The sequence below is a fragment of the Girardinichthys multiradiatus genome, chromosome 20 (assembly GCF_021462225.1).
Source record: "Girardinichthys multiradiatus isolate DD_20200921_A chromosome 20, DD_fGirMul_XY1, whole genome shotgun sequence".
In the NCBI taxonomy this organism is placed as follows: Eukaryota; Metazoa; Chordata; class Actinopteri; order Cyprinodontiformes; family Goodeidae; genus Girardinichthys; species Girardinichthys multiradiatus.
The window spans coordinates 6,834,246-6,978,424 of NC_061812.1; the positions used below are offsets into that span (position 1 = coordinate 6,834,246).

The window sequence follows — 144,179 nt, forward strand, 5'->3', positions numbered from 1 at the left end:
TTACCCACAGCTTTCCTTAAGAAAGCTTTGCCTGTAATAACATCTGATTTAACTCCAATAATAAACACGTCCCTTTTGTCAGGTGTTTTCCTCCAGGCCCTAAAAACAGCAATTATCAAACCTCTATTGAAAAAGAGCAACTTGGACAAGCTGCTACTACAGAACTACTTGCCTATATCAAACCTCCCCTTCATCAGTAAGATTATTGAAAAAGCTGTTTCAGCAGTTAAACAACTTCCTAACAACGACCAACTACTTTGATGTCTTCCAGTCGGGCTTCCGGCTCACCACAGTACAGAGACTGCTCTTGTCAAGGTGTTCAATGACATCTGTATAAATGCAGACTGTGGAAGAACCACAGTGCTGGTATTATTGGACCTTAGTGCAGCATTCGACACTGTTGATCACTCCATTTTATTAGAGCGCCTGGAAAACTGGGTCGGCCTTTCTGGTACAGCACTCAACTGGTTTAAATCCTACTTGAAGGACAGGGACTTTTTTGTGGCAGTAGGTAACTTTACATCAGAGAGCACAAAAATCACATGTGGCGTTCCCCAAGGGTCCATCTTAGGGCCCCTTCTATTCAATATCTACATGCTCCCCCTAACTCAGATTTTAATAAACAACAACGTAAGTTATCATAACTATGCAGACAACACACAGCTATACGTTACGATGTCACCAGGTGACCATGAACCCATTCAAGTGCTGGGTAAATGCTTAGAAGAAATCAATGCATGGATGTGCCAAAATTTTCTTCAGCTGAATCAAAACAAAACTGAAGTAATAAACTTTGAACCAAAGGAAGAGCGTTTGAAAGTTAGCACACTGCTTCAGTTAATACAGCTAGAAACCACCAGTCAGGCTCGAAACCAAGGTGTAGTGATGGACTCAGACCTGAACCTTCAGAGGCACATAAAGGTGGTAACTAGGTCGGCCTTCTATCACCTAAAGAACATCTCCAGGATTAAAGGATTAATGTCTCAGCAGGACCTTGAAAAACGAATTCATGCGTTCATCTTTAGTAGAATTGATTACTGCAATGGTGTATTCACAGGTCTGCCTAAAAAGTCGATCAGACAGCTGCAGTTGATCCAGAATGCTGCTGTCCGCATCCTCACTAGAACTAAGAAAGTGGAGCACATCACCCCGGTTCTAAAGTCCTTACACTGGCTCCCTGTAGCTCAGAGAATAGAGTTTAAAATACTTCTGTTAGTCTATAAATCACTGAATGGCTTAGCACCAAAATACAATACAGACTTGTTGTCAGTGTATCAACCAGCCAGACCTCTCAGGTCTTCTGGCTCGAATCTACTCTGCGTACCCAAAACCAGAACCAAACATGGAGAAGCAGCTTTTAGTTCTTATGCTCCACTAATCTGGAATAAACTGCCAGAAAACTGTAAAAGCACCAAAACCCTAAATTGCTTAAAATCAAGATTAAAAACTTATTTGTTTAGAGTGGCCTTTGACTGTGCCATCTAGGCATGATTAGTTGCGTTTTCAGTCCAATAGTTCTTTCATTTTCTTGTCTATCATTCAATTCTCTTTATTTTATTTTACTTTTTTAAATTACCTCTGTTGTTTGATTTTATCATTTGATTTGTTTTTCTGTGTCTGTATCTGTATTTATTTGCTTTGTGATTATATAGTAATTGTATGTACAGCGCTTTGAGTGTCTCGTTGCTGAAAAGCGCTATATAAATAAACTTACCTTACCTTACCTTACCTTCAAGCCTTCACACTGCAAGCGAACCGCTCTAAGGTTTGTATAAACCATGCCAAGACAAGCAGTTGAACTGGCTTCTCTCCAGGGATATGTCCTCAGCCCTCTGCTCTATACAGTGTTCGTGTACGACTGCTCTGCTAAACAACCAGGCAGTTGTATTGTGAAGTTTGCAGACGACACTGCACTGGTGGGATGGATTCCCCATGATGAGGAGCTGGCAAACAGGCAGAAGGTGGAGAAGCTGGTGAACTGGTGCAGGAGTAACAAACTTTGTATCAACATGTAGAGATTGTCGTGAAGCATGTCAACGAGATGGATGTGGATTTTAGGAGTGGAGATCACACCTTCACTGGGTTTTTTAGGGGAGAAGCTGTAGAGATGGTTAACAGCATCAAGTACCCGAGGGTCCACATCTCCAGTGACTTAAAGTGGACCACAAAGACAATCAGCGTAGTCAAGAAAGCCCACAAACACCTCTCCTTCATTAGGAGGCTAAGGCAGAATGGCTCTGCATTGGGTGGTGCGAAAGGCACAAAAAATAACCTGCTACAGCCAGCCTTTCATAGAGGTCATTTATACCATCCAATGCGGGGCAACCAGCATTATAGGTTGTTCTACCCACCCAGTAAACGGACTGTTGAGGCTTCTCAACAGGAAAGAGACACAAGAGGGCTAAAGCACAGTTTCTTTCCAGAAGCCCGTGTATTGGTGTGTGGCTCAAAGGTTAGGGAAAACTGCACTAGCACACCTCTAAGAACAGTTGTAAATGTGTAAATTACCCAATATGGACTCTATTAAGTGATTAAGTGACTTCTTAGCCCAATTGGTTCCACTGAATTTTAGTATGGTGTGTCAGACCAAAGTTGAGGCAATACCAATGCATGCAACACATTTCAGATATTTCTTTGGGAAAAAAATGAAAACAATGCCTTTGTCTTCTAGTTCACAATATACTATTTTGTTGAGGTCTATCACATAAAATTAAAAAAAAAGACAGTGAAGTATGTGATTGTAGCATGACTAAATGTGAACAGGTTCATGAGGTATGAACACTTTTGTGTGGCAATGTAAGTTTGAAAGCTCTGGATCACAAAGGAGACAAAGTTCGGTCTACTGGATGATAATTTTTACAATATATTTTACTGCTTACACTGTACAGCAGTTTAATACAACTGTGGGATTGTTTCATGTTCTGTAGCAGTTGCATTAAGTGTTTTTGGTATGTAAAATATGCATAAGATAAACATCTTATAGACTGTACTGTGATCGTAAAACATTCTGTAGCATGTTAGCTTAAAGAAAATTTCACTTTCTGCAGAAAGAAGTTGAGAGATTTTGCGTGTGCCCTTTCAATTCATTTTTCTAGTCTACAAATTTGGCTCATAAATTCAGGCTTTGCTCTTAGCTTCAAATATATCTCTCTTTGAAAATTTCATTTGAGTAATGATCCTTTAAAGTATTAGTAATTTTCATGGAGTGTTTTCCCTTTCAGTAAACCAGCAGCTTATGAAGGTGGCCGTATATAGGCCTGGCTGTGGGAGATTAACACGACCCTGGGTCATAAAAACAATTGTAGTTTTATTTTTTCTTAGTTATTTTTATTTATACAGAAAGGACGACAATATCCTTGCTTTCTTGATATAATCTTTAATAAAGCAGTGTGACAGGTAGATAAAATGTGGGTTATACAAAATAGTCTCTCTGCAGTTGTTGAAACTGACATGAAAGGTGTTTGGTATGAAAGAGGAAAAACGTTCATATTGACTCAAACGCCATACCTTCTATAAGAAACTTGGATGAGATATGTAACCTTCCTACCGGAGACCTGGCTATGTCCTATTTGACCCACTACTCTTTACACTAGGGTAGGAGGAAATAGGCTATAATGAGCCAAGAGAAAGTAAAGGTGTGCTAAAACAAACATGTATTTAGAAAACTTATTTTATGAAGAGCTAAAATGAGCTAAAATATATTATAGGTTACTTTTGCTTTGCTTAAGTAACATAGGGTAAGCTAAACTAAATTATATTACATTAAAAAATTCCTTATTAATTACAAAGAGAAATTAAATGTTGTTGTAGCTCATATTATGCGGGTTTCTTCGAAGAGCCGTTGTAGACACTGATGGCTGTAGCAGTCTGTCTTACAGCAGATCTGTAGAAGCCTTTGACTGAAGACACTGTTGTACCACAGTCATGAAGATGATGCTCAGGGTTCTCCTTTTATGAAGCAGAGGTTGCACAGAGGAGTCCCTGGAACAGAGCCAACCTTCTTTATTAGCTTGTTGTGCTTTTTTAAGTCCCTGAATCTGATGTTGCTACTCTAGCAGGTGGTGGCAGAAGAGATCACACTCTCCACAGCAGACTTATAGAAGATATGCAGCATCTCGCTGCAAACACAGAATTGTAGATGGCCTCACAGTTGCATCTCCACTCTAGTCTGTTGTCCAGGTGAACACCAAGGTATATTTACTCCGTCAGTTCTTCAACCTTTGATGGTAGTGTTTGACATATTCCTGTTTCTCTTAAAATAATCTTTGTTTTATTCACATTCAAGATGAGATGATTGTTTCCACACCATGCCACAAAGGGGTCCACCAGCGCTCTGCACTCAGCTTCTTGACCATCTCTGATCCACCCCACAACTCCAGAATCATCCGATTATTTCTGCAGATGACAGGAGTCTGTCTTGTACTGGAAGTCTGAGGTGTACAGAGTGAAAAGGAATGGTGAGAGTACAGTCCCCTGTGGTGCTCCTGTGCTGCTGACTACCTGGTTAGACTCATAACCATTCAGTCTCACAAAATGTGGTCTATTTGTCAGGTAGTCTTTGATCCAGGAGATTGTTGAGGCCTCCACCTGAGTCTTCTGGAGTTTCTGACAAAGCAAATCGGGTTGAATTGTAGTTAATGCACTGGAGAAATCAAAGAACATGATCCTCACAGTGCTTTGTCCAGATGACAGTGGATTTGTTGGAGCAGGTGTATGAAGGCATCTTCAACTCCAACTCCACAGTGACAGGAGGTGCTACACAACACTGGAACCTTCTCCAGGGTCAGGCTAAGATTGAAGAGGTGCTGTAGAATCCCACAGAGCTGCTCTGCACAGGCCTTCAGGAATCTGGGGCTGACACCATCTGGATGTTGGGACCCCAGCCATGGGTACAAAATTAAAGGCCAGTAAGAACTTTTCTGGAACTTTCAAAACAAATCGCATTAACCTACTTCCAGCACAGCCAGGAAAAGGGGTAACAGCGGACGTCAGGTGACGTCACTGTCCGAATAAAAACCCCACTTTTGCAACAAATTGACCTCTTCCACGCAGGTCCCCAGAGGAACTGGACAGAGAGACACCGCATGCTAATGTCTCTTTGCAGGCAAACAGACGTAACTCTTCAAACTGGATCCAAGAGTGTCAGACAATCACGCCATCATATGCACTAAGTTAAGTAGGAATGAATTGCTGTTTGTATATCGGGTATTCATTCATGAACGGGGGTAATTAAGGTACAAGCGTTGCTTGACTTTTCTCTCTGAGCTCTACAGAGGCAAACTGTGTTCTAGAGAGTTCCCAGCAGAGACCCTGTCTTTACAATGCCGAGTGGAGCAGTTTTCCCGGTCTGAAGGAAGGACAACGGGACCGCATCACCGTGGTTACAGCAGTAACGTGCAGTTTGGCCGGCTGACAGAGTGAGCCGCCCCACCCCACAGCTACGGAGGTTAGCTGCAAGTTAACCCTTTGTTCACGGTGGATGCTTTCTTCAACTTCGTCGCCCCAGACTACTTTTCCTCAGCACGGTTCATGTAGGAGGTTGAGTTTTGGGCAGAGAGAAGTAGTTAGAATGAAATAATCTATACGTTTTTTGTTTTATGACGTTTGGTTTTGCTTGTGTTGAAAACTCAGCTATCTTAGTGCTAGCAGATTATCTGCTCAGCACATGCTCAGTTTGTGTTCTGTTTGTTTTTTTTAAGTTAAGAAGTTTTTCTTAACTTTTTTTTAAGTTAAGAAAAACTAAGAACACGTGCTTGCCTATTAAAGATCATTTACCCAAAAGGGTAGGGTTAGTTTTCAATCTAGTAAAATAATATTTCCCTAAATATTATTTTACTAAACTTGATAACTAAGTAACACAATTAAGCCCATTTCTCAAAGATTTGGTTCCTATTTAAAATCATTTATTTAAATATTATTTTAATAAATAAAGGCAGATAATTAAACACCGTTGAGAATTGGTCATCCAGAAGGTTGGTTTCATTCAGCAAATCATTCTTTAAAATATTATTTTATTAAGATAAAATATTATCTGATCTTGCATTGTGAATGGTTGCCTAAAGGTATACCAATTATTGCTTAAGTTAGTTCCAAGACTAACTTAACTTCATTTCCAGATTCTTCAAGATAATTTTTGGGAATTATCATATAAATAACAATAACAATAATATAAATAACATTTCATGGTAATGTTGCATCACTCTTTCGGTCATGGTTTTCAACCATCTTTGATCAACTTGTTTATATTGTACATAGCCCATTAGTCTTCATTATTCTTTAATTCTTCTTGGTAGTTTAGTTGGATTGTTTTAGCATAGTAAAGAGTTTGTTGATTGAAATATGTTTGACTTGAGTTGACTTATTTTTGTTAATAAATTCTTGTATTTTAAGAAATTTTGTGAATTCATTCCATGTGTGTGTAGAGTTTTGGTGTTCAATAATGTTAGAGCTTGGCTCATCCCTTTCAATGTTGTCCTAATACTGCCACCTTATTGGGCTGGTATTTACAGGACAACCCTTAACAGACCAAAATATTATTTAATAAAATATTAAAGTATTAATATTAAATAATATATTCATATTCACAACTTGGACATGCAGCCTTATTGTGGTTCAGTCTCTCCAGTTGCCTCTTCACCTAGGTTCTTGAGACACACAGATGGAAGGGGGAGGCAAAGGGAGCATCAGCATCTTTTGAGTTGGTTTAAGACACACATGTACAAGCAGAAAGGTCCATGGCTGTGGTGGAAGACAAAACATTTAAGGTGTGACACGAAAGCTGTGGATCAAAGGAGGGTGGGATGTCTGTTTGGCTGTGAGCAGGAGAGAAGGACACTGAGCTTGTTCCTGAACTGAACCTATTGAAGCATATGTTTAGTCCATTGGCTCTGCCCTGCCATCTGTCCGATCGTCCTTCTGCTTGAAGCCTATGATCTTCATCATATCCTACCACACACCTTGGTTATAGTTTTGCAGGATCTTATCTTGATTTTAAGTTGCTTCTGTATACTCCTCAATAGATCCCCATCTCCCTGTGAAGACTCATGAATTAGATGTGAATTGAATTTAGACAAAAATGTAAATTCCTCTAATTTTGTTTTATACTGTTTAATCTTAGCTTTGATTTGTTTTTTGGTCTTTCTTAGGCAATCAAAGCACTTTGTTTAGAACATGTTGTTTTGGTGTAATACATATGTATATAGTTATTTTTTCATGGTTATTTGACAATGAAACTACGTGTCTGACTCTGAGGAGAAAGCTAATAAAATTAATATTTCGCAACGCTTTGCTCTGTTTCCTCTCTTGCCACCAAACTTAAGCGATGTTGGAGGTGAAGTAACACAAAGTTTTCTCATCAAAGTACATTGAATTATTATTCAGCCAGTGACACACAGTCTGCATACATAAAAAGCTTCTCCTCTGATTAATTCAAGCAAAAATACTCAAACCATTACACAGTGTTCTCACACCTTTCTCATTGCTTTCTAGTGCCAACCATATCTATTTCTGTTCAAGCCTGCAGTGCACAGCATGCAGTGGCAGTGTGCACATGCAAAAGCAGCTGGTATGAGGACGAAAAGCCTGCATGTACACACAGACGAATACACACATATATCAGAGACCCAATATGAGAACGGCTGGGCAGCTCATTTGTTTATTTATATGAACTGTAAATACGTATCAGCCAGTATTATGTTTGGTTAAATTTGGTGATCCCATTTAGTGCCATTAAGTTATTTTAAACTCCAATCAGTGAATACAGACTGTTCATCACTGAATAAAAAAGATCCCCCAGCACTGTAATGGGGTTATATGTTTTATCTTCATTATAAAAATGTGTTCTGAGTGTTAGCCAAAAGATTACAATCTCTGTATATGTGACAAGCTTTTCAGTGAATCACAGGGAAATATGGTCTAACAAAATAATGTTCTTTAGTTATGATCCATCACCCCAGGGCCTCTTTCAGAAATAATTTCTATGTACATGATCGTATTGTATTCTGTTAGACTGTATGTAATACCAGTTAGATCTCCTATAGATGCTTGAGACTTCCAACATTATTACAAAGTGTATGACCTTAATGTAATGGTATTTTTTACTCTGTAAACTCCTGAAAATGTAAAAAACAGGAGACAATGGTACAAGAATTCAATAACAAGATAATTAGATCTGTTGGTAAACGGCACACTCCAGATCAAAATCCTAATACTAGGAAAAAGGTTATGCATCCCGTAATTTAGATAGGGTCAAGGGATACATAACATATGAAGTCCAGAACACTGGCAACGGTTGAAATGAGATTTAATAGGAATTATGTTCAGGAACACACCAGTGTGCAGTGTGTTTGAGATAAATTACTGAATATGACGAAAAATAGGTAACGCTCGCAAATATGTTTATATGGAAAATAATGAGATGTCTAATTGCTGTCTGACCACCCTCTCCTGAAGGATATTTCCAAGGATCATTTGTGCTCCAACATCTACAGGCTCTTCCAAAAAAGATCACATCATTTCTGACACATTCCTTGTTCCAGATCTCAGCAAAAACGTTCACCAAACATAGTTAGTTAGTTCAATAAACCCTGCTACCGAGCAGGGTTGCTTCATGGAGTAATTGCATGTCTAATTTGACTCAGGGTAACAGCTATCTAGCTTTCTGAAACCGAAAACTCAGGGTATGCACATACTTACCTTAGAACTTACTGTGAGTTCTCACTAACCCTGCTTTCTGAAACGAGCCCTGGGGTGATGGATCATAAACAGGTTCTAAATTGAGTTTCAAGCAGCAAAAAGAATAAACTGTAATTTCTTGCGTAGGACCAAAATGCGGACAGGAACGTGGAATGAGCATGGCGGAGGTTTATTAATTAAAACAGAAAACTTAGAGTACATCACATGGAACACAGGCAGAATGACAAGATGAACCAGTAAAGAATAATGAAAATATGTGAGCTCGTATACCGAGAAGAGATTGGAGAATGACATTGAATACAGGTGAGTTAATCAGGGGATTAGAAACAGCCGTGGACGAGAGCAAACAGGCAGGTTGAAGGAAGGCGAATAAATAACACATAGGTAGCTGAACTAGACACAAATAAATACAAGCCAAGGGGGGGGAAGACTGACATTGTTCTAAAATGTAAATCAAAATGGACAAAGAACAAAACACAAGAATTAACTAAGAAGTAAGCCCAAAGGAATTATGTAATATGGCAAAACATTTCTAGCAAACATTGAACACAGAAAAAAGGTTAAGACCTTTCAAATAATAATAAAGAACTCAGAAGTGACCAAAACACAAACACAAATGAGAGCCACACACCCAAGGATCATAACAGAAACAGGAACAAGAGACAAAACAAATGGCATCAAAAGACCATTAGGTGACTGTGGCTCAGTTAGAACCGTAGTCGTCTTTCAATCCAAAAGTTGTGGTTTTCGATTCCAGCTTCCTCCTGCCTTTAACCTCAAATTACCTACTGATCTGTGTATTGGTGAATGAATGTGTGCACATTAGTGAATGGGTCTGGGTGAATGAGGCTCTAGTGTAAAGCGCTTTGAGTGGTCAGTATGACTGGAAAAGCACAATATAAGTTCAGTCCATTTACTATTTTACATTAGCCACAAAAAGTTGTGAGTAGCAACTCTGCTATTCTTGATCCATTTGATCACATTAAAAAATTTGTTAGGACGTTCTCTAAGCAATTGTTACCAGTAGGATGGAAAGTTGCTCCATGATTGCTCCATAAAGGACGTGATCAGTAGAACATGCAGGGTGGTCCAAAAGATGGACATTATTTTTCTGGAAGATGTCCTGTGAATCACTGCATAGATGAAGGATGCCTGCTGCAACATCTCCTCATAGACAGCTATGGTTTGATGACCCTACAACCCTGAAGCTCCATTCCTCAATTGATGGAAAAAGCTCCCAGACAATAATGGAGTATCCTCTGCTGTGCAGGTAGAAAACATCTCTAGTTAGATCTCGTTGCCATCCTAGCAACACTGGAAGCCATTAGGACCAGAACCAGAACCAGATAAAAAAAAATAAAAATTATCATCAGAGAAAAATACTTTTCTCCATCCTTCAATGTCCCATGTTTGGTGCTCCCTTGCAAAGTCCATAGTGTAAAGTTTGTAGTGTGGACACCCCTACTGCCTCCCCAGGCAGTAGGGGAAAAATAACTGGTTTACTGCCTCCAAGCACAGCAGCAATGGAACGTTATAAGAGGCCTTGCTTGTACAGCTTGGCAATGCCAACACATTCAGACAAAAACCCTTTTTGCCCTTGCCCTTGTTTTCAGTCATCTGCCTACTAATTATTTTTGTTTCCTGTTTCTGTTTCCTCTTCTGAAGCTCTATTTAAATGCTGGATAGGATTTACCAGCAGGAAATGTCAGAGTTAATAACAGCAGTTTGGTAACAACCTGTTGTTTTTAAATGTGCTTTATAAATAAAATTTGACTTGACTTGATGCAATCAGCTGGGCTTCCTTAGATCAGTTTAATTTCATAGTGAATTTTCTATATAAATCTGACTACATCATTGCTTTGTCTCTGAATGACTAATGGTCCTGATGACTGAATTGGACTCAATACAGTTATAAATTAGATCTGCTTGTCTCTAATGTACTATGAGATGATATTTGTGGTCAAATAAAGTAAACTGAAAGCTTAATTATCAACATTTCATTTTTGTACTCTGTCATGACTGTGCAATCATTGTGGTATCATTGACTATTTCCTGTCAAACAAATTGAACACAATCTTAACAGAACAAATATATCTTGGTTTCAAATGACCTAAAATACTGGGTTCCAAATTTTCAACAGAGAAATGTTTGCCACATAGAAAAATGTTTGAGAGGGACCGTTTCCAATATATAGCAGCCAGTATGTGAAAAAATAATAAGTGGATGCTTTAAAAATGTATCTATATTTTTGGTCATTTATAAACTTTAAACCCAACCTTGAAGATTTTGTCAAAGGCAACTAGCATTAGGTACACTCCTTTTTCGTTTTTCTTTTTGCACCAAACTTAAATTATATCATCTAAGAAAACTTTTTTTTAATTAATATATTTTACATTGGCCTCCAAATTGACTACATACCTTTTGAGCTTGCTTAATCCTTGGACATTCCAGCCAACAAACCAAAAGGGCCAAAGTCTAAAGTGATAAAACTCTTACCTCTACCAGACAATAATAGACACCACATGATGGGTTTTGTTCATGTCCTGTTAATAGACAGATGGTCATAACAGTACGGCTGACTGATGTCATATAATCACTTAGGTATAAATAGACACAGAGACTGATATAGTTATTGCTTTACATGCACAGACATGTAGAGAAACATTCCTCCTGCTTTCTATGTAGGTGACCAACATGTTAGGAATTCATCCTCACACAGGGCAACTAGTTCTTTCTAACATACTGTTCATGTGACAAAAGTGTTGTGTATTAGTGTGGGAAAATGTCTCTAAATAAACACAGTAAAGTCATAAATGATTACGTCGTCCTGTCATGTATAGCAGGCTGACTCAAAGGAAAAGCCTTTTAGTGATTCATCCTATTTATGCATGAGGACAGAAATCGGGGAGTTGCTAAAAACACTGGACACCTGTTCCCTGAACTCCAATGGGAGAAATTCCACTCCTCAGTAACTGTGCGTATGTATGTCAGTTAGCAACAAGTATGTTGACACTGGACTTTTAAGTCTCACATGGACGCCGCGTGCCATCACTTCCTTTACGATCATTCCCTATTTAAAGGCGACTGTGGTGCCAGGGGGGCTTCAGCAGGGGATTAAAAGCAAAACCTGTGTACCCTTCACACCAGCAGCTCACACACTGACCTGTCGGATGATCTGGAAGGTTCTGGATGTTTCTGGAAAGATCTATCGAGGCTTTTAAAGGCTGAGGTACTGACAAGATTGACGACAAGATAGTTTCAGTTCAAGCCAAAAATCGAATTTTTTAAAATTGTTTAGGTTTGTCGTGAACTTTTTTGTAATCTTTTTGTGTAACAAGCATTTTCAGTTGAAGAAACCCTCGTTTTAAACTTTGATTTTATCATTTTTATAACATTTAAAGCCGTTTGAATTGTGCGAACATCTTATTTAAGGAAATTATTTGGCCTTTTCATATGAACAGCTTTCAGCAACACAAGAAAAGGCATCAACACCAACTAGACTTCAATTAAGTCTACAAAACGCTCTAGATTTCATCAGCATTTTTTGGGAATTAAGGGGAAAAACTGACATTTTTAAAGACTTTTGAAATCATCTTGTCACAATGAGTAGAGGTGACACTACCACAGTTTCACCACAGGAGCCACAGCCATTTAAACGGGCTGTACGTAAAATTAAATGTGCTGCCATGGTGGCAAATTTGGCCAAGAGTTGGCAAGGATGGGCCAATGAACATGCAGGCAAACAAGATTGTATTCCAAGTGGCTGGATGCCTTCATCTGTTGAGGAGGAAGACAGAAAAGAACACAGCCATGTGGTTAAACTCAATGTTACTCCACGGGTTATTAAAGTAGATCCCACCGATACCAGAGATAATAAAATCCGGACCTGCTCTGTGACTAAGACTGTCCAGGTGAAACGAAGCGAATGTAGCAGCAACAATGTAATAAACGAAATCCGTGACAAGATGGAGTCGGGTCCAGAAGAGATCAAGCCATTTTTAGGCAATGAGTCGCCAACACGTCGCCGTCAGATGAGGGCGCTGCAGAGCACAGAAGTAGGAGGTGGGATCATCCAGAATAAAAAGATGATGCTCCAGGAGAAGAAGCTGAGCTCAAGGAGTAGCAGCCTGGATACAGAGGACAGCGGACTTGGAGAGGAAGGTGGACTCAGCGACAACAGCGACTCAAAAGCCGAACAATGTGAAGCCCAGGCTAAAACACAAGCCAACAGACCAAAGGTAAAGTGGTTAAAGCACAGACCAAATGAACCGAATCCACAACTAATCTAAATTTTAAAATTAAAAAATAGAGTCATCAAACTGATTAGTAATCAGCAAGGTTTTAAAAGGTCTCGATTGCACTGGATACCAATCAGATAACATCAGATAACAATCTTACATCTTCAGCGTGTTTGGGCTTTTCAAACTTCCATCTTAATCTTTCAGTCATGCAAAACAGTGCTTGTTTGGTTTATTAACTCAGTTTAAAAGTTTGAAATCAGCTTTTGTATGGAACCGCTACATAAACATAAAAACGTGGCTTAAGAATCATGCAAATAATTTGCCCATTTTGTTGAATAAACCAACAGTACTGCCAAAGTCAGGATGAGATGCATTATTTATGGCTTTCTTACATGCAAACAAACTATATTTAACAGAGCAAATATAATTTAAGACATGTAAGAAAATTAACATTTACACTTTAAATGGGTTAATATAGTCACATCTGCACCTTTATCTTACTTTGGTCATGGACGACCTGTAGAAATGCCCTCTGATCACTTACATTGGCCTATTTAGCTGCTTTGTCAACTCCATTGCTATAAATTGACAGTGGAGGCAAAAATATAATTTATTTTGGACCTGTTTTCATCTTATACTTTAAATCACTGCAAGGCACATTAATTGTGTAGTTTCTTTTCTAGGTGGCAGCTTTTGCTGTAGGTTAAGAATGCAGTTAGGGATGGAAAGACTAGGATGTCGTGGATAAAAAAAAAAAACACCAGTCATAAAACATAACTACGTTTCCTGGAATTTCTAAAATCTAAAATATCTGGTCTGCTCGAGAAATGCTGTTTATCTATTTAAGAATCCAATGCTTCTAATCTACTGGTCAAACCATGATGTGTGGTTAGGACTTTGTGGGCTTTTTGTTGATAAAGTGAAAGGAGATAACATACAGAGTTGTCAGGGTGATTCCTCATCTGTTGGTAACCAATAGACTATATTCCACTGATTGCAGATATAATCCTGTTTCACCTTGGGTGGATGTTTAACATGCATCTTACTGATGGTAAGTTAAATGTTACAATCAATTTTACAATAACACTGCCAGGAATAAAGTGCATAAAGCAAAGGGAAAATTTAAAGCTCATTTAAGCTCCTTATAAATAATCATGACAATCCTGCAATGTAAAAAAAGCTTGTTGGAGAAAACTATTGTGATTTTGGTGATTGTTGATACAGGTAACAGCAAAGAAACATATGTAAGCATTTCTTTATAGGTTTCGTTTCATTAGATTTTTATTTCCATCAAACGTTTTTGTAACAGTTGGAATGGAAAGTTTCTCAAACAATAAATGTGTTTTATATCAATTAGTCATTCACAGAGAAGGATAAAAGCCTTAAAATAACACTGCTATTATGACACATGCTACACAGCATGAGCACAGGCTTTAAAGTCACCTGAAGAAATCCAACTCCCTCATGGACAGCAAACAGAATAACAGTTGCATAACTGTAATACTAACATCCCTGCCATAAAAGGCCTGGGATCTTGCTGGGGGCCTCTTGATATATTGAAGGAGTTGCCGGTGAGAAAGTTCGGCTTGTAAAAAGAACTACACACTGGCTCTGCTGTGTAATGGAATATACGTAAAGTAAATATAGTCACATCACATTCTGCAATATGTTTTCCAACCTGACCTTCAGGTGGAACCATCAGAGGAAAATAGAGTGGAGAGGGCACTGAAGGACAGGGATGTAAGAACAGACACACATGTTTTACTGAAGGAATGTTTATGATTTAAATCCTTATTTTTTCACATTTTAATATTTGCAGATTATCAAAGGCTAGGCCTAACCAATCCATCTGATATTAAATGTTCTTTTAAGCTACTTTTAATTAACAAAAGATAATCAAAATTAAATCAACAAGCAAAAGGGCTGAGGACTCCAAAAAATAACCACAACTGCTAAAAACCACACGATTTATACAAAAAGTAGCTTAACCACTATTCAAAACCATTATTAAAAAGTCCAAAAAGTTTCAGGGAAACCGTGTGGCAACGGCAAGTCTTTACTTTTCATAGTGCAAATACCAGAGGTCTAACGACAGCCTGGCAAGTTGAGAAAAATACCAAAAGAGAAGGAAGGAAACAAGGGAAGTCTTAGAGTATGTCTAAACAAATACTGAAAGTTAATAAATTCCATTAAAACAGTTACTCTAAGATATGAGAGGGGATGAGTTTATTTTGTGCATTTTGTATTGTATATTGTGTTGTAAACATCAGCAAGAACACCTACAAAACAGCTTCTGAGATCTTTTTCCAGAAGACTGACAAACGTACTTCTGAGCATGCTGGATTATTCAGAGAACTTCTTCCAATGAGTACACAGCATGCAAGTGAGGGGGCAAAGCAAATGTCAAGATGAATATCTATTTCAAGTGAGCTACAGTTTATTTCTAGACTAAAGGTCATTTATCTCAAATTATAGCTGTAATTGGGTGGGAAATGTATGGTATTCATTTTTCTCACATTTAAAAGGAAAAAAGGGGTAAAATGTGCAATCCTCTCGCAAGCCAAGTTTGTATTAAAACCCTTAACTGACTACGCAGTGTAATGCACAGATTAAAACCCAGCCATGTTGCTGGCTGCAGACGAGTCGCTAACCGATGCAGGCGTGCTAACAGTGCTGATTGCAGGAGTCGTAGCGGTAGACCTGAGGCTGACGAAAATTGTCTCTTCAGCCTTGACAAAAATCTTGTGCTTAACCAGGTCAGTGTATATACACACACACTCAGAAGAATATATAACTGGCTGGGCCCATGGTTTTCTCTGACTGCAGCCTGTTTTAGCTGTCTACATATTTGACAGAACATTCTTACGGAAAAAAATAACTGAAATGTTTATTTATCTTCTATCTACTGTATTTATATGTCTATATTCATCTTTCTGTCTCTTTATCACATCTTTTATCTGTTTTTGTATCTTTTTTTCTTTCTTTATTTTCTTTTGTCTATCATGTATGTATTTAATTATCAATCCAGTCTTATACAGGTCCTTCTCAAAATATTAGCATATTGTGATAAAGTTCATTATTTTCCATAATGTCATGATGAAAATTTAACATTCATATATTTTAGATTCATTGCACACTAACTGAAATATTTCAGGTCTTTTATTGTCTTAATACGGATGATTTTGGCATACAGCTCATGAAAACCCAAAATTCCTATCTCACAAAATTAGCATATTTCATCCGACCAATAAAAGAAAAGTGTTTTTAATACAAAAAACGTCAACCTTCAAATAATCATATACAGTTATGCACTCAATACTTGGTCGGGAATCCTTTGGCAGAAATGACTGCTTCAATGCGGCGTGGCATGGAGGCAATCAGCCTGTGTCACTGCTGAGGTCTTATGGAGGCCCAGGATGCTTCAATAGCTGCCTTTAGCTCATCCAGAGTGTTGGGTCTTGAGTCTCTCAACGTTCTCTTCACAATATCCCACAGATTCTCTATGGGGTTCAGGTCAGGAGAGTTGGCAGGCCAATTGAGCACAGTGATACCATGGTCAGTAAACCATTTACCAGTGGTTTTGGCACTGTGAGCAGGTGCCAGGTCGTGCTGAAAAATGAAATCTTCATCTCCATAAAGCTTTTCAGCAGATGGAAGCATGAAGTGCTCCAAAATCTCCTGATAGCTAGCTGCATTGACCCTGCCCTTGATAAAACACAGTGGACCAACACCAGCAGCTGACACGGCACCCCAGACCATCACTGACTGTGGGTACTTGACACTGGACTTCTGGCATTTTGGCATTTCCTTCTCCCCAGTCTTCCTCCAGACTCTGGCACCTTGATTTCCGAATGACATGCAGAATTTGCTTTCATCCGAAAAAAGTACTTTGGACCACTGAGCAACAGTCCAGTGCTGCTTTTCTGTAGCCCAGGTCAGGCGCTTCTGCTGCTGTTTCTGGTTCAAAAGTGGCTTGACCTGGGGAATGCGGCACCTGTTGCAGATTTCTTGCACACGCCTGCGCACGGTGGCTCTGGATGTTTGTACTCCAGACTCAGTCCACTGCTTCCGCAGGTCCCCCAAGGTCTGGAATCGGCCCTTCTCCACAATCTTCCTCAAGGTCCGGTCACCTCTTCTCGTTGTGCAGCGTTTTCTGCCACACTTTTTCCTTCCCACAGACTTCCCACTGAGGTGCCTTGATACAGCACTCTGGGAACAGCCTATTCGTTCAGAAATTTCTTTCTGTGTCTTACCCTCTTGCTTGAGGGTGTCAATAGTGGCCTTCTGGACAGCAGTCAGGTCGGCAGTCTTACCCATGATTGGGGTTTTGAGTGATGAACCAGGCTGGGAGTTTTAAAGGCCTCAGGAATCTTTTGCAGGTGTTTAGAGTTAACTCGTTGATTCAGATGATTAGGTTCATAGCTCGTTTAGAGACCCTTTTAATGATATGCTAGTTTTGTGAGATAGGAATTTTGGGTTTTCATGAGCTGTATGCCAAAATCATCTGTATTAAGACAATAAAAGACCTGAAATATTTCTGTTAGTGTGCAATGAATCTAAAATATATGAATGTTAAATTTTCATCATGACACTATGGAAAATAATGAACTTTATCACAATATGCTAATATTTTGAGAAGGACCTGTAGATCCAGGGGGAATTCACCAAGTCAGGTGAAAAGCTTTTATTTGGTAGTGGCTTGAGTAAGGGGGTTAGCCCTGCTGCTGCTCGCAGGAGAGGAAGTGCCGTCATCAAAACTAAATTTGGCGCTTTTTATAACTGCAGGTATCCTTGCCTGCTTTCTAGGTTTTAGCGGTATGTTTTTCTGTCCGCTGTCTGCGTGCGGACAGGTAAGCTTGTGTTCACCTGCGTGCGAGCCCACGTAACTCAGTGTGTCAGCGTTGGTGACACAGAGTAGTCTGTTTGGCGGGGCAGAGCGCCCCCTTTGTATAGTGGTGGGGAAACGCTGCAGGTGCTTCCTCAGATTAGAAGTATTCCCGCCGCTGGCCTTGCACTTCGCGTCACAAATATTGCAGCGAGCGTAATCTGCACTGCATTTTGAAAAGTCTTTCTATCAACCATGTTTGCTTTGTTGACGGTACCAGCGGCTACTGACGTCATTACGCTCTTGTGCATGCAATGCCGTGTTCATGGCCGGCATGAAAAATCTCTTCCACTCCCTCAGTGTCACAATGAGGCGCTTAGGTGCCAAAACATGGTACCGTTTACGTGAATAGGTATTCGGTAGTATCGACGGAATTTGGTCGGTACCTAAAAAGGTACCTAATTCGCTACCCATCCCAATATGTGAATCACGTTTTAGGACTGCTCTTATGCCACAGAAATAGTTTGGCTCGAGACATAAGCTTTTCTGGCTTTCTTGTAAAAATACAAGTAAATACTTTTTTTTCTTTAAAATCTTCAAAAAAGTTCAAAAGTTACCAAACGTTTGTTGGGCGAAAGTTACCAAAGCAGTTTCACACTCAATTCAGAGACAAAGAAAACTACTATTTCCTTTGTTAGGTTAATGACTATCTTAACAAAAATATGCTTTTCTTTGTAGCTTATTGGGTGGATCTTTAACGATGAGCTTCGACTCTACTTTTTATCTACAGATTAAGATTGCTTCCATGACTGACGTCAAAAGCCGCTGGCAGCAGTGGTCTGAGCAGCACATTGAATGCCAGAAACTCAACCCATTCAGCGAGGAGTTTGACTACGACTTTGCAATGTCCCAGCGTCTCCGCAAAGGTGATTCTGGCTATGGGCGACCCAAAGACGGCTCCAAAACAGCAGAGAGAGGGGACCGGGCTCACAAACACATTCACAGAGAGATGGAGGAGATGGTCTGGATCATCAAGGACATGGGCTTCAAAGATAAGGAGGGTCAAACGTTTATCACCTTTGGGCGGCTCTTCGACCGCTATGTGAAGATTTCAGACAAAGTGGTGGGCATCCTTCTGCGCTGCCGCAAACACAAGATGGTGGACTTTGAGGGGGAAATGCTGTGGAAAGGACAGGATGACAATGTTATTATCACACTGAGGGACTAATGACAGAAAAACATATGCTTCAGCTTTTTCGTGAGTTGTATCATGTACCCAAAAGTAATGCAAGAGCACTTGCAGGCAAAACATAAAAATGCAATTATATAGTTCAAACATAGTAAACAGTGAGACTACACAGGTATGAGCTATTGAAGAAAATGTAGGCGAGTTCCTTTAATTGGAAGCTCTCTTTTTATTTATGAACAGGCACACACAAACACACACTTCCCTATGAGTCTCATTAGTTCTTCTCATATACAGGACAAATGCTGTGATGAGGGGTAGCTATCTTTAGTATTTTAACTATGCATGTCTTGCTTAGTATGCTACATGCTAGAGGCATTCAAATTCCACAAAACTGCTAGGTACGTTATTAATTTACTCTGATTGCAAATGAAGCAACACCTCTTGGCAGATGATCTGTAAAGAAAACATTTCAAGTCAGTGTGCTGCAACAGAAAATACTGCATAAGAATTTATAATAAAAATACATCTAAATAAAAGGCAAAGGTATTTTACATTTAGCACTCTTTCAAGGTTTTAACATTAGATTTACTTAATAATTTTAGGAAGAAAAAACTTTAAAACTGCATTCAAAATGAGAACTCAGTGAATGTTTTTACATCAGAGTAGGTGTATTTCGTATGGGGTTATCATTTCTTAGTAGACCACCTCGTTTTTGCCAATGCATTCAGGAAATAAAGATTATAGTAGATTGGAATAGGCTAATTAAAACTGTTCTGGTAAAGTTTTATTTTAAGCATGTCTGTCTTTTATGTTTTACAGCACATAATCCAGTTAGCAATGCTCTGACAAGAACTTGCATGCTAGATCTTACTGTCAATCAGATGATCACAGACAGTAAAAGGACTCTTAAATCTTTTTGCCACATGTGAAATAGCTGTAAATTGAAATATTTTGCTTAATGTTTTGATTTAGTACATCCGCTCTGAGAATGGTGTGAAACAGAGCGGAGGTGCTTAAAAGTGTGAACAATTTTCGTCTTTCAAAGTGAAAGTGTGGAAGTCTTCTTACAGAAGAAACATTTTTATAAAAATTTAATTATTGTGAAAGGTCATATATCACATTTTTTTGTTTTGTTTGAGTGTTAGCACAAGTTACATGGTAGTTAATAATTTCTGAAAGAGAGTGACCTTAGTTTCATTTTAGATTTATTTTTTCTTTATTTAATTATTTGCGGAGAGGCAATAGAGCCTCTGAGTAATCCACTGATCCATGTTCTTTTCCCTATGTTGCATGAGGTCATAGGGCACACAGGTCCAGGAGAAATACTTCTTCCTGACTAAGCTAAACTGAACTCTTTTGAGGCAAAGTAGAACTAATTCTAATTTGAGCGCCCTCTAGATGACGGAGCTTCTCAAGCCATTTCCGAGGCTGAGTTCAGCCAGCCTATGGTGAAAGCTCATTTCAGTCAATTGTCCATCTGGGATATTGTATCTTCAGTCATCATTCATTTGTTATTACCATAGATGAGGGTCAAATCACACATGGACAGCAAATTAAGACTTTGTTTTTTGGTTCAGCTCTGTCTTAACTACTACAGACCAGTCCATTCATCTTACTGGATATAAGCACTCCTTCGCTTGAGGCAGACACCAGAGGTAACAATTGGCATTTTCTGTTGGGAACCATAGCCTCAAACTTAGAAGAGTTTATTTTCATCCCAGCTTGTTGGCACTCAGCCGCCAACCGCTCCAGGTCATGGCATGAAGACACCAAAACACCCACATCATCTGCAAAATCAAAAATATGGCCCCACAGCTTCCAACCTAGAGACCCTCTGGGCCACAACAACTTGAGATCTGGTTCATGAACTATATAATAAATGACCAGCTCTGGCAAACTCCAACCAGTGCTGGGAAAAAAAAAAAAACACAACTTTATTATTTAAGTACTAGTATAAAACTACTGAGTTTTGATTTACTTATATCAAAGTTCAAAATAAAGAATTTATTGCTATCTTTGAAAACTGTGCAAGGCACTTTAGGGAATTCTCTAGACGTTCGTGGCAGAACCCCTAAGGGCTGGTTTATCCTGCAGGGAAACAGTCCCTGTGGACTTCATAGCCGTCAGTCTAGACGCTGATGGAAGGTTCTCCAGCTCTTCACTTTTCTTACTGCCTAACTACAATCCTCTTCTAGTTGGAGGTCAAGTCAAAGGCAAAACTTTGCACCTTTGCTCTTTCTTTCTTGTTTTATTTGCACTGGAAATTATTATCAAAATAAATAGTAGATGGTTTATTTAACTTTTCTCACCAAAATCTGAATTTTCCACTATTAAATTTCATCTTGTTTTTGTTATGTTTTACACACAATATTCCAGCATATCCTATTTTATATCCACCTTCAACGCAGCTATGATATCACGTTAATTTTAGTTATGTTCCTTACTTGTTATTTTGAGATGTTATCTGTCTTGGCCAGAACAAAAATGTAAGTCTTAAAGATCTTTCCTCGTAAAAAAAAGTTAAATTCTAATATGTACCGCTCAGTAAACACCAGGATAAAGACTATATGTGGATCCACATCAAACACAGATCAAGTAAGAAAGGACGGTAAAAGTTAAGAGCGGAAAACAACACTCCACCCCAGGATGACAGATTATAATCTTTTTAACATCACTATGGGAGAACAAAAATAAAAACACAGCACACAAAAATACCAACCAAAACAAATGCATGTTTTTAGTTATTTTACAAGTAGTTTTTACTATTAATATTGTTTTAATTTTCCTGTTATATATTTAGGTCACTTCTGTGTATGGTAGAGGCCTCAGGGCTCAGATTATAATATGTCTTGCGGTGACCCATGCTAAGAAATATTTATTGGAGTTACAGAGCGGCATTTCATAACCTTGAGACTTTGATTGAATGATAGAGAATTTCTTTAAATCAGTAGCTGTCAAAGCTGGTAAGAAACATCCCCATGGCTTGTATGAATGGATGCATGGTTAATACAAAAGGTCACAATGTCAAGCTTTCTTGTCCACCATTGTTTCCCAATTCTACTCCTCTGCCACTGTCCAGCATATTTTAGATTATTCCATTCTCCTATTTTCCGGTTTCAGAAGTCTCAATTATCTTAACAATGTCTCATGCAATGTTACAAATGCCTGATATTGACCCATCAACTTGAATCAAGTGTGGAGAATCGGGTAATCATCTAAAACCTTAAGGACAATGTGCCTTGAGGACAGGGATTAGAAAAACACCTGACTTTAAGATGCTAATATTGCATTTGGAGAGTTTGGTATCTCTAAAAAAATACAACATGGGTTTTAAATGTAAAACAGGCAGAAGGGCAGGAAAAGAGGACATGTTAAAGTAAATGTATTTGGTAAATGGAGGAAATATAAGAAAAATGGATAAAGTAAACAAAGAAAGAAGGGCAAAAAATTAGCCTGGAAATAAGATGAGGGAGGATGAGTAAGACATTTTAAAATAACAAGATGCAGAACAAAAAGGATGAATAAGGGGACATTGTACTAGGCTAACGAGGAATTTAGTTTTAAAATACTTGGCAGGGAAATAGGTCAAATATGCTCAAATCCCCTCTTGCCTTACATTAAACAAAGCTTTTTTATCTGAATTTATATCCTCAAATCACAACAGGGTACAAGAAAGCAATGCACTGATGAAGCAGGCTATGATAGAGTGAGGCAGAGGAGCATTTAAGTCAAAGCACAGCTCCTTCCTATGTGGAGTCAGATTATAACAGGGGTATACAGTATTGTTTGGAGACATAATTTCTCCTGTGGAGGAAATGATTTATGTCTCAATTTGCCTTTGCTCCATTAGTGGGCCTCCTGCTGCTTAGTCCAATTTCTCTGAGTGAATTTATCTTTCCGTCTTTTGTGTATGCAAGTCACGCTTGCACTTGAACATACGTTGTGAGCGTGTCCTCTGTCTGCGCATGTTCATTCAAGTCAAGCTCTTTGCCTGTGTGTGTTTGCGTGCCTATAGTGTGACCTAGCGTTCTTGTCACGCTGCTGCTCTGTGTGTGCGTGTCAAGAGAGAAAGAGAGAGACTTTAATACAAGCTGATCGGTTTGGCCACCAGGGAGTCCAAACATCTGCCACAAAACCAGAGGGAGAGAGGGAGAGGCACTGATGGAATGAGTGGAAAAGAGATACACCAGCATGCTGAAGTTTTGACACCCCAGAATTACATTTCTGAAAATAGTTACCTTAGGAGAAAATAAGCTCTGTTGAATGGTACATTATATAAGCATTCAGCACAATGTACAGCAGAAAATGATGGCTTTAAATCATTTTATTGACAGCTGGAATAGAATAACAGTACACCAGATTGTGCATTTACTCAACAACAGAATAGTTTCTCAAATAATCTGCAAATATAGCCTGAATCTAAATGCAGTGAATAAAACTAAAAGGTACATCCTTGTTTTACTCCCCTGATAACAAATAAGTATTCAAGTTGTTCAAACATGAGCAACAAATAAAAGCAATGCACACATGCTTCTGCTGCTTAGGGCTCGGATAACACCAGGTTTATGCTAACATTTGTTGATGCTGATCAAGTCAAGCTAAAAAAAAGGAAATAGACATCTTATTTTGCTCAAATGTAAAAAGATGATTTTTTTTCCAAGTGAAGATATTCAGTAGTTAACAGGCAAAAATCTACAGACAGTTTAGACCAGTGAAGGTGAGACTTAAAACAGAATCACAGACTTGGCAAACTATCCCTGGGTAAATGCTCATGACAGAGGAAAACAGAAGGCTGTGAATGAAAATAATATGGCTTTGTATCGTAACAGCAATAGGGGACATTTGGATGTTTTTGGGGGGCTCACCGGTGTAAGCCTGGCAAAATATGACTAACACCAGAACTCTGAGATGAAAGATGATTGCACTTTGATTCTCACTGGTGTCACACAGCCTGAACATGTTTTCACTCGTGTTAATGTGGGACACATCAGATGGGAGGATGCGTCCGATGGGATGTGAAGGAACATTTTTATGTATATTGTTTAGGGAAGACAGAGGGTATCTTGAATGGAGGGGGTGTAGTTTAATAACTGCTGTGTCTGCACCACAGCAGAGAAGAGGAAATCTTATGCTACTGGGATCCACCAGCTAATGTTTTGTAACAGCCACGAAGGTGTTGTATCAACCCTTACATCCTCCCACTCCTTCAACGTTATGTTCTTTCAAAATGACATGCTATCAATTTAAAAACAGATAAAAAAAACGTCCAAAATATTTTGTCACTCAGTAAGAAAAGCATTTTTCTGAGCAGTGTCTATTGGACTTTAAAGCCAATCCTTTTAGGTGCTTTTTCTGCTAAAACAGGCAAATTTCCAGTGAGTGTCCTAAACAGATCAAAACATCATCTGAACCAATCCACCTGAGTGTTTTAGTTACAGCATGTAAATGATGAAGTAAAACTAAAGGTTACAGCCTTAAAATAGTTTCCCAATTCTTCCAGAGAAATAGAAAGCTGAAATTTTAGTACACATTTATAGCAGGCCAGACATTGTTATTCAAACAGTATATTTGATTTAAATTATTATTTAAAAAGTGAAGAGAAAGAATAGTTGATTGAACCAGTTAGAATAGTTGCCTATTTGTCATTATCGAAGTTCATGATATTATGACCTAATTAATTATTTAACTGAATATCTGTAAACACTCTTGTTTAACTAATAAACTGATATTGGTTGTATTAATGTAGTCATGTGTGTTGCAACAAAAATGCTAATATAAAAAATTATCAAGCCAAATGATAATGTGATCTTAACTGGAAAGGCGGAGAAATTGTAGATTTCTTAAAATATTGAACTATCCACATAAAATAGTGTGTTTTAATCACTGGAAGAACTACTGTGTTTTACAGAAATGCAACCTTAAAGAAGTTCAAAAGAAATCAGCAAAAGTGCACTAAAATTCTTATTAAATGGCAACATTCCAGTGTTTATCTTTACTTGATTGACTCAAAACATAGATTTCAAAGATATAAAAAAAAAAAATCAGCAGTTCATATCGGCCCAAACCAAGGAGGTGGAAATATAAGTCTGAAAAATTTGTTTGAAACACACACAGAAAATAAATACCTCCATAGTTTCAGAACAGCTGGTAATGGGTTGAAAGGGTGACACCGTTAAACCGTTTTTTTGTTGTTGTGGTTGTTGTTTTTGCAATGTTTGGATACAATAACATGACCATTCCTTGTCCTTAGGCCGGACATAATGTGTATCATGTGTTTAAAGGCCTCTACTTACATTACAATTCATAAAAGTATACATTTTAACATTCAAGTGACAGACAGAATCATAGGGAAACCATAAACCTACAAGTTTTGGTGAGAACTATAACATTACTCATTTATTAGACTTTAAAGTAACAAAACATCTGAAATAACCCTAAAGTTGCAGACAAAGCAGCTTTCGACAAACAAAAGTATACAATCATTTCTAACAAGTGGCTTTGATTCTGTCAGTGGTGGCAATGTACACTTTGTTTCCTTCCTATCATTAGCACAGAAACATTTCAGCGAATTTCCTCCTTAGAAAAGCTACTTACCGCATACATGCCACATGATACATGCCATCAGAGGGAATTTTAGATTAGCTACTAGGGTATTGCAATCAAGTAAATTTGCCAACTTCTTTTATTTAATGCCAAATTAATGCATGTTATTGTGTAAGTGACATGGACAGGCAGTAACTTTACAAGTGTAACTCTCATTAGGGTTTATCTTGGCTAAATCTACAGACTTATACAATGTGGCATTTAAGTGGGGTACAGGACACCTCTTATTGAGTGTAGACATATTGTTGAACTAATAGGAATAAAATCTGACTTCCTTTCTAAATTTAAAGTCAGGTAGAAGTTCCTTTCCCAATGTTGATCACTTGGGTTTTTAGTTCTCACAAATAAATTATAATTTTGGCACAAAAAGTAAACACATTCCCTGGGTCATAGTTAGAAGTTATTTCATGTAGATATAAATATGTTTATATGATATTCATACAGCTTTACTAACATAACCTGAAGTTTGAAAATAGTAATGTAATGGTTTTTTTCAGCCATTGGTTATTCTAATTGTTAAGAATATTTTATTAACACGCTACTAAATGTAAATCTCGTTGTCTAAAACGATCCTGCATCCAACAAAATGGAGTCTGACAGTTCAGCTCAGAATTTTACACCAGTTGATTCTCTCCTTGAAATATATTGCAAGAAAAAAAAAATGCACATGGATTATGCTACCAGCATATCTGGTTGTCTGATCTTAAAAATGTAATAATAGCTGCCAACACTATAACAAGAAACCACAATGACCTCGTTCTGGGGGGGTTTGTATGCTCAAAGCTGCTGACAAATTTTCAAGCTAAATCACTTATAATGGAGAGTCCTGGGAAACTTGCCAAGACCCTGCAAAGACCATTCATGTTGTGGATTTCTACACTGGAGCAGTGTATTTTTCTGCACTGCAGCAGGGTCTTTATCCAATTTGAGGGCACACTTAAGGGGCTTTCAAATCAGACACTGCAATCGTAGCACAGTACTCTGAAAACAATCATTTGTGTTGTACATGCCTCAACAGTTTTGCCCTATAGTGAGCAAAGTGAAAGTGCAGACCAGTGCAAAGCTTGATGAGCCTAGCACTTTGCTGTGGTTAGAATTTAGTTTGGTGTAACAGTTGTACACCGATACAAGATATCCATCATACGTCCCCTGACTGAGCTGAAAAAAAGCTGGAGATCTGGAAACAGAGTTCCTTCCACAGCTGCTCTCTGGATGTTTCATGACAACTTTCTTTTCTTTTGATGTTTGCCTTCCCCTCTGTCACTAGTACTTCCAGACAAATTCATAATTATAGCTGAACACAGCACCTTTCACTTTTCAAGCAGAGCCATTATCTGCTTATTGTCTTTAAAACTCCATCTCTTTTCTACAAAACTCTACTGTCGAGTACAGGATTTGTCTTGCAGCGAGTTCAGCCCGGTGTGCTTTTGACCTCAAATCCTTCAGTTTCTTCAGAGCTGATATGGAACTTTGGGCCGAGCCCAATGCCTGATTCACACGGCAAGATTTAAAAATTGTCGGTTGATTTTCAAAACCTGAGAGACCCCACACATTCCGAAAAAAAATTGTAGATACAACCGATTTGGTCCTACAGTGCATTGTGCACAGCCACACAGCCAGCACAATACAAAACAAACAGATTTCACTCGCGAACATGTCAGACGGGAAATCTCGCAAAACCTCTCGAGATCAAACGTAAGTTCAGAGTAGCAGATTACATCACTCTTAACACACCACGCATAGCAGGAATATCTCATAGGATTATCTTAACAGTCATCACGATGATCAGGGCATGTCAGAAGGTGGAAGATGGGGTCAAAAATTGAAATAAAAATCCTGCTGTATGAACCAGGCAATATTTAACTTAAAAGAATTGACAAATCAGAGCTGACAATGATTCCTGGGCAAAGGATGACTCTCCTAGCTTCAGCTATTTATACATTTACACAAAATTTGTGAATGTACAAAAGGTATGTAGCCTCTCTATAGGGAATTTAAACACTGATAAGTAGGTAATTAATCTCAACAAAAGTGTCTAGTTGGGATTTTCTTTATTACAAAGTGCGTGTCAAATGTGTTTAAACATACATACATGCAAAGCATATACCTCCCATCTAAATTGGGTTGTCAAACACAATTAATAAACTGATGAAAATCATTAGTTTTGTAGGTTTGTATTGTGTGTGAATACCAAAAAATCTGGATATTTTATTGCTTTACAGAATGCAACGGATTTGCTTGAAAACTGCTTCAATATCCGTGTAACAATGCTACTGACAAAGCAGAGGCAACTTTTGCCAAGTCTTAAAAAAATTATTTGTATTAGAGCATGAATACAGGAACCGGACTGGTTTTAATCAGAAATGTTGTCTCTAGCTAACAAAAAAGTAAATCTCTCGATGTGAAACTTTATCTTTCTTCTGTCTTTTTAAAAAGAACCAGCTGAAATCAAAACATATTAAGAAACTGAATCAAAATGCTACATAGAAATGTTCCTCAATTCAAACCAATGCTTTTATTTTGGTTCTCTTTCTGACCCCTCTGTGTAATTTATAGCTCATGCTAAATGTTATCAGGTTTTGTGCTAAGTAGAAGACGTTTTTAACCTTGTCATGCAGATGCTACCAACTAATGCAACAGTCTCAGGATAGGATATCTTTGCCTCCTTCCATTGTGTTTTAACATTAATCAAGACAGATTTACTTTGGCTCACACCAAAAGACACAAACAGTGGTAATATTTACATAGAAAAAGACATTAGGTTCTTAAAGTGCCCAAATAAATGATTTTTGCTCTGTAATAAAATGTCTCTACAGTGTGCACATTGTGTTCCTTTTAAGTTCATCCTATTTCTCTGTTCTCTTTTGAAGTCTGTAAAACATGACGTCATTCCAGACAGATCCTTTGTTTGGATGGTGCAAAGAACATTTCATGCTCTCTTTCTCACTCTCCTTTTCCTTCCTCTCTTCCTCCCTCCAGTTTTCAGTCGAAGCATGGCTAATCACCAGGTGGCTTGGCTTTCAGGGGATCAGGGCTTTAATTTAGAATGAAAGGGACGCTTCTCTGCACAGCCTGAATGCTGCTGTTAGATGGTGCAAGTGGATATTTCTGCTGTCCCCTCACAATGGCACATGCCAAAAGGTAACTGAGGAAGTGGAAGAAGACACGTGCTGGTTGCAAAATTGGCACAACAGAAACTGTTATTCACCAAAGCTTAAAAAAGAAGAGAGGAATGTTAGAAATCTGGTTAAGGAGCATGCTACAACTGCACCAGGGTACACAGGTAACTGTTGGCTCTTTACAGCTACCAAGATTTAACTTTTCCCTTTTTTTATAGTAATACAACTCAGTAATACTGACCACTGCATTCAGTGTGACCTGCACAAGGAAGTTGAAAATGAACCGACCAAAACCAAAGAAAAAAAAAAAAAAAAAGACCAAACACTGTTTTAGACGCAGTTTATACCTAGCTGTTTCATACTGGGTACATTAGGCCTCAACAAGATTTAATTGTGCTAATGTCATGCTTTTAACATTAGCTACTTTACAGTAAAATCATAATCTAATAGAATAGATTGCATGCATAAAAGGTTACTTAATTTAGGTGTAAGATTGTTCGTAACTGCAATTTTCAGTTTTTGCACCAGGAAATAATCCGGAGGACTTTTATAATTGTTTTTTACACAAGAATTCACAATTCACAGAAAAGACTCAGAATATTTCTTTGTTGTAATTATCTTTGACTGCACAGGCATTGAAACTCTAATTAGACTAAAACTATATTCAAAAAGTCACTTTTTTGTTACTAGAAAGGATGTATATTTCTGTTTATAACCAACACAACATCAACTTAACTGACTGAAAGCACTTCAATTGATGTGAGTTATTTACCAGTGGAATTAGCAAACATTAGTACTTTGCATTGGGGATTGAGAACAATTAAGCCCTATACCTTAGGTCCACAGGTGAACCAGTTAATTGCAGCTAAATGCTATGAGACGAGGCTCTAACAAACTGTGTGCTCATGATTCCTAACTTTAGGTTAAGATCTGGATCCTTCCAGAGGCTACAACAGCTGTCAGCCATGCCTAGATCACTCACATATTTAAAGTGTTAGCCAAGGAGTTGAACAATCTGCTAATGTGAAATACGCAAAAAGAAAAAAAAAAACAGCTTATTTTGCATGATTGAATCCATCATTTCTTGGTTAAATGCAACACATAATTTAGTCCTGTTGCATAAATATCTATTGATAGGAGCTAGGTTCTCAAACAGTTGATGTGGACTGACTTTTAGATCAGTAGGGTGAATAGTCAGATTTTACTCAGGAGTCATCCAGTCACTAATAAGGATTTAGAAAGACAACAAGCAGCCCTGGGAATGAGGGTTGAATGTAGGCTGCAAAGAAGGCGGGAAGCTGAAGCAAAACTGAGCCTGCAGTGTCCCAATAGGATGTAATCAATGTCGGCAGCCAAGCTCTGCTTTGAAGTATCCTCATTAAGGAGGTTTTTCTTTTTTTCCATCAAAGAGATCTGAAGAGAGTGAAATTTCCCTTTGAGTCTGAGGGATGGTTGGTTACAACAACAAAAGAAATGTGGTTCCTATGAGTCACAGGAAACAATCTGATACGGTTTCAAAATTCTTATACATTTCAAATGAATGCAGGATAACCAGCTGGTTAGCACAATAACTTTTCAATTGCAATTATTCCCGAGTGTGGATAGACTTGTAAAATTCCTTTTGAGAGTGAATCCTATCATGTTCCTGGTCCAGGTGAAGTACTGTCTGGCTGACCTGGGTGCAGAGCTACAGGGTTTTAAAAAAACATGTCTTCAGACTCAGTTTAGCAATAGAATCTGAGCAAAAACATAAAACTTTACAGTTTTTTCATGAGTCTTAGGATCTCTCACAACATGGTCCAATGGTGCTCTCCAGCGACATTTGAGATGAGTGGCGGATGAGTGGCGCCATTGTTGGATCCACCATTGAGGAGCTAGGGAACAACTTGTACCAGCCAATCACCATCGTGCTGAGGTCAAGCTCCTCCAACAGAATTCGAGCTACGCCCATGAAGCTTTTGCGGTCCATTCGTCCATAGTTCCCCCAAACAATCACCTGAAGATGAGGTAAGAGAAAAAGTTGCTGGATGTTGTCCTGCTACATCAAATTATTTTAATGTAGTTTAACAGTCATGAAAAACTAAATCAACGATTCCAAACTGCTGGGATTAGAAAGAAAGCTATACAGGAAATAAATTCACTAGCTTATGACATGAAAAGATGTATTCTGTTTTTTATGTGATGAGCATGGCTGGCCTGATCAGGAGATGTCCACCTGTGCTCAACATGTCTTTTGAAAAATGTGATCAACAAAAAAATTTGGAAAAGTTTAAATTTGATACAAATTTGTTATGTCTTTTGTTGAGATAAATAATATGTTTTTCCAGAAAATAAAGATTTCTGAAATACAGTTACAATTTCTCAAATAACCTGCCTTAGACCAAACAGTAGATCTATGCTGGTGTATACGTCTAGCCCCAGAACATTTCTTTTTTATTACAAGGCAACCTGAACCGTGTTTATTCGGGCATTCGGTCCCCTTTTTCCCCTGACATCCTGATAACATCGGTGCTCAACTCAGAGAGCTACAGTTCTTGTCAGGCAGTGGACAAAATAATCAATATCCATCAACGCATATGTCTTCTTATGTGCAGGTCCTGTGTCTCCCTGCATCACAGAATACCAAGTGTCTACAGATAATTTCCATTGAGACTTGGGGTCCAAAACTGTAAGAAATGGTTCTCTTGTTCCTAAAAGTTGGAGAATGTTTTGTTGTTTAATTCTTTTATTTTAACCACAGTTTTAACAGTGTGAAATAGTGTGAAATAGAAACCATAAGATGCAGAACCACATGTTTTTACTTACGGTTCAGACCTAAATCCTTGTGATGGAAAGGTTGCAGTTTTATAAGAATTTGTATTTTCTGACAAATCCTATGGAGAGGACTGTTCCTGGAATTTATTTTAGTAAGCATAAGAAAACATTCTAAACTTTCAAAATGTGCTCACGTGTTTGAACCATTTTACTAAATGCAAAAATTACAGCATCTTTGTTTGTTACGCAATGTGCTTTATCAGAACTGACGACTAAAAGTGATTCTGTCACAGAGGCAATTAAAGCAGCTTTTTAAATGGATTTTCCATGTAGTCTTAAGCAGTTCTGCGATTTGCTAAATTGGGAAATGACAAATTGAGAAGTGCTGCTGATTTCAGCGATTTTCATTATCCAGTGTGAATGAGTTTGATGAAACTCAGAGGACAGTGGCACAGACAGGAGATAATTAAGAGGGAGGCGTTTAGCGGCTAATTATCCAGTGACAGGAGTAGGAGAGCAGCTGGAGGAAGAGCTGCAGGCCTCTCCACCCAACACATCACTGATTCCCTCGGCTTGTGACTGAGCAAGCCTGACACAAACACTCAGGGTAAAACCCATGTTCATGTCGTATTTGTATGAATAGGCACTTAACCAGCATGGAGACATGATGAAACATGAAATTAAATGGATTATGGAATAAGAAAAAGAAAGAATGTTACCGGACAACATGCACTGCGTTGGATAAAAATAAGACATAACAATGACAGTGGAAAAAAAGAATGGCAAGAAAAGATTAATACTGTGGATAAAAATGAGCAAAGTAAGAAAACCTGAAATGCAGAAATAATCCGCCTGTGTCTGAACTCGTCTTTTGTGATTTTTTTTAATCTGTTGAAGCTCTAAGACATGAAAGGAAGAAAAAAATCATCACACAGAGTCTGCGGTTCCTCATAACAGATTATTTTTGAAAAAGTCAGATTCTTACTTTAGTTTCTCTCTGTGTGTCCTTCACGCATCCTGAACCCTTTACACAGGCAGCATAGTCCCTGCCCATTCATTGACAGGAATGTTGTACACCTTTATGTTTAAGGAGAACAGTTGGAAGAGTGGGATGCACGGCCAATTAAAATACTGTATTTTTAAATGACATATTTTATGATTTATTTATTGGCAGCATGGTGGCGCAGTGGTTAGCACTGTTGCCTTGCCGCAAAAAGGTCATGGGTTTGACTCCCGGCCAGGAGTCTTTCTGCATGGAGTTTGCATGTTCTCGCCATGAATGCATGGGTTCTGTCTAAGGTGTCCAATTCAGATGTTACATGTGATGGAGATTTTTTTGGTCGTGTTTCTGAAATACTCAGACTAGCCCATCTGGCACCAACAACCATGCCACGTTCAAAGTCACTTAAATCACGTTTCTTCCCCATTCTGATGCTCGTTTGAACTGCAGCAGATCGTCTTGACCATGTCTACATGCCTAAATGCATTAAGTTGCTGCCATGTGATTGGCTGATTAGAAATTTGCGTTAACGAGCAGTTGGACAGTTGTACCTAATAAAGTGGCCGGTGAGTGTATGGTTCATCATTACTCAATATTTCTAGGTTTTCTTGCTCTGTAAATATGTAGAAGACAGCTATGTTTGTGGTATTTTTATTTAATTATCAGAAGACCACTGGAGATACTTTAACCAAGAATAAAAGTATTTCTGATTGAAAGATTTTGAGTAGAGACAGTAATCACTGAGGTGTATGTTTTTGGATTAAAATATATTTTAGATAAATGCAAGAAATGTAGTCTTTGTGAGAATGTTATTCTGAAATTCTTTAGGTAATTTTTCTTTATCTATTTTCCCAGAATATCTTAAACAGTTTCTGCAAATCTAAACACTGTTTATAGCTAAGATTTATTTCCAGTCAAGAGTTACCTACTAAGTATCAGCATGCTGACACAAAGAAGAGTCATACCTGTTGGCATCTTAGATTTTTTTTTTTTTATTAATCTGGTAGTTCTGCTAAAAATGAACAAAACAAAATAATGTAATGTTGAAGTTCAACTGGAAAAAAAAATTTCCCATCGTCAGAATTTCAATGTTTTCATTCAGGAATGAGATATTTCCAATTCTATACGTTTCTTTGTCACATTTAATTATTCATTCATCTTTGGCTTTTGTGCCTTACTGTTGTTTCTTACCTGCACCACTTTCCCCTGTGGGCTTTCAGAAAAGACCAGGACCTGATTGTAGAGAGGATCCAGAGACTTCCTCACTGCTTTGGTCTTTTTCTTGGCCACACAGATCCCGTTCTCTAGGAGGTAAACTTTGATGTACGCCGCTGGAATATGAGTAAGGAGAAAAGTGAAATATGAGCAATAAATTTGTTAGGTTTTTTTTCAGGAAACAATTTGCAGACACTTTACGGGCTAAAACAGGTCAAACTTAATTATTTAGCACTGGTTTGTTAAGGAAGTTCTGAAAAATTATTATTGACTCATAAAGGGCAAACAGGGACAATCCCAAGCCAAAAAATGTATGAATTTCACAAAATGTTACAAGAATTACGAGCTGAAATATAAGTATCTTACACATGAGGGATGCAAGTAAGAAATATTCAATTTTAAAACTGGGGGTTTTGGAGAACCTTGTAAGGTAGAAACAGAACAGGGAAAAAAGTATGTCATGATTTAAATGTTGACAGGATAAAAGCTGTTTACAGATCACAAAATCAGAATCATTGTTATTTAACAAGTTGAAAGAGTATAACGTTTTTTTTTAAATCACAATGAAGTCCTCACACAGATTAAAATAACTAAATAAAAATGCTTCATAATTTATAATTATATAATGGATAGCAAAGTAAGAGAAATTACTTGTCAGCTTATTAGATACAAAGATTTATGATGCAATACAAACAGACTTTAAATAATAAAACATGTTGTTATATATTCAACAAAAATACTTATTATTTAAAATCAACAGTTTGGAAACTATTTAAAGAAGGTCCAGCCACTAAATATAATATGTTTTCAGAATTGACAAGTCATTTTACTTTCATCAATTTACAGGGCCTGTTACTACTTAAAATAAGAAAGTTATTTCAAAAAAAGAAAGAACTTAAATGTGAAATATCCATAAACAAACTGGAATTATTTCCTCTTTCAATGATCTCCTTCAGCCAAATAAACTTGAATTTTCTGAAACACGGCTGTATATCACACCTCAGAAGCAGACGTATATTTTAACAATAACATTTTAACTCTCTCTTCCTTGTAATTAACCATGGTGTTTCTTTGTCTTCATTGTATCAATAGAGTTGGCTTTCTCCCTCTATCTGATAACATTAAGTTATCTCTCTTTATGTCTTTAAACATACAGTACAGACCAAAAGGTTGGACACACCTTCTCATTCAAAGAGTTGTCTTTATTTTCATGACTATGAAAATTGTAGCTTCACACTGAAGGCATCAAAACTATGAATTAACACATGTGGAATTATATACTGAACAAAAAAGTGTGAAACAACTGAAAATATGTCTTATATTCTAGGTTCTTCAAAGTAACCACCTTTTGCTTTGATTACTGCTCCGCACACTCTTGGCATTCTGTTGATGAGCTTCAAGAGGTAGTCACCTGAAATGGTTTTCCAACAGTCTTGAAGGAGTTCCCAGAGATGCCTAGCACTTGTTGGCCCTTTTGCCTTCACTCTGCGGTCCAGCTCACCCCAAACCATCTCGATTGGGTTCAGGTCCAGTGACTGTGGAGGCCAGGTCATCTGGCGCAGCAACCCATCACTCTCCTTCTTGGTCAAACAGCCCTTACACAGCCTGGAGGTGTGTTTTGGGGTCATTGTCCTGTTGAAAAATAAATGATGGTCCAACTAAACGCAAACCAGATGGAGCAGCATGCCGCTGCAAGATGCTGTGGTAGCCATGCTGGTTCAGTATGCCTTCAATTTTGAATAAATCCCCAACAGTGTCACCAGCAAAGCACCCCCACACCATCACACCTCCTCCTCCATGCTTCACGGTGGGAACCAGGCATGTAGAGTCCATCCGTTCACCTCTTCTGCACCACACAAAGACACGGTGGTTGGAACCAAAGATCTCAAACTTGGACTCATCAGACCAAAGCACACATTTCCACTGGTCTAATGTCCATTCCTTGTGTTCTTTAGCCCAAACAAGTCTCTTCTGCTTGTTGCCTGTCCTCAGCAGTGGGTTCCTAGCAGCTATTTTACCAAGAAGGCTTGATTCACACAGTCTCCTCTTAACAGTTGTTCTAGAGATGCGTCTGCTGCTAGAACTCTGTGTGGCATTGACCTGTTCTCTAATCTGAGCTGCTGTTAACCTGCGATTTCTGAGGCTGGTGACTCGGATGAACTTATCGTCCGCAGCAGAGGTGACTCTTGGTCTTCCTTTCCTGGGGCGGTCCTCATGCAAGCCAGTTTCTTTGTAGCGCTTGAAGGTTTTTGCGACTGTACTTGTGGACACTTTCAAAGTTTTCCTAATTGTTCGGACTGACTGACCTTTATTTCTTAAAGTAATGATGGCCACTCGATTTTCTTTACTTAGCTGCTTTTTTCTTGCTATAATACAAATTCTAACAGTCTATTCAGTAGACTATCAGCTGTGTACTGTATCCACCTCCTGCACAACACAACTGATGGTCCCAACCCCATTTATAAGGCTTGAAATCCCACTTATTAAACCTGACAGGGCACACCTGTGAAATGAAAACCCTTTCAGGTGACCACCTCTTGAAGCTCATCAACAGAATGCCAAGAGTGTGCGGAGCAGTAATCAAAGCAAAAGGTGGTTACTTTCAAGAACCTAAAATATAAGACATATTTTCAGTTGTTTCACAATTTTTTGTTCAGTATATAATTCCACATGTGTTCAATCATAGTTTTGATGGCTTCAGTGTGAAGCTGCAATATTCATAGTCATGAAAATAAGACAACTCTTTGAATGAGAAGGTGTGTCCAAACTTTTGGTCTGTAATGTATTGTTAAATTTGCAAAAGGGTATAGTTCAACAGAAACATTGTAGTTTTCTATTAGGTATAATTAACAGTAAACTAAAGTAAAACATGACACAAAATTATCAAGAGCAGAAAGTTTTGAGCCTAAGTTGAACAAGAAGCTCTTGGGAAGTCTCTTGGGTGAAAAACCTCTGTGAGTCATTCTGTTCCTGTTTAGTGCATTTAGCTTGCTCTATGTGTGCAAACTCCCTAAACTATGAAAAATTGTTTCTCCCTTTTAGCCTACCCTGCAGGCTGCTCTGTGCGCAGCTGCTGTTGTTGCTGGCTTTTGATTTATTTGTGCAGAATCGTCCTTGTCCTAAATACAGTGGAAGTAAAAGTCAAGCACATGGAAACATACTCAGTTCCGCTTCCTATATTTCTCATGTAAATCCTGGAAAAAGCTGATTTTTTTTGTCTGATCTAGCACTTATGTTAGCATTGTGGACTTACCTGGAGGTCCCTTTGAACCTGGTTTTATGGTGAGTCTTCTGGCTTGAACAACTTCTACTTCCAGACCTCCGTTTCTTTCCATCAGGCCGATTTCTACATCACCTAAACGAAAGAAACCACATGTCCATTTTTATTATTATTATTATTATTACTGAATATGTCTCCTCATAGACATTGAGATCAGTAAAAACATAATTTGAATTTAGGATATGACAGAAGAAAAATGCTAATACAGGCTACTCATCTGTTCTTTAATCAGTATTTTAGCTCCATAAAACCCATTTAATGAAAGTTTGTTTACTTGCAGTTTAACAACACAACTTTTTTATTTTGTGATAAAATAGGCACTACATCCATAAAGAATAATTGTAGTTAATTTACTCAAAAAGACAAACATTCTTTTTTTAATGACTGAACACAGATGACATCCCAGTTATTTTGAGTCCTCTGACATTATATAATGTTGAACTGGACAGAAGGTTCGGAGTGGAACTGGTCCAGTGAGTGTAACTGTTGTTGGTCCAAGGACGCGGTCTGGCTGCCAGCGAGGAAGCTGACCCACTTTCAGTAAAACACTGCTGCTAAGGACAGTCTGCATGAAATATACCCCTATATACCATCAGGAAATAAATAATGATGAGAACTTCACTGCAGTAAAAACAGCTCAGATTTATTAAATAACTCTGTGCCAAAATTTAATTATTTTAGCAAGCATTGAATGAATTTTTATAAGAAAAGAAGCCTTGGCTTTTTAATTTCCTGACTAGTTTTTATAGGAGACAAAGTATTTCACCCTGAAATCATCCTTCATTACATAAACATAAGAAAACTGATAGCTTGGAACTCTTCTTCAGTTCAACAGAGCTATTCTCACAAAAATATCACTTTTAATTGACCCTAAAGCTCAAGTTGAGATTGAAATGGGGACATTAAATACAATTCATATAAAAAGTCCACACACTTTTTAAAATGCCAGGTGCAAAAAATTCAAAAATAAAAATCGGCACATCATCCACAGAATGGCATACCCAAATGGAAATATGGTGGCATTATACTCAACTAAAGAGGACTGTGACACAATCTGATGGATGTGGAAAACTTTAGTGAGCAAATATTGAGAAGCCAAGATGTTTTTAATGTTTTCTGTCCAGCAATTTTACTTGTTTTTAAGTTGTATTCATATATATTCAGGACATATAGCACTGTGCAAACGTTTGTATCATGTATGTATCATGGTCTATATTTTTATGCCACGAAACTTGTCACTTTACCAGGGGTGTGTAGACTTCTTATGATCATAATTGACCAAGTTTCACACATTAAGTGATTTTCTTGACAGATTCCTCCTTATATGGAATAATATTTCATAATTTGGAAATTAAAGTTGTAATCTGTGCTGTCTCACCCATGGATGTCATTGCAAGCGTCTGTCTCCCAACAAACTGGGCTGGTCCCATCCCATCCAAGAAATCACTGAACTGAGCATCAGATGCAAGACACATCCCACTGTAGTTAAGACTGAGGAGACAGCAGAAAGGATAAATGGTTAAAACGGAATCCCTTGGTTGTGGTTGAAATAGTGAGTAGTGAAATAAAATGCAAGAAATGGGAACCAGGATGGTGGCAACGATGCAGAATAACCGAAAAAGATGCATAAATACAGAAATAAAAAAAAATAACTATAAATGTTTATCACATAGGGTTCAACAATGTTTAAGTTCCCCCCAAAAAATGATACTAAACTGAACTCAGACATTTGGTTCTAGTGCTGACTCCATGTGTCCCTACTTTATCTGTGTATTCAGAAGAATCAGATCAGAGTGCTTTGGTGGCAGATTGCCAAGAACTATAAGTGTGTGTGTGTGTGTGTGTGTGTGTGAGTGAGAGAGAGAGAGTACTGAGGGCAGCAGACCGGAACAAATTTCCTGCTAATCTTCTACCTGAAAAATGCTGTGTAGATGCTTTGCATTGGTTTACTGTGTAGTAAACCAATGCAATGAATAGTTGCTTATCTGAAACCCTACAGGAAACGTTTTCCATGATCATACTCGAGATTAAAGGTGTACAAGTCTAGTTCTCAAGGACAGGATTTGGAGACCACCCTTCTAGATTCTTGTTGATTATAGATGCTCAGTGCACAAATGATAAAATGTAAAAAATAAATGACATGCGAAGTCACTGCGGCATTTTCTCAGTTCATAGATATGGTGTTTATACTTTATCATGGATGACAGCTGGGAATAATTGTTACAATACAAAATGCCAATAAAATAAATGTTACAAAATAAATTGAGTCATCAAGTTATGACTCAAAGTTAAAAGACTAAAATCAGTCATTTAAAATGTAATTTCTCGTATAGCTACTGTGCTGTGCTCAGTCACCATTACATTACAGTTCAGACACAAATCAGTTAAAGTCAATAATACATCTTCCAAACAGTTTCATAACAACAGTGGGAAAAGCCACTTAAAAGCAAGTTCCGGAAATGTAAAGATTTAAATCAGTTTTTTTTTTCTGATTAAAAATCATAAGATCTGTTAACACTCTGATATAAATTAACACCACGCTTTTATTCTACCTCACTTAATAATTACTATGTGTTGGAGAGGTCTGAGTACCTATGATCTGAAACCAGAATCCAAGGGCCAATCTTGTCTGGGGCACAAACCTTTGTTAGGTTGTGCATGGTAAATTAGAAGTGGAGCTCCACCAGACAGTATTTTTAAAAAGTTCAGGTGCTCAAAATACAATTCATGTTTTGAAAGCTCACTTAGGTCTGTGATCTGGCTGGATCAGCTGGTACAGTTTGAATGATACAATAAGCTGCAAAAGGGTATTCATGATTGCCTGTTTATCACTGAACTATGAACTGAAGGAGGCTTTGGAGATAGGGTGAAATGTATTTTTATGTAGTTGTTGGTTTCACATGATAGGCAGTTCTCTTATGGACCCAAGTAAGAACTTTGACCACTGAACATTGAACATGACCCCATTTAGAGGTCCCATATGTTTGTGAACCAGTTTTACTCCTATTATGGCAACCAAGTGGCCTCACATCACCAATAGCCTTCTTGACCATATGCTCTCAAACAAAGAGCCATCAAAACAGGAACAGACTTCATTAACCACAAATGTCCACCTCTCACAGGTATTTCTCTTCCTTTTGGCTCATCTTCCTTATCCATCTTATTTTTGTGGAAATGTTCCTTGTTTTTCTGATAATGCCTTCTTTTTATACCTTAGTTTCCTCTTGCATCATATTCCTTTCAGCTCTGTACTAGAGTAGCTTTCCCTGGAGGAAATTATCTACACTACATTCAGGACAAAATAGCAGCAGACAATTGACTCAAATGAGATATATATGCACATTTACAATATGAAATGAATATTAATGGCTATGATAATCCTGAATCCTGTCTTTTAAATTGTAATCATAGTATTAGTGGGATATTTTGCAGCTCAACAATTATTATAATTGTATAGGTGCATAATGCAATTGAAAATGTAACCTATCCAGATTTTGAAAAGCTGAACGATCTTTTCTGGAGCACACAGACCATGAAAATTCAGTTTGGCATGCAATAAGTCAAGCAGCACTGGTTGACTGAGTATTACAGGGTGATAAAATCCTGAGCTTCAGATTATTACTCTGTGTGTGGATCACATCTGGGGATTACACTGCTATTTCACGCAATCTGATTTTCAATACAAAGGTCATCCTGTAAACAAACAGCACAGCGTAAAAATTGCATTTAAAATATTATTGTACCTGTTTTTGATTGTTGTTTCATTATTATTTAATAACATGGTGCAGTTCAAAATGGCTTGAAACTTAGATTCAAAAAACGATAAAAAAAAGATAAGACTCGATTCCCTTTATTCGTTTAGTTGGAACCACTGGTACAAATGTTTAAAAATCCATTAAATAATTGTATTTATTTCAGCAGCATAGGTTAAACTAAAACACTTTTAAAATCCAACATTTCATTTGAAAACATTTATCTAGTGGAGAAAAAAATGTCTCTTACACAGTTAAATTATTTGCAAACCTGCTGCTTATATTGCCTTTCTTCAATAGCGCTGGGTACTGAGATGGCTTTGGAAGACCGCTGAACCATTTATGTGTTGATTTGGCCAAATATTTTGGATCATTGTTCTATTGAAAGATGGCCCATTTAAAATCTACTGGTAGAGGCTTCAAGATTTTTTTTTTAAAATATGCTAGTGTTACTAAAAGTTCATCATCATCTCACCTCTTTAACAATGATCCTGGGGCGTTTGGAAGAGATACAGGTCAACAACATTCCTGATACTCCACTATACCTAAGAATGCAGTTCCACATTTTCACTCTTTGTTTTATACCAGATAAGCCTGGAGCGATTGTTGCCAAAAAAGCTCAGTCAGTCTCAGCTGACCAATTTCATTGACTGGTTTCAGTCGGAATCCCAGTAAATGTCAGCAACTTCCACATGTTTACATCTGTGATTGTGAGAAAGAAAATAAGCTTTTTTGTGGCATCTCTCCTTAACAAGATGATGGATGTCTTGTTGACTTGGTCACCCACTAATCCCACTTTGCAGCAGTTCTCTGAAAGTGAGCCTTTTTTTATTTGTCTCACTATCCTCCTCACTGTGTATGTGTTGGCAATATTAATGTCTCCTTGTCCAGAAAAAAGGGGCCTCTGTGTTGCATCATATTTTTACAATAATTAGAAATTAAAATTCATAAATACTCCACCAACCTTAAAAAATAAAGCATAAATTAAAAAGATGTTTTGGTTACATTTACTTTAGAGAGACTGTTAGGGGTGTCAGTGACTGTGGGACCAAGGATTTTGTTTACAGCCAGTAATTCTTAATGAGGGTCTTTTTTTCAGAGGAAATGTGTTTTTCCAGTTAACCTAAAAACCCTCTAACAGTGCACATAGAAACTGACAAATGCAGCATAGGTATTTAAAAAAAACTTTATCTGTTATACAAACACAAAAAGCCTTTTAGATTTAGCTTCATTACTACCATCAGCAGGACATACTAAAATGCCCCAATCATTAATCAATAAGCTCATAAGTGTGATTGGATGGTGCTAGCAGACAAAGTGCTTATTCATAGCAGGATATGTCCATGCACAGAGCTTTCCAATCAGCAGACTGAGCCAAACAGCTGACGGAGACCCAGACAGACAGCAACCGAAGCAACGACTTACTGCTGATGATTTAAATGATGCAGCGAGGCAGCCAGCTTAATGATTCATCTGTGTGTCATAACACTGGGAGCTTGGAGCATGCAGATATGAACCAGTTATCGCCTATATTTAGAGATAAAGTCCTTCTTTACTACAGCTGATGCCCTTTCTTTATTTTAAAACAGGCACAATATGATAAAAATTGATTCAACCTGTAGATTTTACCAAAATAGGTAATCACATAAATTAAATTTGATGTTAACAGCCATACATTGTTAAACAAAATTCAGTATTGATCCTTCTTTGTCATAAGTTACACAATTCCATTTGGCTTCTTGGCCTAACATTCTTCCATTTTCTCTTATTAGTGTTTTTATACACCTGCTTCTTTTAAGATGTGAGAACATTCCAGACCACTGGAAATCTTGCCATCATTAAGGTATGATGTTATCACTTTATCTTGACACAAAGTGTTCCATAATGCTTTTCTGTGGAGGTAACTAATGCTAACACAAGAAGATAATAATCTGCACATCTGCTACATTTTTTCAAGAAAGTGTATTTCCTTATAAAGTGTTTATTAGGTTGCTAAAACTCTTTGAAAAGAGCTAATCAAGGATCACTCTACACAACAAACCAAAAACAGTCTGTAAACTGCCACCACAAAAAAACTGAAGCCCCAAAGTTTGCAAAGCACTGCTGCCACCTGTTTGCTGTCTGCTTCTTCTCAGCCCCTTTACCACTCCAATACCCACTGTGGGCACTGAGGTCAATGACACGCTACCCAATTCTAGAAGCATGCTGCAATACATTTTCAAGATGATAGAAATACAGTCATTGCATAACATGTTGCAACCACAACCAAACTAAAACTTATTCTACATTCTCCCTTTATACTTAAACATTTGAGTCGTCTGATTGAAGCACTGTTTCATTCCAGAGGACACCTGTCATACAACAAATGGAACAGGAGGACATAAAACTATCCACCACAGACTGACCTGACCGGTGGAGTTGGCTGCAAGCACCAGTACAGACAAGCTAAACTGCTCCATCACTAACAGTTTGATCTGCTCCTCTTAGAGCTCCTAAAGTGCTTCAGTGGGGTTAATAGTAGATGTCTGCAGATGGCACAGAAAGTGATACATTCACAAAAGTCAATTCTACTCCTTCAACCTGCACTGATAAAGCCCTGTTCCTTTTGTGCCTGCTATGACTTACAGGCAAGCTAAATATGTTTGCTGTTATTAAGGCTTAAAAGTCATTTAGAATGTGATATGAAGAGAGATTGTGAACAGAAGTGGAGATTTGATGCAAGACTAAAAAGAGTAGTTTATATAGCTTGAACCAAACAGGCTTAAATTGATTACACATATTTTGTTTTTCTCTTTCTCTCTGCCTCCTTGTTATTCTCTTTCAAGTTGTTTGCATGTATATTAGTATGCTGAGAACTACCCTCTATCTAATTATGACCAGTTTGATCTAGCATTTCTATAAAACAATCAATAATAGTTGCTTTCTTTTTTTTTTTTTTCATACACAGCTCGTTGATAAATAAAAGGATTCGGTGAGTACACTCCAAAACAAACACATTTGGATTTTCCCATTATCACCATTTTCTTTCTTCCAATATCGGTACAAACATTTTATGCATTGCCTCATCTGCAAGGTTTTAGAGAATAATATGGATTCGAATACACTTTCACTCTCTCTGCTTACGTTTCCCAGCACCCCCTGTTTCTGTTAACACCCTCCAAGCTCACAGTCAGTCTGTCTGCATCTTCTTGTTATATAATTGTTTAAATTCAAGCTGGTTGCCAGGTTGGCAGAGCTCTGCATGTGTCCACGTGTTTGTATGTGTAGTAGAAATATGCTAATATTACTGATGTCATGGGGGGTAGTCAGTCTTTCTCAGATGGTTGACAGGTACCCACCAACATAACACCTGAAAATAACAGTTTCTACATTTCTAAGCTTCAATAAAGCTAAACAATTCTCCTGTTGCTTCTGTCAAGTCTGTGGTAACTCTACATTTACAACTTTTTCATATATTCCAGATGAATTGAAAAGGTCAACTGATTTCTAACTTATCTTATTAAAATTAGTTAACAAGAAAAAGCTCCAAAGAAAAATTTGCACATTTAATTTAACTCCCATGGTGAAAATATTAAACTTTTTTGAAGCAGGATACATAGGCTTATAATGAAAGAACTAATATACACAAAAGGTTTGATTATCAATTTTGTCTTTGCACAAAACGTAACATAAAACTTATCAGGGCAACAAATTATGACATCAAATTCACCCTAGTTATCTTTGCAGACTAAATACATTCTCCTGCAAACCCAACTTCTGATACACCTGCACCTTTCATTCAGAACCAGACTGTTTTTTGTGTGGAAATAAAAGATAAATAGAAATACAAAGAAAGGTTTTAGAAAGTGCTTTTCAATATGGTAATTTGGAAATTAGGTTCGAGACCCAAAGAGCTCGTTGTGCAGCATGTGCCTAAAAAGTAATGAAAGTGGAAAAGTGGATCAAAAACGAATATCTAAGAAAAGCAATATTTTTAGTAAAAACATGAAAGTTATATCTTTAAGCAACAGAACAAAATTCAGGAAAGACCTGACACGGGTTCAGAGACATGCATCATCCTTCAACTGAATCCAACGTTTTCAGCCAATATCTCATTGGAAATCACTTTGTTGGTGCGAAAACATCTCTATGTATTAAGCAGTGTCTGAGTTAAAGTAAGTTCAGTTATTTTAGCTCTGTGAACAAAACTGCTTAATTGCCAGATTTGACTAAAGCCTTCAAAGACCTTCATAAACAGTTGATCAAGAACACTTTAAAAAAGGATTCAAAAAAGTCTGGTCAACTGAAAAATTCTTCACAGAGCTGTATACAAATATTTAGAACCATTAGCTTTAATAAAAGGACTTTAAAAAAAATTGTTTCAGTTTGCAGCTATTTTTTTTGGGCAGTTACTTACTTCCCCTCAGAGCCGTAGCTGTTCATACTGTCCTCTATGGATTCATGGCTGGCCTGGCGGACGGTCCGACTGGGCATCTCCACAGCCAAACCCGTCTCCGTGCTCCTCTGGATGGCTCCCTTCAACTTTCTGCCATCTGTATCCACTGCAGGGAACCAGACAAAAATGAGTCCCAAATTAAGCTGCTTCATACATAAACGCACAGTATTAGGAGTCTGTAAGAGAAAATACAACACTAAAGATTTTTTTGCTGCATCTCCACTGTTCATTTGTAGCCATTTATGGTTTTATCCTGCTGTGACTTCATCTGTATCAGTGGAAGAAGAGATGAGAAATAATTTTAACAAGGGCAAGGACGAAAGGATTCAATCCTTTTTAGATCAGGGAAGTATATCTTGTTGCAAAGTAAACCACAAATCAATGTGTGGCTGAGATTATTGGCCCTGCCGCTGGCCTCAAGTTGCTGGGTGTGACTGTGTGAAGCATTGATAGACAAATTTCTAGAGAAAAAACTTCAAAAGCACTCAGTTTTAGTCTGACATTATTGTAACATCTTTATTGTTGCCAATAAAGGTGAGGGAACTCCCATAACAGAGGAAGTTTAAAAGGTTTTGTCAAAAAAAACTGAGTGAAGACAAAAAAAAGAGATGAGATTAAAATGGATGATCTAGACAACAAACAAATCTCAAGAAAGATTTAAGGAGTTTAGTCAATACACAGAGTGAAGCACAGAGTCAGGAAGTTAGTTCTGCAATTATTAAAGAGTGACCTAGAATGGAGCTATTTCCATCATGTTCTTGTGGGACGGCACTTTGGCAGATTTGGGTTACAGCTTCAGCCCTCCGATGTTTCAGTATTATCAGTTATCCTCAGTGTTAGACCACAGAGGCGGTGGCGTACATTACCAGAGTAAAGTCAAGTACAGACAGACAAATAACTGAGATTTAGTTTGTAAAGAAAATCATAAAGAATAACTACCTATTTATTGCTGTTAGTTTACAGAAAAACACTTTTTTTTTAAATTCTGTCAGTTTCTGTGTTTTTATCTGTTCCAAATTCAATGTTCTTCTTCTGTTTGCCCAAGTGAATGAGGGATGCTGTCTTTCATGCCATGAAACTGGGACCCTGTTGGCTCTTCACTCTTTAGTTGCTGTGGGTGAACAAATAAGTCATTGACTAAGTCCTTTAATTTCAACTGCTGTAACTGTTAAACAGAGATTTTCTCTGATCTTAACTATGAGATTTATTCTTCCATTATTGATTAGATGTCAGCAGTACTCAAAAAGCCCAGATGGTTTGAGACAACAGTGACCTAAACTGTCTAAAGCCATACTTTTTTTTAAACTGATGTAACAGAACTTCAGGGTTTAACAAGATTTGAGGCTGACTAGTTTGTAACCATCCATCCATCCATCCATCCATCCATCCATCCATCATCTTCCGCCTATCTGAGGGGCAACAGCTTCTGGAGCGTGCCGTCTTTTGTAAAGTCAGTTGTTCATATATTTACATTTGAAAAGATATTCTTTATTTCCACTATTATACATACAAAAAGATAAATAAAGTGCAAAGTGTACCAGAGACAAATTCCTTGTTTGTCTGTACAAACTTGGCAATAAAGCTGATTCTGATACTATGATGGTATTTAGCAGGACCAGCCTGCAAGCAGGAATGTACGAGCTGCACGGTGAGTTGAAGTTTTTAATAAATTACACAACTGAACTGGTAAACTTACACGAGCAGCACTCGTTTTAATGCAGACGAAGCCCCAGTGCATCTGTCCATCTCCTCTTCCATCCTACCATCAACCATAAACAAGAGATACTTAAACTCCTTCGCTTAAGACAGAGACTGACCCCCAACCCAGAGGGGACAGTCTACACAGAATTGAGAGGTTGACAAAAAGGCCTCAGACTTAGAGGAGCTTACTCTCATTCCCACCACTTCACGCTCAGCAGGGAACTGTGCCAGTGCAGTGCACGCTGGAGGTCATGGTCTGAAGAAGCCAAAAGAACCACATCATCCCCGAAAAGCAAAAATTTGATCCTGAGGTTTGTCACCCAAACAAACTAAAACGATTGAGCCATTAAAAAGCATAAAAACATCAGACAGCACCATGTCCAAAAAACTTTCAGCTGAATGCAGTTTTATAAACACAAAGGACAAACTACTTACAGCCCTATGCATGAATATACGACACTTAAGGGTGCCCTAACATACCCACTGGTTTAAATTGGGCTAGTGTGATATCTCCAGACTCCACATATTGGACCTCATTCAAACCTAACTGAAACTGTTCTATGAATGTTTGATTTTTGGAGTGCATGACTAGTATTTGTCCTGTTCACAGATTCTCCCACCTGAGCTCCGGATTCTCTGAAACTGCTCCAGAATGATCACAGCCCACTTAACTTCTTTTCTGTTTAAGACTATCTTTGCCTGGCTTGTGAGTTGAGGCCATGTTTGGCAGTTCTGCCATATTCCTTGTATTTTGCTTTACAATCTAACCCTGATTTGAACCTCTCCACAACTTTATTCTTGACCTGTCAAGATGATGTTTGTTCACTAATGTTCTCTAACAAGCCCCTGAGGCCTTTACAGAACTGCTGTATTCATGCTGAGATTAAAAGACACTTGGACTTTGTTTACTATTGGGTGACTTTTTTAGGCAGATGGCTGCACTGGATTTTGTTCTGAAGTGTCAGTTTTAAGAGGGCTGAATGCAGGCCACACTTTCCATGTTTATTCAGATGTAAAAAATCAATTTTTTATTATTTTGTGCTACTTTTTGTTCGTCTATGACTTTAAATCCAAACAATGCCAGTGCAGCATTTACTTGTGACAGCTCATTGTTACCAGAATTATTTACATGCACTTCCCTGCATGTATGTTAAATCAACAGTTTCAGGAAATATTTGCAGTTAGTTATACTAAAGGGTTAAATGCATTTAAACCCGAAGGGTAAAACTATTAAAGACAACAAGAAAAGGTTCTGTGCTCTATTTTTCAAAACACAAAAACGTACTCCACACATCTACAAAATGGTAATGAAAGAAACATGAGATAATTTTGAAATAACATTTGTCTTCTTATACTTTTCATCAAGGCTTTCATAGCATTATTACTTTGCACTGCATAAACAAGGTCCAGTAAGGCAAACAGAACAATGCTGAAAATATTCTAGATATTCTGAACTGGTTGTATCAGAAGAAAGCAGATGCAGCTGAGTACTTGACTTTGGTTCTGGTGAAGGAAGAGAGTTGATTGTTAGGTGCAGACAGTGTCTTCTAAAGTCATAAAATAATAATTCAAAAGAGCCAACATTGAATCTGCCAATCCATTTCTTCTGGCAACAACAGAACAAAAACCTTCATTAAACTGATTAATCCACAGCTTGCCTTACAGTTACAAACATAACTCTGAGCACCCAAACTTTGTAGCCCTTAAGTAAGAACTAAACAGTCAACCGAACCACTCTGGCAGGAAGCTAAAATGGTCCCACCAGCTTGACCTGCTGAGCTGGGGAGTTCCTAAATAAACATTTAGGCATTATCCGTCCACTGGAATTAAAAAAGCATGGCCTCCATTCTTCTTATCAACTGTAATCCTAATACAGGTCCTCAAAATATTAGCATATTGTGATAAAGTTCCTTATTTTCCATAATGTCATGATGAAAATTTAACATTCATATATTTTAGATTCATTGCACACTAACGGAAATATTTCAGGTCTTTTATTGTCTTAATATGGATGATTTTGGCATACAGCTCATGAAAACCCAAAATTCCTATCTCATAAAATTAGCATATTTCATCCGACCAATAAAAGAAAAGTGTTTTTAATGCAAAAAACGTCAACCTTCAAATAATCATGTACAGTTATGCACTCAATACTTGGTCGGGAATCCTTTTGCAGAAATGACTGCTTCAATGCGGCGTGGCATGGAGGCAATCAGCCTGTGGCACTGCTGAGGTCTTATGGAGGCCCAGGATGCTTCGATAGCGGCCTTTAGCTCATCCAGAGTGTTGGGTCTTGAGTCTCTCAATGTTCTCTTCACAATATCCCACAGATTCTCTATGGGGTTCAGGTCAGGAGAGTTGGCAAGCCAATTGAGCACAGTGATACCATGGTCAGTAAACCATTTACCAGTGGTTTTGGCACTGTGAGCAGGTGCCAGGTCATGCTGAAAATTGAAATCTTCATCTCCATAAAGCTTTTCAGCAGATGGAAGCATGAAGTGCTCCAAAATCTCCTGATAGCTAGCTGCATTGACCCTGCCCTTGATAAAACACAGTGGACCAACACCAGCAGCTGACACGGCACCCCAGACCATCACTGACTGTGGGTACTTGACACTGGACTTCTGGCATTTTGGCATTTCCTTCTCCCCAGTCTTCCTCCAGACTCTGGCATCTTGATTTCCGAATGACATGACAATTTGCTTTCATCCGAAAAAAGTACTTTGGACCACTGAGCAACAGTCCAGTGCTGCTTCTCTGTAGCCCAGGTCTGGGGAATGCGGCACCTGTAGCCCATTTCCTGCACACGCCTGTGCACGGTGGCTCTGGATGTTTCTACTCCAGACTCAGTTCACTGCTTCCGCAGGTCCCCCAAGGTCTAGAATCGGCCCTTCTCCACAATCTTCCTCAGGGTCCGGTCACCTCTTCTCGTTGTGCAGCGTTTTCTGCCACACTTTTTCCTTCCCACAGACTTCCCACTGAGGTGGCTTGATACAGCACTCTGGGAACAGCCTATTCGTTCAGAAATGTATTTCTGTGTCTTACCCTCTTGCTTGAGGGTGTCAATAGTGGCCTTCTGGACAGCAGTCAGGTCGGCAGTCTTACCCATGATTGGGGTTTTGAGTGATGAACCAGGCTGGGAGTTTTAAAGGCCTCAGGAATTTTTTGCAGGTGTTTAGAGTTAACTCGTTGATTCAGATGATTAGGTTCATAGCTCGTTTAGAGACCCTTTTAATGATATGCTAATTTTGTGAGATAGGAATTTTGGGTTTTCATGAGCTGTATGCCAAAATCATCCGTATTAAGACAATAAAAGACCTGAAATATTTCAGTTAGTGTGCAATGAATCTAAAATATATGAATGTGAAATTTTCATCATGACATTATGGAAAATAATGAACTTTATCACAATATGCTAATTTTTTGAGAAGGACCTGTATATAATGTTCTGTTTCTGTTGATAGGGTCTACATGTTTCTAAGTCTTCTATATACTGATTTACTCAGGGGTTTCCTGCTGTGTTATTTTCACGCCAGTGGTTGATTTTCAGTGTTCTACATATGAGTGTTTGTTGTGGGGACAGTAATCTTACGAAATGCTCAGCATCACATGGGGGACAAAAGACCTAAATTAAAGGTAAGAGCCTGGGTGGATTTTCAGTTACACTGCATTAAATTACATCTAGACAACCATCTGTCACCTTTTGTCATCCGATTTTTATTAAAGCGAAGCAGAGTTGCCTAACTCTAATTGCAGGTTGATAGCAGCTTCTGACCAACTCGTTCAGGATACTGATGGGACATTACATCTGTTCACCTTAATCCAAATCAGATTCCTTTAGCAGAACCAGAATGAAAGGCAATCTTACCAGGCAATCAAAATAAATGATTAATGCTCAAAGGACTGAAAGATTTCTTATTTGCAACATTTCTGGGTTGATCGTGTTTGTCTAAATTAGGCCTGCAAAGCTTTGAAGCTTTAATGGCGATGTCTGCCTGCTTGCATCTCTGTGCATATTTGTTGCAGGGTTTCAGTCAGTCAATAAATGTGTTAATAAATTTAATTCAAGAAGTCACAAATAATGAATCCAATACCACACTCATGTCTCACCCAAGATGGAAACCAAGAATCATAAACTATGAAAGTAAGACTTTTTCCTTCTTGTTGGATTTTGAACAAATCGTGAATTATTAAATCTGTTCTGATTATGGTCACGATGGACTGGAAGGGATGTACAGCATTTTTCTTTTCTTCTATTTCTTCAGTATAACATAGAGATAAATTATATCATAGCAAACAGAAACAATGGCATGTTACAAAGAAGGAAACAACTTCAAACTTACATTGCCTTTGTCCTTTTTACTTGGAATCTGCCTTTAAACAACAGTGTATTATTATCACTGTTACCATACTGTAAAGTGGTTTAGTTGATGTTTTTATTTTATGTTGAACAATTACCCTGAAACAGAAATGTTTGCGGGCCTAAGGAAAACAGATGTTGGCCAGTCAACATCTGCTTGGAAAGCCAAGCCATGACACTTTCTGCCAGCTGTTGTAGTTTGTCTCCAGATGTCAGGGTCTTAAATCTGGTGCAGTCTCATTATAACATAGTTTTTTCTGTCCACTTTGTTGCTCAAATTCTTCCAATCAGGTCAACATCTCGGGTTGTCCAAACTCCCAGCATCTGGTAAAGAATAAAAAGCAGTTGAGCTTCTGTTTCCCTGTATGAGGCTGTGATTTCATAATTTGTTGTGTAATTCCCATCTAATGTAATTTTAGATTTAACTACGGCTTTTTAAAAGGTGAACACAATTTTCTCTAATTTTCCAAATGTCACATGTATTTGCATATCAGCAAGAACATCTCCACTAGTCTGATCTTCTCTTTGTGCCTATTCTGAAGAAAAGAAATTGAAACCCACTCCAATCTAAAATAGCCACCTGCGTTTGCTATGAATGTAGTTCACAGCATCCGATGTGGAGCACCCACTGTGATGTAGCACAAAATATGTCTGAAGGTGATGCACAAAAGTTGTGATGTAGAAAGCAAAGAGCTGGGACTCATTCGTTTGTCTCCCAGCAGAGACAGTAATAAAAGCAGAACAGATACCAAAATAACTGCTCTCCATTCATTCGACTTATCTAGCCAACTCACTGACTGACAAGAGGACTGCGAGACAAGGTATGACCTATCTCGTCTCGCAAGGTAGGTTGTTCCTTGTGGCCTAAATTACTTGATAGACAGACACTTGTACAGAATTAGTTTTAGCTATAATTTCTTCAGTGGTGCTTTTTTAAATAAAACTTTAATATAAAAAGGTCTATGATAGTACACTGTCTTTTTTTTGGTTTTCAGCCATATTGTAATTATCCATCCATAATACACAAGAAATTCATCATGCGGGAAAATAGAAGTACTCAGATTAATTTACTGCAGCTCACGCTGACTGTGACAAGAGCAGGCTGATACTGACATCAGTACATAATTCCTAAAGTCCAGAGATAATTATTGTCAATTGCAGACTTGTTGAAAACACACAAACACAGTAATTAGGCAAAATTAGAAAAGTGTTACTGAAACCATAAATGTTTAAGTCTAAACATGGAGCACGCCAAATTGTGTTAGAAATTAGCAGTTAAAGAGTGAGACCCATTTCCATTGAGTGATTATCTCAATTATTTGCTCACATGCAACATTTTTTATAATATAAAACATAATATATAACAGGTCTGTGATATGAAAACAGATGTCTGTTACAATGGGGTTTGGACAGAACAGCAAACCTGTGCAGTTTTCACCTCAACTTTAGGCTCATGCATTGGTACATCCTGCTAGTGTTTATTTATTCAACATGTAACTGGAAATGCAGAAGAAGCTGCTTACTCCCATCCACTACTTTATCCACTATCTATTGAGCAGGACATACTGAGTCAATAAGTGAACATTGTCAACAATCAGATTTGGGAATAATATCACTCCAGCTCAACTGTGTTTCCATTGCAAATAGGAAAACCATCAGGATTTGCACTGTGCTCAGCGACCAGTCAAACTGAAGTTAGTGATACAAGGAATTGCAATAGATTTCTCTGCATTTTATGCACAAAATAAACCTTTTTTAGAAATAGATTTTGTACAGCACACCTGATTTAAATAGCTACTATCAGCCAGAATTAACAAACTTGTACAACTACCTTCCCAAAGTTTCATATGTGCAGAAGCCATAGTAGATGTTGTAACTGGTGGGAAATTTCAAGCTTTAGGGAAAAAAAAAAAGTGGTGTTTTTCAACTTGAAAGTTGAAAAGCTGTGTTTCTGAATACAAATGAAACTGCTCTCATTTTCCAAAGTTTTTTTCTTCCCACTCATTTTTCATTTTTACATTGATGGCTCACAGTTTCTTAAGCTTTAAATCAACTCGACTCTATCATCAAAGCAATGCTGCAGATCCTCCAAAACAATAATGTCAATTTATTGTTACACATCTAAATTTTCTTATCCCACTATCTAAAGTAATGGTAGGATATTTATTTACTGGCACAGAGTCATTGTACTGTTTTAACCAGGAATTGTGCCTTGTTGGGCTTCTGTTTTGGACTATAACTTATTCCTTCACTTTGCCTTGTCTCCTGAGTTCTAACATTTCAACACTGACAATCTCTCCATGTCCTGTCAAGTCTGAAATAAAGGTTTAAGACTTCAAGGAGACTTCAACAGGGACTTTCTTTTCTCGGGAAAGCTATACTGCAAAGATATTTGTAGATGTTACAATAATGTGACTTTGAAGGAGCTTTTGCAGCAGATTCAGGTAAAGTCAGCTAAAAAAAGGACAGGCAAGATTTTTTATAGAGGAAGATCAGATGTAGGTAAAGTGGCTTTGGCACTGTGTTTTTGTAGCAACCAGAAGGCGTGGAAAAACTGCTGGGATACATTTCATCAAACTACACAGATAGTAAGAGCATGGGAAAACGAGTGTCATTTAGTGCAGGTTTGAATCTCTGCATTTTAAAACTGTGAAATTCAACATTGCTGTTGGGGGAGAATGGACTGTGTTATTGCTCTTAACAGATTGTTGAGGCATTGTGGTTTGCCGTATCTGATTTTGCCCCAAATTCTTTTTTATTCTACTACTACTTGTCACAAGTCAAGTTTTTGGGCAACAGACAAGACTGTAATTCAATAAGATGGAACCCTTTAATTTGCCCAATCTGCTTTTTGTGGTGTCTAGACTTCTTTGGGAATTGACATTTGCTTCAATCAATTCATGACTCATCTTGGTCATATGAAGTAGTACCATCATCCACCTAGGACAGATTGATAGATCATAGATGCTCTTTTTGTTTGAAGTTTTTTGTTTGGTCGAGATACCTTTGGCAATTTTCTTTAAACTGTCTACCCCACACTTGAGGCCACCTTTACCTCAGAAAAATTACTGACAACTTGACAGGAATCCTTTCTTTACTTTTATGCCCCAATTGGTATAAAGGTTGATTAAGAAAATATTTGTAAATCTCCTTCTGTGGGCCACATTAAGAAAAAAACACAGCATATATATATTTTAGCTTGGCCTAATTTATCACCCTGTGCTTAGGAAGAAGACACAGACATCTAAAACTGCCTCTGGAAAGATTTGTTTGAGCTCAATTTACTTAAAAAGACCTCCTGCTTATATCACACTGCCTCAATCTGTTAGTTTATATTATGAGAAAAGAATCACCCCATTCTTTGAACCAGACTTACATATGTTTTAATTTTTGCTGTTTTGCAGAAACGCTGCAAGAAGACGTGAACAGAAGCAGCATTGAATGATTCCATAACAGTGAATGTATCCTTTAAATGTGATATGAAACAAAATAGTTATGCTGCATAATGCAGCAAGTACATTTTCTCTTTCATTCATTCATTACAGAAAGAGAAAATTTGGCAGAAGTGGTTTGTCTGAGAGAGAGAATCCTGTGAGGTGCTCAAATAGTTGCACTAAAAAAGAGAAATTACTTTCCTGGTTAAAGCTCTACAGATGATGATGACTAAGACTGGAGATGAATAGGAAGTTTCCTGTTAAAACCTCTTGGCAGCAGAAACGGTGGACAAAGCAGAACTTTACAGGCTGGAAGACCGACCTAGAGTTAATTACCTTATTAGTAGGTAAGCATTTTTTGTGTCTTTTTAAAAATTAATAGCATTTCTGAGTGCTGTGAATTATTCTCACTACAGCTGCACAATGTATCACAAATTTATCGTTACCACAATGTGACTCTATCCAATATAGATATTGAAAATATTTGCCTGGATTGCAATAAGTATTATTTGAGTGCCATACGTTCAGGTTCCCATGCCTGTAATATATTTGGTTACACTTGTGGTTTCATGCAGCAAAAAAGGTTGTTTCGATGCTAAAACAGCAGATGTCCTACAGAACTACCTTTTTCCATAAGAACTTGCTGTTGAGATCAAAATAATGTGATTTATTTTAATAAGTAGCAGAACAGACTATCATTATTTGGGGTCTAGGTTTGCCAAGAACCCAAAGCAGAAAGATATGAATGCCTTTATATTATTTGTTTTTTTTTAATGCAAGTCATCACAGTAGCAACAGTCACCCCTATTATTGCATATCGCATGTTTTCCTAATATCGTGCAGCCTTAACACTTACACACTGGAGGCTGCACAAAGACAGGGTGGTTGTGGTGGGCTGGGTTGTTGGGGGGTGGGGGCAAGATGTGGGACCAGCTTAACTCTGCTCTGTTCTGGCTTTTTGACTAAAGACTGGCCCCCCCTCAGCCAATCTTGGGCCATCCCAGCTCTAGGCCCAGGACAGCAGACCTGTTTGTCCCTCCCTGACGGCGGCCCTGCTGGTTCCCACCTCATTGACGCTGCGACAGGCACCAATGGTCTTCAAGCTCCTGAAAGCTGCATCTGCAATGAATTCTACCTGCTCAACCCTCTTTGGAACATAAGTGAAATTCTCACTCAGGTGTGAGTTGAAAATCCCCAGAACAAGGCCCTCCCCTAGACAGTTCCCCCTCCCACTCCGCTGGGTTTACCAGGTCTGTCTGCCAGTCTCAGCTGCCACCAAATCTAACTTACCACCAAATGGTGATCAACTGACAGCTCTGTGAACCTTTTCACTTATGTCCAAGACATAGCACTGCATGTCTAATAATTCTTCTGCAGTGATACATTTTTCCAAGTGTATCACTACTGCAGATATGAGAAAATGTCTTAAGACAAAAGACGCTAATGCAGCATAAAGGTTGGCTAAACAGAAGGTAAAAAATATAAATATATTACTGGGGGGTGTAGCCATGGCAGTGTCGCAGACCTCTGCCTCATTCTCTCAAGGCCTGTTTGGGATAATGTAATAAGGACAATCCCTCTGCATTATTCACCTGGTTATGCAACATTTATGACCAGCACATAAAATAATATGAGAACAGAAGCTTTGAATTGCTTTGATTTAAACTATATTCTGAGAAGAGGCAAACAGATACGATAGGCAAACGACTGGTTATGTGTTGACAGAAAGACAACGGAAAGGCAGAGGCAAACAGGAAGAGAAGGAGGGACCCAAAGAAGAAAAATAAATCTGTCAAGAGGGCAATATACAAAAGAGATGGAGCCCAATTTAAAACATACAAGGAAGAGTCTGAGTGACAGGAGCAAGAGAAAAAAAGGAGATGAAGATAGAAAGAGATCAAATAAAGGGTTGACAGCATCGATAAGCACAATAATGAAAGAGCGATGACATGTTTCTGCTCTTCTGAACATCAAGCGCTCTGTTGCTGGGACAATTTAATAAACTGATTATCTATTCTTTATATTCTATCTGAACCAAAATTCCTCTTCCTTGAGAGTGAACCATTGCAGCATATAGTTTCTGCTGGTTCTTTGTTTAACAGTTTTAAGTTGATGCCTTTAAACAATGTAATGAAGCGGAAAAAATTATTTGAAATGCACCTCAGATTTATAATTCAAAGCTGTAAATACTCCTCAGGAATGTTCCTAAACCCCAAAAGCAAATGAAATCAAAATGGGGGACAGGATGTGAAAGTAAGTTTTGGTGGCAGCAATAATTACTGTTTTACTATTTTTGCTACATGGACAGTAGGTCACTTTAACTGATGGACCAACTGTGTTAGTGACTCCAGTAAAATTAGTGTAGCATAACTTCAGGAACATAAAATCTTCAAAAAGCAATTATGTTTCCACTAACTCACACATACATAGTCCACACAACACTAGGCAATTAGGAGTTATAAAGGAGCTATTTTACATAGATGCTTAAAAACTACCTATAATGACAGCAACTACAGAATCTATGAGTTGCACAATTTTTGGTATAATTTATCTATGTTCTTCATTGCTATTTTGGACAAAAATAGTAGATATTTACAGTGTGCCGTGCTGGAGGATAAGCCTCAATGCTTATCCTCCATGTATGCTCAAAGGAATACATGGCTGCTATTATTAAAATTGTTGGAAATTTGTACAGTACAAACAAGTTAAACACTGAATATCTACAACTAGTTGGTAGCCTTCACTGCAGCAAATTATGTAAAAAAGCCTGCTTGTCCTATGACCACTGCCATAGTAAGAATAAAGGTGTTGCTCTAGCAACATCTAATTAGGAATCTGCTCTTTATCCTCCAAAATAAAATAGAAACCCACCCTGCTGACCTTTTTCATTTAAACCCAGGTGCTCTGCTGGTGCAAGTTGTAGTCTGGTGATATCATGAAACTTTTTAAACACACCAATTATGTTAAAAACAGGTAGTACAAGGTGCTTTGTGAATTGCTGCATAGCCATAACCTCAAGCAAGATTTATTGAGCCAATCTACAAACAAGCACTAAAGCTTTATAGTCTCTGTGGCATGTGGTTGTTGCATTGTAGTTGTCAGATGTTATGAAATTTTATATTTATTTTCAAACAGCATGTGATCAACAGTTGCATCCATTATTGATGGCCCCATTAGGCAACAAGAGGTACTGCACATCTCCTGCACATCTGAAAGCCACACGATAAACATGGGTTGGACAATGAAACTGAAACCTGGTTTTAGACCACAATAATTTATTAGTATGGTGTAGGGCCTCCTTATGCAGCCAATACAGCGTCAATTCATCTTGGGAATGACATATACAAGTCCTGGACAGTGGTCAGAGGGATTTAAGCCATTCTTCTTGCAGGACAGTGGCCAGGTCACTATGTGATACTGGTGGAGGAAAACGTTTCCTGACTCACTCCTCCAAAACACCCCAAAGTGGCTCAATAATATTTAGATCTGGTGACTGTGCAGGCCATGGGAGATGTTCAACTTCACTTTCATGTTCATCAAACCAATCTTTCACCAGTCTTGCTGTGTGTATTGGTGCATTGTCATCCTGATACACGGCACCACCTTCAGGATACAATGTTTGAACCATTGGATGCACATGGTCCTCAAGAATGGTTCGGTAGTCCTTGGCAGTGACGCGCCCTGCTTCACTCTGAGCATGCAACAGTCTGGGTGGTACGCTTCTTTGGGGCTTCTCCACACCGTAACTCTCCCAGATGTGGGGAAAACAGTAAAGGTGGATTCATCAGAGAACAATACACATTTCACATTGTCAACAGCCCAAGATTTGCGCTCCTTGCACCATTGAAACCGATGTTTGGCATTGGCATGAGTGACCAAAGGTTTGGCTATAGTAGCCCGGCCGTGTATATTGACCCTGTGGAGCTCCCGACGGACAGTTCTGGTGGAAACAGGAGAGTTGAGGTGCACATTTAATTCTGCCGTGATTTGGGTATCCGTGGTTTTATGTTTTTTGGATGCAATCCGGGTTAGCACCCGAACATCCCTTTCAGACAGCTTCCTCTTGCGTCCACAGTTAATCCTGTTGGATGTGGTTCGTCCTTCTTGGTGGTATGCTGACATTACCCTGGATACCGTGGCTCTTGATACATCACAAAGACTTGCTGTCTTGGTCACAGATGCGCCAGCAAGACGTGCACCAACAATTTGTCCTCTTTTGAACTCTGGTATGTCACCCATAATGTTGTGTGCATTTCAATATTTTGAGCAAAACTGTGCTCTTACCCTGCTAATTGAACCTTCACACTCTGCTCTTACTGGTGCAATGTGCAATCAATGAAGACTGGCTACCAGGCTGGTCCAATTTAGCCATGAAACCTCCCACACTAAAATTACAGGTGTTTCAGTTTCATTGTCCAACCCCTGTATATAAAACATTTGTTTAACAACTTCAGGTATTCCAAGCAGGATTAAATATCATCACCAAGGAGACACTAACAAAAGTTAACTAAGGAAGTTGAAAGGCTTTTGTTATTAGGCTTTGTTTAAGCAAATACAATGTGGTTGTTGGCATAAAACCTCTGTCAATATACAATTATGTTTATTGTCATAGTGTGGGCTAAAGTAAATTATAGGTAGGCAATCAATTATGATTTAAATACTGTGATGAAGCAATCCACATTTTGCTAGGGGCTACACCATATAGTGTGAACAGTCTGAATGTTTTAAAGACCAAGCTGTGCAGAAAATTGAGGGCTCTGTCAAGAGCAACAGCAAAATTAGTGTGTGTATCTTTAAGCTACGTAATGATAGCACATTTTATGCTCTTGAACGCTCTTCAAACACTCATAAGCTCTGAGAGGAACAGAAAACATCTTGCTAAATAACCACTGGTGGAGGCTCCATTTAGCCATAAAATACTGCTTGAGGGGGAAAGTGTTTCTTTTACAGCTCAGCCATCCGTTCAGCCAGCAAAGCGTCATGCCTCTCACTTTAGGGAACTGTTCGCATCATAGTTGTGTCATTTGGGAGTGTGTATTTCCATCGGAAGGGCTAATGAACATTTTTTTCAATAAAATTCACATAAATCGATGCAAGAGAAAATGAAATTAGTATCAGTTACCAACCTTATACTGAATAAGAGAAATGAGAAAGCATTATGGTGAGACCTAAATACGGTGAGACATCAGACTTGTCATAAAGCATGGCAGGTGTAATGTCAGCAAATTACAGCAGTATCAGATTCAATTAATTTCAGTAATTAGGCTTGATAATACCATGAGATAATCTTCCGTTACTTCCAGAAAGTGGATCTAATTAACAACCTGAGAAAAGGAGGTTCGTGGGTGTTTTTGTGACCGCTTTAAATGCAAAATTTCACTCTATTTAAATTCAGTTTATTTAGATAGTGCCAGTTCATAACACACATCATCTCCAGGCAACAAGTAAATTTAGCAAAATAATAAAGATTTTATATGTCAGTGTTCAAATCAAATGTCCTTACCTTGTTTATGGCATCGACAGTTCAGCTCTGGTTTTCAAACATGATGCAAGTATTATATGAAAGCTAACATATCACTTTATAGTTATCGCTATAGTGATAACTTCAGTACACTGCGTTTGTTTTTACCACAGTATCACAAATAATCTAGATCCATACCGTTCCCTCAGGAATTAACTTTGCCTGTACCTCTTACCCAGGTTGAATTAAATAATAATAATCAAGTCAAGTTTTTTACTTCCAGAAAAGCTTTACAAAGATGCATTGAATTAGAGTAAAGTGAGTGAGAAAGCCTGCGATGCACTGGTGAACTGTCCAGGGTGTACCCCGCCTCTTGCCCGTAGACTTGAAATAGGCACCAGCTCCACCATGGACTCAGAGTGAAAGAAGAGAGCCAGAGAAGGCTGCGGGCAGTGAGACCCAAAGCACTGTGGATGAGTACAGGAGCGAGAGGGAAGCCATGCCATATCAAACAGAAGGATACAAACTAGAGGATGTATGAGAGTAAGCTAACGCTACTTAATGCCAGCTTGCTATAGTGGTCATATACACAATAAGCCCAGCCTACAAAGATTTAACAGTTGAAGATATTAATTATTGAAATATGCTTTGACGGGTGATGCCGCGCTGTACCTAGTCAGTGACCGACAATCTTCTGACACTGTGTTTTCAGTGAACCTCAGGAACAGTTGGAACCATAACCATGTAGGTGTTAATAGTAACAGTTCCACATAACCGTTGCTAATGAAAAGGCACAAAAAGCCGCTCTGAGTCGTTAGTAGTGGAAAACAGGCATTAGGGCTTGCTACTCTGGTCACGTGAACGAAGGTGTGAATTGCCCTGAAACTTATTTGGAAGGAGTTTCAGTGCTGTGTTGTATGTGGGAGAAAGGTAAAACCTCAGTCTCCCTCCTCGTTTAAGGAGGGGGACAGTCTTTGTCTGAGGGTGTTGCCGGGTTTGAAGGTCATAGGGATGTTATGTTTGGAGAAAATCCTTCTAAATGTCTCTGATACTCTGGCCACATATGGAATAACTGTGGTTTTGCATCTGTTTTTCTTCTCTTCAATGCTGTTTTTCCTTCTGACTTGGCTTGTTGATTTAAAGAAAGGCTAGTCTGGGTATCCACATGCTTAGAGGGCTTTCTTCACAGTTTTCCTTCCTGATATTTGGCTTCAGCTCTGGAGCGGATTGGTTCTGCCTGGTGCTGTAGAGTTCGGATATATGAGAACTTGTGTTCCAGAGTGTGGCGTGAGTCAAAGATGGTAGATATTGGTCCGTGTGTTGTTTGAAGAAAAACCTCTGTGTTAAGGCTTCCATCTTCATTGATGTACACCCCAAAGTCCAAAAAAGGAAGCATGTTGTCTTTAGCATCCACTCTTCTGAATTTGATGTGGTTATCCACTGAGTTGATGTGTAAGCTGAGCGAAGGTTGTGCAAGTGGAAATGAAATCCATGTGCCTGAAGAAATTGTCTCTGTCCTTAAAGTAGGTGATGCCTCCGAGGTGGGAGTGCAGATGAAAAGTGAGGTAACATCAAATGATACAACGGTCTCCCCTGGTGTCAGATTCAGTATTTTTCTGACAAAGTCCATGTTGACTTGCTCAGTGTTGGTCAAAGTAATAAAATTCCAGTTATTCCTGGGTTGGAACATCACAAAATGTGGAATGGTGCCGGAGAAAGGTGAAGAGTCAGTTCACAGTAGAAATGGGTGAGGGAAGAAGAAAAGGAAAGAGTCATGGAAGATGGTTCCATAGGAGAGCAGAAAGAGCTTGAGACAATGGAAAACTCAAGGTAATCAAGTGTTAAAGACTTCAAAGGAAAATAGACAAATTCTGAGAAAAGACCAATTACAGAAAAATAAGAGAAAATAATAAATGGCAAAGAAAATAGAAAAATGATTTTAATAATTTTGTTTCAATCTTGACTAATATTTCTATTTCACCCCAAAAGGACAATTTAGATCAATGCACTGTCTACGCAGGCAGAAGAAGAGCATTTAACCTATCATCAGAGACAAAAGGATGTGGATGTTAATGCTTGTCGGATCAGAATATTCAAATTTTCTCCTGGAGACTTCCTGTCATTACCGCACAAAGCATGGCTGTTAACCAGCCGTGCCACAAAGTGAATCATTTTGTAATGGTATTTTTAAAAGAGGCATTGTCTCCAGTTAAAGCCTGTGTCAATTTTACTTCCGGCTCTGGCTGTCAGTACTGCATGACAGGCTGGTTAGATGTGCATCATTCTGGCCTCCATTTTACTTTCACTGCTGTTTCTTTATTCTTTATGTTTAATCACTTCTCAATCTCTTTCTGTAATCTAATCTACATCTAGTAAAAACATCCACAAGTAGGACTAATGAGGTTAAGCAGGGGATAAGGTGGTAATCAATTTATCTAACTACAGGTCCTTCTCAAAATATTAGCATATTGTGATAAAGTTCATTATTTTCCATAATGTAATGATGAAAATTTAACATTCATATATTTTAGATTCATTGCACACTAACTGAAATATTTCAGGTCTTTTATTGTCTTAATACGGATGATTTTGGCATACAGCTCATGAAAACCCAAAATTCCTATCTCACAAAATTAGCATATCATTAAAAGGGTCTCTAAACGAGCTATGAACCTAATCATCTGAATCAACGAGTTAACTCTAAACACCTGCAAAAGATTCCTGAGGCCTTTAAAACTCCCAGCCTGGTTCATCACTCAAAACCCCAATCATGGGTAAGACTGCCAACCTGACTGCTGTCCAGAAGGCCACTATTGACACCCTCAAGCTAGAGGGTAAGACACAGAAAGAAATTTCTGAACGAATAGGCTGTTCCTAGAGTGCTGTATCAAGGCACCTTAGTGGGAAGTCTCTGGGAAGGAAAAAGTGTGGCAGAAAACGCTGCACAACGAGAAGAGGTGACCGGACCGTGAGGAAGATTGTGGAGTAGGGCCGATTCCAGACCTTGGGGGACCTGCGGAAGCAGTGGACTGAGTCTGGAGTAGAAACATCCAGAGCCACCGTGCACAGGCTTGTGCAGGAAATGGGCTACAGGTGCCGCATTCCCCAGGTCAAGCCACTTTTGAACCAGAAACAGCGGCAGAAGCGCCTGACCTGGGCTAAAGAGAAGCAGCACTGGACTGTTGCTCAGTGGTCCAAAGTACTTTTTTCGGATGAAAGCAAATTCTGCATGTCATTCGGAAATCAAGGTGCCAGAGTCTGGAGGAAGACTGGGGAGAAGGAAATGCCAAAATGCCAGAAGTCCAGTGTCAAGTACCCACAGTCAGTGATGGTCTGGGGTGCCGTGTCAGCTGCTGGTGTTGGTCCACTGTGTTTTATCAAGGGCAGGGTCAATGCAGCTAGCTATCAGGAGATTTTGGAGCACTTCATGCTTCCATCTGCTGAAAAGCTTTATGGAGATGAAGATTTCATTTTTCAGCACGACCTGGCACCTGCTCACAGTGCCAAAACCACTGGTAAATGGTTTACTGACAATGGTATCACTGTGCTCAATTGGCATGCCAACTCTCCTGACCTGAACCCCATAGAGAATCTGTGGGATATTGTGAAGAAAACGTTGAGAGACTCAAGACCCAACACTCTGGATGAGCTAAAGGCCGCTATCGAAGCATCCTGGGCCTCCATAAGACCTCAGCAGTGACACAGGCTGATTGCCTCCATGCCACGCCGCATTGAAGCAGTCATTTCTGCAAAAGGATTCCCGACCAAGTATTGAGTGCATAACTGTACATGATTATTTGAAGGTTGACGTTTTTTGTATTAAAAACACTTTTCTTTTATTGGTCGGATGAAATATGCTAATTTTGTGAGATAGGAATTTTGGGTTTTCATGAGCTGTATGCCAAAATCATCCGTATTAAGACAATAAAAGACCTCAAATATTTCAGTTAGTGTGCAATGAATCTAAAATATATGAATGTTAAATTTTCATCATGACATTATGGAAAATAATGAACTTTATCACAATATGCTAATATTTTGAGAAGGACCTGTATTCAGCATCAGTGTGAGCCCTTCCTGCTCCACCGTATGCAGGTGTGTATTAACACAATGCCAAAAAGAAAGGACATCAGCAGTAACCTCAGACAGCCAACTACCCAAAAATCTGGGAAGGATTATAACAGGGGTCCCCAACCAAAATAGCAGGAGGTCTACTACCTCCATCATCCAACACTTTTGGCTCTGAACATTTTAAATGAACTGACGAAAATATTTTCTTTCTTCTTTATTTAACATTTAATTAACACTAGTTTTTGTTTTTAACTACTGATCAATTATTCATATGCCAATGAAATCATCTGTTGAACAGAAAAGTGCAACCCAATTAAGGACCAATATTAAACGCACTTTGAATGGCACAGTCAAGCTGGGTCAGTACATCTTGGTGGAACAGTTCTGCTCTCCTTGTTGTGCTTGTGGCAGACAGGGTAATTTGCTTAATCTTAAGTTTTTGTCCTTCTTCTCCATCTAAAAGTGTTTGTGCCACAGCTTCCATGCACTTTTTGATCATGTCCCAGTCAGTGAAAGGTTTTTTGTGTTTTTCTAAAATCCACGGTTCTCACAGTGAACACTCGTATGCTCGTTGTTGTGCTGTAAGAGACTGTGTTACCAGTCGTGTAGTTCGCTCATACTGTCCCCTCAGTTCATTTATTCTCCTTGTCCTACCGTCAGACCCATAGCTTTGGTTGAAGGTCTCACACCTCACACCCTACAGACATTAAAAGGAAAGCGTATGCTACTGTACATTCATCTTTAAATGTGCGATTTTCATAGTCCACTTTATGTATTTTTGACAAAGCCATCTTCTTTTACTCACTCATCTGTGCACCACCAAGTCATTGTACTGTCAGCAAGCATGAGCTCCCATGCTAGTAACTTAGCAGCTATTAACAGTAATGTTAATAGCAGCACAGTGCACACAATGCATTGAAGCCCCGCCACCAGCCGTCAGTGGGTCAGTGGAAACCCAACTGATACCGTACCGAGTAGAGCAAAACTGAGTGGAGCGGAGCCGCGTTGCCTAAAACGAGCCAAAGGAAAAGGTGCATTTGCAACCCACGTTCAAGGATCCCACATAGCGTCTTCTTTGTCGTTTTCTGGTGGTTAGCATACAACAATGTGGTGCATTACCACCACCAGCTGGCTTGGAGTGTGGACCAGAATGTCACCGACTCAGATAGTTGCCCATCGCGCCTGTTCAAAGTTCGGATGCGGCAGCTGGCAGTAATAAAATGTCTATATCTAAATAGTAAATGAGAAAATAGTATCAGAAAATGCTTTGCAGTCTGGACAAAATGCTCTCTAGATCCGGATTTGGACCGGAGTCGGGGGTTTGGGGACCCCTGGATTGGATGTCATTTCCAAGACATTTGAAGTATGAATTAGCTTTCTCAATGTAGAATGACATAAGTGGAAAATAAGCCAGTTGCTATGTTTTCATAAATATCTGCAATTCTCAGAAAACCTACAAAAAACTGAACTGGTGTTTGTTTGAAAGGGGATTCTGGGAATTAATCTCTCTAAAAGCAACATGGCAGCATGATTTATGCGTGCGAAGCTGCATCTGAATGAAGTTGAAATCTTTGGCTGGAGAGTTTTACAACAAAAATAACATATCAGCATAAACATTTCATGAAGACTATTAAGTATGGTGGCAGGAGGCTGATAACTTGGGCTTGTTTAGCAGCCAAAGGACAACTTGTGTTTATTTTGAAAGACTTGTGTTGAAGTCATCCATTTTCGTCGCACAGTTAAACATGCGCAGCTCAACAGACATCGCAGCTCTGACGTCACTGGGATTATAAACACGCCGAGGGGAAAAGTTTTGTGGCCATTTCCCGCGTGTCTCACGGGACGACGCAACGGAGGCACATCTCTGGAGAGACAAAAGCTCGCAGGCGAACCTTTGCTCCATAAGGCCATTCCCGGAAGAGCTTGAAAGCTGGAAATCTGTCTGATACAAGAAGGTCAGAAGATTCATAAACTGATTCAGAATCAGAATCAGCTTTATTGCCATGTTCGTACATACAAACAAGGAATTTGACTCCGGTACACTTTGCTCTTTGGTTTTGTTTTTGTATTACAGAATATACATATTTACAATGTACAATATACACATATATAATAAAATGGTGCATTTGCAACATCTGTATGCTGTTGTTTTGTACTCTATGGCCTCTGTGGCGGCTGGTTTTAGTGAACAGTGCTCTGTAGCGGCGACCTGAAGGTAAAGCTCTGAACAGTTTGTGTGCAGGGTGTGTGGGGTCTGCAAAGATTTTAGCAGCTCTTTTCCTGACCATAGACCTGTATAAGTCCTGGATGGAGGGAAGGTCAGCCCTGATTATTCTCTCTGCAGTCCTGATTATTCGTTGCAGTCTGGACCTGTCCTGTTTTGTGGATGAGCCAAACCACACTGAGATGGATGAAGACAGGACAGACTGAATGATGGCAGTGTAGAAGATGACCAGCAGCTCCTGTGGAAGGTTGAACTTCTTGAGTTGCCTCAGGAAGTACAGTCTCTGCTGGGCCTTCTTTCGAACTGTGTCTATGTGTGAAAACCATCTCAGGTCCTCAGAGATGGTGGTTCCTAAGAACCTGAAGTGGTCCACGGCCGATATAGTGCTGTTGAGGATGGTGAGGGGGGTGTATGGGGGTGGTGTTCTCCGAAAGTCCAGCACCATTTCCACAGTCTTGAGTGGGTTCAGTTCAAGGTAGTTCTGACCGCACCAGTGTACCAGCCGATCCACCTGCTGTCTGTATGCAGACTCATCACCGTCCTGGATCAGTCCAATGACAGTGGTGTCATCTACAAACTTAAGGAGTTTCATGGACAAATCCGATGAGGTGAGTGAAGACCACGCCGACAGGTGAAAACCCACAGAGGTTTTATTTCCAAGGAGATGAGTTTCCTCCTTGTTGATTCAGTCGACTAAAGGTTCTTCATATTTTCCATTCCTGGACGGATGAGACGTTTACCTTTTTTTTTTTCTTGAGGTGGTCACGGATGCGTGATCCCCCCACCATTTTTCTTGAGACCTGACCCATCATCAACCAGAGAAGAGAAGAAATCAACGTCAAAGTAATTTCGTTCTTTTCATATTAAACCGGATAGGTGCCTTTAGAGGTCTGGGCAGGATAAGGCACAGTGAAAGTGATTTAGAATCACCAGTACTTAATCTAAGGTATTAACTTGTTGCATGCAATACTGATTGAAGTGTTTTATGCTGAGTGGTGTTTTGATGTGCTGCACAAGCGCTGTTGAATCGTGCGTGTTCATATTTTGTCCGGCTGATCCCAAATCAGCCAGGAGTTAGAGGTTGGACTTTTAAAAGTGTTTCATTCAAAGCAACTGAGGTCTGGGCCTCGGCTGACCAATCCATTGTTCCAGTTTTTATTACTAGAGTATTTCCACTGAGTTCCCGCCTCAGAGTTTTATGACTCTTTGTTCGAGATTTGGGGCGATCAGCTGGTTGTGGCTAAAGGGCGTTTTAACAGCTGATCGCTGCAATTGAGACATCAGCACCAGGAGGACTTCTCTTTCCATTTCACCCAAATTGCACATTTTGTCCATAAAACTGCTGGTTTTATCTTCATAGACACTAAATACGCATATATTTTTCTTTTATTATTATTGTTAGGTAGTCATTTTTATCCCCTTTGTGTAGAACAGTGTTTGTTAGTTAAATGAAGGTTTTTGGACCAGAATAATGGTATATCAGAATTATTTGACTTCAATAAATCTTCATATATATACTTAAGAGAAGCGTTTGTGTTTATTTAGTGCGAGAGAGATTTATCTGTCAAAACAAGGTTGAAGTTCCCCCCACCTTTGGTGAAGCGGTTGAATAAACACTGACATTTTGTGGTTTTGGTTAATAATTTATCAATTATTATTGATGAATAGCTAATTGTAATTATTAAAGAGCTTTGAGTCCATAATCACAACACCAGAGGACCTCTCTGATTTCTATTTGTAAGTGATGATTTTTGGTTAAGAAATTAATTTTTTTCAAATTATTATTTTAAATTATAATTCTTAATAAATATTAATTAATCAATAATCATAATTCTTACTCTTGCATTTTACTGCAAAGATAAAAATTAGCAGCTACTCAAGTCCCTTTTAAAACCAATAAGCTAAACATCAAATTATTTGCTGAGAAATCTGATTTGATGCTTTGTGAAATATTGTTTAATCAAAATATTTTTTTTGTTAAGATATGAAGTAGTCTTACATTCGGGCCGGATTTTGATCACAGCTCACAGGAAATGGGCTTAATGCGGAGGATAGAAAAAAACTTGACTGTTGGATCAAAGATCAGTATCCTCTGGTTATATTTCACAAACATAAGTAATCTGGTAAAGATAACAGAAGGTTTGCTTTTCACCACAATCAATGCAATGTCAGAAATGTCATCTAAAGAAGGACACAAATCTGCAAAGGAATTAGAATAAGAAGCACAGGCATTAAAATCAGGAAAGATTTAAATATTTGTTTTTCAAATGTTAAAGTGGAACTGGAATAAAAATAGTTACATTTCACCTATGCAATTTGCCCTTCCCTGCCCATATTAAAAATATATAACATCATTGAATAATCCTTGACCTCACTCAGACTCAGTTTATGCATTAGCTGTCAATCAATTTAGTTCGAATTGGTGCTCATTGAAATCATTGGTGCTCTCTCACACACACACACACACATTGGTATTTCTATCCTTAAGGGGACATTGCATTGACTTTTATTCATTTTTCATTCGGTTATGTGGCCTAGCCCTGACCCTTACCCTTACCTAAACTTAATTCACAACTTACTCCTACACCTAACCCATTACCAAACAACAGCATTTTCCCTCATTGGGACCAGGCTTTGGTCCCCACAAGGAGCAGTGGGTCCTCACAATGCAGGGCATTGTCAGAAAGTAACAAACGCAAGACCACACACACACACTATCATTAAACCTAATCATTACCAGAACATACCTACACTCAATTTACACCTTAGTCCTTAACCTAAACCATAATCTTAATACAGCAGTTCTTAAGGAGCAGTGGATTCCCACAATGTAGTATATTAGAAAATGGGCCTTACGGTGTAAAACACACAAAGAAAAAAATGAAAGAAAACCTATCTTTTCTTTTCTGTGCAAAATCATTACTATGATGTACAATGATGTCTCAGTTGATCAAAAATGTATGACAGCTAAATTTTATACATAATAATCAAAAATAATCATTTATGATGAAGAATGTAAAGAGCTATGTTAGTATGGTAAGGTCTTTCACTTACTTAAAAACTGGAAATATCACACTAGGAACCCAAAAAAGTCATTTTCATTTGCCCACTGAATTCCTAACCCTAATTACTGAAAGAACGGTTTAATCTACAAGAAACAGTGATCAAAATGTCAACATACAGGCTCACAAAGGTTTAGAAAACTGAAATTGTAACTCAATGTTAGTTTCTGAAAGCACTTTTTTAAAGAGTCAATCCAAGAACTGAAAACTGAACTGAAACTCCTGACCCAATAAAATTAAATTAACATTCAATAAAAAAAAAGATTTTTTTAAAATTATAGCCACATTTAGCAAATGCACTTAAAAACTATTTATATTTCGTGAAAACGCAAAAGGATGGCACTTGAAGCACCATTTTTGTAATTTTAAACAAACCATATCTTAATTTTTTTTTTTTTTTTTAGATGTGAGCAGCATACAGCATGAAAGACTTGCAGCCCTCACCAACATGTTCTCTTTGAGGTATATTGTAATGTCTGAGTAAAGAACTGGAACTTCCCAGTGGCAAGTGCGGCCACTGATGTGCACCGCTGTGTTATGCAGCTTTTGGAGTTCATGGTGGGAACAAGCACAGTTGCTGTTCTTGGATTAAACTACAACACACTGAAAAATGCCCTATTGGCTGCCATATATGCCCAGCTGAACAAATGAACACCTGCAGCCCCTTTTTCCCTTTTCTCTGCCTCTTTCTCTTCCTCCTCCTCCCCTTACTCCCTATAGAATAGACCTCCTTTCCAGGCAGTCCATTTTTTAATCCTGACTTTTCTGGGTCGTCTCTTAAGCTCAGAAGCACACAAGAGACTTATCTGTTTTCTTTTAGTCTGACATCTTTTCCGCTCTACTGTACTCTTTACTATAACTCTGACATCAGCTACATATGTTTTTTTCTGTCTCATTATCTGAACTATACATCATTAACCACATTCATAGGAGCCCAGTTGGGAAAAGACTTTCAGCTGTTTTTTATTTTATTTTTCTGCTTTTCTCTCTGCAGGTGGCGGTCCTCTGTATGAATTTACAAGAGTGGAAAATAAAGTTAAGACCTGAAAACAAAATAAAATAACCAAAATTCAACATATGCAACTCAAAATTAAGAAGATGGAATACATTTTTACAGAAGTAAAGTAAATCAGCTGAACCTCTTTGAATCACTTTACATACGAGGAGTTCAAATCAAACAACAAGGGGTGAAGAATAATTTTCCAAGTTTGGAAAACAGCATTAGTAAGATAAAAATTATTCAATAAATGTTTTTCAGATTTTTTAGTTTTTAAAGATTTTTTTGCGGCACTAGCGGCCTTTATTTTTTCTTATTTTTTACAGTAGGTTGACAGGAAACAGGTGCAGAGAGAGGGGAAGACATGTGGCAAATGTCACCAGGGCCAGGACACGAACCCAGGACCGCCATGTCGAGGACTGAAGCCTCAATACATGGGCTGCATACCTCTACACCATCGGCACCACACCCCAATTATTTTGTATTCAAGTTATTTGATTAATATTTTTTTCAGACCCGCTATTCGAATACATAAATAGTCCTCTTTTTTCAGGGAATTTGAAAAAGAAATGGCCTGTGGGTTACTACTGTGATGCCTTAACTTAGCTTAATCAGGCTGTATCTCCTGGCTGATGAGGCGATGAAGCCATGCATGCAAATTCAAGAACCCCAAAAAATTTAAAATAAAATAAAAATAAATAAATAAATAAAAATGTTCATTCGTCAGGAAAGTCTTCTTTAAAATGCCACAAACATTATGGATATGTTTCAAATTTGCAGAACTTGGACAGACAGCTATATGTTTCTAGAAATAATGACAAAGATTTTGTGCAATGCAAGGATGGAAATACACAAAAGCTCAGAAATAAAGATATATGTTCCAGCAATTTCAAGACTAAGTTATCATTGTTGCACCTTTTGTTTGTAGAAACCAAGCCTGTGCCAGGGTAGAACAATCAGTTACCTGAAAAGCTATTAAAATATTCATTATCCGCAGTGTGCATTTGTGGTTTCACATCTGAACAGCATGATTTGGTTAGCAGAAACTCCAACATTGTTTGGCTTGTTTGTGCAGTCCTTTCCCATTTACAGCCGATCATCTTGTGCATTTTTTGTTGTCTTATTAATGTGTTATACTCTCCTTTTCCAGAATAACATCCGGAAACATTAAAGAAAATTAGAAAAACACTCAGAAATCATACAATTCCGAAGGTCCATTGCCCCTACAAGTTTTAATACATCCATTCATTCCTTATAAACACCTTTTTTATAGTAAATAATATTTTTCTTCATGTAAAAATATTTTTTGATTTGCTACTTTGAACAGCCAAACAGGAATAAATCCAGAAGAAACACCAAGCTTAGATGTTTCATTTACTGAAGAAGGAAACAGAGTGGAATAAAAATTACATGCATGCTTCACTCTGCTAAATTAGAACACTTCTCACTCTTCTTTTGCTCCATTTTCATGTACAAAAACACAGCTGAATGCAACAAGTGTACACTCGACAGGAAAGTGTGAAAACTGACAATGAGAAGCAAATGAGAACCTGAGAAAGTCTGGAGGACACCAGACACCAAAAATAGAGCAGATATTTAGAAACTTATAAGATTTCTTTGAACGTTTAACTTTTTAGGGGGAGGGGGGATTTGTCCCTCAGATGTGCAGGTGCTGAATGCTGATATAGAGTCAGGGGGATGAAACGGGTGGATCGATGACCGGCTGAGTGAGCATTCAATTTGTCATGTCTTACATTTACGACCTAACGCAGGTGATTCATCTCAACAGTCAGTCTGTCGCATAGAAATCAAACACCTGAGATGCCAGATAACACATACAGAAGGCAGTGTGTGAGAGTGACCATATGGGAGATGTAGAGACATGTGCATTAATATTCTATTTTTATTTATTTATTATATTTTACTAATCGAGAAATCACCTAAAAGCTACTCTATTCAGTTTTAAAAGTTCATTTTGATTAATGCTTGATCAATTGAGAGATGTTTAATGGAAAAACAGTTGCACTGCATCAGCTTGCATCATGTTATAACTTTATTTTCCCAAAAGCATCAGCTTTGGGGTGTTGTTGATTAGTGGAAAGTGTAGGACAAGTGATCATCTTGCAATCAGAATCAGTTCAATTTGCTGAAATGCCATTGCAGCAACTCAAAATGGCACACAGTTGTTTGTATGGCCCCCACATGCTTGAATGCATGCCTGACAACATTGGGTCATGCTCCTTATGAGAAGACAGATGGTGTCCTGGGGGGTATCTCCTCCCAGGGCATCACTGAGCTCCTGGATAGTCTGAGGTGCAACCTGGTGGCGTCGAATGGACCTAAACACGGTGAAGAGATGTCTTATTGGATTTAGGTCAGGGCAGCATGGAGGCCAGCCAACCACCAAACCAAACATGCTGAACAATGTTGCAGGCAGCATGTTTACTGCAGCTTCTCCAGACCCTTTCATGTCTGTCACGTGAGCTCTGAGTGAACCTGCTCTCATCTGTTAAAAAAAACAAAACAAAAAAAACAGTTGGCCAAACCTGCTCAGTCCAATGTTCTCTGGCAGTGAGGACAGTTGGGCCCTCAGGCCATCCTCATGAAGTCTGGTGGAGGTCCCTTTGTAGAATTCTGGCAGTACCCATCCTGTTCCTCCTTGCACAAACGAGCAGATACCAGTCCTGCTGACCTTCAACGGCTGTCCAGCTTTCCTAGAACAACTCCCTGTCTCCTTAAATCTCCTCTATGTTCTTGAGACTGTGCTAGGAGACACAGCCAACTCAGGGTCCAAGTATAGGTTCATACTGCCATTTGTATCACTGACCCTGGTCAAAAGCAAAACTACTAAGCAGTCAAAAAAAATTAGGAGTGAAAAATGGCTGCGGCCTCCACCTGCAAAACCATTCCAGTTTTCGGGCTTGTCTCATTGTTGCCTCTTTAATAAACCTGTTGTGAATTTCATTAACACTAAAACAGCGGAAACTGATTACAACTCCCATTGCTACTTAACTGACCAGATACATTTTCCAGAATTTTAACTGACTTGATATTACATTCTATACTTTTATTTTTTTGAGCAGTGTATACCTTGCTTCTTTGAAAAAGTATCTTCTGAATTAAATTCTAACATTAAATTAAGTTGTTTTAATAGTCCAGAGATTAGTGTGTTGGGAGTTCTTATTTAAAATATACATTTTCAACTTCAAGTTCAGACATGGATATTTCTGAGTTCAGAAATCTCAGTTATTATGCCAGTACAAATAAATGTGAGTTTCAAACTAGTGGTTCACAAACCAGTGGTTGATCATTTATTTATGTTCAAGGATTCATTCTTATTCTTCTTGATAAGATGTAGCCACAAGCTGGCTGGGCTCCCTTAAGAGTGTTCTGAGGTGCTTGATCTCATTCCATGTGTGATGCTTTAAAACCCTCTCTTCTAGCTGCAGCTTTTTGAATATTCCACCAGACGGGTGTGAACACAAGCATGAACAGGACCACGGAGAGCAATGGGAGTGGAGAGAAAACAAGTGGTAAAGCAATTAAAAGGCAATTTGTGAAGGAAGGACAGAATTAACCTGCAAACCGGATTTTCCAACCAGAGGGCAAATGGCTCGAAGAGAATGAAAGTCCGACAGAGAGACACTTAAACAGAGAGGCGGAGAGTGAGAATTAACCTGCAATCAGGCCTCTATTTAGCTGCAGTCAACCACAATCAACCATATTAGCATTTAATTAGTCTGAGAGCCACAAACCACGGCCTGCCGCTTTGCTCTGATTACCTCATACACTTCTGTCAAATCTGTGTGAAAGCGCTGAGCATCACCTGTGTATCCGAGTAAACACAGAGGCACATGGAGTCACACACGTGTTTCACAATTTGTGTTTTCAGACATGGTCATATCACTGGAGTTAGGCAAAACTTCGTGGAAAAAAAAAACTCAGCATTATTTTCATTATATTCAATGAAAATAACTTTAATAAACAAAAGCTGGTATTTTGGTAATATTCTGAGTGACATGACCTGTTCTTTCTATCTGTGCATTTATGCTTTAAAAAGCTGAAAAAGCTTGTACTGACCACAGAATCAATTCGATTTTTAAATGTAGAACCCTTATCAAATATTATCCCGAAGGTTTTAGCAGTTTTAAGTCAAAGCATTAACATCTGTAGTGGTGTTGCCGTCAGATAAAATACGTTCAGTTTTTTCATACCAATCCTTAAGTTTAAAGTCCTTGTGTTGAAATAAAAAAGAAAGTGCCTGAGTATGAGGACGTTTTCTTGCTGTATGAAGAACAGAGTAATGCTAAACTGCCCCTCCCCAACCTGTTGCAGACCACCGCAGGTTAGTATGTGGAAAAAGGGTTGATACACTTTCCTTTGCTTACAAGACATACTAATTTGGCTGTTTGTGGTTTTCTGAACTGAACGTATTTCCAGTCAGTCATGGTGGGGAAACTATAGTAGCTCCACCCATCACTCCTATTAAGCTAACACGGTTTTAAAACTACAGACTGCAAGTTATAACATGTTTGTTAAGCAGTCGATTACCTGTATACACAAGTTACAGTTTGTGTAGTCCTGAAAGTACTTTTTTCATTTAATGGCTAACCTGGGCTGTACTGATTATCTTATAACATTGCTATCAAGCATATTGAGATATTACTGGAAATTGCCAAATAATTAGAGAAAATCAAGTGTGCAAACAATGGCCTTATTTAAATTAAGATATTAATAGATCTTGTGTTTGTACAAAAACTGCATCAATATTTATGTTTTATTTGTTACAGATCATCTCATGAACATTGTATTGTATTGCATTGCAACATCGACTTAAAGCTTTTTTTTCTCTACTCTGGAACCGTGTTAATATTGCAGTCATTTTCTCAGAATGTAGAAGAGTTTCCAGTCAACTTGTTGGCAATAAGTATCAAGTCATCCTTGCTTGTAAGTTCAGCTCTGCAAAAAAAAAAAAAAGCGTGTTGAGAGCGACAATTTTCCCCTTCCAGTTACATGGACACTTGGGCTGATGCTGCCCCGACTCTACACAAGAAGATTATACATCTTCCAGTTCCCTACTGACAATAAATATTAAGAGGATTAGCAGGTTTGTCACCTGCACTGATTTTAAAAATGTCATTCTCTTTATTAAATCACGTGATGTCTGCAGGTTAAATGCTCCTCTCTGGTCGACAGTAGTAAGATTTGCTACAATGTGTGGGTTTGGAGACAGTGGCACCAAGAAAAAGACAGGATGATATGTTTAGATTTTGGGAGTGACCACATTGGACATGATTAGAAATTACCAATCAAAGAGCCAGCTCTACCTTTGCTGTTTGGAGACAATGTTAGAAAGTTATAACTGTGATGGGCATGTGCATAGGAGAGACAGTAGACATATTGGATAAAGGATGTTGAATGTATAGCTGGCAGGAATCAGGAAAAGAGAAAGACCACAGAGAGTTTTATGGATGTGGTGAAGGACAACATGCAGAGGGTTGGTGCGACAGAGAGAGGGATAAGGTGGGGGTGGTTGAAACGCGTCGGTCACCTCGAAAAACTGAACTACAAAACAGCTACTAAGACATACTGTATGTTGTAGCCATAAGATTATAATCAGCAATCTACATGCAGTAAAATACGCATCACTCTGAAACTCTTTCTGGCTTGGGGTGGCTAGTCGAGATATTAACATGAAAGCCGTAAAAATATCATGACATTCTGCACACGCCACACATGAGCTGCTCACAGTGCATCGTTGGATTGAGCAGAGACTATGCTACTCAAACATTGCTGAAACTAACAGCAGAGCTTCTACAGGGATGAGAGACCCTGCAGAGTCAGGTAATTATTACTTGAGGAATTTAAACCTGGTGAAGCCTGGATAATTTTACGTAAAATCCATAGAACAACCAAATAGTGAGTTAAATTAAAAATTAAAAGCAAATGAAGCAAAGTTAATGAAAGATTTTCTGAAATGACAGCCTCCAACGTCCGCATCAAACTCCACCTCAGCATTTCTTTTGTGCTACCTAAAACTGCTAAAAATGTTTGCATTTCAAATTAAAACATTTTTGGGAATATCTTTTGCCCATTACAGACAACAAAAATGCAGAGTCCAGATTAAACAAAGACAATGAGCTAAACAATCATTTTCTGCTGTGTTTGCACCCTAGATTCACATTCAAACAGACTAAGGGCTGCAGCCGTATGTGCAACAAAGGCTGGTTTTATAAAGTATTGACTGACTAAATGCACCCAACACTTTTCAGATATTCAATTTGAATTAATTTTGAATGTGTCATTTTCTTTCCACTTTACAAATTATGTACTATTTAATGACACCATATCACATAAGATCCCAATAAAAGTTGTGATTGTATTGTGGCAAAATGTGAGTAAGTTCAAAGGGTATGAACAGATTTACAAGGCACTGCATTTTCATGTACCATTTGATGTTATTATTATAACCAGTTATTGGTATGCCACTAATATTTCACCTTTTCGAGTAGAAGTTCTAATTTTAGTCTGGGCAGAAACATTATTCAAATGAACAACATGCAGAATATATTTCACACTTTATTCCAAAGACTGCTGTATCCACATAAGTAATATATAATATATATACATTTTTTATTATTATCTTTGTTTTCTACATCAGATTACATTGAAAAGATTATCTACTACTGCAGTTTTCCAGACAAGATTAGAGTGACAGGAAATCAGGAGTAATAAAATCCAGCCAGATCAAAATATGTTACATCATCATAAAATCATACATTAACAGGCTCTTCCTCTTCCGTTCATGCTCAAAACTTTTTCAAAACGCCTTGGTTTTAAACAGAATGTATGTTACAAAAGCAGGATGGCCTGATCCTAAAAAAATATACAAATTGATGGATGTTTTCATGTATAAAAATATGGTAGGTGTTCAACTAAGACCCAAATCATAAAAAGAATAATGCAGGTTAGGTAAAAACTACTTAATCAGTCTGATATTTGTGTTGCTTAGCATATTTGTAAAGTCCAAAATGGTGTGTCATTTTGTTGTGTGACTGCAGTTAATTGTACAAATACTGATGTTTTCTGTTGATAAATTATAGATTTAGGATCACAGAAGAGTGATTAATCCTCTTATAACCTCAAATGTTTAGCTCCAGTTTTTAAAATTACATTCCCTGCAAAACGTGCATTAAGCTCTTTAAAGATTTTCGTCCAAAGTGCACATAATAGAATTAAACTGCTATTTATAAAACCCTAACTTGTGAAAACAGACAGGTAAACAATAGGCTATATTGTGGCCCATGATTTCTGAATGGATCTACCAATGCTTGCTACAAATGTGCATGTTGCTGTGTGTATGCTCATTTCCACTCACCACCATCGTCCTCATCGAAGGAGTTCATACACGGGAAGTAGATGGCGAGGGCCTCAAAGGACGCCGAGAGGCTGATGCGGCTCTGTGATCTCTCCATGTAGAGGCCCGCCGTCGGGCCCGGGTCGGCCGGCTTGGCCAAGCGCGGCTGGGCATTCTTCACGCGGAGTACGGCTCGCGGCGTCTTGGACGGCTGTCAGCTGCCCCCACGGCAGATCCACTTCACCCCGAAAAGTAGAGTCGGAACAAGAATGCCAACACCGCCTTAAATCGGTGCAGAGATTTAGTTGCAGCACTTTGCAGCAAAAGTTAAGGAGAAAGTAAGGTTTGAATGATTTTAAAGAAGCAACCTCCACAGGTGCAAAAACATCATAGAAAAAAGAAAGTATTCTAGCGAGATATGGATGCTCGCTTTCTTCGTGTTCATCCAGTTTTTGTTTGAAAAGAACATCTGCCTGACATTGCTAGTTTTTCTTGATTTCTTCTTTATTATATACTTGAATACATCCTGCTCTTTTACCTGTCTTCAGAAGTCATTTCATTGTGGATTTTCTGGCATCACTTGGTGACCCTTATCTGCATCTTTACACGGATTAGGTTCGGTGTTGCTCTTTGCGATTCACAGCTTACCTCTGAACTAACATCCTCCATCTATTTTGTGAATACAAATGACTTGTGGTCTTTGGTTTCTGCAAAACGATGAATGATAGGAGAAGATGATGATGGTGGTGAAGGTGATGTTCACGCCTTGAACCGTGTTGCTTTCCCAATTGAATTAAAGATCTCTCTTCTTGTCGCCTGACATTGTTAGTTCCTCCTGCTTTGGGCAGAGCAAATGCTTTTCTTGCATTCAGAGAAACTGTCTTTCCAAATCCACAGATGCCAGCTTTGTCTCAGATCAGGTGGGCTACCAGCAACAGTTGCACCTAAAGGGCAATCTGTTGCTTCTACCTGCCTTTGGAAATGTTTCACAGATTTATCAGCTGTTGTTAGAAATGTTCAGAAGCTCCTAGCGCCCTCAGCAAGGTTCGTTTCCAGGCTTCTCCGTGGCTCGTTGGTGGCTCCGTTGCCGTGTCGATGCTCCTCTGTCTGCTTCAAAGGCAGAGAAGGACAGAGAGAATGGTGGAAGAAAAAGAGAGGAAGAGGCTGCAATGTTTAACAGCATGAGTCTGAGCGGACTCATTCACTGGCGAGCAGCATAGACAGAATGGGTGAAAGGGAGGGAGAATGGAGGAGGGTGAGCAGAGGGGAGAGTTAGCAGACTGCTGCTGCCAGCTGGACCAATCAAAACGTGGATGAGGGAATATGGGTGTGGCTAGGATACAATCAAGGCGGTGAAGGGCAGTACAAGTTTATAGTGTTTCCCCCTCTCACTGAGTTCTGCTGCCTTCTTTTATCACTGATCAAACACATCTTTCAAGCTCTGTCTAATCCAATAGCATCATAACAACAAAGATGGCTAAAGAAAACGTGAGCAACTCCAATCTATGTAATAAAGTTTTTAGTCTAATCTTGTGTGAGTCATGGACAAAAACGGACCTGGTTCAACACCAGAGCAGCCTGATAACTGAAATATTTGCTTCCTATTCTACTTTTAGAAACTGGTAACCAGCAGTAAACCTGCAGTCTGAGAGAAGAAAGCCCTTTTAAGAACATGTGGAACAATCATTTAATTATTAGGAGATTTGAGTGAGAAGATTTTTTTATTGGTTGGGACAACGTTCTTCAGAGTATTGGCTAGGCTTTTCAGTCTATTCTAAAAACCAATAAAACAGCTTTAAACAAATAAAAGACAGACATCTTTTTATACAAGCCTACATTGTCTTTGGACATGACTCAAATGACTGAGTTGTGCAAGGCCAAGGCAGACTTATCATTGCAGTCACTGAGGAGAACCATTTTGTAAAAAGACAATGAAACTATGTCCTACATTAAATAAAGAAACAATAAAACAATAGTTTGCAAACTAATTGTAGGGTTACATAGTACATTATTTTTTTCTCACTCGTATTAGCCATCTGCCATGTAAGGTATCACACCTGCAAGTTGCTCTCATTCACAGCATCCTTGGGTTTATTTTCTAGGCCACAGATATTCTAGCAACATAAGCAACTGGACTGAAAAGTTGCCAAAAAGGCTCTGAACAACTCTGGTAGTTCAAAAAACACAAAACACACACATAAAAGCCAGCTTTGTGAAACATATGCTCCAGGTGCCCTAAAGCTTGACAGCAAACATTTTTCATATACTGTACATCTGTTAAATCTACTTTTTAACTACTTTTTGGATTTTAAATGTTCCATTTATTTAATAGAAATTGTATTACCTTTTGTACATCACTTTGCCATAATCTATTCTTTAAAAAAAAAAATTCTTCCTTTCCTCACTTCTCCGTTTTGGTCCGTCTTTGACTGCAGTGTTCATTTCTTCCTGCTTTCTGTGCAGCAGAAAGACAAAGGGGGAACGAAAGAGCCTGTGTAATCAACATTGCTTCACAGGGCTCCATTCATCTCTCTGCTTCCATAGATAGAAGCCATAGGCGACACATGCACACACACAAACACCGTGATAAATAAACACATACGGCACTGACTGAGACAAATGAGCAACTTCACACAAGAGCACAGAGGAAATGTGATGACTCATGTATTTTTCACATGTAACCACACACACACACACACACAGCCACAAACATAAGAAATATACAAGCAAAAGTTGGCAGAAATGACCAAGTTGTTTATGCGTAAGGCACCGAAGTTTTTTCCACAATGTCAGTTAGACAAATGACTGGTCAGAGAACAGCGAGGTACTAATATATCACATTGCATTTCTGAAAATGTCACAAGTGGCAACTGATGTCAGCAGCTCCAACACACTCCAGTAAAATAGTGTGTGAAATGTATGATCTTTGCTTCTTGGAAAATAACTGCTTAGGGTTTTTGTTTAGTTTGCCTTTTAGGTTTTTCACTGGTCAGCATCATCTTCTCACAGCAAGAAGGTTACCAATGTGAACATCAGCTGGGGTCTTAATTGACCTTTTTCACTCTTTTGAATATCGGGCTGTCCAGGCAAAGGATCCTGCTCAAGCTATTTTTATGAATGTTTACAGGCTTCCCAAAATCCAAAGCAAACTTTTTCAATGACCTATCTGTGATATGTGTTGATAACGACTGACTAATCATTCTGGGAGATTTCAACATCCATGTTGACAACCCCTAAAACAAAGGCGCAAAACAGCAATGTGATACACTAGCCAAAGACATATTATAGGAAAAAGCTTTTTTAAGGACAGTTCAACCAAGTTTACTCTTTCCTTTCCAATGTGTCCTGTAACTCAGTAAACAAGCTAGTAGATAACTTCCATTCTAAAATTTCAGACATCATTGATTCCATTGCTCCCATTAAGGTGAAGGTTGCCTCTTCTAAAAAGAAATCTCAATGGAGAAATGCTTCACTGGTAGGAAGTCTAAAAAGGGAGTGCCGAAAAGCCAAACACAGGTGGCGAAAGACTGGACTTCAAGTTCACTATGACATCTATAAAGAGAGACTTTACAGATATAGGCTTTTAACTCAAAATTGCACCTTTGTCAGTAGCACCTGAACTCCACTCTACCAGGGTCTGCAAAGAATTTCCTTTCTTCTTTACTGACAAAATTCAGAAGATTAGAAGAGTGGTCCGTATATCAATATCAGATCCAGTACCAATGTTGTGTCCAACCAAAACTAATTGTGACAAAATGACAATACTAAATAAACTACAAAAACCTAGAAGAAATTGTACAATTAAACTCCTCCTCCTGCTGTCTCAATCTTTTACCCACAGCTTTCTTTCAGTTTTGCCTGTTATATAGCTTTTGATTCAAATAATAAACCCATCCCTTGCGTCTGCTGTTTATAGGGCCTGGGGAAAACACCTATTATTAAACCACTTTTGAAAAAAAAAATTATCTGGACAAGTTGCCATTGCAAAATATATTATTTATCTTTAGTTGAATTGATTACTGCAACTACGTCTTCACAGGTCTGTCTAAAAAGTCGATCAGACAGCTGCAGCTGATCCAGAACGTTGCTGTCCGCTTCCTCACTAGAACTAAGAAAGTGGAGCACATCACCCTAGTTCTAAAGTCCTTTCTCTGGCTCCCTGTATCACAGAGAATACACTCTAAAATACTTCTATTAGTTTATAAATCACTGAATGGCTTAGCACCAAAGTACACTGATGATTTGTCGTCGTATCAACCTTCCAGACCACTTAGGTAATCTGGTTCAAGTCTACTCTGCATACCCAGAATCAGAACCAAAAATGGCGAAGCAGCCTTTCAGTTCTCGTGCTCCAGTAATCTGGAACAAATTTCCAGAAAACTGCGAAAATGCTAAGTTTTTTTAGATCAAGATTAAAACCCATTTGTTTAGAGTTGCTTTAGATTATTCTGTTTAAATTAGCCATTATTATATTAACCAATATATTTTGGTTAAAGGTTTCTACTGGGGATAAAGGTTAATTATTATTTTCCACCTTGGAATAGACAGCGTTAAGGACCTCACTGTCCACAGTGAGAAGCAGTTCAATGTAAAAGGAGGACGATCCAAATGTATTGCCATCACAAACAAGGAGTAAAATTGGAAGGGAGATCAAAAAAAATTACAAAAAAGGTTAGAGAACTGCAGCTAAGACTGTCATGGAGGTCACCAAGTCTCCACACTACCAATTAGATACAATCTACATGCCAAACGATTGTTTGCCTAGCCTCTGACAGCCTTCATACAAAAGTCTCGTCCTTCTTCAACTGGTGGTCTGGACGACTGAGTAGCCTATTGCAGTCATCCACACTTTCAACAGCCACTTCTGTTAACGGCTGCTCATTCCCTAATATTACAACTGGCTCTTGGTATATGGGCTAGGTTATTTTTAGTGGCTCGGCACGAGCCCCAAGGGCGCTGTTTTAACAAACTTGGCTAAAGCAACCTATAAAAACCTCCTGAAATATCTTAGAACCAGGCAACAAGACTTCTTACCACCAATGAAAAACCACAAAATACAGTGACTCAAATAATTGAATGTCCACGATTTAACTAGAATTTTATATGCTTTCTTTAATTAGCAACGCTTTAGCAGAGGTCAGTAAAAGCTTAAATTCGGCAACACATAATTTCAAAAATAGAAATGAATCAATCAACTCAACCTGTCTTTCCCTGATGCTGAAACTAGTGAGTTTGGAGAGGCTTTGAAGACGGAGGCTCATCCATGCACCTGATGGAGAAAGATTATTCTGGTAACGAGTGATTTCTTGAAGGAAATACGACTTAATCTTCAGTTTTCTTCCTTTAAGTGGCAGGCACTGATGCTCCAGGCTTCAATGGTTAAACAGGAACTTTGTTGTCATATGTCTCAGGAGACAGTAACTTCCAGAGGTTGAAGAAAACCCCGGAGACATAAATGAGGTTGATTCAGGACTTCCAGAAGCCTGAAACGTCTTTTAACTTGATAATCAAAGATTACTAATTTCATTTAATACTTGTAAAAGAATGGAAAATCATCATACACCATCTCTTTGGATACACTTGTTTATATTTCTGCAAAAGACAAGACAGTTAATATGTAGCTCCACACAGGCCTCTCCAATCCTTCAGTCTCAGAACATGAGAATATGCTTGTTTCACTCGCTACTGCCTCAACTGTGTATTTTAACAATTATTGCATGGATTACACATAAGGATATTTATTGTAATTTTTATGGATTTAACTGTGAGCAGTTAATAAATGTTACATGGAAAGATCTCACCTTATTTTGACACAGTTCTCACATAGCATGTGTAACACACCATAGTGCACCACTATTTCTGCATTTAAACAACTCCAAATCAAATAAAGCTGCAATTACTTAACATTATTATCATTAACTCATGGAAAAATATGCAAATCCTTTGTCCACACTGATAAATATTAAGCCTCCTCGGGATCCAACACGCTTGAACCTGAAACTGAAACGGATGGCATGCCCTACTTTCTGATTAATTCATCTAATAACTTTCTGTTTTCAGTATGCCAAAATACATGGGAAGATGGGAACATTCCAGGTGGGTTTTCCATAAAACACGATGATTATGTGGAATGTCACCTCAGAATGGATGAAGGATGCTTGGCTCAATTTTTGTTTAAAAGCCCTGGGAACCTAATTAGAATCTATGTTATGATACACTTTTGAAATACCAGAAAACTTTAAATAAAAAATATTGTTCATGGGTCGTTCAGAAGGGTAATGATCTAAAACACTTGCCAAATCAACACAGAAGTGGTTTTTCGGATATAAAATCTAGAGAAACTGTGCATGGAGGAACGGAGGAAGATCTTGTTCTATCTATGCTCCTATTTCTGGAAATGTAATAGGAGACCATTAAGTCTATCTCCTTGTGGCAAATGGGGATGTACAAAGAAAAAAATCTTTTTTTTTTTTACTCTGAATAAACATACTCAAAGTAAAAGTGGTATTTTTCCATTTTGTATGTGAGATAATGCCATGATGAGTTTTGAGGTAGGATCCAAATGCAGGATTGAGTGGAGTTGATGAAAATGTTTAATACAAAAATAAACTTACAGCTGACCAGGCACAGGAACTCAGGCAAGTGAAAAACATAAGCCACATGAAAATCCAGGCAATAGACATTGAAGAACTCAGGACCAGACAAGGGCAAAAACACAATGAGGTGTAAATGGAAGGAATCAGTGGTGAATAATGGAAACCAGAGAGCTTAAGTACAGAGGGAGAGGAGTGTAGGCCAGTGAGCAAGGAGACAGGCTAATCAGGAGCAATATGACACAGGTGTGAACCAGGGGTGCAGGGAGTGACTAATTGAACCTGATTAGCAAGGGAAATAACCGGGACACGAGGAACTGAACAGAAGATAAACAAAGAGACTAGACTAGATAACAAAAGCAAGGGAAAAAAGATCTAAAGGGAAATATAACTAAACACATGAAACACCAGAATCCAGAAAGTAACAAAAACTAAACAGAAGAGTTCTAATAAACCTGAATTAACAGAAAACACCTGGCTGAGAAAAGTTAACAAACTCAAACCAGACAGATCCTGACAGATTATGAGAATGCAATAAAATAATATTTTTTAATGCTTTTTACACCTTTCCTATGGGTGGCAACAAACTGATCCATGTCTGCATGTGCCAAATCCAAAGCAGTAACTCCCTGTTCAGCAAACTAAACAGCGGAAATAATATTGGTCATTCTACTTCTAAGTCCCTGTCTATGAACTACCCACGGAATTGTTCATCAGTAATCCTGCTTTGTCTGATCATCTGACTTTATTTTGGTTTTAGTCTAAGCTGTAGACGCACAATGCTCTATTACTGAGACATCTTGCATAATTTATCACATGTCCATCCTGCACCACCAAACTCAGTGTATAATGACTATAAACCACTTTGTCATCCCTGTGTGAATTTAAGCACTTTTTGTTCTATTTTACAATACATTTTTACTCACTGCCTGTTTTTGATGTTATTTTGATGTTTATGTTATCGCAGGGCATTCAAGAGTTCTTACCCTGTGGTGACTCCATGTCTGTGAACTGGTTTGACTAAGCTGTGGCCAGTTAATTGCACTGGTATTGTGTCGACAAGTACTCAACTGCCTGCTGTGAGCATGCTGTCCAAGCCCGCCTTATCACAGGAGCATTGACCTTTTACTACACCTGCTTCATCTTCTGTATTTGGCTTTTTCGCGTCATTGCCTGTCTCTCTTGCTCTCTGCCTTTTCCTCCATCTGTTTCTCTGCCAGACGCTGTCTTCCTTTCTGCATATCGCTTATTTGTCTACATTAGTGTTTCTCTGCCTACCATATCTATCATGATATGTAATTGTTTAAATCTATTCTATTTTTGGTCTGTGAATCTTTTTTAACAATCACTTGCATCAATGCCCCACTCGTTTAACTTGTTTCCCTGTGATTATTTGAAATGATTATTTTACCACCAATTTCATCCAGCCATCCACATTAGTTTCAATTTGACATGTTTATAAGCTTTTTCTGAGTCTTTACTTGCCCTTTTTTGTTAAAAAAAATTGTTTGTATTGTTAGCTAAATTGGCATTACGATACTGAAAGCTTATTGTATTTATTAAATTTCAGGGGAGCCTTATAACTGACCATTGATCACATTAATAACAGTAAACCTAACAGACTACAGACTGGTTTGGTGTGAATCAGTGGATGAATATGTGGAAAGTACCTGTTATGGATTTTCTTATCAAAGTGAGAGAGAAGTCAACTCACTAACAAGAGAAAGACCGGACTTTGTCTTTATAAATTTATTCAAAGGCATTTCAGCGTTTGAAGACTCTCTCACTGAGTTTAGTCAGTGAAGCAGAGCCCAGAACAAGAGTTTCCAGACAGTATTTAAACAGTATGTGGGTGTTACCTCAACTTAAAAGAGTTTTAGAATTATGACCCCCAGACCCTCCCCGGGTCAGAGGTAACAAGGCTATTTATCAGGGCACCGATCTACCATACCTTGAGGCATACACTTCAGGGAGTGTTAATCATAAACCTTCTGATAATGAACTTACAGACCAACTCCTCTAGGGTAACAAAACACAGAGGTCAGAGAGGAGAGAGGTAAAAGGAAGTTCAGAGTATTAAAAAGAATTTTCCACAACACATCTCATGCTTACTCAAACAGGGTGGAGAATATGTGAATCTGTCATATAGTTTTTATTGCAATAGCCTTGGGAATCTTGTTAAACTGCTTGGCATCATGAATTTTTAAGGGTTTGTAGTTAAAAATGTGGGGGCTTCTTCCAGTAAGCTGGCCCCCTGAAAGAGACAGTGCAAAAAGGAATGGTCAACGATCCCTATCTCTGTATGCTTCAACCTTGGAAAAAGCTATAGGAGAGGACTAAGTATAGTAGCAAATGAGGTCTACAAGGTTTTAACAGTTGGAGAACCTTTAATTGTGCCATCAGCAATTTTGCTAAGTACATTTATTTCTTATCATGGGATTTATTCCTGTTGAATAAATGTACTCAAATGAAAATTAGTTTTTACATGTAAAATCAACTTGCAGTAGTAATTTAAGCAGAATTTATTTGAATATTTGTACTTGTTTTACCAAGAGTGCCTTTAACTGGGTCCAGCATTATATACAATAATCCTAGCTTTCAAAAAATCTTGTGTTTAGTTTTGTTTTTTTATGGTTTGGGGGTGTTTGGAAACATTGCTTGTAAAAGTTGAATAAAGACCAACCCTTCTCTTTCGTTGCTCATGGAGCAGAAAACTGTAAAAACAATGTAACAAACATTATCGCTGTGCTTTTACACAAAATGTAAAAAGAAATAATTTAAGATGAGCATTTAATAAACTTTACAGTATTTTATCCATGTTCTTAATTCTGCTTTAGGGAAAGTCCTAGATTTGCAATATCATTTGCTTGGTGTTTCCATTTAGATGTCTTTTATCTGAGATGTTTTACTAGAAGAGCTTATGTATGTAAAACAAAAAAAGCCAGCTTTTCTTGTTTATGTCCACATTTGTTCCTCCTAATATTCCTCTACAGGTTCTCTGAATGTTTTCCACAATGAAACTGGTCGATAAATGACATTTCAGACACAATGAGCCAGCTAAAACACAGAGTTAAGCCTATCCGAACCCTGACCTTAGCAGTGTGATCAGTATGTGATATAAAGGTCACATCCAGCCTGCGTTTGGGTGTCAGCTCGAACCAAACTGACATGTTGCCAAGGCAACTGCAAGTACCAGCCTGCACGTCAGGATCAGCTGACACTGATGTGAGATGACAAGATCACACAGGGAGGATTGAGAGAGGGGATGAGAAAGGGAAAGAAATTAGGAAACAGACTGATGATTTTTTTTGTGTGCAGACCGGAATAAAAAAAGAACAAAATACGGAAGTGGCAGATAGATTAAAATATAGCAGGGAGGGTGATGTCCAGTTCTGAAATGAATAATTTTCAAATCCTTCTAACTCTGCTTTCATACATACAGCCATGTAGATTAGAGATTATGCAACTGAATGTGTGTTATTCCATCATAATCCTGCACTTGGTATTATAACTGAAACTTTCAATGCAGTAAAAAATACTTATTCTCTGATGTTTCCTTTCTGTAACCAACTTCTTTCCAAAATGTTGGGATTCTCCTTAAAATACCATCAGCAAATACATAACTATATAAACCCACTTGGTACTGGATTGTATAAATACCAGTTCATGAAAGCCAAACAAAGAGATCTTTAGTGTTAATAAGATGCAGTCATGCTTAATTGTAAAGTATTTACTGTCAGGATCTCTGTGTTGTGTTTTGTTGTTGTGCACTGTGCTTGGCCTCTAGGTAGCTCTGGGTTCGTGAGGAGTGGTGACAGGTGTTCCATATTCCTTAATCATCCTTGGAGGGTATTTAAGATGGAGGCCGCCAGCAATTCAGCGCCAGAGTGTTGCCCTTAGTGGTATAGACTCAAGCCACAGTTAACCTAGCTTTGTCTTTGCCATCCAAGTAATTTTGTATGTACTCCTTCACAGGCCGGATACCTGGACCTGACTTTGTCTCCAAGCATCTTTGCTATTTTGGATTTTGACATTGGAGAAGGATCTCCAAACTACGTGAATTAAACCTGGTTTGCCTACCCTCTGCTCTCCGGAACTACTGGCTGGCGGCTACTTCAACGGTGCTCTTCCTGGAACTACTACGGACCACCTCAAGCGAACCCTGTCCACCCTCCCACATAATAACATCTCCAACAGAACCTCAGAGTTACCTGAAAGTGAGTCAAGTACTTGCCTGCTCCGTTCATCTCAGTGTGCAGCTCCGTTGTTGTCTCACCCCTCCTGGCGGATCAACCTCCACTTCCTAGTAACGCAGATTTGTTATTTAGTAACATTCACCATTTTGATTCATACATTCTTATCGTGTCTACTTACCTTGCAGTTTGTCCTCCAGTTCCAGCTCCGCCCCTTTCCCCTCGCTCACTGTAAAATAAAGTCTTTGTTAAACTTTAAAAGTCTCCTGATTGCTTACTGCATGTGGATCAAAACAATCCGTAAAACTATGACATTTACATTGTATTTTTAAAAAGGTAGCCCTATTAATAAGAACCTGACTCCTGCAAACATGCCCAGATTTGGACATTTTAATGTGAGCAGTGATAATGCTTATCAATAAATTATCCTTGATTTCAGAAGAATGGGTACAAATCCAGTGTTAGACTGTCTTGGTAACTTAATCTCTCTTACATGTAGTGGTGGTTTTTGATAAGGGCCATATGGGCAGTTGCCCAGGGCAGCATTAGGAATTAGGCATTAGATATATAACTTATCTTTGGACATTGGCCCGAACAGCTCCTAATGCATTTTCAATCGTTGGAAAGCTGGTGCCCCCTATGTGAAGGAGGGGTCATGATATCTTGCAACTGTTTTAATCCCACCCACTTCCTGTCTGTGTGTGTGTGTGTGTGTGTGTGTGTGTGTGTGTGTGTGTGTGTGTGGTGGTCGGGGGGCGGGGGGGTTACTGCTTGCTTGTTGGAAGGGCAATCTAAAAAAAAAACAAGCAGGAGGGGTACATAGGTAAGTAGGTGTCTAAATCTCTTCATTAAAATAAGTTTGGAGAGTTCAATATTTTCATTAAATATATCAAATTTCTGTAGAAGCGTTGTTGCTCAGCAGCTTATTTATTATGTGTGAGGGAATGTTGGTGCGGCATGAGCCATGAAATTATTCCCATGAACACTTGTCAAGCAATTTTTCTAAGAAACCAGCTTTGGAACCATTGCTTGAGTCTTCCTTATTACATTGCCTTCTTGTTAGTCCAGTTTGGTGTGGTTCATCACCTAATCACAATTCTGCTCATGTGACCTTTCATTTCATTCGTTCCTTTCATTCAAAAATGTATTGAACGTAACAGCAGATAGTAACAGCATTATTTACTAATATACAATATTCACAAAGGAGGGGACAAAAGTATAAACTTATTCATATTAACCCACCCCTTCTGCTGCGACATTATTGTCATCGCCTCTTATTCATCAAGAAAATCTGCTTAATTTTATACAAAATTTGTAATACAAACAACTTTTAGAAATAAAGTAAAAAAATAAAGCACATTCCATATACCGTTAATGAGTGAATGATGATCATTTGAAAGACAAAAATGCAATGTACAGTAATATTAAAATTTTCTATACCACTTCTTCCATAGCGGGTTGCGTAACATCAAAGGTAATAACTGGAAATAATGAAATTAAAAGTCTGATAATCATCTTTTTAAACAGTGTCTTAAAGCACTTCATGCTTGGACATTGCTTAAGCTTCACATTCAGACTGTTCCAAAGCTTCACCCAGACAGAAACATAGAAGCATTTTCTTGTAGTTCTAATCATCTGTGCTTCATTATGACATATACCTCTTAACTCATAAACTCTTCTTTTGAATAATTTTAGAAAATTCTCTGGCAGTTAGGTATACTTTGAAGATGAGTATATGAACTTGTGAAACAACAAGATGCTTTGAGACAGCATCACAGCTAAAATCGAGCACTCACAGGATTTCAAATAAAATATTTTTCCATAGCTGTCTGAAAAGGATATATTGCTTGTCTATGAAATGATTGCTGAGGCTTTTCAGATCATGCTTATGTCACACAAACTCCCATGCTGACGTCAGTCTATCAGTCATGCTGTGTCTCTGGGGTCCTTCCAGACAAGACAGAAGGCCAGCAGGATCTCCAGTCAGCGAGTAATCATTCATGTGTGTCTTTGTATGTGTTTATATTAGACAAGGGACCAAAAAAAGACAATTTTTTCTGCAGTAAAATGCTTTCCTATCTGTGTCGATGTGTTTGTGTGGTCATGTGCAGACATAGCGAGAGATTGCAGATAAAGATGTTATGTAATCGTGTCATGATGGATCACCAGGTATCCCTGGTGCTCTGTGTGTCTGTGGCTTTATCACGGCAAGATCAGTCAGCGTAAATAGATTTGTGAACACAATAATGACCGAAATGGCAGGAAGGGCTCTATCTGATGACTGGAACTACATTTTCCAGGATTCTGAAACATAGGTATTTAAAAACACTACTGAGATAATACAACAATTTTCAGTTTTTATAAATGTTTCTGCAGTTTAAGTGTATAGTGTGGAGCATTTTAGTGGTTTATTTTCCTTCTATATCAGTGAGTTGAGGCTGGTTGTAAGCGATCTATTTCTGCCTGTGTAATCTGGCAGAAATCAAATAAAACTAGACAGTCATATTCAAAAAATAAGAATATGCATAAAAATAAGAATAGGCTCGTAAGGCTCAAAAGTACCTTTTGAACATAACAACCTTGAAGCACGTATTAATAACACTTTTTATGTAGCCCATATGTCTGTATTAAAAATGTTTTTCTTGATTGGTCTGATGTAATATTCTAATCTAAGAAATTAAATGCCATGTTTTAGCTGTAAGCAGGAATTCACCATAATTAACAGATATAAAGGCTTGAAAACATCAGTCTGTGTGTAATTAAGCCATATACTGTGATTCACTTAGTGAATGTGAGTTACTGAAATAAATAAACGTTTCAATAACATTCTAAACCTAGCTCATTGAGGCATGTCATGCTTGTCCTATCCTCCATGCAGAGTTTACATGTTTTACTTGTAAAATAAGACACAAAAACTCAAATTTAAATAAAAGAAAAATTTCCAGATATTTTTCACACAGACTCGACTACACATTACAGGCTAATTCATGTGAGCACATTCCTTGATTCCTGTATAAACACTCATGCACACAAAGCAGCAGCATCACCATACATGGAGTCTTATATAACCATTATATACACATGCTGAGAAAAAGGAACAAAGCAGACAGAAACCAGAGAAAGATGCAGAGAAGCCATCAATTGTGTTATCTTTGTGTGTTTGTGTCTGATGGATTGTTAAACAACAGGAGGAGATTGGCTGTGCACCAGTAGTTGATGTGTGTGTGTGTGTGTGTGTGTGTGTGTGTGTGTGTGTGTGTGTGTGTGTGTGTGTGTGTGTGTACGTGAGTGCGTGTGAGTGTGTTTGTGTGTATTTCTGTAGGCATGCAGGTGTAAAGGTGACATTGATTAGTCTGAGGAAAAGCTGTTCCTCCTCATGACTCGGTGTCTGTTTTTTACCTCTTCATCTCTTACATTTAACTTCCTGTTCTCGTGGTTATATGTGTCAATATTTCTTTTTTCTTTCCGTTTCTGTTTTCGCTGATCTCAAACTAGCCTTTGTCTCCTACTTCCTTTTATCTCTCCTACATTCATCAACTGTCCCTCATGGATGGGATGGGTTTCTCTGAGAACCAAGACATAACCAGCTGTAGTGGATGAATCAATTGTTTTCCAGTCAGGAGGGAAGAAGGAAGTTTTGTTTAATGGGAAAAACAAAGAGATTTGATTTTTAAGAAAAATGTGCTCAGTGTATTGTCTTGGTTTGGGAGATTAACAAGTTTCTAATAGGTGGTGTTAACATTTCAAACTATCGCTCCCTCATATGCACTGAAGACGCCGTTGTTCAACAGCCATCAGTTTTTAATGTGAGGAAACCCATTCATGTCACTATTCTATGCTCTACAGCTGCATGTTGCCATTTACCCTTCTACTGCTTAACTGATGACTAAAACATGAATTAAGTGTTAATTGGTCATGGACAAGTAACTCGGATCATGTGAAAACACTTGTTTCCTAAGCAGCAATTTCCACCCAAGTGGATCAATGTAAAGAACTGTGTTTAGATCTGCCACCACAGGGCAATAGATTGAACACCTCCCCACAAACTGTCTTCAACTTTAGCTACTTGGTGAAATGGCTAGCTGGGCTTCTTGGGACTAAAGCTTGCTTCACCTGCTTTAATGGGTGAGGACAACTCATGCCTATCATGAATCCTGTCTATAGGCTCTCACTAACAAAGGTTTCTGGGCAAAAGTGCAGCCATCTCTCATCTGTCTGTTTTTATTAGCAGCAAGAACCTGGATTACTTATCAGGCTTGTGCCAGCCATAGTAGCCAGTCGAGCCACTTGAGAAACAAAGGCTACGTTAGGTCTTAGGTAAACTCTTCACAGACATAAGTGTTCCTTCTTCAAAGACAAAAGGAAACGAACTGCAGACAGAGACCAGACAAACGAAGGCTGCCATATCTTTTCTGTCCTTGAGCAAGGGTGTGAACAAGTACAGAAATTCATCCTCCAGACTAGTACCAAAAAAAACTAAGTGGGCAAAGGAAAGGATTAGTGCAATGCACTAGGTTAAGCATAATACTTGAAAACTTGAGTTTAGCATGTTTTTACTTTCAGTTTTATGAGTTATATATTTTATTATTGAGTGTTATAGATATTTTGATGAGTGGCAATACTTGTGTTAAGATGTGGCATTTATTGCCTAAGTAACCTTCCTGTGTTTAACCAGGCACATCAATTTTCTCCTGAATTAGGACTATGTCTCAAAGGAAATTAAAATCTGCCATCTTGTAAATCAGTTCTTTGTGTCACTTGTAACAACTTGCCAAAAGTAAAGATACCACACTCAGGTTCCCAAACCAAAAACCCACCTCTCCAGAACCAGAACTTCAGATGTTTTCCATGAACACAAACTGGAAGACTGGAAAGATGAAACCCCCTCCCACTTGAGGGATTTTATATCCCTTTAGGCCCAGAAACACTTGAGATCCACCAAAATGAGCTGCAGCATGTAGCTGGTGAGAGGGATGTCTGAGTTTTCCTACTGTTACCCCTTAACCCAATCCAAGAACTAGATGATAAATGAATGGAAATGCATTTTAATATTGCATGTTTACATTTTTCGCAATACATAACCGTCAATTGTGTGGCACTAGTATCTGTGATCTGATCGTCTTGTTATAGAACAGGCATCAGTGCCCTTAAGATGGACTGAAGACAGCTTTTCTCAGACCACCTGTCAGAGCTGGTTTTGAAAATGTTTAGTTGCAATCATTCAGTAGTCTGGGTCTCATTAGCTGAATCAGAGGCATGACATAAAAAAGCTCATCTGAAGTAACTGGACAAACTGGGTAAATGAAGCAGCAGCAGAGCTTAAACTTTGTGGTCAAAGATTTGGAGTCAGGCGTCACCTTTTCAACTTTCAGTGAAACTCTTCTGATCTAATATCAGAAAACATTTTTGCATTTCATTTTGTCATAAAAGGCAACAAGCAAGCTAAACTGTAAATTGATCACTGGGAGCTGTCAGTGTACTCTACCTGCCCTATATGCTCCTGAATTTGAAGGCTGATGTCACAGTCTGCCTTCTGCCTGCCTGCTGCTAACCTTCTCTCACCTCCAAGAGGCGCTGGAGCTGCTGATCGGAGGTTTAACAGGTGCACATTGTTGCCTCATCAGCTGGAGGACTATATGAGGGTGGCTCGCCGGCACTTCAGCGCCTGAGTGTGCGGTAGTGATCACCTGGCCAGTCTTTTCCTGAATTTGGAATATTTCTTGTAAGCCTTGACTGATAGCTGTTTTTTTTCACCTTCAGCCTTAGACCATCCAAGCCGAGCCACCGGAGTGGGATTTCATTGGATCGCTTTCCTCTGTGGAAACAGAATTTTGTTTTTGGCCTGGCTGCCACCTTAGTGAGCCTCCAGACTGTTTGAGCGCAACCTGTCCACCCACCTTCCCACTTGGACCAACGGAGCGCTCCAGCCGAACCAGCGCAGGTTCATTCCAGACTCGCATCTGTCTCTTCCACCCCAGCGGATCGATCGCCCTGAACTGTGAACAAAGATTCTGAAACGAATATTCCATCCTGTCTCCTAGCTCATCTCTGTTTTCTCTCTTACAGTCAGACGACCACCCTGCTTGCTCTCCCGCTTCCTTGAACTGAGCAAATAAATATCTTGAATTATGCTTCTCTGTCTGAGTGTTCTCTGCATGTGGGTCAAGTCAGCCTTAAAAACAATGACAGCTGATTATTGATTATTTAGTTGCTGATTATTAGACTGCTTTACTTTTTGCTTTCACCAGGATATATTCCAATAAATTCTACGATGCTGCTGTGACAATACGTTTCTTGGGAAAAATAATTTTTAATATTCTTGCAAAACTAGGTTATGGTTTTGGGAATAGCTGGGGAGATCAGATTTCTTTCATCTCTTTCTTTATTACTGAAAATAGGTTTCTCACGTGCACAATATTTAAATGATCAACTTTCAGGAAAAGACAGGCTGTAAGAGTGTTTTAAAAATGTACATAATACTCCTGAGCACATTCCTTTTTCTTTTTGTTTGACTTAAACTGTGGAAGTAGAGAATTGCCTTTCAGCATCTATAAGTGGTAAGTTTTTGTTATCTGTCTTTTGATTACAAAATAGTGTAGGTGTGTATGAGACTGTATATTACGTTTTGTGTGTATGCGAGCATAGCTCCACATGTGAGTTAATTACCTCAGCCTTTCTTCTGCAGACTGCATACCAATTAGACATTGGGAAATTCCCAGATGACTGCAGGTCAGTTTCTTTTTCCTGCCCTTTCTCAACTTAATCATCACCTCTTCATAAAAAAGCAATACAACAATCAAAAAAAGACTCAATTTCATCTGAAAAACACATGAAAGATGCCAACTTATTTCTTAAAATTGCCAATGACGAACTTCCAGTTGGAAGCAACACGAAGTATGTGTGCTTAGATCGGTCCCATCTAGTTTTGGATCATACCATTCTCCAAATCTTTCAAAAGTTGTCATCTGGGAGGACTAAAACATCTGCTCAAAAAAAAAAAACAAATCACCTCAAGATCGCAGGTTCATCACCAGCTAAAGGGTACTCTGATGTCTTACTTTAGGGCTTACTTCAACCAGCAGGAGGTGAAGTTTGGCCTGCTTGGATAAGCAGTGGACAACTTTGGCAAGCTTTTAATTCTTTTTCATACAACTCTTCAACTCACACCACACAATGCCACACCAGTCTTTATTCTCTACATATGGGGCTAGAAATACCTGGCCGAACCCACCTAGTAAGAGGGAATCTTCAAGCATATCTTTTCCTGAAGTTTCCCTGCTCTTAGATGCAACCTTTTTAAAACTGTATAAATGAGGCTGCTAGTTTAAAATTTTCATTGAGGACACATCACCTCTTAGATATGTACCATGAAAATATAAAAAAATCAAGAATGTGCCAATAAAATAAATAAATAGATCATCATTACACAAAAAGAAATCTGAGAATACACAAGATTTACTAAACCACCAACCCAATTTAATCTTTAAACCAATGTTGTGAATTATTTTTACTACTATGAAGGATGAGTTTATGTAGATGGTTGGCCTAACAATGACCATGTCAAAATTAATGATGCCTTCAGGGAAAACAATTTGAAGCTATACTCTTCCAAATCGTTAGCTGATAACTTATTCGTATTCTTTGCTCTGTTTTATCTGATTCACTCATACGGGACAAACTTCCAATCTCTAGATATGATGCACATATAACTCTTGTTTAAAAGCGGAGACCCAATACAGCGTGCTCTGTAATTTAGATTTGAAGATTACATTTTAGCCTAGATGCTTGCCTTTCAGTTAGACCTTCTGCCATCAGTTCTATTTAAAGATCAGTCCACTGTTGTAAAAGGCCATCTTGAATCGAATCCAGGACAAAAGCGTCGAGGACTGTAGCCTCTTCACATGGTGCACCTGCTCTACCCACTGAGCCACTCAGCACCCCCCATTTAGCACATTTTATTTTGAATCCCAGTACTTCTTCATACTTCATACTGCTTTCCCACTTCCGCCTCTCTGCCTGCTCAGACGCTTTTCTCCTAAGCTCCCTGCTTGCTTGCATTCTTTTACTCCTAACTTTTTATCTCTTAGCCAAAATAACAGAAATATTGGACTAAAACAACTTCTTACCAGCGACTCCCAAGGATTATTATTTTTTTTTTATTTTTTTATTTTTTTAAAGGACTTTGATGTTTTTATAATCGAACTCGAAAGCAGGACAAGTTGATGCAAGCTTATCAGCACAAAATGCCTCACTTCACCACAGAGGACTTCGACAAACTTTTACAGAAATTGGCTGTTTTGGAGATGAAAATCCACCGACAAGAAGTGAATGTGGAGGTGAATATGGGGTACAATGATGATTCAACTCTGCCTGTGGTCCCAAACAGTGACAGCCAGCTCAACAACTGAGCCGGCAATCAGAACACTGAGAATAAACCTACCGGCAGACCCCCCTGGCATGTTTTGGGGCATGCCCAAAAAATCAAGGTGGACGACTCACTGGAAGATCTCAGCAATTAAATAAATTAGAATGGCCAGAATTACAGAGAAATGCCCCTGTTTCCCCTGGGAAAAGGAGACTTCGACAGCGAGCTGCTGTCACAACAACTGATAGGAGTGAGACAGCTGGAAATAATGGAGTTCCCTCCAAAACAGATTTGCTCCACTACAGAATGAAAACCAGGAAAATGATCCATCTTCTGAGAACAATAAAAGGTTTGAGAACAACCTTCATTCTAAACAGTCTTCTCCTAAGCTGCCAGAGAAAAAGTACCCCACCAGACCAAGAACCCTAATAGTGGGCAGCACAGCTGTGGATGGGATTAAAAACTTCTGCAACAAGAAAAACACAGAAGTTATGATTGGTACCAGTAATGTGGTCTCTGATATCTCAGAGAATATTCTTGCAATCACAGAAAAGCGCCCGTTTTTAGAAAACCTTATCATACACTGTGGAGCCATGGATGACATGGCTAAGAAAAAATCAGAAAGACTGAAGGAGGATTTCACTCGTCTTATGAATATTGTTGGAGGTCTCAATATCAAGGTGTTTCTCAGCGGACCCTTTGCACCGATTTTCTGTGGAGATGAGATTTTTTCCAGACTTCTGATGATTAATAAGTGGTTGAAAAAAACATGTACCACCACACCTGTGAACTTCATCGACAACTTTAATATTTTTTGGGAAAAAAGACAACTCTTCAAGCAAGACGGTTTCTGCTTGAACAAGCCAGGAGCCAGACGTCTCACATCTAATCTCTTCTATTCAGTAAATAATCCGCCAGCAGCTTCGACCTTCAGCAGAGAACATGGAGTATCAACAACAATGATAACGCTGCCTCCAACAGCTCCAGCAGAAACAACCGGCCAGTTGGCTGAGAAAGAGAGGTCATCACAAAAGGTCTCCCCGTCGAAATCCACAGGAGTAGTGGACCCCCCCATCATCCCCGGTAAACTCCCCTCACCCCAGACCCCAACCCAGACCGCACAGAACTCTCCCATCTACCCACTGAGCCCGCTTTTTGCTTTACTGGATTCTGATAACATGAAAGGAGCTCTTAAAATCAGGACCCAAATGGCTCTGACATCTTCTCCATTCAACACCCCCTGTGGCCGAGGCCCTGCTACTAAACCAACATCTTCCAAATGCCGCAGACCTCCACCACCTCATAATCTATCTCCTCCTAATCAGGACCTTCAAATCACTTCTCTGTGATACAGTCTGGGCCCCGGTGGTAACTCTATCAGAAATGAGCATGTCCAGGAAAAACCTGGGCCCCTAATAGGAGATAGTTGTAAAATCTCTCTGCTTATACGTGAGAGAAAGAGCAAAGCCAAAAGGATAAGAGACAGTAATAAACAATCAACGAAAGCCATAAACTGTCAGGTACAACCAGACAGAGAGTTAATATCAACAACAAAGTCATATAAACTGGCTTTACTGAACATTAGATCTCTGTCAGGAAAATCATTTTTAATCAATGACTTCATCACTGACCACGATCTTGATGTTCTGTTTTTAACAGAAACATGGTTACATTAATTTAATGAAGCTCCCATTCTGATAGAGGCAATGCCTCCAAACTACATTTTTCTTTGTGAGAGCAGACAGCAAAGAAAAGGTGGAGGGGTGGCCACTTTGTTTAAAGATTTATTAGAGTGTAAAAAAGTATTTCTGGGCAAATTTGACTCTTTTGAATATTTGGCTCTCCGGGTAAAGAGCCCGGTCCAAACCATGTTCTTGAATATTTACAGGCCTCCTAAGTCAAAAACAAACTTTATCAGTGATTTTAATGAGCTCTTATCTGTGATTTGTGTTTATGACTGTTTAATTATTGTGGGAGACTTCAACATTCACATGGACAATCCTGAAGACAGAAGTACAATAGATCTATGTGACACTCTTAGAAATGTCAGTTTGACTCAACATGTTAAACAGGAAACGCACAAACAGGGACATATTTTGGACTTGATCGTCACTAAGGGTCTAAAAATTTCCAAGGTGTCTGTAACTGATGTTGCCCTATCTGACCACTTTTCTGTTATTTTTGAAAGCATCATCTGCAATGTTTGCCAAAGAGACATGATAAGAAAACGCATCTTTAAGGACGGTGCTGCTGAAACCTTTAACCAGATTTACGCTTCTACCTCCACTTTGCTCTGTAACACTGTAGATGAACTGGTAGATAACGTTCATTCTAAAATCTCAGACATCATTGATCCAATTGCTCCAATTAAAGTGAATGTCATTTCTGGGAAGAAAATGTCTCCATGGAGAAGTGCTCCACCAGTCAGAAGTGAAAAAAAGGAGTGTCGAAAAGCTAAACGCAGGTGGCGAATGACTGGACTCCAGGTTCACTTTATTATCTATAAAGAGAGACTATACAGATATAACCTACAACTGAAAAATGCAAGGGAATCCTTCTTTTCTGAGATCATCAGCAAAAACATTAACAATGCTTGTGCATTATTTGCCACGGTCGACAGGTTAACAAACCCTCCTGTAACTGTAGCATCTGAACTCCACTCTACCAGGGCCTGCAATGAATTTTCTAAATTCTTTACTGAAAAAACCCAAAAGATCAGAGAGGCAGTCAGCACATCCACATCAATTCCAGTACCAATGTTGTCTCCAACTAGAACTGATTTTGACTAAATTTCCCAATTTCACCAAATAAACTGCAAAATCTTAGAAGAAATCGTACAGCAACTAAGCTCTTCTTCCTGCTGTCTCGATCTTTTACCCACAGCTTTCCTTAAGAAAGCTTTGCCTGTAATAACATCTGATTTAACTCCAATAATAAACACGTCCCTTTTGTCAGGTGTTTTCCCCCAGGCCCTAAAAACCGCAATTATCAAACCTCTATTGAACAAGAGCAACTTGGACAAGCTGCTACTACAGAACTACTTGCCTATATCAAACCTCCCCTTCATCAGTAAGATTATTGAAAATGCTGTGTTTCAGCAGTTAAACAACTTCCTAACAACGACCAACCGCTTCGATTTCTTCCAGTCAGGCTTCCTGCTCACCACAGTACAGAGACTGCTCTTGTCAAGGTGTTCAACGACATCCGTATAAATGCAGACTGTGGAAGAACCACAGTGCTGGTATTATTGGACCTTAGTGCAGCATTTGACACTGTTGATTTCTCCATTTTATTAGAGCGCCTGGAAAACTGGGTCGGCCTTTCTGGTATAGCACTCAACTGGTTTAAACCCTACTTGAAGGACAGGGACTTTGTGGCAGTAGGTAACTTTACATCAGAGAGCACAAAAATCACATGTGGTGTTCCCCAAGGGTCCATCTTAGGGCCCCTTCTATTCAATATCTACATGCTCCCCCTAACTCAGATTTTAATAAACAACAACGTAAGTTATCATAACTATGCAGACGACACACAGCTATACGTTACGATGTCACCAGGTGACCATGAACCCATTCAAGCGCTGGGTAAATGCTTAGAAGAAATCAATGCATGGATGGGCCTAAATGTTTTTCAGCTGAATCAAAACAAAACTGAAGTAATAATCTTTGGACCAAAGGAAGAGCATTTAAAAGTTAGCACACAGCTTCAGTTAATACAGCTAGAAACCACCAGTCAGGCTCGAAACCTGGGTGTAGTGATGGACTCAGACCTGAACCTTCAGAGGCACATAAAGGTAGTAACTAGGTCAGCCTTCTATCACCTAAAGAACATCTCCAGGATTAAAGGACTAATGTCTCAGCAGGACCTTGAGAAACTAATTCATGCGTTCATCTTTAGTAGAATTGATTACTGCAACGGTGTCTTCACAGGTCTGCCTAAAAAGTTGATCAGACAGCTGCAGTTGATCCAGAATGCTGCTGCCCGCGTCCTCACTAGAACTAAGAAAGTGGAGCACATCACCCCGGTTCTAAAGTCCCTACACTGGCTTCCTGTAGCTCAGAGAATAGACTTTAAAATACTTCTGTTAGTCTATAAATCACTGAATGGCTGAGCACCAAAATACATGACAGACTTGTTGTCAGTGTATCAACCAGCCAGACCTCTCAGGTCTTCTGGCTCAAATCTACTCTGCATACCCAGAACCAGAACTAAACATGGAGAAGCAGCTTTTAGTTCTTATGCTCCACTAATCTGGAATAAACTGCCAGAAAACTGTAAAAGCACTGAAACCCTAAGTTGCTTTAAATCAACATTAAAAACTTATTTGTTTAGTGTGGCCTTTGACTGTGCCATTTAGGCATGATTAGTTGCGTTTTCCGTTTGCGTTGGTTTAACTTTCCCTTTAACACAATAAAACAGCAGTTTGTCTATCTGGACACCACAATGACAAGAAAGAACAAAGCTCTTCTCAAAGAAAGTATTTTTACATCACTTTTTTATACCGCTTTGATAGGCCACAATAATTCCATCAAACTGAATAGTCTTCCTAAGTGGCAGTGGATTCAGTCTAGGGCATTTGCCTAGCTTATTAACAGTGTTCTCCTCTTTCTCTACCACCAGATAAACCCAGAGTTAATATAGTTAATTGACTCTTAAAATGTGGATTTAGGTTAGGAAACCATACAATATCTGCAGTTTCTCTTTTCAGGGCAACATATTGCCCAATCTTTTATTCCTACTTTCCATTTTAAGTTGTGTTTTTCAGGTTTGGCATTAAATCAGTTATTTTTGAATTTCATGATCTTTTCAAACAGCACAAACTGGCAGCATTTGACCAGCAGTCCACAAAGTTTTGCCTTTTGTTAGGATTATGAATCTGAGAATATTATTTAATATTAATATTTTTATATTTTATCAAATAATATATCGGTCTGTTAAGGGTTGTCCTGTGAATACCAGCCCAGTAAGGCGATGGCATTAGGACCAAATAGAAAGGTGTGAGATGAGCTCTGACATTACTGAACAGCAAAACTCTGCACATATATGGAATGAATTCACGCAATTTCTTAAAATACAAGAATTTATTAACAAAAATAAGTCAACTCAAAGTCAAACATATTTCAATCAACAAACTCTTTACTATGCTAAAACAATCCAACTAAACTACCAAGCAGAATTAAAGAATAACAAAGACTAATGGGCTATGTACAATATAAATAAGTTAATTAAAGATGATTGAGAACTATGACCGAAAAGAGTGATGCAACATTACCATGCAATGTTATTTATGTTTGAGAACCAAGGATTATCTTGAAGAATCTGGAAGTGAAGTGAAGTTAGTCTTGGAACTAACTTAGGCAATAATCAGCATACCTTTAGACAACCCTTCACAATACAAGATCAGGTAAAATATTATTTTGATAAAATAATGTTTTAAGAATGATCTGCTGAATAAAACCAACCTTCTGGATGACTAATTCTCAGTGGTGTCTCATTAGCTGCCTTTACTTATTGAAATAATATTTGAAGAAATATTATTAAGGGAATATTTTGGAAAGAGCCAAATCTTTCTGGAGAAATGGAGCTTAATGGTGTTTACTTAGTTATCAAATTTAGTAAAATGATGTTAGGGACACATTGTTTACTGGATTGAAAACTAGACCTTTCTGGGTAAATATTATTTAGTAGCAAGCACGTGTCCTTAGCTGTTAGCAGTTAAGCTAACAAAGGAGGCTAATAGCTTAGCACCAGAGTCAAACACACACCTTTAAAATTACCGTTGATAAAAGTGTTAAAATGCATAAGCGCGTACGGCGCATTATGATCAATCTTCTGTTTAAAATCACCCTTTAATAAAGTGTGTCTTAACTTTAAAACACACAAACACAGAACACAAACTGAACATGTGTGCTGCAGATATTCTCCTAGCACCAAGATAGCTTAGTTCAACACAAACAAAACTTCATAAAATGAAAAACGTTTAGATCATTTCAATCTAAATCTTTCTATATTATTCTGCCCAAACACTTAACCTCATGAACTGTGGTGAGGAACATTGTCCAAGCCGGAGAAGTTTGAAGAAACGTCCAGTCTTTAAACGGTTAGCTACAGCTAACCTCCTTAGCTGTGGGGAGTGGCGGCTGTTCTGTCGGCCGGTCTGTGAACAAATGGTTAGCTTCTAGCTAACCTCCGTGGCTGTGTATGAAAGACGGCCCGTTCTGTCCGCCAACCACACTGCACGTTACCGTAACCACGGTGATGGGGTCTCTGCTATCTTCCTTCCAGATTGGGAGACCGCTCCGCTCGGCTTCATAGAGACCGCGTCTCTGTAGGGAACGTCTCTGGGACAGTTTGCTTCTGCAGGCCTCAGAGAGAAAGTCAGCAATTCTTACACCTTAATTTCCCCATTCATGAATGAAAATACCGGATACACAGACAGTATTTCATTCGTACTTAACTTTGCATATGATTGATGATCGTACAACATCCTTGGATCCAGTTGAAGAGTTTATGTCTGTTTGCCAGAAAAGAGACATCAGCGCACTGTTCCCCTCCTATCCCAATGATCACCGGTGGAAGAGTTTGGCCTGTTGGAGAGGGGGTGCTCTTATTCAGACAGTGGCATCATGGGAAGTGTGCTGCTACCCAAGTCAGTTAAATGCGATTTATTTTGAAAGTTCAGGAAAGTCTGTACCGGAGTTTAATGTTGAAATCCATGACTGGGTCCCAACACTTTCCAAAACTCACTTCTGTAGATGCACACGACTCAGACTTTCAGATGGAAAAAAGCAACAACAAAAAAAAACCTCTAACAAAGAAAAGGACGTGTCAGTTTCTTTGTTTTGTGAATCCATATTTGTCAAGGCTTAACCCATTGTATTATGGAATGGCATACTCAAATAAACACTCTTAAAACCAAATATTTGCAAATTATTTATTAAATTATGGTATCAACTTGATACATCCATAATTATATACAGGGGTTGGACAATGAAACTGAAACACCTGTCATTTTAGTGTGGGAGGTTTCATGGCTAAATTGGACAAGCCTGGTAGCCAGTCTTCATTGATTGCACATTGCACCAGTAAGAGCAGAGTGTGAAGGTTCAATTAGCAGGGTAAGAGCACAGTTTTGCTCAAAATATTGAAATGCACACAACATTATGGGTGACATACCAGAGTTCAAAAGAGGACAAATTGTTGGTGCACGTCTTGCTGGCGCATCTGTGACCGAGACAGCAAGTCTTTGTGATGCATCAAGAGCCACGGTATCCAGGGTAATGTCAGCATACCACCAAGAAGGACGAACCACATCCAACAGGATTAACTGTGGACGCAAGAGGAAGCTGTCTGAAAGGGATGTTTGGGTGCTAACCCGGATTGTAACCAAAAGACATAAAACCACGACTGCCCAAATGGCAGAATTAAATGTGCACCTCAACTCTCCTGTTTCCACCAGAACTGTCCGTCGGGAGCTCCACAGAGTCAATATACACGGCCGGGTTGCTATAGCCAAACCTTTGGTCACTCATGCCAATGCCAAACGTCGGTTTCAATGGTGCAAGGAGCGCAAATCTTGGGCTGTGGACAATGTGAAACATGTATTGTTCTCTGATGAGTCCGCCTTTACTGTTTTCCCCACATCCGGGAGAGTTACGGTGTGGAGAAGCCCCAAAGAAGTGTACCACCCAGACTGTTGCATGCCCAGAGTGAAGCATGGGGGTGGATCAGTGATGGTTTGGGCTGCCAAATCATGGCATTCCCTTGGCCTAATACTTGTGCCAGATGGGCGCCAATGGTTCAAACATTGTATCCTGAAGGCGGTGCCGTGTATGAGGATGACAATGCACCAATACACACAGCAAGACTGGTGAAAGATTGGTTTGATAAACATGAAAGTGAAGTTGAACATCTCCCATGGCCTGCACAGTCACCAGATCTAAATATTATTCAGCCACTTTGGGGTGTTTTGGAGGAGCGAGTCAGGAAACGTTTTCCTCCACCAGTATCACGTAGTGACCTGGCCACTATCCTGCAAGAAGAATGGCTTAAAATCCCTCTGACCTGTGTGCAGGACTTGTATATGTCATTCCCAAGACGAATTGACGCTGTATTGGCCGCAAAAGGAGGCCCTACACCATACTAACAAATTATTGTGGTCTAAAACAAGGTGTTTCAGTTTCATTGTCCAACCCCTGTATGTCAAGAGAGAGAGAGAACAAGACAGACAGAGAGAGAGTAGCAGTAATTCTAATGCTGTTAAAGAAGCAAAAACCTATTTAGCCCGATTTATTGCACTTTGGCAACATTTTCAGAAACTTATCTTCAAAAGATTAATGGCCAAGAAGTTCATTAGTTGGGTCTCAGACCTAGTTCAGCAGCAAAAAAGAAAAAACAAGTTGAGAAAATCTCAACTTGCACTGCCTAATGACTTTATATTAAGAAGTAATAATAAATGATGCATTAATGAATAACTGAAGCTTGTAAAACTTTAAAATTTCTACCTGAAAATATTCATTGTTCTAATGCCCTGCTGTTGTCAGCTGCTGTGTAACTTTCTTTCCAAGGACTTGTGCATTCACGCTTAGTATATGACCCATCGGTATACTTACAAGTATACATGCGTGTATTTTTAATACATGTTAGAGAACTGCTGTGGACAGCTGGTTACATTATAGAAACATCTTGGCATCATCTCTCACAGGTGATGCTGAAGTGGGCTTCCTCAAAAGAAGACATGCTGACCAAAAATAAAATGCAAAGAGATTGACTGAACAAAGCTTTAATGCTGTGGTTACTTTCGAACAATTACTTTTTTTATTTTATTATAAATAAAATAATACACTTTAGAAGGCAGACGAAATCTGTAAAAATAAAATAAAAACTTGCAAAAAAGCAAAAACTGCAGCAATTAGTATAAAGAAAAAGAAAGAAAAAGAAAACATAAATTAATAGTGTCTTTCTGAGAAATGTAAAATTTGTTATCCAAATACAACTTTAGGGAAGTTTACCATCAAGAACAGCGGAGAATGTTTTTGTCTTTTGAACACTCAAAATGACAGGAAGTGCCTTCTGCCCTGAACAGCAATTTAGAATAGATCAAGTAGTCGTACTTATGCACAGCCTGTCCACATAGCAGTATTGATTAGGGTGTCATACCCAGGCCTATAGATTTACTACTTATTTGTCACCATAAATTTAGTTGTTCTCCCATATTTTTATATATATCCTACTACTTCATGGAGATGTGTCATTGAGAAAACTAGCATGTCTTCAAAAATTCACACAAAAAAGATGATTTTGTTTTTAGGAACAGAACGTTTGACTGGGCTAAATGTTTAGGGTTTTAAGCACACGGCATGATTAAAGTGCAAAAATCCAAGGTTCTATTCAATCTTGTTTAATCCTTGAATATTCAAACCAATTATTTAATGTTTGGACCTCGACACACCTTACACTGGCCTCACGTGTAGACAGGGTGAAGATGGTAAATATAAGAACTAATCATAAACTAGTCTGTAAATGATTAATCACATTGTTCTTAGCAATCATTAACAGGATGAAGAACCTGAAACCTGAAAACCTGCACATCTCAGGTTTTCAGGCAGTTGGTTCCAGAGATGTGGCACATAGTAACTAAATGATGCTTCCCCTCGTGTTGGTACCATTCTGGCAACAAAGAGTGTAGAGGTCTCTGATGACCTGAGAGGTTAACATGGTTCATACTTAACCAGCAACTCGGAAATGTCTTAGGTTAAGTACAATATTCAGTAATTTACAGACCATCAGCAACCTTTTGAATGTTGTTTTTTGACAAACAGGGAACCATTGCAGTGGTTTAAGTACTGGTACAATGTGATGCATTTTCCTGGTCATGGTTAAGTTCCTGGAAGCAACATTTTGGATGAGCTGCAGCTGCCTGATTTTATTTCATTTTTACAGAAAAAATTACAATAGTTTTATCTTTTCTGCCAGGGGTTCTGACAGATTTCTCTCAAGGATATTTTAGACCAGTGTTTTTCAATCCTGGTCCAGAAGACACACTGCATGCTTTAGATCTCAAGTGTCAAACTCCAGTCCTAGAGGGGCAGTGTCCTGCAATTTTTAGATGTGCCTCTCCTTCAACACACCTGAATCAAATAATTAGGTAATTAGCAGGAGTCTGGAGAACTTGACTGCATACTGAAGAGGAAATTTAACCATTTGATTCAGGTGTGTTGGACCAGGGACACATCTAAAAGTTGCAGGATACTGGTACTGGAACCTCCATAACAATTTTGGATGATGAAATAAAAGTTCCCCTGAAAATTGTGAGCTAACCTTTTAGCTAGTTTGTTCAGAAATATATCCAAAGAAATGCTGCATCCATCTTACAGTGTGTAATTAGTTTTAGGCAGTCGGCTGCCTAAACAGGAAATGTGCTGTGCTGAGTAACTTCTAAAAACGCTACCTGTCTTTTATAAATAACAAAGACAGGTAGATTATTTAAAGGCGGGTCATACTAATTCTCATTTAGACTGTGTATTTGTTTACATCTATTTCATAACTAAACAACTGATGCTAGATGAAGAGATACAAAAGATTAGAGTGTCGCTGACTTTGGTGCAATTGGCAGAATTATTGATATTGTCTGTTGATCTAATTCTGCAGTTGGCACAGGATACAAACAGATTTTCACTTCTAAAAATAACACAGACTGGATCAACAACACAGTGAGCCAAAACCAGACTTGTCTGAGGTCTAATGTGAGAGACAACCCAGTCACAATCACATACTTTTATATGAAAAGAATATATACATAACATAAAACAACAATGAATAAAACTCTGAGTGGTAATGTATCACTATTTGTAAAAAGATTTTATCCACACACTTGTCTCAACAAACTTTATTTAATAGTGTGTCTGCAGTAATTTTGTTGTCGTCCCAGTCATAGATTAAAACATGGATAAAACATGGACTGAACTGTGCAGAAACAGGTGTGGGTAGAAAACTCTGCACCTTTTTAAATACAACACTAACCTTCTTTTAGCTCAGCCCAGGAAGGAGGAGTCACAGCTGGAATCCCTATGATGTCATGCAGCCAGTATCAAAACCCTTTGTCCAATCTATTTCATTCTCTTCCACGAATGTCCAACTTGCTAGCAAGATGGACTAACTCTTCAAACTTGTGTTGTGATTATGGATATAAATATATTAGAGTCGGGGGCTCTAATATAGAGTCAGTATATATCAGGGAAGACACAGGTGCTTGGCATGCCACAGATTGCACTGCACTGCAGCAGCCACCAGGTGCATCTCATCTGCTGATTGCAGCCAGGGAGACAGGGTACAGCAGACGTGCCAGAATCATAACATCTGTGTTTAAAATCACCCTTTAAATAAAATTTGTCTCAACTAAAAAAAAAAAAAACAAACACAGAACACAAACTGAGCACATGTGCTGAGCAGATAATCTGCTACCACTAACATAGCGGAGTTTTCAACATAAACAAAACCAAACGTCATAAAACGAAAAATGTATAGATTATTTCATTCTAAACTACTTCTCTCTGCCCAAAACACATCCTCTTACGTGAACCGTGCTGAGGAAAAGTTGTCCAGGACAACGAAGTTGAGAAAAGCTTCCACATTGAACAAAGGGTTAACTTGCAGCTAACCTCCGTAGCTGTGGGGTGGTGTGGCTCGCTCTGTCGGCCGGCCAAACTGCACGTTACTGCTGTAACCACGGTGATGGGGTCCCATTGTCCTTCCTTCAGACCGGGAAAACTGCTCCACTCGGCGTTGTAGAGACAGGGTCTCTGCTGGGAACTCTGTGGAATACAGTTTGCTCCTGTAGACCTCAGAAAGAAAAGTCAAGCAACGCTTGTACTTTAATTACCCCCGTTCATGAATGAATACCGAATACACAAACAGTAATTCATTCCTACTTAACTTAGTACATATGATCGCATGATTGTCTGACACTCTTGGATCCAGTTTGAAGAGTTACGTCTGTTTGCCTGCAAAGAGACATTAGCGCGCTGTGTCCCTCCATCCAGTTCCTCTGGGGATTTGCGTGGAAGAGGTCAGTTTGTTGCAAAAGCGCGGTTTTTATTCGGACAGTGACGTCACGGGAAGTCCGCTGTTATTCCCCGTTTCTGACTGTGCTGGAAGTAGGTTAATGTGATTTATTTTGAAAGTTCCAGAAAAGTTCTTACTGGCCTTTCATCTGTAACCCATGGCTGTGGTCCCAACACTTGGAACCAGAGTTGACTACAATCTGACTTCCAAGTACCCACCGATTGAGAGCAACCAGAGTTAAGTATGATCTGCTGCCTTAATAATCCAGCATTCATGCAAACAGGGTAATTCTGAGCTCTGCAGAGAGGCAATCTGCTCCAGAGAGTTCTCAGCAGAGACATTGTCTCTAATCAAATCAAGTGAAGCGATGTTCCCCATGGCCCGGAGAACAAGGTATTGGAACCACAGTTCTGCACGCTAATGCGTGCTGACCCAGCCTAAGCTAGCCACCACAGCTTCTTCTGAGAATAGCTGCAACGTTGCTGGACTCGGCCAACTCCACCACAAAACCAGCTCTAATTGGATCTCCCGTCTCCCTTTGTCAGAATGGTTCACGTAAGACGTGCTGTTTGGGCAGAGAAATTTAATTGAAATATTGTTTATGTTATTATGTTTTGCTTTGTTTGTGGTGCAAAAGCTAAGCTATTTAAAGTGCTAGCAGGCATTCTGCTCAGCTAATGTGAACAGGCCTCTAAGCCTTGAGGCTAGTTATTTGTTCTGTGTTTAAAAGTTAAGACAGACTTTATTTAATGGGTGTCTCAAATGCATCCTTATCTCTGTCCAACTGAACAGCGAGGTATTTATACTCCTCCATCACCCCCACATCTTGATGACAGGGGTCTGTCTTCTACTGGAAGTCTGAGGTGTACAGAGTGAAAAGGAATGGTGAGAGTATAATCCCCTGTGGTGCAGCTGTGATGGTGACTACCAGGTTAAACACACATACCTTCAGTTTCATAAACTGTGATCTGTTTGTCAGGTAGTATGTCCTGTTTTCCCTGTTTTCATCAGTGTAAGTTTAGATTATTTCTTTATTAAAGACACTTCATCTTTCTATCTCTGCTTGCCTGCATTTGAGTCCATCCTAAAACTCAGACATGACACTACATCCTTAATGTTTGCCCCCTTAATTCAAGGAAACAACTCTTTACAGCTCCATGTAACATATGAGACATGTAAACCTGCAACTGACACATTTTATTTATGACCATGTACATAGCAATGCGTCTAAATCCAGTTGGAGGCAAACTTCCAATATCCTTGTGTAAAGACAACAAAGCAGTGGAAGATACTACCTCATTGATATCTTCCAGCCAATAGTGTTTTTAGTGAACATCAAATGACAACGAATTACTTGTTACTTGATGTTCCAAAGCAAACTTAGGAGTCCAGGCAAAATGAAGGGAGGGAAAAGTGATTAATTTTTCTCATGTAGATTTGTTTTCTTTTATTAGTATGATTTGGTTGATAAGATTTACAAAAGAAAACCTGCCTTAATCTGGTTAACAAGTGAAAAGACAGTCACATCAAAACATCTATGAATGTTCAAATGTGGTTGAAAAGTTGTTAGGGTTGGTCAAACAAGGCTAATGTTCAACATCGTTGCAAAAACTTGAGCATGTAGGCTTAAAAGGTACATTTTGATGGTAATTTTTTGGGCTTAACTGTGATAGTGACACTTTGTTTTCTACTATTACTTGTTTGCTGAGGTATTTGTTTTATCAGAAGGGTTTACAGTAACCAGTGATATCACCGTTGAGTTTTGTACTGATGAATTCATTAAGAACAGGAGAGTAAGCATAGAAAGGGACAGTTTGACATGAAAACAGTATTACAGGGATCTACTGTCCCTAACAAAATCCACAGCACTTGTTTTCAGCTTAACACACATAGGACTGAGGACAGCAGATGACTGATGATCCCTGGGAGCTCAGAGACTGGATTGGTATTTCAGGTACAGACTAGGAACAACATAAAATGTGGCTACACTGTTAGCTTCAATGCCACATTCTCATGAGAAAGATGGTTTTAACATCCTTTTTTATCATCTGCCAGCTGAGTGGTACAATGTGTATTTTACTGGAAGTTGGCACATTTCAACAGCCTTTGTAAAGAGGATCCAGCAGTAGCAGGTAGGCAGCAGTGGAAGCAAAATGAAAAGGTTTAAAGAAATAATAATGATGGTATGACAACAGAATGAACCAGTAGAGCCTGATTTAACCAGAAGGAGAATATTTACCAACAAGAGGTGGTCAGTGGAGGTACAAAGGTGGAGTATAATTAATTAGAGTGAGAGCAGCTGATTGAGGAATTAGAGAACAGACACAGAGGGAACCTATGGAATGTAGAGCTGAACCTAAGCTAAACACAAGAAACCTGGGAGCAGGACACAAAACACAACACAACTAAGCATGAGTGACTAAAATACATATAAAGGGAGACAGAGAAACTAGTTTCACCAGAGAAGAAGAATAAACTAAAACTGAGACACTCAGAAACTCTTAATGGGTCCTACCAAAACTAAAAGAACAGAATATCTATACAGAAACTCAAAGTCCTGATCAACATGACAGCGCCATGCATTTTGCATCATCAATGCACTCTAAAGTCTTTCCTCTTTCAGATTTTGTATGGCTCCTCTGTCGTCAGGGTTTTGTTCATTTAGTTGTATAACGTTTGCCTGATTCGGGCCAAGCAAAGCACTTGACTCTGGAGCCTGCAGAATCCAGCGGGTAAAGATTAGCACGACATGTTGTATCCCACAGAATGAGCCTCCTGTGATCCCTTGAGGTTTCCTTTGTCACCACAAACGGATCAAAGTCCCAACAGAGCCAGGTTGGTAGAATAAATGTAATGTCATTTACTCAACCAACACTTAGCTTTTCCCTCAAAACATTAAATTTTTCTTTGTGGTTTTTAATATAAAGACATCTCAATCTTCAATGTTATTTTATTTAATTAACATGAAATTTAATGCACTTATAATGCTGTTTAGTCTTAGTCCTTCTAATTAAATATAAACCATGCAAGAATTCTTTGATTTAAGTTTAAATTGGTTCATAACACGAGGAATTTTGAACAACTTATTAACTTGCTTTTCTAGTTAAAATAACTAGAAAATTGTAAATATAACTAGAAAACTTTGCCCCAAAGAAGCGTACCACCCAGACTGTTGCATGCCCAGAGTGAAGCATGGGGGTGGATCAGTGATGGTTTGGGCTGCCATTTTATGGCATTCCCTTGGCCCAATACTTGTGCTAGATGGGCGCGTCACTGCCAAGGACTACCGAACCATTCTTGAGGACCATGTGCATCCAATGGTTCAAACATTGTATCCTGAAGGCAGTGCCATGTATCAGGATGACAATGCACCAGTACACACAGCAAGACTGGTGAAAGATTGGTTTGATGAACATGAAAGTGAAGTTGAACATCTCCCATGGGCTGCACAGTCACCAGATCTAAATATTATTCAGTCACTTTGGGGTGTTTTGGAGGAGCGAGTCAGGAAACGTTTTCCTCCACCAGTATCACGTAGTGACCTGGCCACTATCCTGCAAGAAGAATGGCTTAAAATCCCTCTGACCACTGTGCAGGACTTGTATATGTTATTCCCAAGACGAATTGATGCTGTATTGGCCGCAAAAGGAGGCCCTACACCATACTAATAAATTATTGTAGTCTAAAACCAGGTGTTTCAGTTTCATTGTCCAACCCCTGTATATGTTAATGCTTGGCTAGAATGTGTGATCAGATGTGAAAACAATGTGGTCTATATGTTCTGTAATGTTCTGCTCCATGCACTGTCGAGGGAGAACACTAGAACAGGGATCGGGAACCTATGGCTCACAAGCCAGATGTGGCTCTAAGATGGCAGCATTGGCTCGCAGACAAATCTCTAATAAAAAAATAATACCGTTAAAAACATAAAACATTCTCTTGTATTTCAATCCATTCATTTCTTACTTCTCATATACGTGGCTTCAGGCGGCTGGAGCCAATCACAACTGTCCTCTGGGACAACACCACATTTTTATTGGATAATGCATAACGACACGAGGTCAGGAGGTAAACTTCCCTCCTTTTAATCCAGTAGTCAGCTAGAAAATTACAGAAACCCTTTTGATGAAGAAGATGGCTAAAAGAAAAAATGATAAGGAGTATTGTACTTTTCAGCTGTAATGGACAGAGGAACTCACCTTTGTGGAGAAAGCATGTTCTGCAGTGTGTCTAAAATGCAATGATAAAACTGCATCGATGAAATGGCCAAATATAAAGCGACACTTCGACACACGCCATACTACATTTGCATCAAAATATCCAGCGGGGGACAGCAGGAAGAAAGCATGTCAAGAGCTACTGTGCAGAGTGCAAGCTAGTCAGCAGCAACTCTGTGTTTGGACCCAACAAGATGACTGGAATTCACTAGCTTTGCTGGTGCTTTAGCAGTTGTGAGAAACGGAAAGCCATTCACAGATGGGGAGTATTCATGCTTGATGTTGCCAATGAACTTTTTAACGACTTTTCGGATAAAGACAAGATAATCAACGAATAAAAGACATGCCTCTGTTGGCAAGAACTGTTCTCGATCATACCATCATGATGGCAAATCAAATTGAGGCAACACAAGTGAAGGACATAAATGCAGCACCATTCTTTTCTCTCCCTTTGGATGAGTCAAAAGACGTAACCCATATCTTCCAGTTCAGCATGATAACAAGGTATGCTGTCAGTGACACACTACGTGAGGAAAGTCTTGCTGTTTTGCCTATGAAAGGGACAACAAAAGGGGAGAATTTATTCAAGTCTTTCACTGCCTTCGCTAAAGAAACAAATCTACAGATGGATACACTTATTCCGGTGTGTACTGATGGTGCTCGGTGCATGGTGGGGAAAAACTGAGGATTTGTAGCGTTTCTTCCTGAACATGAAAAGAGACCCTTCCTAAGTTTTAACTGCATCCTACAGCAGGAGGTGCTTTGTGCTCAGATGTGTGGCGAGCAGCTTGGTAAAGTGATGTCGCTGCTCATTTGTGTGGTCCACTTTATTGTTGCCCGAGCTTTAAATGATCGCCAGTTTAAATAATTTAAATAATTATGCTGGTCTGCTTTTGCACAGCAATGTGCTTTGGTTGTAGAGAGGGAAGGTGCTCAGCCGTTTTGCGGCTTGTCTGAGCGAAATCCGGACTTTTCTTGAAATGAAAAACGTCGAGCATCCTGACTTAGCTAACAGTGAGTGGCTTCTGAAGTTCTACTATCTCGTGGACATGACTGAACATCTGAAACAGCTCACTGTGAAAATGCAAGGCATTGGTAATACAGTCTTATCCCTTCAACAACCAGTGTTTGCATTTGAAAACAAGCTGGGACTCTTCATCGCCGACATTAAAACAGGTCGTTTACGACACTTTGAAAAACTGGGAGAGTTTAAAGATGCATGCACAGCAAGTGATGATGCTCAACATCTTGATCTCCTGCAGCTAGCGGGCTTCACATCTAATCTCCAGTCATTCCAGCGCGCTTTGGAGAATTTTGTGAGCGCATTCGTCTTTTCCAGTTCAACACCCATCCACACGAGTGTGCAGTGGACAGCGCCAACCTGAGTTACATCCCTGGTGTCTCCGTCAGAGATTCTGAGCTACAAGCTGCTGACCTGAAGGCCTCAGATATGTGGGTGAATAAGTTCAAGTCACTGAATGAAGATTTGGAAAGACTTGCACGACAGCAAGCTGAATTGGCGGACCAGCTGATTGTTAAAACTTGGAACACGCTTCCCGTTACATACCACATACTGCAGACTGTGAGAATTGCTGTACTGACAATGTTTGGCTCTACGTATGCATGTGAGCAGTCTTTCTCACATCTAAAGAACATTAAGACCAACATATTATCACATTTAACGGATGGCAGTTTGAACACCTGCATGAAGCTTAACCCTACTACGTATCAACCAGACTACAAAGCCATCAGCAAAACCATGCAGCACCAGAAGTCGCATTAATGGTAAGAAGTACTTTACTCATCATTGGTTAGCAACAGCATAACAACTTGTTAATAAGAATTCAGAGACTTATTGTACTTTAAAAGTGTTGGTCTTACATAAAATGCACACATTTACTTGTATTTAGTGTTAAATATATTGTATGGGTCTCACGGAATTACATTTTAAAATATGTGGCGTTCATGGCTCTCTCAGCCAAAAAGGTTCCCGACCCCTGCTGTAGAATCTGGTGTCCTAAAATAGCTGACAAAGAGTTATGTCAGTTCATATACAATGTTAATCAAAATCTTGCTGCTGGATCACAACTAGCTTGTAAGTTGTTTTAAAATGCAAAAACAGGAAACTGGAGCAAAAGATAAAACAATAGAGTAACAAAGATCAAATTTATATTCAATCAGGCTGTTCATCAGCGAATCATAAATTGAAGACTTTGGCCAGAAAATCAACCCTCTGGAACATATCCGCTGCCACATCTCCACATATCCAGCAATGGTTTGACACCCCTTCACAAACTGAAGCCCCATTGTTTAAAGAAACGTTCATGATGGAACCTCTTCCACTGTGCCATGCAAAAAATGTCCATCCATCTATACTGCTTATCCTTGCAGAGTCTGTCTTTTAAAGTTCTGTTTTGAACGTGGTTATGTTCCACCAGCACAGGATCCAAATACTTGAAATTTCTTCCCTGGCCTTAAGAATTTGACATGGAGTATGGTTTTAATTGGGTCTTTCTTGAGGTGCTCTGATCAGTGTTTTATTATCTTATACACATGCAAAGTTTTGCAGCTAATTGGCCTTCAACAAGGTTCTGGTTTGGATAATTTGAGATGATCATAAAACTATACATATAATGGGCTTTTTTCTGGTTTCTTACATAAAGGTGTGAAAGTGTAAACTCTTATGAGCACTTCCATACTTGCAAACCTTAGTTGAATCTTCAGTCTAAAGAGCAGCAGTAACTCATTTCGGGACATTTCAGCCTAGTTTGAGTAGAAACTGGGCCGTGGCCTCAGACAGTCAGCTTATAGTAGAAAGTAGAACTCGGAGTCTTCATTATCGGCCCATTTTTCATTTTGTTTATTCAGCCAAGTTTAACCTAAATTATTGTGTAATGTGTTCAGGGGTCATGAGACAAAACTAACAAAACTATCCATAAAGCAGCAAAACTGTGACAACCGGCAAAATGTTCCTCTTGAATGTGTTGCTAGAGATCACAGGATTAAGAATATTGTTTAAGGCTAGTTTTATGGGAAGTTTCTTACCTCTTACTCAGTGTTTGATATCTCTAATTTTTGAAAATTACCAACTCTTCTCTTTGGGCGCAAAAAACTTCAGTAGATGTGACTAAATGATACATGAAAAATATAAAAACATGTGACACATAAACTTTGCTTTAACATTTTATATTTAACTTGCATTGTTGCTGCTTCCACATGGATGTGCTTAAGACGCAACTCTAAAGCTCCCCCACAAGTTTACATTGTTCCTTACGCATAACTTAGTGATTTAAGACAAGGGGCAACTTCTTGTTCTGCATGAGGCAGAGTGTGAAACAACAACAAAGTACACTACTATGGATACTTTCTACAAAATAGTTTTAATATATTTCATAGTTAAAACAACTTGTCTTTTAGATTTAAAACCTGAATCATGTTTTTAAGTTTTTTTCTAATGTTATGTTTAATATTTTCTAAATATTGCACTTCATATGGGTGTCTTTCACACAGCTTTTGAGACAGCTGTTGTAAAAATGCATTCTTTCTAATGGCAGGAAGTCATTCTCTGTTGTGATACTGCCAGACTGGTCATTCTTTGAGGTTTCTAAGTGATTAATGATCTCATGTACCCTGCCTCTTGCCTATTGGAAAAAGGCATATGTTGGTTGCAGTGCTTACTTTGGGAAGCAAACAAGCTAAACAATACTGAGAAATTATATATTCTGACATGTTAAAAATGTTCCTATGTGTTAGTGATCTGCTGTTTTTCTCAACCTAATTATTCCATTATGTGCACTGCTGTTATGTGGACTGATAAAGAATCCCACACAGCAACAGTAGAACTATTTACATAATGCAATATGAACCTTTTTAGGATTTATAGCTACACAAACTATAATTTGTTTGGTTTATAGCTGACATTTAGTAACTATTATTATTTAAACATAATTTAACCATTTTTATGGTAATCATTTCTGTAGTTTTGTAGCATTTTTACCTTGACTTTATATTGATCCTATGCTATACTTAAATGTTTTACTTTATTGCAGCAATTGTTTTAAGTAAATGCAGATTTAAGATTCATTTTAATTTTGTATAATTTTTAGTATTTATAATTTTAATTATTTATGTTCATTTTATAGTTTTATTCAATTTAACCTTTATTAGGATTTTAGAATTGATGCTTCTTTAAATTTTATGTACAGTACAGACCGAAGGTTTGGACACACCTTCTCATTCAAAGAGTTTTCTTTATTTTCATGACTATGAATATTGTAGCTTCACACTGAAGGCATCAAAACTATGAATTAACACATGTGGAATTATATACTGAACAAAAAAGTGTGAAACAACTGAAAATATGTCTTATATTCTACATTCTTCAAAGTAGCCACCTTTTGCTTTGATTACTGCTCCACACACTCTTGGCATTCTGTTGATGAGCTTCAAGAGGTAGTCACCTGAAATGGTTTTCCAACAGTCTTGAAGGAGTTCCCAGAGATGCCTAGCACTTGTTGGCCCTTTTGCCTTCACTCTGCGGTCCAGCTCACCCCAAACCATCTCGATTGGGTTCAGGTCCGGTGACTGTGGAGGCCAGGTCATCTGGCGCAGCAATCCATCACTCTCTTTCTTGGTCAAACAGCCCTTACACAGCCTGGAGGTGTGTTTGGGGTCATTGTCCTGTTGAAAAATAAAAATGATGGTCCAACTAAACACAAAGCGGATGGAATCAGTATGCCTTCAATTTTGAATAAATCCCCAACAGTGTCACCAGCAAAGCACCCCCACACCATCACACCTCCTCCTCCGTGCTTCACGATGGGAACCAGGCATGTAGAGTCCATCCGTTCACCTTTTCTGTGCCTCACAAAGACACGGTGGTTGGAACCAAAGATCTCAAACTTGGACTCATCAGACCAAAGCACAGATTTCCACTGGTCTAATGTCCATTCCTTGTGTTCTTTAGTCCAAACAAATCTCTTCTGCTTGTTGCCTGTCCTCAGCAGTGGTTTCCTAGCAGCAATTTTACCATGAAGGCCTGATTCACACAGTCTCCTCTTAACAGTTGTTCTAGAGATGTGTTTGCTGCTAGAACTCTTTGTGGCATTGACCTGTTCTCTAATCTGAGCTGCTGTTAACCTGCGATTTCTGAGGCTGGTGACTCGGATGAACTTATCGTCCGCAGCAGAGGTGACTCTTGGTCTTCCTATCCTGGGGCGGTCCTCATGTGAGCCAGTTTCTTTGTAGCGCTTGATGGTTTTTGCGACTGCACTTGGGGACACTTTCAAAGTTTTCTCAATAGTTCGGACTGACTGACCTTCATTTCTTAAAGTAATGATGGCCACTCGTTTTTTTTACTTAGCTGCTTTTTTCTTGCCATAATACAAATTCTAACAGTCTATTCAGTAGGACTATCAGCTGTGTACTGTATCCACCTCCTGCACAACACAACTGATGGTCCCAACCCCATTTATAAGGCTTGAAATCCCACTAAACCTGAAAGGGCACACCTGTGAAGTGAAAACCATTTCAGGTGACTACCTTTTGAAGCTCATCAACAGAATGCCAAGAGTGTTTGTAGCAGTAATCAAAGCAAAAGGTGGCTACTTTGAAGAACCTAGAATATAAGACATATTTTCAGTTGTTTCACACTTTTTTGTTTAGTATATAATTCCACATGTGTTAATTCATAGTTTTGATGCCTTCAGTGTGAAGCTACAATATTCATAGTTGTGAAAATAAAGACAACTCCTTGAATGAGAAGGTGTGTCCAAACTTTTGGTCTGTACTCTATCTCCACATCACTAACACCACAATTTTATCTGCTGAATCTTTCAAACCAACTTCAACTGCTAACTACACATTTCTTTACATTTCTGTTTTTCCTGTTTGTTTTATTTAGGTCATTATTATTTTTTTTTTTCCTGTTGTTTTTTGTGTTTTTTACTGGATTCTGTTTTTATCTTATATAAAACACATTGTGTTGCTCTGGTGTAAGAAGTGCTCTAAAAATATTTATATTGATTGACTGATTCATTCATCCATTCATTGTAAAGAGAAAACCTTTAAGGAAGAAGCCAGTCTTCACTGTAGTAGATGACCTGTGAAAGAAATGCAGACTCTAAAATCTTCACTTAGCATATTACATTTTAGCCATTACAAAACAATTAGAAAAATGAGAGAGCATGGCTTGTTAGGAGAAGTTGCCAAGAGAAAGTTTCTTATCTAGAAAAAAAAAAAACCCAGCTGTCTGGCTTTCATCCTAGCAAACAATGAGACTTCTGGAAAAATGTTGGGTCGGCACTACAGCGGCATGGCAAAAATGGCAAATGTCAAAAACCAGCCACTACAGAGACAGTTTCTTCCCCCAGGCTGTCTCTGTTAAACACAATGAACACCTCACAGCCAGAGTAGTCAGCTACTCTGCTGGAAACAAATAAGCATATTTGCGCTATCTCAGCCTGTCGTCCATCTTTTATATACATTAAAACACACACATACTGTTCCTTGTCCTTATTCATTTATTTTTACACATTGTGGCTGTTGTTCTGATATTGATATACGATGTAATGAAAACCAAATTCCTTGTTTTGTACACAAACATGGACAATAAAGTTGATTCTGATTCCGATTTGGAGAAGTGAAGTGTGGGGATAGATCTGTGCATTATTTAGTGGAAACTAAACATAAATCCACCAGCAAGCCATAGAACAGGGCACTGATTTCAGACAGGTGAGTACACCAACAAGAGAATGGTGCAACAATCTGTCACGGTCTGAGGTTATTTTGGACCAAAACGCAGACAAGAACTGGGCAGCAGCATGTTCAGAGAAGGCTAGTTTTAATAGGGCTTGAAATCAGCACTTACAATTCCGCTAGGAGGAAATACTCCGTAGCACAAAAACAGGAGAACCAGCAGGGAACAAATAAAACAGACCAACTAATATACAGAGAGAAATGAGTGTGGAACAATAAACAAGTAATCAATGGAACACGAGACAGGTGTGACATGGCTACAATGGAGGCTGAAGGACAGGTGAAACTAATTACAGAACTAAACCATGGGAGAAGGGACTGAATAACAAACTCAGAGAAACAGATCTAAGAAAACTACAACCTGGAAAATAATTACCAACAAAGTAACCTGACGACATGGGGGAAGACCTAACTGAAAAGTAAACAAACCCCAACAAATACTAACTGAACTAACTGGGAGGGAAGCAAAGAAAGCGATGACCTAGAATCAATTCAATTCAGTTTATTTATATAGCGCCAATTCACAACACATGTCGTCTCAAGGCACTTCACAAAAGTCAGGTACATACATTCAAATTAGTCCTAACCATTGAACAGTGCAGTGAGATTCAGTTATTTATTCAAATTTGATAAAATTTTTCTATCTAAGTTAACCCAGCAGATTGCATCCAGTCAGTGACTTTCAGCATTCCCTCCTCCCAGATGAGCATGTAGAGACAGTGGACAGTCACTGGCGTTGACTTTGCAGCAATCCCTCATACTGAGCATGCATGTAGCGACAGTGGAGAGGAAAAACTCCCTTTTAACAGGAAGAAACCTCCAGCAGAACCAGAACCAGGCTCAGTGTGAGCGGCCATCTGCCACGACCGACTGGAGGTTTGAGAGAACAGAGCAGAGACACAAAGAGAACAAAGAAGCACTGATCCAGGAGTCCTTTCTATGGGAAGGAAAAGTAAATGTTAATGGATGTAGCTCCTTTAGTCGTTTCATCTAGAAAGAAAGAACAGATAAACTCTGAGCCAGTTTTCAAGGTTAGAGTCTGAAAGAGAGCACATAGAGATAGTCAAAGTAAAAGCTCAGTCAATTGCCATGTCTAGGAGAGAGAAAGGGTTAAACACTGAAAGACAGGTGTCATGTGGATCATCGGTAGAGGGTGAGCATTACGTTGTTGCCAGCAGAAGCTTGGACGATGCCCCTCTCCAGAAAGGTGTCAGTGGTAGACACAGAGTCAGGCCAGGTGTAGCTTCTAGGAAAAGAAAAGAGAGAGAACAAAGTTAAAAGCTGAAATAACAGCAAATAATGCAAAATTGGAGAGTAGTTTGAGAATGTAGCAAAGAGGGTGAAAGTGGTCATTATGTCCTCCAGCAGCCTAAGGCTATAGCAGCATAACTACAGAGATAGCTCAGAATAACCTAAGCCACTCTAACTATAAGCTTTATCAAAAAGGAAAGTTTTAAGCCTAGCCTTAAAAGTAGACAGGGTGTCTGCCTCACGGACTAAAACTGGGAGCTGGTTCCACAGGAGAGGAGCCTGATAACTAAAGGATCTACCTCCCATTCTACTTCTAGAGACTCTAGGAACCACCAGTAAACCTGCAGTCTGAGAGCGAAGTGCTCTGTTAGGAATACATGGAACAATCAGATCTCTGATGTATGATGGAGCCAAATCATTAAGGGCTTTATATGTGAGGAGGAGAATTTTAAATTTCTATTCTGGATTTAACAGGGAGTCAATGAAGGGAAGCTAAAGTAGGGGAAATATGATCTCTCTTTTTAATTTTCATCAGAACTCTTACTGCAGCATTTTGAATCAGCTGAAGGCTTTTAACTGCATTTTGTGGACATCCTGATAGTAATGAATTACAATAGTCCAGCCTTGAAGTAACAAATGCATGGACTAGTTTTTCAGCGTCACTCCTGGACAGGATATTTTGGCAATGTTCTGGAGATGAAAGAAGGAAATCCTAGAAACCTGTTTAATATGGGATTTAAATGACATGTCCTGGTCAAAAATACCACCAAGGTTTTTTACTTTATTATTGGAGGTCAATTTAATGCCATCCAGGTTAAGTGATTGACTAAGCAGTTTCTTTTTTAAAGACGCCAGTCCAAAGACGACAATTTCTGTCTTGTCTGAATTTAGAAGCAGAAAATGTAAAGTCATCCAAGTTTTTATGTCTTCAAGACATGCTTGTAGTCTAACTGGTTGGGCTCATCAGGATTCATGGATAAGTAAAGCTGAGTGTCATCAGCGTAACAGTGAATTTATTCTATGCTGCCTAATAATATTGCCTATTGGAAGCATATATATGGTAAAGAGAATTGGCCCAAGTACTGAACCCTGTGGTAGTCCACAATTAACCCTTGAGTTTAAAGATAATTTATCATTTACATGAACAAATTGGAATCTGTCAGACAAATAAGATTTAAACCAGCCTAGCGCTGTTCCCCTGATCCCTACAGCATATTCCAGCCTTTCTAAGAGAATATTATGATTGAGTGTATCAAATGAGATCTAACAGAACCAGTACAGACACAAGTCCATTATCTGAGGCCATAAGAATATAATTAGTGACTTTCAGCAGAGCTGTTTCAGTGCTATGATGAGCTCGGAAGCCTGATTGAAACTCTTCAAACAGGTCATTGCTGTGTAAATGCTCACACATTAGCAACTATTTTCTCAAGAATTTTAGATAAGAATGAAAGATTGGATATAGGTCTGTAAGTCATCTCAATCAAGCGTAGGTTTCTTAAGCAAAGGTTTAATTACAGCTACCTAAAAAGCTTGTGGTACATTTCAGTTTACTAAGGATAAATTAATCATATCCAAAATGGGGCTGGTAATCAGAGGGAACACTTCCTTAAATAATTTGGTTGGGATTGGGTCTAACATACAAGTTGAAGGTTTAGATTAAGCTAATATTTCTGATAGCTCAGGAAGTTCCACAGGATCAAAACAGTCCAAACACAGATCAGGTTCTACAGTTACTTCCAATGTTGTCTCACTTGCTGAGGATGAAGTAATCATCTTCGGGAGTATGTCAAAGATTTTATTTTTAATAGAATCAATTTTATTTAAGAAGAATCCCATAAAGTCATGACTGTTGAGAGCAAACCAAAATGTAAACAATAAATGAAACTGAGTATAACAGCAAACAATAACTAAAAGCTAACCTATCAGAAGAAACTGAAACAATAGAGACCAACAAGGGGAACTAAACTAGGGATAAGGCTGGGACGAACTACAAATATAAAAAGGGAAACAAACACTGAGTAAATAATAACTGAAGGGGAACTAATGACAAGAGGAGGAACAGGGAAAAGAAAATAACTGGAAGAGTGCAGCAAGAACAAATAACCCAACAATAAACAAGCACAGAAACACCAAGCGAGAAAGTAAACTAGAAAACCCAAAGAAGCAAAGAGAACTGAAATAATAATAATAATTAGAGGAGAAAACCATTCTAAGTAATAAATAAATGAGAAAGCAACAACCAAGGGAACTATGGGCGAGGGAAGAAAGAACTACTAAAACTAGGAGGCAGGAGAGAGAACAAAACTATCAGGGAACAGAAGGAATAAATAAACATAACTACTAAACCCAAAGGAATAGAAACATCTAGCTGAAAAGTAAACAAACACAAAACCACAACAAAGTCCAAAATGGCAGATCCTGACACAATCAGAAAGTTGAGAATAAAGAAATTCCCAAAAAGGTCCATAATCTAGATAAATGTAAAGAGCATTGGAGATATAAAAATGTAATGGTGTAAAGTTCACCATTGAGGGACAAACTTATTTTTATGATGTTTTATTAGAAACATAGATTCTATCATTTTTACCATGACATTCCTTAACATGGGCACAGATCAGTAATTCAAGAACATTTAGCTCACTCCACTGTTACCAGGGCCGCATGGGGAGCTGCTCAAGTGGAAGAAAGATTTTATTTTGCACATACAGACAGGAACATGATTCCACACCTTGAGTCATCTAACAAGTGATGAGCATCCAAAACACAACAGAAATAGCTCCCCTGTTCTCCATGGTCTATAAATAAAACTGTTCTGTTCATGTTAATCTGAGGAGGCAAGCAGGAGCCTCAAAACCAGACACAGGCAGCCTGTAAGAGAGTGTCTGCTTTCCTAAAACATCTTATATTCTTGGCGTGTTTTTTTTTTTCATTACAATTTCAGTTATGAGTAATTTTATTGTTTACATGTGAAATGTTCATGCATTTTGGAAATTATATGTGCTGATTTTTTATCTTAGTTTGAATGAAAGATATGACTGCTATAACATAAGTATTTGGATGGAAATCAAGAATATGAAGTTATTTATAATACAAATATGGAGGGTAATAACCTGCAGCAAGTTTCCAATGACTGTCTTTTATGTTAACATTAGCTTGTGCAAATAAGGCTACAAGGGGCATAGAGGACACAGTGGCCTACATGCTACATCTTATCCTTCAGCACCTGGACTTTTCATCTCACTTCATTATAGTCATTCTGGATTTCAGTTCCACTTTTAAGACTATCCAAAAGCATCTGATGAGCCAGAAGGTAAACCAGCAACAACCATCAAAGACAAATAAGACCAAAACGGAGCGCTATAGGGAAGTGTCCTAAGCCCATTTTCGTTCACCTTCTATACCAATTGCTGTACCAGTCCATCACCTAAAACCAAATTCCTCAGGATATCACACATCCATTAAACACATACTTCACGCTACTCCAGGACGCAGACACAGATCAATGTGGTGCAGAGAGGCTCGCTTGGGAAAAAATCTGCTCCCCGCTGTTTCACAGATACTGATTTTTCAGCTGAATATATGACATTTCTGGCTTCATTGATAAACACTGCCACTTATGTTAATACCGTTAGGTGTTTAAAATTCCTTCTTGAAACTGTATATGTAACTAGTGTTTGAAGCAGTGCTGGTAAAGACCTGCTCGTCACTGGTTAACCAATTTAAAATATCTTGCCTGTAATTTAAATATTAAATCCTGGCTGGGGCCTTTCAGTGTGAAGTTTGCATGTTGTCTCCGGACACTCGAGCGTCCTGCCAATATCCAAAACCTGCATGTTAGGTTAACTGGCCTCTCTAAATTGTCCTCAGGTGTAAATTAGGTGGGTATTGTGGTAAAATGATGACTGTTTACAAATACCATAGTTGTCTCTAGTTTCTGATAACCTCGCCCCTGTTTGTGTCATAACAGTTGTATTCCTTCTTTTTACTCACAGGAGTGTAACTGCATAACTACAGTTATAGGATTATTCCTTTAAATAATTTCTTCTACCAAGATTAAATACAGAAGGGTCTAAATATCAATCTTCTTTGTTTTGAGGAACATAATTGCCCTCTCTGTCCCTGCAGGTATGCGCACTGTTATAAACAAATGACTAAAGAACTTTAGGATTAATTAGGCAGTTATATTGTTTGCCCCCAGTTTTGTCCTTTTAACCTTTTTTTGAATTGTTTCTTTCCTTTTCACTCGTACTTTCCCCACTGTATATCCCCTACTGCACTCTTATTGCTGTTATTTTTAAAAGCTGTCACCCCCTGAGCAAACACTTTAGAGTTCAAATGGTGACTTCATTGATTTTCAGTAGATCTGCCATCTGCTTTGAGGCCCAAAGCAAGTCCTGAGTTATATGGAGTTCATAACGTGTTGATTAAAATTCTGTCAAATTGATTGAAGACTGGACTCCATCAATGCAGGCACGTCTCAGTCACCCTTCTGGATAACTAACAATTCTGAGGCAGCTTACGTAAGGCTCAAGGTGATCAATTTCTATGCCCTGTTTATTTATTCAACTACACTTTTAAAGATATAAATATAGATAAAAATATAAGCCAGCTTATTAATGCCAGTTCATTTTTAACTCCATACTTGCTATGGCTTGCAAAACACTTCAGCAAAATGCTGTGCATAAAACATAAACTGTCAGAGTCTGGGGGTGTTTGCTGCTAACCTTGTTCCATCACCAGGTGCCGCTGGAGTTAGAGAATTGAGGGTGCGACAGGTGTGGCTCATCCCATCATCAGCTGGAGAGTTATATGAGGGTGGATCGCCAGCACTTCTTTGCCTGAGTGTTTGGCCCACTGCGGTATAAATTATCTGGCCAAATTCTTGTCTAAGAAACTCCAGTGTCCTTTGGATCAGAGATCTTGACTTACCTTCTTGTTTTTGCTCACTTCAAGAATTCGGACCAAGGCATGTTTCCCGGAGGAGAGGACACACAGCAGAAACCAAGCCAGGTAAACCTCTGGATCAGGTGTCCTGCTGGCAGTCCATCCGGACCGGCTCTCCAGATCAGTCGGAAGCGAAACCCTGTCCACCCTCCAACGGCCCGCCACATCTGGATCACAAGAAGCTCCAGCGGTCACCTGGGCAGCCTCTCTCGTTACCTGGACTCATCAGTTTCTCTCCCTGGCGGGTCACATCCTCTCCGAGCAGTAAGCTCTCAGCATAACGTTGAACCAACTCCTAAAGCCTAAGTTTCACATCCTGCTTTCCTTCCTGTTACCTGCCTGAGGCTCTTTTCACACCTGTTATTTGTGCTTACTGAAATAAAGAAGTTAACCTGTTATCTGTTCTCTGAGTGTCTCTGTATGGGTCAAGTCGGCCATTAAAACGATGACATAAACAGGACCAAGACATGAGTTTATTGAAGACTGTGGCTGCATTTCTTAAATCAGTTAAGCGACATTTAGAATAAAAATAAATTAAAAAAAACAGTTAACTCATTCGTAATCTCCCTCAGATTTTTTTTTTTTTTTTTTTATTCAAGTCAGGATTCTAGCTGGACCACTCCAAAACATTCTTACTTTTATTCAGAAAAAAAACATGCTGGAAAAATCAAAAGCTGTCATTATATTCGAAATAGCTCTGACCCACATACAGAAAACACTCAGGAGGAGGTCTGACCATTAGACTGTGGGTGGTAACCTGAAGTCAATGAAACCCTGGCTCCGAGGGCTAAACAAAACTGTTTCCAAACCTGCTAGATGAACTGTGGGCCTCGGTCAGATACGATGTCCTGTGGTATTCCATGGAGACGAAAAACGTGTTTAATGAGGAGTTTGGCAGTTTGAAGGGCTGAAGAAAGTTTTCTGAGGGGGATGAGATGACATGCTTTAGAAAAACAGTCCACAATAGTGAGAATAGTTGTCATACCTGACGAGAGGGGAAGACCTGTAACAGAATCCAAAGCTATGTGAGACCAGGGACGACTTGGGATGCTTAGAGGTTGGAGAAGACCTGCAGGAGGCTGGTTGCAAGACTTATTCCTAGCACAAGACGCACAAGACTGAACAAATTCCTTCACATCTTTATGTACTGATGGCCACCAAAACTTCCTTTGAACCAATGCAATAGTTCCACTAACACCTGGATGAGCCAAAAACCTTGCTGTGTGTAGCCAATTGATTAATCGAGCTCCTACTGTAGATGGGACGTAGACATGGTTAGGTGGTCCATTACCAGGCTCTGGCTCCTGTTGTTGAGCCCTTAATACCATCTCCTCAATCTCCCATCTGAGTGCCCCGACCGTCCAACTGGGCGGTATGATGGGTGCAGATTCTCTCATCGAATCGTCTGTGGCGAATTGTCTGGAGAGGGCATCCGGCTTAGTATTCTTTGGTCCGGGTCTGAAAGAAATATATAAGTCGAAACGAGAAAAAAATAAGGACTAGCGAGACTGACGTGGGTTTAGTCTTTTGGCTGACTGCAAGTAGGCCAAGTTCTTGTGATCAGTCCAGACTTGGATGGGATGTTTGGCCCCCTCAACCCAGTGGCGCCACTCCTCGAGGGCCAATTTTATCCCCAGAAGTTCTGTCACCCACGTCATAGTTCCTTTCCGTATTGCTGAACCTGAGAGAAAAGAAAGCACAAGGATGAAGTCTCCCATCTTCAGAGTTTTGCGACACCACCGCTCCGACCCCAATGTCTGAGGCGTCAACTTCCAGGATAAATGGTCTTGAGGAATCCGGATGGACCAAGATGGGGGCGTGAGAGAACGTCTCCTTGAGAGCACAAATGGTTGCTTCGGACCAGGAAAAAGAGATCTTAGAAGAAGTCAGAGGTGCAGCAATGAGATTGTAGTCCTTGATGAAATGTCTGTAAAAGTTGGCAAATGCCAAAAAAACGCTGCAATGACTTGCGTGAGTCTGGCTAGTACAGCTCTTATTTTCTCTGGATCTGAATGTACCTGTCCACCCTCAAGCATGTAGCCCAGGAACGTGACGGACGACTGGTGAAACTCACACTTCTCAGCTTTTATGAACTGGCGGTTCTCCAGAAAGCGTTGAAGAACTTGGTGAACGTGTTTGTGATGTTCCTGCATATTTTTAGAATAAATCAGTATGTCATCTAAGTATACGAAGACAAAAAGTTTCAAAAAATCCCTGAGAACGTCGTTGACCAAAGCTTGAAAAACTGCAGGAGCATTACACAGTCCAAAAGGCATGACCAAATACTCGAAATGACCCAATGGCGTCTTAAATGCCGTCTTCCACTCATCCCCCTGGCGGATCCTGACCAAGTGGTAAGCATTACGAAGATCTAACTTAGAAACAACTGTGGCACCATGAACGGGTTCAAAGGCAGAGGTGATGAGAGGAAGTGGGTACTTATTCTTAATGGTGATCTGATTTAAGCCCCTATAGTCTATACAGGGACGCAATGAACCATCCTTCTTCCCTACAAAAAGAAACCCCGCCCCTAGTGGTGATGAGGAAGGCCGAATAATACCTGCTGATAAGGAATCATTTATATAATCTTCCATTGACTTCTGCTCTGGACGTGAAATGTTGTAGAGTGTGCTAGAGGGCAGAGGTGCACCGGGAAGAAGATTAATTGCACAATCATAGGGTCTGTGAGGAGGTAAGGATAGGGCCTTATTCTTGCTAAACACTCCCATGAGATCATGGTATTCTAGAGGTACCTGAGTCAAATCAATCCTCTCGTCCTCATTGCTAACCTGTGGAGGCGGATTAGGTGAAAAAGCTGCTCTTAGACAAGATGAATGGCAGTCAGCGGACTCTATGCGACACTTTGACCAGTCTAAATGTGGATTATGTTGCTGTAACCAGGGAAATCCTAAAACTAGAGAACCTTGCGATACTGGAAAAACAAAGAAGGATGTCTTTTCTCTATGATTGCTGGGTAACAATAGTTCCACTGGTTTAGTTCGTTGAGTTATCTGTTGTAGTCTCTTTCCGTCTAGAGCTAGAACTGAACGTGGTGATTCAAGAGATTCCACTTCTATACCAGCCTGGCTTACTAATTCTAAATCTGTTGTACTTCTGTTCGCAGCCGGAGTCAATAAGTGCAGATATAGATGATGTATGCTTACCCACTAAAAGAGTTGCCGGTAAGCTGAGTCTGGGGGCTTTCCAAATCTGAGCTTGGTCCACCAACCCCCCCTTTAAAGCTGGAGGACCCTGTCTTTTAACGGCCCAGGACAGGTTGCTACGAAATGATCTGCGGAACCACAGTAAAAAACACTGCTTAGATACTCTGTGTCTGTGTCTCTCTTCAAAAGATAAGCGGGTACCTCCTAACAGCATGGGCTCGGGTTCAGTAACTGATTGCTGGGGTTGTGCCTTGACAACGGGTGGAGGATTACTCATTAACTGGGGATGATAATATGCCCTTTCTGCTCAAGCTCTCCTTCTTTCCCTTATTCTGTCATCTATCCTGGTTGCTAATGAAATAACCTCATCTAAGCCAGGAGGCTCCTCGACCATAGTTAATTCATCCTTTAGTGGATCGTCTAAGGCATGCAAAAAGGTAGTTTTAGAGCTTTAGAGCTTTTAGAGTTTGTTTAATTCTTAATATTGTATTTAGCATTAGGTTTTCACAATAAGAATTATGGCATTAAGCATTTTGTTCTATCAACTATATTGCATTATCTTGTTACAAGTCTCTTTTTGTATTCACTAGATACTGGTGTAGAGTTGCCTCAGAGGCTTTTTTTTTTTTTAAGTGTGTGGGGCAAAAACAAAATAAAAAGATGACTAAATAAATGAAAGTTTTTATTTTTTTTTCACTGTTAAAACTTGCCCATAAAAACTCCTTCCCAGGGATGTACAGGGATTGGACAATGTTCCTCGACCATAGTTAATTCATCATTTAGTGGATCGTCTATGGCATGCAAAAAGGTAGTTGTTAGAGCTTCATTATGCCAGCCAGATGTACAGGGGTTGGACAATGAAACTGAAACACCTGGTTTTAGACCACAATAATTTATTAGTATGGTGTAGGGGCTCCTTTTGTGGCCAACACAGTGACAATTCGTCTTGGGAATGACATATAGAAGTCCTGCACAGTGGTCAGAGGGATTTTAAGCCATTCTTCTTGCAGGATAGTGGCCAGGTCACTACGTGATACTGGTGGAGGAAAACGATTCCTGACTCGCTCCTCCAAAACACCCCAAAGTGGCTGAATAATATTTAGATCTGGTGACTGTGCAGCCCATGGGAGATGTTCAACTTCACTTTCATGTTTATCAAACCAATCTTTCACCAGTCTTTCTGTGTGTATTGGTGCATTGTCATCCTTCAGGATACAATGTTTGAACCATTGGATGCACATGGTCCTCAAGAATGGTTCGGTAAACCATGGCAGTGACACGCCCATCTAGCACAAGTATTGGGCCAAGGGAATGCCATGACATGGCAGCCCAAACCATCACTGATCCACCCCCATGCTTCACTCTGGGCATGCAACAGTCTGGGTGGTACGCTTCTTTGGGGCTTCTCCACACCGTAACTCTCCCGGATGTGGGGAAAACAGTAAAGATGGACTCATCAGAGAACAATACATGTTTCACATTGTCAACAGCCCAAGATTTGCGCTCCTTGCACCATTGAAACCGACGTTTGGCATTGGCATGAGTGACCAAAGGTTTGGCTATAGCAGCCCGGCCGTGTATATTGATCCTGTGGAGCTCCCGACAGACAGTTCTGGTGGAAACAGGAGAGTTGAGGTGCACATTTAATTCTGCCGTGATTTGGGCAGCCGTGGTTTTATGTTTTTTGGATACAATCCGGGTTAGCACCCGAACCTCCCTTTCAGCCAGCTTCCTCTTGCGTCCACAGTTAATCCTGTTGGATGTGGTTCGTCCTTCTTGGTGGTATGCTGACATTACCCTGGATACCGTGGCTCTTGATACATCATGAAGACTTGATGTCTTGGTCACAGATGCGCCAGCAAGATGTGCACCAACAATTTGTCCTCTTTTGAACTCTGGTATGTCACCCATAATGTTGTGTGCATTTCAATATTTTGAGCAAAACTGTGCTCTTACCCTGCTAATTGAACCTTCTCACTCTGCTCTTACTGGTGCAATGTGCAATCAATGAAGACTGGCTACCAGGCTGGTCCAATTTAGCCATGAAACCTCCCACACTAAAATGACAGGTGTTTCAGTTTCATTGTCCAACCCCTGTATATGTATATGTATATATTTATACACTGCTCAAAAAAATAAAGGGAACACTCAAATAACACATCCTAGATCTGAATGAAGGAGATATTCTCATTGAATACTTTGTTCTGTACACAGTTGAAGGTGCTGACAACAAAATCATGCAAAAATCATCAATGGAAATCAAATTTATTAACCAATGGAGGCCTGGATTTGGAGTCACACACAAAATTAAAGTGGAAAAACACACTACAGGCTGATCCAACTTTGATGTAATGTCCTTAAGACAAGTCAAAATGAGGCTCAGTATTGTGTGTGGCCTCCACGTGCCTGTATGACCTCCCTACAACGCCTGGGCATGCTCCTGATGAGATGGTGGATGGTCTCCTGAGGGATCTCCTCCCAGACCTGGACTAAAGCATCCGCCAACTCCTGGACAGTCTGTGGTGCAACGTGACGTTGGTGGATGGAGCGAGACTTGATGTCCCAGATGTGCTCAATTGGATTCAGGTCTGGGGAACGGGCAGGCCAATGTCTTCATCTTGCAGGAACTGCTGACACACTCCAGCCACATGAGATCTAGCATTGTCCTGCATTAGGAGGAACCCAGGGCCAACCGCACCAGCATATGGTCTCACAAGGAGTCTGAGGATCTCATCTTGGTACCTAATGGCAGTCAGGCTACCTCCGGCGAGCACATGGAAAGAAATGCCACCCCGCACCATTACTGACCCACTGCCAAACCGGTCATGCTGAAGGATGTTGCAGGCAGCAGATCGTTCTCCACGGTGTCTCCAGACTCTGTCATGTCTGTCACATGTGCTCAGTGTGAACCCGCTTTCATCTGTGAAGAGCACAGGGTGCCAGTGGCAAATTTGCCAATCCTGGTGTTCTCTGGCAAATGCTAAGCGTCCTGCACAGTGTTGGGCTGTGAGCACAACCCCCATTTGTGGACGTCGGACCCTCATACCATCCTCATGGAGTCGGTTTCTAACCGTTTGTGCAGACACATGCACATTTGTGGCCTGCTGGAGGTCATTTTGCAGGGCTCTGGCAGTGCTCCTCCTGTTCCTCCTTGCACAAAGGCGGAGGTAGTTACTTGGAGTTATATTGTGTTGTTTAAGTGTTCCCTTTATTTTTTTTTTCAGCAGTGTATATATGTGTATATATATATATATATATACACACCACCAGAACATGACTACTGTATGCAGGCAGGTATAATATTATAGATGTGATTAATGTTTGAGGGGTATAACTAATTATCATATTTTGTTAGCACCATCTTCTAATTCTGCATATTCCTGATTAGTGATGTGGTCCAGCCAGCCCTTTAAACCCACTTGATGGACAATACCGTGGACAGCGGAAAGAGGAATCACAAACATCTGCAGACCACCTGTGTGATGCTTCGCTCACCATCCAGAAAGACAAACCACAGGTCTCAGTTGTAGCATCCAATCCAAGTCTCTGACCTTGCGAGAGATTTAGCCACACCGCCAGAGACTTTCTGTTCAGAAAGACATCTGCCTTTTTGTTCTGTTGAAGAGGTTGTTCCAGGAACCGGTCACTCAGGTTGATCCTGCTGTCGCCGTTGTAAATATTTGTACATAGTTTTATTTTATGCCTTTTGTCTTGTAATCTTGATCTGTTTGAATGTTGTTTTTTTCCACATCCTGTTTAAAATGCTATTTGTAATTTTCAAAATAATCTGTGTTTATAAATTTAAATGAAGTTGATGTATTGTTAGGTCAAATGGAAATAAAATACATTGGTGACAAAAACAATATTGAAATTTATTAGAACAGCTTAAAACTTTAAGAAACTATCTGAACAAAACTTAAAATTATTTCTTATATAGCACCTTATTTCAGTACCATTCTTTCTAACATGGAAAACAGTCTGTCCAGTCTCTGTGCCCTCATATCCTCCCTGATCAAATCCATTATCTCTGTCCCTCTTTCTTTTCTGACCCCTTCCTGCTGGCTCACTGTCTTCCTTCTCCATCTGGTTGACCACCGCTCCGCTTGGCCCTGGAGTGTCCTCAGGGAGGGAGGCAATTAGGACAGGAGGTGTTGTGGAAGACCTCTGTCCCAACATCTCATCCATAAGGACAAACCAGGGCCAGGTAGCAGCAGTGGGCTTTTCACTGACTCCCTCTCCTGACCCTGGATACTTGCAATCCTAAAGTTAGAAGGAAGAAAAAAAAGAGTTGACTAAACAGAGAAACCAATAAGACTTTTAGAAATATTTTTTTATTTGTGTGTGACATGAGAAGTTCTGAACAAACTTTATATTTCCTTTTAATACTGTCCCACTTTTTTTTGGCCTGCAAGGGGGTGACCTGCATTTGAAAGTGTATTTCTCTTCAGCTGTACCTGGAATCACGAATTATAATGCTAGCTGAATTATAAATATACTTTTAAAAACACATATAGCATATTTCTTCATCAAAAATGAATATTTAAAAGCTTATTTATTCTCAATCACAATCTCCAGCGATACGGTAAGAATACATAAAATCGTCCATTTAGTCAGGTTAACTTTAATATCACCTGTAATGTCAAATCGACTTACATGAACAAATGACACAATACATTAAAATAATACTAACATAAACTGTTAGAAATCACTTGTGTTTAACGTTCACTGTGATGACTGGCAGCAGGAGCTCAGTGTCGATAGTCCAGTCAGATCTCTACCGGGCTAGCTCGCCCCACCACCGGTAGGGCTGGCGAGGCAAGCCGGCAGTTACTACGGTGGGAGCGGAAAACTCCGAACACGTCGGAGCACGTTTGAAATTAAGCGATGTCTTGATAAATCAAGCAGATTTTTCACGTCTACACAGTTATATTCCCGCACTGAAAACATTGTAAAAGTTCATTTGTGTCACAGAAAGTGTAATTTTTCACAGTTTACTCACAGCTTTTGCCAGTGTGGTCCGCCATGGCTGCCCCTGTTTGACCAAAACGCTTCGACCCGCAATGAATCATGGGAAAAGATGGACCGCGAAGGATACTCACAAGTCATCCTTCAAATCGGGCAAAAGAAGGACACATTTGTCGGCAGCATCTGACAGACCTTACGCGCTGCGCTGTGATGTAATCAGCCCACAAGTTCGCACTTGGAAGGATCCAGCCCCTGAATTTGGACACACCCTCGGCCTGCACATGGATCCTCCTCCTTCTTGTATATTGACCAATAGGAGAGGAGCTGGAGAGAAGTAGGCAGCCCTCCTCATTTGCATAATGAAGCAGAAATGCATACGGTAAAGGAAAAAGAGAGATGAGGAAATGTCAAAAGAACAAAGGCATGTCTAAGGAAAAGGAAAAAGAAAACATTTACATTTCTTGATGAAAACGCATGTTTAAGGAAAAGGAAAAACAAAACATATATATTTCTGCTTTTATTTTTAATTTTGTCAGGATCGGTCCTCCATAGTATGGCATAGTTGTAGTCCTTGCTCAAGTATACCTATGCTGAAAGAGGATAAGTTTGGTTGTTGGGTGTATTAACCCACACAATTTATTACTGCGAGCATTCTTCAACATACCTGGTTAAATTTTATTTTTCATAAAAAATATTCCCACATTAGTGGGAAGATTCCTATTTCCCCAAATTCAAGGACTAGTGCCTTCAACCTCCGCCAGTATCAAGAAGGATTTGCTGAAAGACTTTGTTTGATTAAGGGGTGAGTTCCTTCTGTCTTTGGAAACGACAGTAAGCTTTAAGGTGCAAATAATACTAAAATGACAGCAAACTTTATTTTAGACATGAATTTATTTGACGTCCTGGCCACTGTTCTGATAGCAGTAGCATCTCTGCTTATGTTAGTGCTGTGTGCTGCTTTTAACTTTTTGAGGACAGAATCATTTTCCATGTTTTGAATAGTATTACATAAAGAGTTTTGCATTGTTTTTTGCTGTTTTTATCTTTTTTCAGCAGTGCTAGATAGCACTAGATTTTTATCAAACTACAAAAATGGCCGAGCAGGTTAAAGTGGAACTCCTTTTGATCTTGAGGGGGGCAGAGTGTGAAAGGCCTCAAAAGCATTTGAAGAGACTGCACCAAAACAAGTTGCTATCAGATGCACCTCAGAACAGAGGTAAAAGAGGAGCCTGTGGAGCTACAATAACAAGGAATTCAGACCAAAGTTCCACTTTATATAGACCACAACTGAATGATTTAAGGGTGAAAAGGAAGGATTTAAAAGCATGGTATGCCCCCTTTAAGAGAGAGTCAGAGATTGGACCCCAAAAGTGAGATAATGTAAAATGTGAATGCTGAGTTATAGTGCTAAAGTACTAATACTGCATGAGAAATACAACATTGTGTCAGTTTCTGGTGGCGTCGGTACGGAGACTCAAGGACCACAAGGTTCTTTAACCTTGGCGGCTTGAAGGGGAGAAATTCTATCTGAAAAGTATTTTGATAGGAGTTTCAACAAAGGACAAAAAGTGCGATGAAAAATCGAATTCTTCTGAACTAGATGTTATAGAGGCCTTGCTTTTTCTTTGGGCAGCAGCTATACGTAATTGTTCTTAGTCTGTCCTACATGCTTAAATAAAGTAAGAGGTTTGTGAAAAGGTTGGGCTTGACTTTATCTCTATGATTGATCATCAGATGAAGACTATTCCTTTCAACAGCTCTTTAAATCCACAGTGGAGAAATTAGAAAATTGTAGCCAGGTGTGACCCTGTTTGACCACTCCCACTAATGAAAACCTTCAGCTCAGTGAAGGTGAGCAAGCCCAACCACACACACACACCTCAACACATGCTCCACAACCAAGACACACCACGTTTTAACCAGGGCTCATAAAAAAGCTTACATTAGTATGAATAAATAACCCTGTATTATTCTACCTGCATAGCAAAGTCTGTTAAATGATATCAGTATTAATACCTGCCTAAGATGAGACAAGCCTTACATTACCTAAAGAAAAGAACAGACGAAGATCCTGAAATGAGTATTCTAATGGGCTCTTACCCTGGATTTACAATGCCATGCACTTCGCCACTATTTGCTAAAAGACCAGGAAAATTAAGACAGTCAGCAGCATTATGTTCATACCCAAACATGGAAGGACTTAGAGGTCTGGTTTGAAAAGGGCTCCTAATGGATAAACAAGAAATTGCAGCCACTGAGGCTGAGGGGAAAAAAGGTGGTGTGATGCTCAGTATAGACTGAAAGCAACCAGAGGAGTGTTCTTCCAAAGGTGACCTTACGAGTCTTTAAAAAGGCCAATAAATAAAATGTATTATTTTTTATTATTATTTATTTACTTATATTTAAAAACACTTTAAGTAAAAGTCAGGACTATTGGGATTTAGATGTTAATGGTGATTCTGCTAAATGTATTTTAAGTTGATGCATTTAAATAAGCTTTTTTTTCCAGGTGCATGACTATGGCAGCTGTAATCTTCCAAATAAGTTCAGTCCTTTTTGAGAAAGATGATAAGTGTGTATGAGTATCCTGAAGAGGTCATTATAAAGATTTAAAAACATATAACTGTGTATAACTAACCAGGTGTAATTTAATCTCTGTAACAACAACTGTTCTTTGAAGACCTCAGAGGTTCATTAAAGAGCATTGGTAAGCAAACAGCATCACAAAAACCAATGAACACACCAGACAGCTCAGGGTAACCAGTTCTGTAAAGTTGTGGAGAAGTAAAGTAGGGTTAGAACATAAATTAATATCCCAAGCTTTGAACATTTTACAAAACAATGTTCACTCTATCCTCTAAAATGAAAAGAATAGGGCACCACTGCAAACTGACAGGTCAGTCAAGGAGAGCGTTATTCACCCACACAACAAATTTGTCTGTTGCTAATTTTAATCTCACATTGATCTTTTTTGCCCAAAAAGTAAACTAGCAAAAGGTTTAAAACTTTGTATAAATATTGCTGATCCATTTTTGCTAAAATAAATGGACAGTGTGCCTAATCTCTATTCTCATAGAGATTGTGATGTGTTGTGATACTGTTATTTGACAACTTTAAAATAGTTTACCACTTTGTTAATGTTATTCTCCCATGCATGTAAACAAAAAACTTTAGACACAGCGTCTTTGCTGTAGGCTCTCTCTTTACTGGTTTACTGTTCACTTATAATCTGGTTTTTTGAGCCTTTACATTGAAATTGAAATTTAGTCTCTCTAAAGGTGAATGATTTAATTTAATAACAGAACTTCAAAAGCGGATCCGAGGATGACTACGTTCTAAATTTAACACACTTCTAGGTCACAGTAAACTGGTTTAGCTTTTGAGAAAACGACAACCTGAACATATGTTTAGGATCTGTAGGCTTGAGAAGCACACAGCAAGATGCACAATGATGACAGTGAATAATAAGTATGCAGCACTGATGCAGTGAGTTTTTAATTTTGTCCAGTTTTATTTTCGTTTTAACTAATGGTAATGGTTTCATAACTAGGGTCAAGAACAAGAACAATAAATCTACCCACAGTCTTTACTACCATCTAGTGGCTACTATTGTAAGCTACAGGGGTTGGACAATGAAACTGAAACACCAGTCATTTTAGTGTGGGAGGTTTCAAGGTTAAATTGGACCAGCCTGGTAGCCAGTCTTCATTGATTGCACATTGCACCAGTAAGAGCAGAGTGTGAAGGTTCAATTAGCAGGGTAAGAGCACAGTTTTGCTCAAAATATTGAAATGCACACAACATTATGGGTGACATACCAGAGTTCAAAAGAGGACAAATTGTTGGTGCACGTCTTGCTGGCGCATCTGTGACCAAGACAGCAAGTCTTTGTGATTTATCAAGAGCCACGGTATCCAGGGTAATGTCAGCATACCACCAAGAAGGACGAACCACATCCAACAGGATTAACTGTGGACGCAAGAGGAAGCTGTCTGAAAGGGATGTTCTGGTGCTAACCCGGATTGTATCCAAAAAACATAAAGCCACGACTGCCCAAATCATGGCAGAATTAAATGTGCACCTCAACTCTCCTGTTTCCACCAGAACTGTCCGTCAGGAGCTCCACAGGGTCAATATACACGGCCGGGCTGCTATAGCCAAACCTTTGGTCACTCATGCCAATGCCAAACGTCGGTTTCAATGGTGCAAGGAGCGCAAATCTTGGGCTGTGGACAATGTGAAACATGTATTGTTCTCTGATGAGTCCACCTTTACTGTTTTCCCCACATCCGGGAGAGTTACGGTGTGGAGAAGCCCCAAAGAAGCGTACCACCCAGACTGTTGCATGCCCAGAGTGAAGCATGAGGGTGGATCAGTGATGGTTTGGGCTGCCATCCTTCCCTTGGCCCAATACTTGTGCTAGATGGGCGCGTCACTGCCAAGGACTACCGAACCATTCTTGAGGACCATGTGCATCCAATGGTTCAAACATTGTATCCTGAAGGCGGTGCCGTGTATCAGGATGACAATGCACCAATACACACAGCAAGACTGGTGAAAGATTGGTTTGATGAACATGAAAGTGAAGTTGAACATCTCCCATGGCCTGCACAGTCACCAGATCTAAATATTATTCAGCCACTTTGGGGTGTTTTGGAGGAGCGAGTCAGGAAACGTTTTCCTCCACCAGTATCACGTAGTGACCTGGGCACTATCCTGCAAGAAGAATGGCTTAAAATCCCTCTGACCACTGTGCAGGACTTGTATATGTCATTCCCAAGACGAATAGGCGCTGTATTGGCCGCAAAAGGAGGCCCTACACCATTCTAATAAATTATTGTGGTCTAAAACCAGGTGTTTCAGTTTCATTGTCCAACCCCTGTACATCTGGCTGGCATAATGAAGTTCTAAAAACTACCATTTTGCATGCCTTAGACGATCCACTAAATGATGAATTAACTATGGTCGAGGAACATTGTCCAATCCCTGTACATCCCTGGGAAGGAGTTTTTATGGGCAAGTTTTAACAGTGAAAAAAAATTAAAACTTTAATTTATTTAGTCATCTTTTTATTTTGTTTTTGCCCCACACACTTAAAAAAAAAGGCTCTGAGGCAACTCTACATCAGTATCTAGTGAATACAAAAAGAGACTTGTAACAAGATGATACAATATAGTTGATAGAACAAAATGCTTAATGCCGTAATTCTTATTGTGAAAACCTAATGCTAAATACAATATTAAGAATTAAATGAACTACTGGGAAATGATGCAGCTGCATCATTGCAAGATTTATTCTCACTCAAGGGATGTAATAATGATTCAGAGTTTTAAATTATTTATGTTCATGTTACTTGATTTAAACCCACAGATAAATTTTTGGTTTTGCAGCCAGACACCACACACAGCTATAACAATCAATCATAATGTGAAGATTAGGGTTAGGGTTAGGGATTTCTGCCACTCAAAAAATCAGTCACAATATCAGGAAGACAAAGGTAGACCTCCTAAAGTCTCATTTATTCTCAGGTAGAAATTCTAGATGCATGAAGGTTCCACATTCATCTATTCAAATAATTACACTACCTGGCCAAAACGAAAAGTTGCCACCTGGATTTAACTAAGCAAATAGGTACGAGCCTCCCATTGGATAATTACTGCATGGGCGACTATGTTTCAGCTGGCAACAAGTTAATCAACCCCAACTGGTGCAATAAGTTGCTTCTCATTTCTTAAACAACCATGTAGAAAGACATATCCCGTGGTCATGGAAAAGATGTCAGTCTGTTTCAGAAGGTCTTCCGTCTTCGAGGACAAAATGTGGCCGGAAAAAAACCCTGAATGATCGTGATTGGCGATCACTTAAACGTTTGGTGAAATCAAATCGAAGAAAAAGAGCAGTAGAACTTTGGGCTATGTTTAATAGTGAAAGTAAGAGCATTTCCACATGCACAACGTGAAGGGAACTCAAGGGATTGGGACTGCAAAGTTGTGCAGCCTCAAGAAAACCACTAATCAGTGAGGCTAACCGAAAAACAAAAGCTTCAATCTGCTAGGGAGCATAAAGATTGGACTCTGGAGCAATGGAAGAAGGTCATATGGTCTTATGAGTCCAGATTTACCCTGTTTCAGAGTGATGGACACATCAGAGTAAGAAGAGAGGCAGGTGAAGTGATCCACCCATCATGCCTGGTGCCTACTGTACAAGCCTGTGGGAGCAGTGCTATGATCTGGGGTTGCTGCTGTTGGTCAGTTCTGGGTTCAGCATCAGTATGTGTTCAAAGAATGAGGTCAGATGACTACCTGAATATACTGAATGACCAGGTTATTCCATCAATGGATTTTTTTCTTCCCTGATGGCACGGTCATATTCAAAGATGACCATGCCAGGATTCATCGGGCTCGAGTTGTAAAAGAGTGGTTCAGGGAGCATGAGACATCATTCTCACACATGGATTGGCCACTGCAGAGTCCAGAGCTTAACCCCATTGAGAATCTTTGGGATGTGCTGGAGAAGGCTTTGTGCAGCGGTCAAACTCGAAACAATGCCACAGCAAATGCATGCCGTAATCAAAGCTAAAGGTGGTTCAACAAAATATTAGAGTGTGATGACGTTTTTTTTTTTTTTTGGTTGCGGCTTTTTTTTTGGCCAGGCAGTGTATATGCAAATGTGAACACCGTGAGAAAGTCCAGCCATCATACCATTCAAGAAAGACAGGGTTTCTGTGTCCCAGAAATGAAGAAGTTTTGATATGAAATGTGTTCATCAACCTCAGAACAAAAGTATAAAATCTTGTGAAGATGTTGGCTGAATGTACCGTGATGGAAAGGCCACTCTGTAAAGAAAACAACCATTAAATTAAACAAGACCTGACTTGATTTTACCTGTTCTTTCAGGAAAAACGGGCCAAAATCAAGGAAACTATTGTGAGAAGCCTGTGGAGGGACATGTTAAATCATTCGACCACTGTCTAAACAGTAACACCAAATATTAAGGAAATGTATGTGAACTTCTGAATTTGTAGAAAGTTGAGAAAAAATTCTAAAACCGTCTCATTTTTCTTTCTCATTTAGTTGGCCTAGCACAGGAAACATTTAGTCTCATTTAATGTCAGACAGTGAGAAAAAAGGATTATTATATGTAGTCTTTATATGCAGTGTATGTGAATATCTGGTTTCAAATGGAAAACAGTAAGTCTGTGTGGATGGGAGAAAAAACACATTACATGCAAAAATTCTGCTGTTTCTTTTAAATGCCACTTAACAGATTTTGTTTAATCTTTGAACCCTGGATAAAGATGGTTTAAAGAAAACAAAACTTTGAAAGTGTATGTAAAATTTTTAATGCAGCTGTGTGTGATATAAACAGCCTCATAAATAATTTATCCGACAACTGATTATCAAAGGTCTGTGTTATTCTCTGCTGCTGTGCTTTTAGCTAGCAGGCCATCATAGTAATGCACCTACAATATGGAAGAAAATGCCATCTTGAGAAGGTCTTTTGCTGTTATTTGGGAATTAATTCTCTAATTTTGCAGCAAAACAAAAAAATCTCTAAGCCATAGAATCCATCTCCCTCTGAACGGTGTGATGGTTGTACATTTCCATGGTTTTAGTATAGCGTATCATTGTTTGATCAGATAAACAAGGCACCTTTGGAAAATGTGACAGTTTTTTATTGATATCACACAAGAAAGCTGTGTGTATGCTGAGTTGGTTTACAATACATCCACAGATATGCCTGCATTTAACTCAAATGTTGTTTAAAGGCATTTCTAGTCTCAGTGTGTGTAAGCATCTGGATTTGAAGAAAATAATAAAAAAGAACTCTTTTTTTATTCTTAATTTTTTTTATTCACTTTGCAAAAGGAAATCATTTTGGTAATCCAAAATTTCTACCTCAATGAAAGATTAGATTGTATTGCAGACGCGTGGTCCATATTACAGAGACAACAAACAATAATAATAAAACATATCCATAAATACATAACCCCCTAATCTTTAGGGGGAAGTCATACCAATGTTTCGAAAGTACAGAACAATAAGGAACTGCACTAGCACTTGTTCATCTGGGCTTTTTTAACAAAAGTCTTAATGCATTATTATAAGCCACTTGCAATCTGTGGAGGCTGGCCTTTTTATAATTCACCAGAAGTGTGCAGTAAGGTACAGTATGATTTAAACAAGCTCAATTTAAAGTGATAGGACATCAGTTTGTGCGTACAACATACAACACTGACGGTAAATTACCTCATCATCTGATAGTAGCCAAGATGTATTTTAAACAGATATTTTACCTCATTTGAAACACTAAGTAAGCTCCCGGACAACTTAAAATTAGGGAAGACCCTACTTTGTTCTCTTTGGTGCGGCAGATCAAGATGACACTGTTGGAATTATGAATCTGAGATTAATATTAATATTTTAAAATTTTATCAAATAATATTTCGGTCTGTTAAGGGTTGTCCTGTGAATACCAGCCCAGATGGCATTGGGACAAAATAAAAAGGTGTGATATGAGCTCTGACATTATTGAACAGCAAAACTCTGCACACATGAAATGAATTCACACAATTTCTTAAAATACAAGAATTTATTAAAAAAGTAAGTTAACTCATAGTCAAACATATTTCAATCAACAAACTCTTTACTATGCTAAAACAATCCAACTAAACTACCAAGCAGAATTAAAGAATAAGGAAGACTAATGGGCTATGTACAATATAAACAAGTTGATTAAAGATGATTGAAAATCATGACCAAAAAGAGTGATGCAACATTACCATGCAATGTTTATGTTTGAGAACCAAGGATTATCTTGAAGAATCTGGAAATGAAGTTAAGTTAGTCTTGGAACCAACTTAAGCAATAATCATCAAATGTTTAGACAACCATTCACAATGCAAGATCAGATAAAATATTATTTTAATAAAATAATGTTTTAAATAATGATCTGCTGAATAAAACCAACCTTCTGGATGACCATTTCTCAATGGTGTAATTAGCTGCCTTTATTTATTGAAATAATATTTGAAGAAATACAGTGCCTTGCGAACGTACTCGGCCCCCTTGAACTAGTCAACCTCTTGCCACATTTCAGGGTTCAAACATAAAGATATAAAATTCTAATTTTTTGTGAAGAATCAACAACAAGTGGGACACAATCGTGAAATAGAATTAAATTTATTGGACGTGTCAAACGTTTTTAACAAATAAAAAACTGAAAAGTGGGGCGTGCAATATTATTCGGCCCCCTTGCATTAATACTTTGTAGCGCCACCCTTTGCTGCAATTACAGCTGCAAGTCGCTTGGGGTTTGTCTCTATCAGTTTTGCACATCGAGAGACTGAAATTCTTGCCCATTCTTCCTTGAAAAACAGCTCCAGGTCAGTGAGGTTGGATGGAGAGCGTTCTTGAACAGCAGTCTTCAGCTCTTTCCACAGATTCTTGATTTGAATCAGGTCTGGACTTTGACTTGGCCATTCCAACACCTGGATACGTTTATTTGTGAACCATTCCATTGTAGATTTGGCTTTATGTTTTGGATCATTGTCTTGTTGGAAGATAAATCTCCGTCCCAGTCTCAGGTCTCTTACAGACTCCAACAGGTTTTCTTCCAGAATGTTCCTGTATTTGGCCCCATCCATCTTCCCATCAATTTTGACCATCTTCCCTGTCCCTGCTGATGAAAAGCAGGCCCAAACCATGATGCTGCCACCACCATGTTTGACAGTGGGGATGGTGGGTTCAGGGTGATGAGCTGTGTTGCTTTTACGCCAAACATATCGTTTTGCATTGTGGCCAAACAGTTTGATTTTGGTTTCATTGACCAGAGCACCTTCTTCCACATGTTTGGTGTGTCTCCCAGGTGGCTTGTGGCAAACTTTAATGA

General features: G+C 39.0%; 2 protein-coding genes and 2 long non-coding RNA genes across 4 annotated transcripts; 2 read left to right on the plus strand and 2 right to left on the minus strand.

Moving 5' to 3' along the window:
• The first annotated feature begins 11,745 nt into the window (after window positions 1–11,745).
• abraa (actin binding Rho activating protein a) lies at window positions 11,746–20,135 on the plus strand. Its single transcript, XM_047346773.1, has 2 exons — window positions 11,746–12,932; window positions 18,551–20,135. The coding sequence occupies exons 1-2, from the start codon at window positions 12,297–12,299 to the stop codon at window positions 18,986–18,988; spliced, it is 1,074 nt and encodes a 357-aa protein (XP_047202729.1). The 5' UTR covers window positions 11,746–12,296; the 3' UTR covers window positions 18,989–20,135.
• A 3,123-nt stretch (window positions 20,136–23,258) lies between these two features.
• Window positions 23,259–78,997, minus strand: rims4 (regulating synaptic membrane exocytosis 4). Its single transcript, XM_047347790.1, has 6 exons — window positions 77,796–78,997; window positions 45,069–45,213; window positions 38,299–38,411; window positions 36,894–36,995; window positions 33,617–33,756; window positions 23,259–30,667 (listed from the first exon to the last, which is right to left on the minus strand). Exons 1-6 carry the CDS (start codon window positions 77,890–77,892, stop codon window positions 30,449–30,451), a joined length of 816 nt encoding a protein of 271 aa, XP_047203746.1. The 5' UTR covers window positions 77,893–78,997; the 3' UTR covers window positions 23,259–30,448.
• LOC124856865 lies at window positions 39,945–44,597 on the plus strand. Its single transcript, XR_007035436.1, has 3 exons — window positions 39,945–40,042; window positions 42,445–42,515; window positions 43,017–44,597. It is a non-coding gene; the product is annotated as an uncharacterized LOC124856865 (long non-coding RNA).
• Window positions 78,998–88,348: 9,351 nt separating the features above from the next.
• Window positions 88,349–108,087, minus strand: LOC124857505. The gene is made up of 3 exons (XR_007035609.1): window positions 107,948–108,087; window positions 88,742–88,789; window positions 88,349–88,670 (listed from the first exon to the last, which is right to left on the minus strand). It is a non-coding gene; the product is annotated as an uncharacterized LOC124857505 (long non-coding RNA).
• Window positions 108,088–144,179: the final 36,092 nt, after the last annotated feature.

What these genes read in the sequence shown, in the direction of transcription:
- abraa (XM_047346773.1), top strand. Translation starts at nt 12,297, where the DNA reads ATGAGTAGAGGTGACACTACCACAGTTTCACCACAGGAGCCACAGCCA. An exon ending in CACAAGCCAACAGACCAAAG is followed by an intron (nt 12,933 to 18,550) that starts GTAAAGTGGTTA and finishes TTTTATCTACAG; the next exon opens with ATTAAGATTGCTTCCATGAC.
- rims4 (XM_047347790.1), bottom strand. Translation starts at nt 77,892, where the DNA reads ATGGAGAGATCACAGAGCCGCATCAGCCTCTCGGCGTCCTTTGAGGCC. An exon ending in CTTCGATGAGGACGATGGTG is followed by an intron (nt 45,214 to 77,795) that starts GTGAGTGGAAAT and finishes GGTTCCCTGCAG; the next exon opens with TGGATACAGATGGCAGAAAG. An exon ending in AGGTTCAAAGGGACCTCCAG is followed by an intron (nt 33,757 to 36,893) that starts GTAAGTCCACAA and finishes CTCATATTCCAG; the next exon opens with CGGCGTACATCAAAGTTTAC.